Source organism: Haliotis cracherodii, unplaced genomic scaffold (genome assembly GCF_022045235.1).
Source record: "Haliotis cracherodii isolate W230 unplaced genomic scaffold, xgHalCrac1.p SCAF_8, whole genome shotgun sequence".
Lineage (NCBI taxonomy): Eukaryota > Metazoa > Mollusca > Gastropoda > Lepetellida > Haliotidae > Haliotis > Haliotis cracherodii.
Window position 1 is genome coordinate 9,372,757 of NW_027266341.1, and position 121,896 is coordinate 9,494,652.

At 39.4% G+C, this 121,896-nt stretch overlaps 1 protein-coding gene across 2 annotated transcripts; it reads right to left on the reverse strand.

Moving 5' to 3' along the window:
• Positions 1-80,488: 80,488 nt before the first annotated feature.
• On the reverse strand, positions 80,489-118,007 carry LOC139449878 (glutamate receptor-like). 2 transcript variants are annotated; one of them, XM_071231448.1, is made up of 17 exons: positions 117,617-118,007; positions 104,595-104,750; positions 102,870-103,118; positions 99,221-99,420; positions 98,501-98,554; positions 96,155-96,319; positions 95,613-95,774; positions 94,977-95,084; positions 94,142-94,243; positions 93,315-93,521; positions 91,725-92,077; positions 89,550-89,748; positions 86,928-87,175; positions 84,872-84,983; positions 83,783-83,920; positions 82,914-83,027; positions 80,489-82,168 (listed from the first exon to the last, which is right to left on the reverse strand). In XM_071231448.1, exons 1-17 carry the CDS (start codon positions 117,681-117,683, stop codon positions 82,097-82,099), a joined length of 2,706 nt encoding a protein of 901 aa, XP_071087549.1. In that variant the 5' UTR covers positions 117,684-118,007; the 3' UTR covers positions 80,489-82,096. The 2 variants fall into 2 exon arrangements, with proteins under 2 accessions (XP_071087549.1, XP_071087550.1); XM_071231449.1 differs by having other exon boundaries at positions 82,082-82,168; positions 82,870-83,027.
• Between the last annotated feature and the right edge of the window lie 3,889 nt (positions 118,008-121,896).

Sequence of the window (121,896 nt, forward strand, 5' to 3'; positions counted from 1 at the left end):
GGGGTTAACTCTCAGGTTGACACACGAGGTTGGACTGTATTTCAGTAAACACCTATGAAAGTAAAACTAGCAGAAGGATGCCAAAAGACTTTGGATTGTATCAGCTTTGGTAATTTGGTCATTTTTATGGTATATGTTGACAGCTGTTTTCATCAAAGTATTAATAATGTATAACCGTGAAAAATGATATATCAAATATATCAAGTTATTTGAATAATAGTGTCACAAGTATGCTAAGGACTAAAGCTTTTTTTTCCTGGCATTGACGTTAAATATGTTTATTAAATATTACAATATTCCACATTTCCTTTTATGAAGGTATAATATATGTAGTATAGAAGTGGATCTGTGCCAAGGTTGCATTATGTTGCATGCTCCTTTCATAATTCCACGTTGTATTTTGTTTGACGCAAACTGCTCTTAACTAACATTGATAGCATATTACATATATTGACAAGCGGAGTTATGCAGTGCAAAAGAGTATCTATTTTCTCTTTGAACACCAACTTCGATTTTCCATACTTGAAAGAGCTATTATCAATGATGCACTTGTCGTACTCGTAAATCAGCAACACTTTCTGCATCAACCGTGTCTTTTAATCATATCCATGTTTCAGTTTACGAGGAATCGAAGTACACGCGAATTAAGTTAGATTTGTTTTCTTCTCAAATATCAGTCAAAAACGGACCAGTACAAAGTGCCCCAGACGTTATGAACGTTATTTGACGATTATAGATAATATTCATAAACAGCATCATTATATTGCAGGTGTTTGATTTGAAGAATCAATTTGCTGAAGCACTTCACAGATAAACCATCTCATTTCCTAAGCTTGGTCCTGACATTTGTTGAACTCAGCACTCAAATACAAGAGTGTTGTTGCAGACACAACTGATGTGGGCTATTAGATTGATGTATTGCCAAACCTACTGATAACATAAACGTTTTTATTGCTGAAGAGAATCACATTTTATCCCCATCATTAAAAGCAGCCAGCCTGTTCGAGCTATTGTGTTTTTTGCACGCAGTGTAAATAATTCAATAAAATCTTATCACTCTCTTATTGTCGTGTTTCAACATGATTGGCTATCGGTATACATGTGCTGTCATGACAGATATCTGTTGTACACCACAGCGCAGTTGATTGACATGCATTATTCATATGATTATATATTTATATCTCCGAACAAACAGTTGACATGGTTTGTTTAGTGCACCCATTAGTAAATTCAAAACGTCAAAGGGAACAATCAACCAGTTGATTTTCATATTGGATATCATTTGTGGTACGAATTTTATTGCATAAATAAGCATAATATTTTACGAATTTCTTAAACAAGAAACGGTGTTCACAAAGTACATGTTTGCCAAGACAGAAGAAAACTATTAATTTGAAAGTCTAGGTTTAAAAGATATCTTTGCAAATTTAAAAGGCAGTAAAGTAGCTGTGTCAGATAAAGTACGGGCTCGAACGGGTATGCTGCGTGTCCAGCTGAGTTTTGGTGCGTCTGCCATGTGTAGAAAAGTGCTAAAAGCGACGTCTGACCATACTCACAGGCGTACCTTGTTGTGTGTAATATTAGTAATAGTTATCTACAAATATTTATGTGGTAACTGTCACTGGCAGAAATACTAGTGAAAAAACACCAAGGGCTGGCTTGGCCAGATTTGAACAGCAGTCGGCGGCTTTGAGTAGAGATTCCCAGAATGGTTTTGTACGAGAACTTGGAGTTTTCCGGCTCTTTGCATGAACATGACAGCCTTGATAGTTCGGGAAGTTTCTGGATGGGGCAGTTACTAGAAGGCTTACTGGACCAAAAAGAACAAGAGGGCGATTCGAGGCCTATTTCGACCTGACGTGCACCTCATCTACATGCCAAGTTATTTCGTATATCCATTCAGAAAAATTCCACAGACAAATGACTAGACAGATCTTTGAATGCCTTCTGTCAAGGAACGTAACACCTTTCCATGATCTATGAAGACATCTGAAGGTCCTGCGTGTCTGAGCTTTACCTATCTAATGAATTATTATTAGTATCAGTATGTACAGATTAAATTATAAAATGCAGCAAAGAGGGCTTAGGTGATCCTGGCATAGTCATGCTGGTTACACTCATCATCAGCTTAGAAAATCCGTATTTTAAAGTGGACTCTCCTTTACGATGAGTAAGGAGTGTTGGGGATCTGTGCTGAGGTGGTTTAGGATGATAACCTTCCTCCTTCTAAGCAAAGTATTTAAATGATATAGTGACAAACGGAAAAGCAAAGGATAAAAAGGATCGCCCTGAAATATTCCTCTTCTAAAAAAATGGTTTCACAACATGTACCTGCACCTACAAATACATCTTAAATCCCTTTCTGGCTTCTTTCTGCTCAATGTAAATAATGTCAGTGGAAGCGCAGTGTGATGACACAAGATCTGTAAGACACCCTGTAAATATTTTGTACTGTGTATTTAAACAAGTAATAGGGAGGAAGTGCTTAGGGTCAGGCAAAACATCTTCCTGCTGGGAGAAGCTGTGTTCGACCTTAGTACAACGGATACGGGACATCTCCTGTATCCAGGAGAATTTAAACTTTGAAGTAATGGTGTTCGGACACATAGGAACAGTTTCCAATATCGGTTTCGAATACCATCAGGCCCTGGTGTCGTATTAGATATGGACTTTCAATCATGTTTTCATGCAATCCAAAATGAAACACACAAAAATGTACTTTGTCGTGTACGGTATTATTGTAATTCTCAACCCATGGTTCCTCGAGGTTGCAGTTGCCGGGGATAGACCACAACTGTTTCCATAACCTTTCACTGGAATCCATGATGTGTCTTTTCTCATCCATGTTATTGGGTGCATTTAATTGCCTGTAAAACTTTTTAACTGTTTTCGACAGCTTATTTTGTATAATGAAATTATTTTTTGTCCCACTCTCTCTTTCTTTCTGTCCAAATCTTTCACTTTTCCTTCACGGAATCAATAATTTGATTTAAATATTCTCTTATGTTGTCAGGTTGTGTTTTCAGTTGTTTTTACCAAACTCATTTTTGACGTTTTGAAATTGATTGCCTCGAGGAACGTAAGTTCAAGTAAAGTTCCATCCAGGATATATGTTTCCTTGTTTCAGAAGTTTAATTTTGAACCGGGTTTTCTTTTGATGATTTTGTATATTCCCCTTTTTTTTATTCATTGTCTCTGGCAACTATATGGAGATCCCCTAGTGTTCAAGCAGCAGTATACGAAGCAAATGTATGGAAAAGGACAGTCCGCATTGAGAGTGAGAGTGAGAGTGATTCTGTGGAAATGATTGGTGATATTGTTTATATGGCCTCCGTTTCTCAATCGGAAAATCAGAGATTTGATTATGAAATGACATAAACAAAATATACAACGGATGATCAGAAAGATCATAAACAGAGGAGCTCTCAGAATGGGAGAGAACTCAAAATCTTGCAGGCTGACATCAGGGATTTCATTTTGTGAGCCGATGTGTGGGTCATCGGGTAATTACTGAGAGTAATGCGAGCGTTTATTTGCAATTTCGAGCCTGCTACTGTTGGAACTGAGGGTTCATGCAATGGTGCTTGGCGAGTTTCGGCAGTTACATGCATCTCATCAGATTCACGGCACATGTCGCCGGAGCTGATCACGAATATTGTGCTCTGTCAGGTATGCATACATTGGCATGGCTTTGTCCAAAGGCTGCTTCAGTAATTTGCCATTCATTCGTGGTATATCTGGCCGTCTCGTTGCTTTCGCACACTGAGGAAGTGTGGACGTTATTGGTGCGCCCAACATTATACTTGGATGGTTTCTGTGCCTCCCCCTACGGCAAATCCCATCTCCAGTTTGGTTGGTTTGTTTATCGGATGGAGGCTGACTGGGCTGCGGAGTTGAAAGATGATTTTCTTAATTGCTTTCGAATGTGTTAACCGACCATCGTGTAGTATTTACATCATAGCTGTTGGTGCCAAGGCAGAGCATCCACTGGCAACTTATTTTACAGTGTAAGTAGTTGTAGTAGTAGCAGCAGTATAAGTAGAACCACTATGCTTGTCGCAACAGGCGAACACGGGATCGGATGGTCAGGCTTGCAGACTTGATTGATGCATGTCATGGTATCCTAGTTGCATAGATTGATCCTGATGATGTCAATAACAATCTTTAAGCCTTTCCTCGATTGTCCCTCAAACAGTATGTTCGATTGTCCCGGAAAATTGTGAAATTTGACACCAAGGCTGGAGCTGCAGTAATATTACTCGACATTAATGGACAATTATTTCAAGTGTTAAGTCATACAGTTTGGTGGATCGTTTTAGTACCTCTGAATCTGTACGCATGAACCAAAATAGGAAACAGTTAAGGCTTTAATTTCTGGTTCAGATTGGTAAACCTGTGGAAGCGAATCGACCATCTGAACGATATCAACACTGGTACTATCAGGATTTTTGATAAATTTCTATCACTTTTTACCATATTTACCTATTGTTAAAGAGCATAGCATTACTCATGAAAAACATGATTTTCATTTTGTTACTTATTCACCGTATAGCAATATAGCATGTTCATGTGATTGGTTGCATCACAAAAGTCAAAGATGAACATACACTTGTGGGCTTTGGAGCAGTTCAGTCAACGACTAAACGATCTACTGATGATTCGCAACAATACATAATATAATTTACTACCCATGGGAAATCCGGATTAGCCCATTGAAGAGGTGTATAAATTTGTTCGAGGTTTCTTTGACTGGAGAAACCCGCGAGCACGGGTATGGTGCAGCGAAACCTAGAAACCTAATCAGAGAGACGCTGGCTTTTTGACCCACGATCATAGGCTATCAAACGCGCCTGAGAGACGGAACTTTGAGCAGCGAATTTTCGAACCTTTAGACTATGTCTTGTTACACGTCCGGCTTCACATTTAACTCTCCTCGAACACACCATGATTTAAGTGGATTACTGTCCAAACTGGTATGAAACTCAACTCACTCACACACTCACTCTTATGTATTAAACTTGTGTCATCGTTCATGCAACTTATCTGGAAACGTTCACAACGTCGCTGACCTTTGAAGAATGTTATCCCATTCCGCATTGAATTAAAGTGCAATTATGATAATGCACACATCTGCACTCATCCATAATTGGTGTCTATTTGAAGCTTGCCATTAGCAAGTATTAAAGCTCAAGTGAGTGAGTATGGTTTTACGCCGCTTTTAGCAATATTCCAGCAATATCACGGCGGGGGACACTAGAAATGGGCTTCACACATTGTACCCATGTCGGGAATCGAACCCGGGTCTTCAGCGTGACGAGCGAACGCTTTAACCACTAGGCTACCCGACCGCCCCTAAAGCTCAAGAGAAATCCCATTCTCTCGGGGATAATTCTAAAAGCTCAATGGGAAGCTTACATGTACCATTCACTCTTGGGAGGTACATGTGGTTGACCTGTGAGGAAGGCACGTCATGAATAAAATGTATTTTTTTAAAGTTTCTTTTATCAACCGTTATGGTTCAATGTAAGAATTCGAGTAATTCTATTATATTTTGAGGGTAACTATCATCAGTGCACTGGTAAGTGCCAAAGTTTCAGGTATCTTAAGCATACTATCACGTTATCTATTTCTAACTCATTACAGTTTCTCGTCGTATATGTTCGGAAAGTGGAAATTATTTGATGATGGCTCATGAGCATGAAATAAAGTAAGACATAGTGTTGAGAACTTAGCATCGATGCAAAAGACACACAATTATGAACCTGAAGTAATTCAATAAATAACAAATCAATAAATATGTCCGCAAAATGCTCTTGCTCGTTCTACCCTGATTTTTTTACATATTCCAACATGAAATAAGTCTTGGACAGAATCTATGAGAACTCAAAACAGACAGTTTGTGCACAAATATACTTCAAAAACAAAACCTAAGGCAATCGTTAAGCAGGGGTAAACACTGACTCAGTCTTGAAGATGATACCTTATTATTACAGACGATCTATACGAAAGTCTGTACATTATATTTTAGGGCATATTCCCAATGCGTATAATGCACGCAAAGGCAGAACATTTAAAATATTATTCAGCATGAGAGTTTCCTCCACTTCCCAAGGGTGCATTTTGTTATTGAAAGTTCCGTATAAATCAAGAAAAGGTTATTACGTATGCAGATATTGTTGTTGCTGCAAGTCTTAAAGATGTACTCCTCTCGTTCACAAAGCTTTACAAATGCAGTAATTAGTTTATTTCGACAAAAAGACGCGAGAAAACATACCATAGGTCCTCACACTAATACGAGACTAGAAGTTCTTTGATGTTGAAGAGTAAACAGTTGCGGGTCCTAATTACATTTGGTGACATGAAACATATTCTTCGAGACATCAAATAAATAAATATTCATGAGAAATATCTGCTAATAGCGGTCACCGTTCTACGCTTTCTAATGTATCATAAGTTTGTGTTTTGGAAGCTGTTACTATGAATGTGATGTGTTTGTTTGTTTGTTGTTTTACGCCGCACTAAGCCATATTCCAGCTATATGACGGCGGTCTGTAAATAATCGAGTCTGGACCAGACAATCCAGTGATTGACATCATGAGCATCGATCCACGCAATTTGGATTCGATGACATGCATCAACCAAGCCAGCGAGACTGACCAACCGATCCCGTTAGTCGCCTCTTACGACAAACAGTCACCTTTTACGGCAAGAATAGCTCGCTGAAGAACTATTCTACCCCGGATCTATGAATATATACGGGTCCTATGAATATGAAAGCGCATACATGTTTAGGAACAGGAACAGATATTTAGAGGGGTTTCAGCAATTAACACAGTTCTGGAAAAATTGTCATTATACTGAACAGATGGATGGTCATGACCCTATCGCATGGATCCTTGCTCATGCTATACAACACTATTCGTCCGTAGGTTGTACAATATGCATCACCATTGGTTTGGTGGTCCGTGGTGGTACATCTTCCCGAGGCAAGAGAGTTAACTGACCTTAAAAGTCCAGTTTCCACCCTTGCCGAACTGGGCTGGAATTCCTGGGCTCTATCGTAGCGCTAATAGTGGCTATTACGAGTTATGTCCCTTCTAAGCCTCTCCTTTAGACCAATCAGATTCCACCTCTCGTAACATTTGCATTTGCTTAAAAAAAACAGTGGCGCCCAGTCAAGACGATCTGATCGATAATCAAGGTCTATGTTGTGATAAAACGGGTCTTACATCGCGCAATGCGTGAGCACCTTGATTAAAAACATGAAAAGATTTGGAAAATATATGTTGACAACGAGTTGGCGGTGCACATGTTTTGCAAATCCTGCAAACGATGAAATCTGCACGACAGTAATGTTTACGAACCGGATTTCGTTGATTGGACTATGCAAAGACTCGTTAGTCCAGCCAAAATGTAACTCCATAATACCAGCCTAGTTCGGCAAGGGTGGAAACTGGACTTTTATAGTCAGTTAACTCCCTTGCCTTGGGAAGACGGTGGTGGTACTATATATATTGGTTCAGGGTTCAAGCAATGATCGCTTCATTGTGTTGGTGAGGTGAGGTGAAATGGTGTTTAACGTCGCGTCCAAGATTATTGCACTTATATAGCGATGTGCATGCACGTGTGTGTCTGTGTGTGCGTGACTGCTTGTACTAGTCCGGACTGATGCCGATTTATAGTGCTAGCTCACTGAGATACCATGCCGCAGTTTAACTCAGACACAATATACTGACTCCGAGTCGACCAGTCCTTGTTTTAGCCCCTTAATGCCGAGCGCCCGACAGGGTAACAACAAGCTCCATTTTTTAACGTCTTTTGGTATGACGCGGCCGGGGATCGAACCCCGAACCTTCCGCTCTAACCTCTAGACCACGGAGGCGGTCTACGTCATTGTATTGAGCAGCAGAGCAACAGAGTAACGGGAGTTACAGACAACGGTTGTTCTACTTTTTCTATAAAGCATTCACGTTTCGCCGCTTGAAAACTTGAAACATCTATCCAAGATAGATTACACATTCAGAGAATTGCAAACAATATATTTCGTCAGCATCCATCCTTCAAACACACTGCAGTGTGAAATATAGCATGTTGTGCAATGCCATTCTACTTGTAATATGAAAGCAGACAGTGTATGTTGTAATTGAATAATTTCACGGTGTCGTTTTGTTACCGAAATCAGCATGTGTTTTGCAGACAGGCAATCTGAAAACACACGCCAATAAAACAACCGTCGACGGAACTAATCTAATTTGTTCATCTTAATTCGGTATATATACACGTACATGAAGCATTGATGAAGTTTTGTTTGTTATTCAGGTGCATGGTAATATCATATTTTCTAAATTCATTCACTTGATTTCCCTTCAGAAAAGGAATATTCAAAATTATACACACAAAACTATGTTACATTGCTAGTCAATTTGATCATGATTATTTTTCAGATTCTGTTGAGAGATAAATCTTCGTGTACACATAAGGACAACATGACAGTTCTTACCATAACACGCCTTTATGTATGATGCGTTTGTACCGAAGAGAAATATAGGGAAAAACCCATTCGTAGATTTGCAAATGTATTTTGTCATTGTCGCAACCCATCTGCTTGAAACCGCTGCTAATTTTGAGAACAGGGCATACACAGAGCATACACAGAGCATACACGGAGCATTCACGGAGCATACACGGAGCATACACAGGTGAGGTGAGGTGAAATGGGGTTTAACGTCGCGTCCAAGATTGGAGCATACACAGAGCATACACAGAACATACACGGAGCATACACGGAGCATACACAGAGCATATACTGAGCGTACACGGAGCATACACGGAGCATACCCAGAGCATACCCAGATCATACACAGAGCATACACGGAGCATACACGGAGCATACACAGAGCATACACGGAGCATACACAGAACATACACGGAGCATACACAGAGCATACATAGAGCATACACGGAGCATACACAGAGCATACACAGAGCATACACGGAGCATACACGGAGCATACACAGTTCGCGAAGAGTCCCCGCATGGACAAGAATAGTTCCTCAACACTCCATGCTAGGCAGGGTAGTTACAATGTGTCACCTGGCTGATTGTTTGTCGTCGGCGACGATGTGTATATATAGTTACTCGGGCTAGGACCATTGGTTTGCCTGGATCAGACTCTAAAAAACGCAGGCCACAAAAATAAGTTTGGAAAGTTACATTTTGCTTTGAGCAAAACACTAAGTATCAACTTTTCGAAAAAGTCATGATCATGCATATCGCGTTTTATTCAGTTGGATTGCTAATTTGACAACTCGTAGGTTTCAGCAATTTGGCAGAAGTGCCTGGTCGAATTGAACAGTTAGCCTTCATCCCCCCCCCCCCCCCCCCCCCCCCTCACACACACACACACACACACACACCTTTAAGCTCACATGTCTTATAAACTGAATTACTGATCAAAGGGACCCTCACTCACTGTTTCTGTTTTTTGTGATGTAATCAGGACTACTGATTTCTCAGAACCTGTCACTGATACTCGTCACTTCAATGGCCAGGGCATATGTAAACCAATAACATACATCACTGTTTGATTGGCATTCTAGAAATTGGTGAGTAAGTAAGAAAACGTACACCTTCATGGATAACAACTTCTTGTTTATTGCAACATAGCGACGGTTTGATGTAGATTCTTGCACCGTTATCAAGTTTACGCTCCAGCCTTATAATATAACGGTGCAAAAATCGAAATCGGAACGTCGCTATGTGCAATAAACGAGAAGTTGTTATCTATAAAGATGTACGTTTTCTTACCAATAACACACAATAGCAGCACGTGTATGAACGTGTTGGCCTCCTCCGTGACCTGGTGGATAGAGAGTCTGTCCAGAGAGGGGAGGGGAGGGAGAGTCGGGAGTTCGATCCCCGGCCGCGTCATACCAAGGACGTTAAACGATGGTACTTGCTGCTTCCCTCTCTGACAATCGCCATTATGGCGATAAAACAAGGACTGGTCTGAATAGGGTATCCATGTAACATTCGGCATGGTATCACAGTATGCTAGCATTATAAACTGAGCATTAGTTCAGACACTTGCACGCAGTTACACACACGTGCATGTGTGTCGCAATATAAGTGCAATAATCTTGAACGCAACGTTAAGCTCAATTTCAACGGCGTGGTTGAAATAAAACAAGGGCTGGTCGGTTCGGAGCAGTGAACTGTGTCTGAATAGAGCGTTCATGATAAAGACACTGTCAGGCATGGTATCGCACAGTAGATTAGTGCTATAAAACCGGTAATTTCCGGACTAGCTCAAGTACACACACACACACACACACACACACACACACACACACGAACATTTAGTATCTACAGAGACTACGGATTTGTATTTGGTGTTGGTGTCAGATGGGTGGTCTTAGCCGCCGCAAATCGCGGTGCAGACTTGCGTCACTCTTCCATGTGTGCATCTTCTGATCGTGGATTCTTATTAAAGATCCTTTTGATCACGACCATTGTCCCCTAAGCACATTTAAGCTCGTGGGTTTCACCAAACGAAATGATGCCAATGTGGATCACTGACTTTCCTCCCATTAACCTTATTAAAGATCCTTCTGATCACGACCATTGTCCCCTAAGTACATTTAAGCTCGTGGGTTTCACCAAACGAAATGATGCCAATGTGGATCACTGACTTTCCTCCCATTAACCTGAAACGGAGAGACAAACAGTGTAACACTATTCTACCATTATGCGCTCAGCTTGACACGACAGCTACTCACGCTCATCCAAAGACCAGTCAGTCACTGCTGTTTTGCCCTCCTAAATTTCCCCAAGTGAATCACTTCTACAGCGGTTAACATTTCTCATACACTAGGCAGTTGTCATTCCGAGATAGGCTATTGATAAACAAAACGTATTGCCAATAAAGATAGGCATTTTGGTATCTTCTTTCTGTTGTTAGTGGAAGTTCATAATATTATGTAGGTATTTGCATGTTTAGCAAACTTAATTTATAGACATGTGTTTTGTGAACTCAACAGCTGTGTCCACTGGTTTAAAAGTTGTTCTATAAGACATACGTTTTCCTAAAATAATGAAGTAGAAAAAGCGATGTACTGGCTTCAGCCCTTCACTGGAGCGACGACACGTTTGAAAACATCTGGGAATCAGAAGGAATGTGCCAATTACGTCACATGATTTATCGTTTCTTACCTCATGTATTCTTGTGATGAAATGTTCTTTCAGTAATTGGTCTTATTGGAGTCAACGCTGAGTAATCATGTGCGTGATTGAATCTACGGTTTTTACATAGGGAAAAAGTGATTCTGATTATGTGGTAGGCATACGTTCTTTGAGCTTTGTAGCTTGTTTTGTCTGTGCCGTTATTCGCTGCCGACGTTGCATTGTCTTTTTTTGACAAAATTGGTTCATGAAAAGCAGTATTCGCCTTGAAATGATATTTTTTATTTCGATATTGTTCTTCCCAACAAAAGTATTTCACAGCACTTCAGCTTGAAGAATAATACAAGCACCATGCGAATGATTTGGAACATTGACTTTACGAAATACAAATATACATTTACTTAACTATCACTATCATTAAGCATATGTCTGATTATGCGCTCTTCATCATATACTGACACCATCAATGTCCAGATCTTTTCGCTCTAGCAGCTGGATGTTCCTCCAGTTTTCCAGTGATGATAATTCCTTGGACTTTATTTTGAACTGTTGAGTAGAACGCTGACTTAAAGTAACCTTGCCTCAACCCTGGGGACGGCTTCTGAATGTTGCCTTCTCCGTATTTTAAGGTTCATACCTTTTATCGGCTTATCCAGCATAATTTTACGATTGTTGTATAACGCAATCAGCAATATCCCAACTATATGACGACGTAATCGAAACTGGACCAAACAAACTAGTGACAGATATTGTGATACAACATCCCACGCCGTCGGGGTACGATGGCAAGCAATCAACCATGGAAGGTCATCAAGCTTTACCACGAAATCCAGTTCTTACCTGGGCCACTGCAGCGATCTTTATTCGTGGTGATGTTCGACCACACGAAGTACATGTGAAAGTGCGTGTGGGTGCTACATTTTGTTATTTTTCAGGAATTGGTCGAATCCAATGACTATCTTTCTTTTGTCATAGACAAGTTCGTGGGCTTCAAACCTAAACATGGAAAACGCCAAAGACATAAGTCACTGTACTCACACATTAAGTTAAATTACCCAGAAATAACTTCAATGATGTTGAAGGCGACATTAAGCCCCTTTAAAACGTATCTCCTTTACATAACGAAAATTTAAACTCAATCATGAATGCCATAATCCTGCATATGGAAGTGCATGGTACAAAGAGAGGTGTTTCTGTGGCCACTTAAAACCTTTGTTGACTTTAGGATTAAATAATTCACACTGGAGTGGTGAGATTAATGAAAGATATACTTTTTGTACATAAGAGATGAAGTAAAATTGGGTTTAACGTCGCGTTCTGGATTATTGCACTTGTATAGCGACATTCATACACGTGTGTGTGTGCTGCTTGAACCAGTTGGACTTGAGGCGGTTTTATAGTGCAAGCACTTTAGGATAGCATGTAGCAGTTTACCTGACGTGTTTTATGCTTTTAAACCCGAGCGCGAGGCAATGAAACAACACGTACCATCTTTTAACGTCGATGGTATAACGCGGGAACAGCGAACCAAAGGCTTTCCGCTCACTGGGAAGTTGCTCTGTCCACCAGACTACGGAGACGGTCTTATGGTTAAACGCCATTAGCCAGATGTAGGCTGACGTACCAATCTTTACACTGTCAATAATGAAAGTTAAAGGTCTCAGACAGACTGATCATCGGTGTGTCACACGAACACATGGCACGTGAACAGTAGACGAAACATGCCAGGGCAAACACGCAGCGGAACGATTCAACACTCAACTAAACCCCACTATACTCATACCCCTGACATTTTACAAACATATGTGCTCGCAAACTTCATGAGACACAGGCGCCATTCCTGGTACAATATATTGTAATGATGATCATTTCTGGGCATATTGCTATATTCAAAAGCGATAAGAGAATGTTTCAGCCTCCGACAAAGATGTGTACGTTACTGCAAAGATAAGGTATATGTTATGTAATGAAATTAGGCCGTACTGACAGGCCACGTGCAGGTATTCGGTCAATAGGAGATGCAAATGAAATATATAATTATACAAAGTAAAAGAATTTTAACTTAATAGTAATAGCTACCTAGTCTTACAAATATATGCTGTTGGATAGACAGATAGACAGAACCTAATGGTCATAAGCGGTGTCATAACCTTTTCATAATCATTGCTTTATCAAAATAATGTAATACTTAATAACAAAATGAGTATACAAACTCGATGTAATTTGAATGAAAGAATTCTATCACTTGATTCCTTCATTTTCTCCCTCTGTTGAATGTGAAAAAAGAAAATGAGAATGGTATCAACATATAACTATATTTCACCGTTGTTTTACTACATTGTTTACACAACGTTAGAGTCATCATTCAAGCAAAGACGATGTGGCTATATATGTAAAAGATCGAAAATGTTGCCCTGCTCCGTTGAAATTCAGGACTAGTATTGTGGAAATACATGTACGTCATACATAAATGTATACCTATCAAATATTATCGATACCCACAATTTTCAAAATGCTTCTGTCTACTATACAGTACTATATCACACTCAATTTAATTTAATGCATCCACTACAGGAATGCTATAATTTATTGCTATTATCCGGATTTTGACAAGATTGCCTCCGGACAAAGTACATCAATATTCTTTCAACAGATACGATGCTGAGTCACATGATCATGTATTGGCATTTGATCAGGGTAAAAAATAAGCTGAATTCTTTTCTTTCTTTTTTTTTATTCTCAAGATAGTTGCCACGGTTTTACAATTACCCATTACAGACTCGATGGCGAGAGTAACATGTCCAGGGCTAAATCAGGTGCAGTTAAGCAACGTCTGTCGCGAAGAGTCCTTGGATGGGTGACCGCGTTTCCGGCAGCTTGGCTCCTGAGAGTTTTGTAGGGCTTCGCATTGGGCAAGTGACTTTGTTCGAAATGTGCCTCTGCTCACCCAGCAGTGAGTGGGTACCCGGTAGGTTGAGATGGCAATGAGGTTGTTAACCTTCTAGCCCCTAACAGGTAGCTGGGGTTGTGCGAATGATTCTTGAGTGCACACTGATCCAGTGACCGGGGTAATAATAGCGCTTTGAGGATGTCCCTGAGTGGTGTAAAAATATGCGCAATATAAATAGCCTCTTGTTATTATCAAGGGATCAATCATCCGACTTTCACACAGGATCAGAGCATGTACTAGTTTCTCAAGCATATAGTCACACCTTACCCTTTTATAACAGCAATATGGAGTACTTATACGCGTTGACAGGGAACACCGCATGCAATGTGGTAACGAAAGTAACCTTGTAGAAGAGTTCACACAAGTTCAGGCATTTCAATGCTATTATATCCCATACTTTAAACGATCTAATCAGCTGACAGATAACAAATCATAAATATACAGTTTCTGCAACAAGAGCCATGGATCACTTGCCAACATGACATCCATTCAATTGCAGTACCATTTGCAGTTAGATCATCGTAAATATTACTACAATAAATGATTTATTTGAAATGTTCTTGATTACTTTGTTTCACATTAGATTATCGATACGTCGAAGACACATCACGAGTGCAGTTGCCTTGAAGGGAGATACTGATCTGCTTCTTTGTGTTGATTATTACGTGTATTAAAGGTGATCGGATTCTGTCACATGTGACTGAACGCATGGTCATGAGTTGGTTTAACGTCGCTTTGAAATGTAGTTCAGGTATATCATGCCAGCTTAATGTGCGAGGAATGCAAAACGATATGCCGGTTTTTGACCGGTGTAACAGACAATCATGGATATATTGCTAAAAGCCAAGCATCATATTCAGGATTCAAATCACGATCAGCGGATCATGGAACACCTAAGGGACACAACTTACAACAGTGAATAGATTATGAATAGTGAAAAACAGGCACAATGTAGCAGTAGCAATGTTATAAACAACGTAGAAATAATCGTAAAAGCTTGCTAAAAGTTTGGTGAATAAATACCCGACGATGCACCTCATCATTAAACCTACGGGGCCCATTCAATATATAACCAGCCTAAGCTATTTATCAGATCTTAACGGTTGCATACTTGTCACATGCTGTGCACCAATGTATGTCACGTGCATAGACAAGGTTTCACTGAGGAAATTGTATTTGAAGTCACACACGTGATCTATAAAGATGGCAAGGGTAGATTCTGCCAAATTTTCGTCAAAGGTTGAATACAGGGCTGTTATTAGGTACCTCTACTTAAAAGGGAAACCGGGAAAGGAGATACATGATGAATTGTAAGATGTTTATGGTGACAGTGCACCTTCGTATGCACAGGTCAAATTCTGGGTTGCAGAATTTAAGAGGGATCGGGTGAACCTGGAAGATGAGCCACGCCCTGACAGGCCTGTAGAGGTGACCAATGACCAAACCAGTGAAGCTGTGAGACAACTGGTTGTCAAAGACAGGCGAATGTAGGTGTCAGAAATGGCCAAGACCTTGGACATTTCAGAGGGAAGTGTCCATGCCAATTTTGCATGATCGTCTGGGTATGAGGAAGCTGTCTGCCCGTTGGGTCCCGAAATGTCTGAGTGATGATCAGAAGGCTGTACGTGCGTCATTGTGTCAGGCACTTTTGACGCAATACAGTCGGGATGCAGACAATTTTATGGAGAGAATTGTTACTGGCGAGGAAACCTGGGTACACCACTATGACCAAGAAACCAAAGAACAGAGTAAGCAGTGGACGACTGGCTTTACTTCACCAGGGTCCCAAAAAGTTTAAGACTCAACCATCGGCTGCAAAGTCATGGCAACCATCTTTTGGGATACCAAAGGGGTCTTGCTCATTGACTACTTGCCACGTGGCCAGACTATTACTGGAGAGTACTACTCCGATCTCCTGGTGTGCTGCTCCAACATGATAATGCCGGAGTGCACACCTGTCGACTTGCGGTTGCCGCAGTGAAGCGGAACGGGTTCAAAGTATTGCCCCATCCACCTTACTCACCAGACCTGGCTACAACCGACTACTTTCTCTTCCCAAACTTGAAGAAAGAACTGCGTGGACGTCATTTCCGGTCCTATGATGAACTCACGACAGCAGTGGAGGGATGGTTACACGAACAACCCCATGGTTTCTATCACAACGGGCTTTTAGCTCTCACACATCGCTGGACAAAGTGCATAGACCTCAATGGTGATTATGTGGAAAAAGAAGAAGTGAGGAGCAGTAGCAAATAGGTTAGGCGGGTTATATTTTAAATAGCCGTCGTATCAAGCATGCCCTATCCGAAACATCCACAATAAAGTTACATGAACCAATCAGAAGCAAGTAAACAACTTGACGCGTAAACAAACGATTGGCATGACTGTTGACGTGAGAAGGGTGTGACTTTGGGATACGGCCATAGTGGATATCCGAAAATAATTAAACCAGTGAGTAATAAAATTCTATTCTGTACTACATCAAGTACAATATGAAGCGATAGCAATCTTGCAGCTAATCGTGGCAAGCACATCAAGAAATGGTATCCATATGGTATTTCAGTATACTAACTGCAAAAAGTAACTGTAATTCACATAAAATTGTGTAAATGTTATGTCATTACATTTGGCTATTCGTCTGATCAATGTTTTATCATAACAAATTCGTCAACAAAACCCATACCTCGTAACAGGAAACAGATAGACACGCCCTAAAAGAGAAGTGTAATATATACAATTCAATTAACAATTTTAGTATGGTGTGTGTGCGTTGAAACAGGCGAGGCAGGTGCGGCGACTCGAAGACGCCCGATGACTGAAACAGACTGGGAGATGTTGTTGCAATTGTCACTCAAAATTTGGACCAACTGAGGTAGCGTTACCGGCTGTGTTTGGTCCCAGACATTGTGGACACCTACCATCCTATCCCATCGGGCTGCCCTACATGAAAAGTTTGTAGTTGTTCCCACTGACAAGGCCTCAAATAACATAAGCATCATTACATGAATTGTTTGATCAAAGAGTGAGTGAGTGAGTGAGTGAGTTGGGTTTAACGCCGCTATTAACAGTATTCCAGTTATATCACGGCGTTTCAGCTTAATGTGGGAGGAAAGCCCGAAGTGATGCAGGTCTCAGACGTTTACCACTTTGGTGAAACTCACGAGCACGGGTATGGTGCTGACAAACCTGGGGCGAATCGGGATTCGAACCCACAATCATAGGTTTCTGGCGTGCCCAAGGGACGCAATTCTGCACAGCGAATCGCGGCGCCTTAGACGACTGGGCCACCCGTACCCCCGTTTGATCAAAGAACTTGGTATAAGTGATATATCAAATAATGTAAGGACAGTATGTTAACTGACGAAGAAATGGCGTTTGGCTTGACTCTGAAACCCGAAGACATTCCCATTCCTCATTCGTACTCCATAAAAGTCCGTACAAAGAGAGATATGTAATTGCTTGTGTGAAGATAAATGTAGCACCAAATCACTGTCTCTCCAATTAACCACAATCCCCAATTCTGTCTTGCACTTCTCTAAATTCACTGAAAGTATTTGAGAAAAGCGGAAATAATCCAATGCGAACTTTCAAAAAAACTCAAAGGATTTCCCTAACTTCTTTACAATCTCAGAAACGAACCAGGTTCAATTCTGTGAAAACATTTTATTTTGCAACTTTGTACACCACTATGACAAACTTAAGGGACAACTTGATCCATGGAGCTCTTGTTGAAAAACGTACCCCAAGTAACATTGCATGAAAAAGTGTCATTTAAATATCTGGGTAATTTTTGTCAAAGTTTCTCAAATCTAACATTACCTTGTCCGGAAAAAATGAAATTTGATGATAAAGAACAAAGCAGATGACAATAAAACCGATAGCCCAAACGCATCACGGCAACGGCCATGGTAACCCCTATGCACGTGAGTTCCGTGCAAATTGAAATGCACACGCGTCCCCCCATTTCTTGCCCTTTAAAAATCCACCCAGATGGGATAACATTCATTCGTTATTGAATTGCTACCACACTGCACATGCCAAGATTGACAAGAAATCAGCGACGATTGCAAGCTGGACAAACCGTCCGGCAAGTAGCCAATGCATTTGAAGTCAACGTAAGGACAGGCTCTAGCAACGGCACCAGATCACCAATACTACAGATGACCGACCACGTAGTGGAAGACCAAGGGTCACCACCCGACGTCAGGATCGTCAGATTACGCGATAGCATCTTCAAGATCGCTTTCTTACTGCTGAGGAAACTGTTCAACCGACCATGGGGACAAACTAGCGAAACATAAGTGCGGACACCGTGCGTCGACGATTGACAAGCAGACACGTCCACTGTCACAGGCTACATCGATGACCCATTCTGACACCATGTCATCGCCGGGGCCGTATTCAGTATTCGGGACACAGCACCAGCATTGGCGCCACCAGCATTGGAGAAGCGTCCTCTTCTCAGACGAGAGCCGTTACTGTATCTCAACAGCAGGTGCCGGAGAGCAGGTGTCTGGAGACGCCGTGGGGAACGCTATTCGGATGCTTGTGTTGTTGAATGAGACTAATGGGATGGTCCGAGCACTATGGTGTCGGTTGGAATTGGTCTTGCACATAGGGTCGGCCATGTGTTTTTTCCCGAATATCGGTCCAGGGAGAGGCAATGATGTCACAGCAACTCGGTACATTCATCATGTCTTGAGACCATACGCCATACCTCATTTGGCACGTTGCCGGAACCACGAGTTTCAGCATGATAACGCCCGTGCCGACACTGCGAGAGCAACAAGAGACTTCCTACAGCATAATGGCATCAGAACCATGCAGTGGCCTGCCTTTAGTCCCGATTTAAATCCCATTGAGCACCTGTTGGACGAGATTCCAAGACGACCAAGGCCGACAACTGCAGCTGAAGTGCGTCAGGCGTTCCTCAGCGTGTGGGCTCAAGTGCCTATGGCCTTTATCAACTGCCTCATCCATTCCATGTATCGACCTTGCACGGCACTCATCAATGCATATGGCGGACACACGAGACACTGACTTGTGATGCCATTTCCCCAGAGACTGGTGTTGTGTTTCACTTTAAGAACATTTGACAATTTAATTTTAACATTTATGATCAGTTTTGCCAAGTTTCATCTTTTAAATATGTCTGAAAATATGTTTACAGTGTTTGGACAAATAAGGTATCTCATATATCTGTCCATGGTGACGTTTCTTTAGCGGTTCAGTATAGTTACATATCTATCTGATCCGTGCAGATCCGGGGTAGAATAAGCCACTCTTGCCGTAAAAGGCGACTAACGGAATCGGGTGGTCAGGCTCGCTGACTTGGTTGATGCATGTCATCATATTCTAATTGCGTGGAGCGATGCTTACGATGTCAGTCACTGGATTGTCTGGTTCAGACACGATTATTTACAGACCGCCGTCATATAGCTGGAATATTGCTGAGTTAAACAACAAACCAACAAACATATCTATCTATGTTCTATCAGACATTTTGTCAAAAAATCAAAGCACATTTGAAGTTTAGTGAAACAGCAATATGTCAAATGCTGGACTTCCTCATGATAACATCTGTACAAAATGTGGGGAGAAGACATTTTGGCAAAAGGTAGGCATCCCCATGGGCCACTGTGCTCCCGTTTATGCCCATCTCTTTCTCTATGCATACGAATCGGAATTTCTGCTCGAAATGGCAAAGTCAATACAAGGTAGTTTAACCTTAAGTTTCAGGTATATCGAACCTTAAGTTTCAGGTATATCGATGATCTGATATGGTTCAATAACCATTAAATAGCCAATTTCCTTCAACTGATTTACCCACCTGAGGTATAAATAAAGAAGACCAGTGAGACAGCCTTATCTGTTTCATATTTAGATCTATGCATAAAGATTCAGAATGACAAAACACTCTCAATAAGACTGTATGACAAGAGAGATGACTTCAACTTTCCAATTGTCAGCTTTCCCTTATGTCGTGCAATAATCCCGCAGGTTCAGTCTTTGGTGTCTTCACAACTTTTGAGGTACAATCGAGCATGATCTTTCCACGAAGATTGCAAAGAGCGCCATACGACTGTTTGATCAAGGTTTCAACAGTCAAGGCCTCGGTAACGGACATTTCCAAATCAGTGAAAAGAATTATGTCCGATGCAATTCACTTTTTTACTTGTAAAATATGTTCCGGTGTGTGTTTTTGGTGAACATTTGGCTTGCCTTTGCATGTGTTTGTAACGGGTGTCACCGGCGGCGTAGGATACGCTAACCTTTTCGCGAACACCTGGTGCCGCCACTATTTGATAGTGATTCACATGTACATAATATAGTCGGAATCGTACAATCGGCTTTGCTTTTTGCCAAGATTTCTCATGAAAATGGAAAGGATTTTGCTTTTACAAAAATGTCTGTCCGCAATTCCTTTTTATAGCATACCCACGGTGCGTACACGTTGATTTTACGGTTAAACAAAGTGTTTATGAGCACATGATACCAAGACAATCAAAGTGTGCTCTTCACATTTAGAAGCATGCTCTTAACAAACACGAAAACATGGTAATTGTGCGCTGTGCATGTATATGCACGTGCACATCATTAACCACGACCTGAAAATTTTCATGGATATGTATTGAAATATCCATTAGTTAGTTTCACAATAATTGTATTTTTCATTGAACTTTATATAAAGCTCTGAAGTCCAACTTCTAAAATATGATACCCGCAAAGATTGCAATTGGATAACACGCCGAATAATACACTATAACTAAATAAATTACCTTATAATGGCAACATAAATGTATAAAACGTCAACGCCAGAGTCTTGATTATCCAACGAAACAGATTCCATTGGATGTAAAAGTTCATATTACTGCAAAAATACCTTCATAAATGTTGCTATCGTTTTAATCATACGACTGATCAGACTTAAAATTACTCCACTCAGATAACTAAATATGTGAGTTGAATTTTATATTGCTATCAGATATTAAATAAAAAGACAGGCCAAGATGAACGAGTATCTATTGAAGAAACACTTGAGTTCCTTAGTTTCACCAAAGTGAATCTGTTTCCAGTAGAGTTTTCACATTGGTTCTGTCAGATAGGTACAAGCCTGTCTCAATTTTGTTATTTAGGAAAAGACTTTGGTCATGATACGGCCGACGAAACCATGTTGAATAATACTTTCACTAAGTTTTTATACTGATTTTGTACATAAACTGTTGAGTCGAAAGTGTCCTCCTGCGGATGTCCGCTATACATATACTGAACCAAATTAAAAATGTCATAATCCTAAAATTTTAACATTTTCACCAGTTATCATTGTTGGCCCTTATTGTGTATTTAAACAGTAATGGCCACGTATTGTCTTCAGATAACACCCGTTTTTGTGCAGGTGAATCGATCAAAATCATGTGCACAGCACTAAAGTGGCAAAAGTGTTTTTTCACGTCCTTCTGGTCACGTGGCCATAATACCGCACGTGTTTTCAGCCATACTTGTTAGCAGTCATTAACCAAAAAAGAAAAACACAAGAAAACAAAAGTCTCTACGGCCATTTGTCATGCCACGCCTTTCAAATGTGCAACGTGAACGTGCCATTGGCATGTTGCAGACGGGAACGTCCGTAGCTGAAGTCGCAAGGACGATGGGACTGTTTATGATTTACAGACGCGTCTACAGCAAACGGGTACCACCGCTGATCGCCCTCGGCCAGGTCGACCACGTGTGACGTCACATGCAGAGGATCGTCAGATTGTCTTACGTCACCTCCGTAACTGATTTTTGACAGCTACATCAACCAGAACTGTTTAGGGGTAGACTGAGTGCGCAAACTGTTCGAAACCGTCTGAGAACTGTTCACCTTCAAGCACGACGGCCATACTGCTGGCCGATTCTGACTCAACTACACAGACGTCAACGTCAATTGTGGGCACAGCGACACTTACGATGGACTCAGAGGAATTGGAATCAAGTCGTCTTCAGTGATGAATCCCGATTGAATCTTCGATTTGCTGATGGTAGGGCGAGGGTGTTGAGGCCCCGTCATGAACGTTACGCCCAGTGTTGTGTACAGGAAGTTGACAGATTTCGAGGCGGAAGTGTCATGGTGTGGGGTGCTTTCTTTGGCAATGCACGTTCCAGGCTACTTGTCATCCGTGGCAACCTCAACGCTGCTGCTTACCGCGACCAGGTACTGGCACCAGAACTTCTGCTTTTTATGGCAGCACATGGACCCGGTTTGATCTTCCAACACGACAATGCCAGACCCCACACAGCAATTTTGACAAGGAATTTCCTTCAGAATGCGGGAGTCAACGTCATGGACTGGCCGTCAAGGTCTCCCGACCTCAATCCCATAGAACACGTCTGGGATGCTCTTGGCAGAAGTCTGCGCTCTTTCCAGAACCAACCACAGAATTTGCAAGATCTTGGCACCATTTTGCAGCACCAATGGCGTCGTCTTCCCAATCATGTGTTCACAAGCATCACAAGGTCCTTGCGGAGGCGTTGTGTGACAGTTGTCAACGCACATGGTGGCCATACACGCTACTGAACTTGTGTGCCATCAGATTCTCGTGCTTGGGGCTTATGATTTAAACTGTTGATGTTATTACCGAATACCGTAGGAGCTTGGAACAAATTATGGTTACCACCGTTAATCAAAATCCTTCTTTGGACATTAATTATTAACAATTACCTTCTCTGATACATTTGTCCGTTGTATATCATATATGGGATTACTTTTAAAAATGTGAAGTTTTTAATTTGACTCAGTATAGATAACATGGTATACACATTAGAAAGATTAATATTGAAGCATACCGTTTCGCCTCCGATTGCGTGACACAACAACATTGTAACTTATGCGTATGTACATCTGAAACGTGAACAGAGTAGATAAGTACACGGAGGATAATACAAATAATGTGCTTCCATGTTTATAATTGCTATAGGCGATACTCGTGTAATTGCATTGACGGTTTTTTTATGTGAGCACTTAGGTTTAATGTTGAGTGTCACGATGTAATAACATATTTGCACTCATAAAATTGTGTTAGCTGTTGAATGAATCCCACAGGCAAGCTATATTCTTCTAACGACGTTTCCTCTTCGTGTTATCATGTGCCCGGACTTTCAGAGGTACTCGACTACAAACTGAGGTTCAACGAAGTAAAAACATTTCAATGGTGTTAATTCTCCTCTCATCATCCTTTACCGCTGACATGCATGCATGCACTTCACATAAAAACCTTTTTTTGGAATAGATGCATTGGTTCGCCAACCAATGTAACAGTTTGGTTAAATCCATAAATATGGCATCCCTTTTCTGATTTATTTCAATTTGTCATGTACCTTATGCATAATTGCGTTTCATCAATTTTACATATAATTTGATTTAAGGTTTCATTTGTTAAGCGGAAGACAGTAAAAATGCATTATCAGGCTATCAACAGAAAGAGAATAAACTGTTTTGAATGACGAATTTAAGACCGAGGGATGCAGACTATTGCCTATACCTTATTGAATTAACGGGCTACCAGTACACACATTTGCTCCTCAATAAAAGGCAAAAGGTTTACAGCTGAAATGACACATTCAGAGATGTTGTCTTGATCATCTGTTAAAATCTAATTAGCACTTGCCATCATACTTTCATTTGAGTGAGTGAGTTGGGTTTAACGCCGCTTTTAACAGTATTCCAGTTATATCGCGGCGAGGAAAGCCCGAAGTGACGCAGGTCTTAGACGTTTACCACTTCGGTGAAACCCACGAGCACGGGTATGGTGCTGACAAACCTAGAAACATAATCGGGGCGAACCGGGATTCGAACCCACAATCATAGGTTTCTGGCGTGCCCAAGGGACGCAAGTCTGCACAGCGAATCGCGGCGCCTTTGATGACTGGGCCACCCATGCCCCCTACTCTCATTTGAAGTGTCCACATTACACATATATGACATGCACAGAAACAATTTCTTAGATATTTTCACTGAATGGAAGCCGAAGTTTAAATCCAAAAAGATAAATATAAAATAACCATATATTCAAAGTTCAGTAGACCAGTGAAGATCCGGGGTGGAATAGGTCTTCAGCAACCCATGCTTGCCGTAAAAGGCCCCTAACGGGATCGGGTGGTCAGGATCGCTGACTTGGTTGATGCATGTCATCGAATCCAAACTGCGTGGATCGATGCTCATGATGTCAATAACTGGATTGTCTGGTCCAGACTCGATTATTTATAGACTGCCGTCATATAGCTGGAATATTGCTGAGTGCAGCGTAAAACAACAAACCATCCAACTGTGGACTCCGCTGAGCATCGTACCCTAATGGATGCACATGGTGTAAACCGCAACTATGTTCATATTAATAGCGTCAGGCTCGCTGATCATGACTTTGTTGATGCATGTCATCGATCTCAATTGCGTGGATTGATGCTCATGTTGTCAATCACTTGATTGTCTGGTCCAAACTCGATTAATTACAGACCGCCGTGATATAGCTGGAACATTGCAAACACCATGAGCACAAACTCATCTGAATACAAGCGGCGACGAATGTCAAAGTCATTGTACGATTTAGCCTAAACCATATTAAGCATGTGTTTATGAATCACCACTGAATAGTACAATACCACCTGAAATCAATTAACAAAGGTAATTGCATCAGACATCATTTTTAAATTTTCGTAGAAATAGCATGCTTAAACGTTTTGAAGCGTAGACACCAAAGACTGGATCTACTGGAATAATACTCTAATTAAAGAAGAAAAGTTGACAATTGCAAACTTGAAGTGATGCCTCTTGTCACACAGTCTTGTGCATGTTTTTTGCACATGAAAAAAGATAACTGGTCTCTTATGTTTCTAGCTCAGGTGATCTTTTTCTGAAATTGCAATAATTAAAAAAAAATCGTTTTGGTTTTGTGTATCCACGTTGCAATTTATATCACGAAAACCCGAAGTGTAATGAATCATAAATCACAATAACAAGTTCATGTTTCGTAACATAATGCATGATAGCAAACAAAGAGGTCTGTAACCATTTTACAATTAAGGCTGATCATCACATCAAATAGGGGTCACAACCCGATAGCATCAATACGTTACACCATATGATTTAATTGTTTATCAATCAAAGTAAACCGAACCAGAACAGCCTTTAAGAAGTACATTCATGATGAAACATAAATCATGTAATAAAACTATAATCCAAGACACCGCAAACGCACTCGAAAATGTTTTGTTTTATGAGCTTCAAGAGTGATCGCTGATTGTGAAATGAAATATATGTTGCTGAACGAAACTCACTTGTTTATTTGGCTCAAACATGTCGTTATGTCGTCCAGTGATGTTTATGAATGATACTGTAACGTAATATATGTTTTGCTAATAAAAGGTCAAGATTGCAATTGCACTGTCGTAACGATGTGCATGTTTCCACTGCTTTACACTAGTCGATTAGCTGACTATGGTAGGCTTGTGCTGCAATAGTTATAATGTCGTGTTGTTACTCTATAACTCTCCAGCGAGTGTCATGAACACCTGAATTATATGATTAATATATGTTAGTTTGTAAATATTCACATTAAATATCATGGGGGATCACAAGTGAACTCGAATTTCCCTCTCCCGTTCATCTGCAAGCATTTTTTAGAAAACGAGAAATAGAGTGGTATATTTACATTGAAACATATATATCCCATACCCTATTTGTTTAATGTATATATGAATTTACACTCATAACTCCTTTTCATTGATATGGTTAGGTACAGCTGCATTAGTAGGGGCGGTCGGGTAGCCTAGTGGTTAAAGCGTTCGCTCGTCTCGCCGAAGACCCGGGTTCTATTGCCCACATCGGTGCAATGTATGAAACCCATTTCTGGTGTCCCCCGCCCTGATTTTGCTGGAATATTGCTAAAAGCGGCGTAAAAACATACTCACTGACTGCATTATTAAATGACAATATTTACATACATTTCATGTTTTACAATTGTTATATGGCATTGTATTATTATTGTAACTGCGTTGCATTGTTTCTGTTGAGATTCGACAGAGGCCCCTTGCATTCCGGTTTGGTATATTATATATTATATTATAGGAACATGTGGAAAGTTCAGTTCAGATTGGTGAGGGCAGGGTATAGAAACTTCCAGTAGCTTGTTAGGCTATATATATAGTGGGACAAGCGCGTGTTTAGGAATCTCTCACACATTTCGTCTCTCACGCTTTTCATCGCTTCGGAACCAGCTTCAATGTGAGGATCGCTCATCATCCCTTAAGTCCCTACCTAATTACCTGACTTTATTATCATAACTGTATGTTTGAGATCTGATACTGAGCAATGCCGTGATATCGGAAATTGCCATTGAATATTGTACGATCACTCTATTGTGTACTGCAATTGTAATTGCTGTGCAGTAATTTGTATTGATTTGCATTTTTTTATTACATCTGTTGATTGTATACCACTTGTTGGTTGTTTGTTGGTTTCACACTAAGTTCTCTTACGTACAGATTTCTAGGTAAACAGCAATTCTTTTTTTTAATTTGGGGATCGACTCGTAACTATTAAAAGTATTGAGTGTAACAAATGAATCTCTGACAATAAATCAACATCGGCATTCTTACAGCGTTCAAACATTCTTCTAAATAAATCATTATTTATGTACTGTCAAATACGCTGTCCATCTATCGCCAAAATGAAGTGATGCAGTCTTGAATCATATTCTAAACGTCAAAGACACGGCGTGATATAGTATGTCAGTTGGAGGATATATTGAGATTTATATAGTGGTACGAATTGAAGCATAAGAGTTTTAAGTTATCCCTCTTCCTGGCGCGGCATATGCTTGAGTGCGCTATCTTGTCAGTATTGCCTGTAAGGTTACGCAAAATACCCTTCCCATCAGTCCAGTTGTATTACTGGTATGGTTTTACAGGTTATGCTTACTTGGCTTCTTTTTCTTTGCCTTTAAGTGGGGGCAGTATTTTTTAATTTTGAACATGTGCACCCTCGTATGGGGATTCATTTACTTTCATATTCAGGCATTCATTATTGACATTGCACAGCCATGCGAGAGGCTATATTATTTGATTGTTCGAGATGTACTTTTCGTGCATTTTTTTTAAAAAGTATGATGCAATAAACTTTTGCCAATTTACAACGTTATGCAACAATCTTCGAGTATCACGTTAGGTAAATTACACATAAAGTAAAATTCATGTAATTCCCATTTCACGACATGACGCACTACTTTCGGCAAAAGTAAATGGAAATTGCGCCGAAACGTTCTTTAAACAATGACGTCAATGCACTGTAACCTCGCTGCGTGACGTCATAGAACTGTAAGACAGATAGAAACAGAGGCAAATGCGTAAATACAAAATTAAGTTTGCTCCCATCTGCTGAAATATCGTCATATTATCCTGTAGATATTACGATGTTTTCCTTTAGATTAACATGTTATCTGTATGTATTTAAAATAGATTTAAAAGTTAAGTGCTATCGGTTATACTTTTTTTCTGTCAACATGGTCAGTGAACATGGTCAACATGGTCCATATCAAAGTGTGAATTTGACGAGGTGATTTGCAAGTACGCATAGCGCAATGAAATGCACGCTAAACACTATTTCAATTGACAGTTAGATTAAATAAAAAAGATTATGAAAATATCTCAGGAAATATATCTTATTGACATATTGGCGATTGCGTAAAGCGTGGATCCGGCTCTTTGATCCCCTGTGTAACGAACACCAAAGAAAGTTGGACCTGCTTTGCATCATTGTTCGCCTTGTGATTCTGAGTAACCATAGTCATAATTAATCCATTGTACCGGGTGAACAGTACGCTTCCGGTAATTTCATAACCATGTGTTTCTTCATCACTGAGTGGGTGAATATTGCTTAACGCCGCATCAGCAATTTTGCAGCTATTCGCGGCGTCTGCATCACTATCAAATAGTGATTGTACCAGGTGAGCGTGCCCTTCTGTCACAAACACATGCAAAGACAATTCCGTTGTTCAAATGAAAATAATATTGGAACATACGATACAAGTAAAAATAGGGAATTGCATTAGACATCATTTTGCTCACTGATGCTTCAAATTGGAAATGTTTTCGGCATGTCTACCATGTCTACGTTTTCAAAGGTCTTGACTGCAGTAACCCTGATCGAACAACTTTTGAGCAACAGTCGTATGAAGCTCATTGAAATCACTCTTTGTCCAGTTTACGATGCCAACATGTTTTCACAGCTACATTTACCTTCGTTCCGTTTAAATCTATTTTGATGCACGAAGCTTGTCACGAACCTCCATTGACAAAATTGTATTAAAATATAAGTTGGTATTCCTGACTCAGTTGTCTCTTTATCAACTTGTTTTCGTTGCTATATGGCGGAAACAATGTCCATGCGACTTTAAATTTTAATTCACTCACTCACTCACTCATTCACAAGTTCGTGAAAAACGCATCTTCAAATACCTCTGTTACCAGCCTTCTCAGAAGTAATGACACGTATCTGGCAAGAACATGTCAGCGGCTTGAATACAACAAACATGATATGCTATTTCAAATTGTGTTACATTGTGTAATTAAAGTAAGAGGAAATCTTGTTAATGAAGTACATGTTGGCACTGTTCTTGAAGCAGAAAGAACAAAACACTTTTCCCCATTCAATATAAACCACCCACGCCAGAGAATAACCAGTCTCCATTATCCGACGAAGCAGATTCTAATGGTTGGTTGGTTGGTTTGTTGTTTAACGCCACTCTCGGCAAATGTTCAGCTATATGACGGCGGTCTGTAAATAATCGAGTGTGGACCAGACAATCCAGTGATTAATATCATTAGCATCGATCCACGCATTTGGGATTGATGATATGTATCAACCAAGTCAGCGAGCCTGACCACCGATTCTATTGGACAGAACAGGTTATAATATAATCGGTTCTATCGACAGTCCAACAAGGAGCTGCAATAATACAATGACATCATACGTCATATACGTGAAAAACGTCACGTGGGGTGTCTGTTGTAAATGACCTTATAATAGCTATGATCCTTTTCCTCATAAAATATTTAAGTACTTTGAAAAGACGGCAGACACACAAGGACATGGCGAAAATAGTTTCTCTTAAATATGTTCTTCTGTTTATAGGAATAGAATGAAGGTGTCATTGAGTACATGTCAATTTCAGTCGCGTCGTCAATTACTGTGCAAATATAGTGAGTTGATGCATGATCTCGAAGGGCCTATACTCATTATATAGATCCGCGATGCCATTGAAACACTGAGCAAACGTTGATGAAACGGATATTCTATTCAGACTGCAACATTGTACATCTCCATCATCTTGCATGGGACATATAGACTTGCGCCTGATATGCAGATGTGTATCTGAATACATAATGGTACATCAATACAAAACGTGGATTACTTGCCTCGCCGCCAGACATCATGAAGTGTGAGACAAAACACCATGAATTGCTATTTGTCGTTTCAAGAGCAACTGCAGCAATTCATCAGTGTATCAGCTTTGCTGTCTAGACAAAATACTTCTGTACCAGGTAGTGAATAGATAATGGGAACAATCAAATATATCACCGTTGCTTATTTTGTCACTTGTGAGAGCTTGTCATTGTAATGCCATAAAACCGCATCAGTTATAAATAATGAGAAAATAACATTTACAAGTATTTCACCTCGACGCCAGAGAATATTCAGTCTCGATTATCTGCCAAAACAGATTCCAGTGGGCGTAAAAGGCAAAATAGTGGCCAAACCTACATGAGTAGATCAGTGAAACGGAAGCTCGCGATGTATAGGATAATTTGCATGTAATGTATGTGTATGTGGAAGGTTAGAATAGTTTTAAAGTAGACATATAAATGTATCAGTAATGTCACTGATGTGATAAGTACACACCACAGTTTGATGAATGAGAGAATGAGTTGGGTTTAGCGTAGCTTTGAGCATTTATTTCGGTTACATGATTGGGCGTCACTTGATGTTGGAAGAAAGCTCGAGGTGAAACGAGCACGTGTTCAGGTTCTGAAACAAATGTTAGACGTCTGGGCAGCCATTGCCCCCTTATGAAACATTGGAACAGCTGCAATTACATTACACTGTACAGATACAAGTACACTATCGAATATCTGTCAGTCTAGTTACATTAGCCGTCACAAAGGTAACATGAAATCTTCAAAAATTAGAGAATTGAAAAAAACTAGCTTTTCTTTCTTGTAACTTAATATTTTCGGATTCTCCTCTCTCGAGGTGCTGCGAAAGTTGACAATTGAATTATGAATTTTCTAGAGCACACCAACATGTCAATATAACGATAACCGTGACAGTTGTTAGTATTTAATTGCTTTCATGTCTAAAGTGTACTTTCATCAAAGAGAAATATTGACAAGATTATTTAGCTCGATTACAAAACAATGATTCAATACCATGAATATACTCCAGCACGCCAGTGAATGTAATACAATGACGCATGCAAGGCAGTGTTTTACTGATACAGAAATCTGAAATTATAATTTTACTTTCCTACATGATGTCTTACTTTAGCTGGTATATCTGACTATATGTGTCACTGAAACTAATAATGGGTCGCAATGTGGATATATCACCTTAAAGTGACACTAAATGAAATAAAAGGCCAGTACTGCTCCTTAACAACAATAGGCTTTGGTAGTTGAACACCACAAACATATTCATCCTCAGTGTTAATTTCACCAGCAATAGACTGGGACATTCACAAAAACATAGGAAAAGGCTGGTGACTGATGGTTTGCCTTTAGTACGAAAGTCACTGCAAATGACCTAGCTTGTTCTCGAATCCTGCTACATCTGGTATTTCAATTCCTCCAATGTCAATTATCCAAGTCGGTACGAAACAGGATTCATGTTTGTTGTCTGGTGTTGGATGTTGATCTTGTCACCCTCTAAACTGAAGTGGGTGTCACTTCCTGGTCCGAATAACCCGATTGATCTGACATGACTAGTATTTGGAGCATAACCGTACTACACGAAATTATCCTTGAAAGTAACCGAGTATTCATCAGCCAGGGTTACAGCCTTGTGTAAATGATATCATACCTTCTGTCAATCCTAATAAATCTTGCCCTCAGAACTCACGCGGCTTGAATTCGTCTTTTACAATCAAGTGCCTCAACTTATCAAAATATTGGGCAAAGCCCTTCAACAAAGTCTCCTTTTGCCAAGTAAACTCCACATACTTGAATGATTCATCTCCTTTTTCTTTAACTACCTACACGTGCAACAGGGACTATCTCATAAAGCCTTAAAAATGACATTTTCACTTCATCATAGTTTGAACTAATATCAATTGGTTGTGCTAAATACACGTCTTTAGCTCTGTCCCTCCATACACTCTTGCGTCAATTTCAAATTTGCAGCAACTTTCTCAAAGTGTGAGAAAAGTTGTCAACTTCCTTATCTGGAAAAGGTCGGACCAAACTGACAGTTCTTGTCACATCAAAGTAATTTTTATCATGTTGTCAATTCCCGTTTCAATTCTCTCTCCTTCCTTTTTGTTCTTGAAATTCCAAATCCAGCTTTTTCAATTCAAAATTGTCTGGCTTTTCTTCAAACAGCAACGCCGAACCTGAATCACCAAAAGTTCCTTCTCAACCGAATACTCCACTTTAAGTTTCTTAATTTCACACTTTCTCGTTGAAGGCATGGCATCAAAGATATAACACTTAGCTCCTGACAGCGAACAATTCTCATTTCTTCAAAACTCTAAGAAACAGTCTTGGAAACAGTGAACAAGTCGATGTTTCGTATAATTATCCTGTCCACACTGGGCAAGAAGATTAGTGGCAAGTCAGATTGTAGAAAGTTCCGAATCGCCCTTGTCTCGCTCTTGTATATGTACAGCCAGTCATCAAGGAACAGTTACCTCACGAAGCTACTCAGAAGTGCAGGTTTGTCAGGGCCGTGAGGTAGGGAGATAACTTAAATTTCTGGTTGTCTCATTTTACAAAAATAATCTTGTCACATTAGCTCTTGACATATTTATGAGGACCTCATATAGCTGCTCCCAACATTGAGTGAGTATTGTTTTACGTTAAGCAATATTCCAGCAATATCACGGCGGGGGACACCAGAACTGGGCATCACACATTAAACCCTTGTGGGGAATCGAACCCGGGTCTTCGGCGTGTCAAACGAACACTTTCACCTCCGCCTCTGCTACTACTAACAATCATACGAAATAACCTGGAAATAAATATAAGTAACAGAAGTAATGATAAAGACATTGAAAACCATGCTAACTTACTTTCTCCTGTTACCTGTTAACATATACGTGTATAAATTAGTACCATGTAGTGAACGTGTTTTCATTGGAGGGCAGACCGAGGTCCATCATCATTCAGGAAAAGGAAAGAAACATGACAACGTGAACGAAAAATAATCTACCCAACAATAACCTTGTTACTTCCTGGTTCAATAATTTTAAGAGTGTGTCTATGTTTCTAATGCAGGGAGATGAAAGTTTCGTCGGTAATCATGGCACATCGTTTGTATGTTCTCTTGTATTACTGACCTTTAAATGCCATTGACGTCATTGTGCACGGGTTTTAGTGATTATCTATCAAATCTGTCGACATTCTAAAGTTGTCAGTTCCAATGTCTCGATCCTCCAGCATTATTACCATTTGCATTAGTTAACCCTTTTGACGTTGAAAGGTTGACACAGCCTCTGTAGAAAACGCTAGTGGTGACTGATGCACAATAAGTGGCGGAAATGTTCTGTTAATGTACCACATGTAACATTCTGACATCCTCACACCCACGCGGGGTACAACTGACATCATTAATAGCATGCGTACATGGACAAACATGCTCTTTCTGGATTCCTTTCCATCTTAAGAAGTTTAAAGAAGGCCATTCAACTTGTTTTACTTACCCTACCTGGCTCTCGGCATTAAGGGGATGAGAGAAGAGTACAATATGTCTGCGTGGAGTATCCGTGTTAAACTGCAATAAAGTATGTCGTCACTTATCGCGTGTTTAGTTAAAAAACTATTGTCGTCTGGCAACAATTATTCACAACTCGTGTAGAAAACCGAATATAAGGAACAAACGATTTTCATGCTGTCATCTTGATCCGTTTCAAATGTCAAAATTTGCTGAAACTTTGAAATATTTATCCCTTGTGATGGAAAAATCAATACAGTCAATCAGGACATGCTTAACGGTGATTCTTTTATCACAAGGGATGCAGAATGGAGGATCCTCACCTTTTAAAAATTATATATTCATGAGTATAACGAGAATGGCCAATACGACATCGTCTTAAAATGACCTCTTCAAATCTTGACTGACAACCCAAGTAGGTAAAACCGATATTTGCTTTTATGGCATATAATTTATTCATACCCACTTGGGTGTCCCACTTCTTCTGCATTAGATCTCTGATGTAACATCTAATGACAGGTTTATAATCAGTGTAGGGTATAAGAAGTGGTAACACAGATTTGTTGAGTGCTGCCTTAGCTGCAGCAGTAGCCAAAGTGTTACCAACGATCTCAACATGGCTGGGTAACCTACAAAAGACGATGTAGTATTGGCCAGTAGCAAGATTATTGTGTAATTCAATTATTTCAAGTAAAAATGCTGACACGACATATTTTTTATTGCTTGAAGCCAGGACGAGTCTTATTAAATAGTAAATCCCTTATGTTTAGACTGGTTATTCATATAGTTTAGAAAAGAAACAAATTTAGAGGAATTGGATCTCCTTGTCTTCATTCTCTCCCGTTCTGCATATATGTTCCAAAACCAAATTCATCAAGAACCTTCATAATGAATCGTTTAGAAACTGTGTCAGAGACTTTGTCAAAATCAATTAATATTAATAGGCCTTTCTTCTTTAATCTTTTTGTTTCGAAGATGATGTCATATAAGAGTCTATTTGTTATACAAGTGTTAATAATCATATATAGAGCTTTTAAAAGAGAAACAGGTCTCCAACCTTTTAATAAACGTCTAGATCTATCTTTTCTTGATTTTGGAATGCCTGTTATAACTCCTCTATTCCTTGTTAAACTCAAAGTTGTTTTTGAAAGTCCCCTTGATATAGCGATAAATCCAAATATTGATGTTATTTCCAAACATATTTGAAAAAATCGATAGGAAAACCATCAAGTCCAGGGCTCTTATTATATTTCATTGACTTAATAGCAGCAGCTATCTCGTAAATATTTATTTCTTCATCTAGTTCTTCTGAAAGATTGTTATCTAAAGTTGGAGTGGTTTTTCAACAATTTAAACCCTTAACCTCAATATCGTCTATCGTCTATATTCGTATAGTTCCTGTTTTTTAAGTGGCAATAGTAATTAGTTGGTTTCTCTCCTTCGTTATGCAACTGTATTCCATAACGGATTTTGAATTCCTCTCATTTTTTCTTCTTTAATTGTTTCGAGCTCTGATTTTTGTTCTGAGAGTTTGAACAACAATGTTTCGCTAACGAAAGTTGTTTCTTATTCATGTTTCTAGTTCCAATATATCATTTTCTATTTCTTCATAGTATTTCTCTTTGCTTGTCACGTGTGTAGAATATGACATCGTTTTTCATCTTACTTTCATCACAAATGTCTCAAAGAATAGGGAATCAGTAATTGTAAGATCTAAAGTTTCGTCAGGGATATTTTTATAACCTTCATTCAGGATCTGCGTATTTACGTTTAGTTTCGTCTAAAATAGCTGTTACCATTTCTGCATAATCACTTTTCGTAGTAATGATGTATTAAACTTCCTATATCATCTCCCCTTTTCTATATTATGTTGATTGGATAGCGGCAATGTAATAGAGTGTTCAGTTTTGTAGCTTGGGAAGATCTTCAAATGAAACTTAACATTAAAAAGATCTTCAGACACCAGAAAAAAAGTCTGGTCCAGCTTGTTGACGAGAGTTGTTTTTCCACCAAATAAATGTATTGTTGTTCGGGTGTAGTTCTATTTTTAAAGTTGTGTAAGTCTATTGAAGTATCAAAGACAAAGTTCCAATCTCCACATATTTCTAAGGAGTCATTTCCCTTATCATATTTTTTTCAAAATAATATTTTGTAAAATTAGGGTTATCTGAGTTTGGACCATACACTGTGGTGAGCGAAACTCTATACTGTCAACCGTAATGTCTAAAATGATATAATTACCGTCAACACAAGTCTTGTGTATTTGTATATTCAAAATTGTTGTTGAAGAGGATTGCTACCCCTTGTGCATTTGACTTGTAGGGTCCAATAACACTATCAAGACCGAATTCATTTTTCATAAGATTTTCATTATCTTTGGAAATATGAACATCTTACAAAAAAAAGGATAGAGAATTTCTTTTTTTCTATGAAAGTTCATGACTTCTTTTCGTTTTCTCTTTGCGGCCAGGCCTCTACAATTAGCTGAGATTATATGTATTTTATCATTTACTCCCATGTATCATTAATCCATTAGAGTGTTGACTTACATGTGTAATTGACACAGGTGTTCATTGGTTCTACGCAACTGGTCGGTATCTTGTCTGAAGTGTTGTTTTAGCTTCTCATATTATTAATGTAATCCAGTTACTTTACTAAGCCGCGTGTATATTTGCTCTAATTTAATTAGAATGTGATCTTTGTCAGCGCAGATTGGGTTTATCTTATCTTTTATTGTACTTGTTTAATGACACCCTGGTCATTATAGCACGGATCCGTGACACTACCATCTGCCAATCACTACAGATAGCATAACTCTTTACAGGAATCTCATCCACCACAGCAACGGCTAAACATGCTGTCGATCAGACCGCTGTAGACGTCTACCCCCATGGCGATGAGTCAGGATATTGTTATGTCAGACATGTCGACGTGCCTGAATCTCTTGGTGTTCTTGCCCTGGGCCTATCAAATCATTCTCAAACAGTAGAGCCTGCTGGATTAGCTCTGCCTCCATTACGCCTGATGTCGTTGTCACCTTAGTCTTCTGTTAGTCTTTTCCTTGAAATTTGAGCGTATGTCGGGATGGAGATCTTGTCATTTAAGAGCCCATCATCGTCAGTGGATGCAAACATCTTGTACGTGAATGCGTCATACCTTCTTGCGTTACCCTTGGTCGGTCATGTTTTGGCGATGCCCCTTTAAGCGGCAACATGTTTCCCGTGTAACGTGTCTTCTGTTACATTGTATATATGGGTACAAATGTGTTGTAGTTTTGGTAATGTATAAGAACCTTTTCAATCGTTAAACTCGCTTCTATTGCTATTTAATATTATACAACATGAAGGCATTTTAATGATAATACAATAGAGTACTGTTGAAAGAAGTATGTCTGGTAAACGTTATATAACATTTCACTACAAAATAAATCCCCAGAATACTAAATTGCAATAATACTTTGTTCTTGAAAACTAACTCTCTTGATTTGCATTGTATAATTTACCTGCAGAGTGATGACGAACGTGCTCGAAATTGCGGTTACCAACAACGACAATAATTCCTTACAATGCTGAACCCCATAACGCAATCGCAGCAAGGGATTGATTGAAGCTGGAACACAAATATCATAAGGCCTGGTTCAAACAAGTCCATTATGTAGTTGTCAATAGTAATAAAACTACTTGAATAGGCCATAGAAACTACATCGGCTGTATTGCAATAACCATTTGCTGTGAAATCCGCTTTGGTCATATTTCAAGTGGTTTGTATTAAGAGCCCCCGAGAGATATCAGACGTTTTATGAAATTAATGTGACCAAACTTGCACATGTAGGTTTGCAATGTCGCGGCAACCAAAGTCCGTTAATCAATCCTAAATTGATGCGATGGAACCAAAGTGGCCCTCTAACTAGCAAATCAATTCTGAGTAAATCATTTACGTTAACTTCCTAAAAGTATATATCCTTACATACGTAATTAAGTGGACACAAACTCTTGTTTTGACAAAACAGAACGCATATTAACTATATGACTACCACTTGCGTGTTGTTTCCAGTCATATCACGGCGTGTCATGATCAGCTTTATGTGTGAAGAAAGCCAAAAGTGATGCAGGTCTCAGACGTTTAACACTTTGGTGAAACCCACGAACACGGGTATCGTGCAGACAAACCTGGAAACGTAATCGGGGGGAACCGAGATTCGAACCACGATCATAGGTTTAGGGCGTGCCCAAGAGACGCAACCCTACACAGCTAAATATGGCACGTTAGACCATCCGTGCTCCCTTGTATGATTATTAATGAGAATGAACAATTGCATTTGTTCATATGTACATCTATGTCACTCTACATGTATAAAAACTGAAACAAGGAATATAAGGATTTCTTGAAAATATAATGTAGGTTCACAGTGTCACTGGGCCCTACGTTCAAACGATTGTTTCAGGATATATAATTGCTTTCGAACGAATCATTAATGTATCACGTGTACATTGCCCTTAGTAATGACACCACAAAAGCCCAAAATGGAGGACACGCAGTATCTAATCATGTTTTTGTGAGTGTTCGTATCATTCTTCCTCCCCATCTCGACGTCCCAAGGATTCTATTTCCCGTGAGATGACAAGATGCTATCCTGGGCTTGTGGAATTTTAGCCTTGTGCCTATCGTATGCGCCATTACTGTCTTGAAGTATCCCGGTTGTCTGTAATTAAAAACGAAAAAAGTTTAACTGTTGTCTCATATTGCTGTCGTCTTCGGCATGTCACTGATTTCATGTAACAATGTGACATACAAATCAGAATGCATTTGAAAAGCAGGAAGTTGAAACGTCGCAGGGTCTTGAGTGCAAGAAGAGGAAATCAAATATACTATCAAAGATCTGTGTGCGAGGCGGGGTTCAAAAGTCTAAGGGGTCCGCAATGTCCTGTGGATATATTCGTCCCGTTGGCGTCCCACAAGCTAATGATTATGGGTTCGAAGCCCTGATTCACTCTCATTATTTTTCCAGGTTTTAGAGCACCATCCACGTGCTCGAGGATTTTACCAAAGGGGCATACATAATTTTGTTCCTCCCACATGAAGCCGACACGTCCTTTTCAGCTGTACGAGGGGGCCTGTAAACGATTGAGTCAAGATAAGACAGTGATTGGTATTATGAGCAACGTTTTAGACCGTGACAGTACGAAGTCACGCAATCAACAAGTAACCGAGTCTGACTACCGGATCCATTAAGTGGCCTCACACGACAATCATAGGTTGCTGGAGACCTATATAAACCTGGAATCTCCAGGGGACCTTTGGAAATAAAGGTTATTTTAATTGAAGCGCTAAAACAATGGCTAATAGGAGGATTTTAAAGATTGAATAATAAAAGTCAACAGATGCCCTTCTTTTACAGCGGCACTATTTCCTGAGGGAATATCTACTTTCCTGCAAGGTATATTGAAAGTATCAGGTTTATAATTGCATAGTGTTATGTTTTCCGGTGGCTAAGTTACAAATTATTAATACTTGGAAGTTACCCTTTCTTTTATAGTGTCACCATTTTCACAGAAAATTTCAATCTCCTGCAGAGTATATGGAAGGTATCAGTTTCATAATTTTATTGCATTTTTAAGTTTTCTGGTGGCTCAGTTAGAGAATACAAACGCTTGCAGGACAGTATGCCCTTTTGACAAAGTGGCATCCTCCTTTGACAATGTCTGTTGGTGTAGTTAAATGTTTAGAAAACAAAACGGGTACACAATTGTTGTCCCTTATTGTTATGCAGGTGCGAAGACTGATAATGTAGGAATAGATGCCGGTTATCACACATTATCTTTGTATTTCTGACCTCTTATAATTTGCTTATTGAATTGTAACGTTCAGTTTTTTATGAACAATACAATGAGACTAAGTCTGGGCCTGATCAACCAGTGATTGACATTATGCACAACAATTCAAAGCCGTCAGGAAACGATAACACGAATGACCGAGCCTGACCACGTGCTTCGTACGACAAGCATTGTTTGCTTGGAGCCTACTGTAACTCCATCGTGGTTTCAAAGACTAGTCATTTTATGGAGAGAAAATACTTTAAAATATTCCACAAACACGATCCCATAAAAGTGTTTGTGTTCACTTGTTACATCGATGAGGCTGTAAATATCAATATATCAGTTTAATGTATGCGTATTACAAATATGAACACCCGAGAATGATAACTACTATCAGACAAAAACGTGCACTTTGTACAGTATGTGATTATTGAAATTAATTTTATCATTTAAATGAATTGTGATGACGAGCGTCGAAGCCATCAACATTGCTCACAATGTCATGTTTCCCGAAAACACGTTGGTGCATGTCGCAGTGACGAAACGCCAGTGTGACAACATGCACAAGAACAGACTCTTCTCCAGTTGATTTAATTGTCGAAAGAACCCACAATAAATGAAACCTGGCTTTCAATGTTCATTCCCAGCCGAAATTGTCAGGGATTACATTTAGTGAGTAGTGGAATGTGTTGAGACTCAGCAAATGAGTATCTTTTGCTTGGAATACGTTTACTAATCACCAATGGTTTCCTTGACAATAACACTGATCAATGATCCTATGCTCGACGCTAACAACGTGATCAGGCAACATGTACGTCTAATTGTCCCTTATCTGCAACATGTATTGTCATCTACAACATTTGATCGATAGTTTCATCTTATGAAATGTACCTGGCATGGCCATATTTCTGGAGCCATCTGCGTCGGTGTCTAATGTAACACGATGTATACCAGTATCTTCAACGTAGTCATCATACAATTATCACGTATCGGCCTAAACTTACTGTTGGAACCAAGAAATATTGCTCGAGAAAACAACCTTCCTATCTGCAATCGACATGCATTCCGTGGGTAAAGCAGCACTAAGATTAATTACACAAGATATTTGTGCGACAACAGAACATAAATCATTATGAATTAACAGGTATCATTCTGATCATTACTCCAATAATGGCTAGATTAAATATATCGTCATTAGGCATTTTGTTTCAATAAAGAAGAATAGTTCATTGTTTCTAGCACCGAGACGCAGCCATCCCCTTCCCAAGGTCAGGTTTCCGAGGAACTAGACATTAAGCGTAAGATGACTGGAAAATATTTGCTGTTCTGTATGCTGTGCTGTGAAAATCCTCACACTATTAATCTAACTATTTAACTGAAACATAAAGGAGTCTGTGTGCGTTCTACTATTTCATTACTTCGTCATCCTTTGCATTCTACTTTTTACTTTTGGCAAACTTTTTAACAGCGCGCCATTTTAAAACGTGACTATGCAGACAAATGACAACTTACAATATATATGTTCCCGAAAATAAACCTTCTGTGTTTATAATGATATAGTCGGAATCGCAGCAGATTTACCAGATATTTCTCAGGATGATAGAAAGGGTTTGGTAGCTTTTTTTATTAGGTATTGCATTTGTTTACCCTTTTGTCTATGGAAAGATGAACACAACCAAAGGTGCCCTTGGCCAATAGAGGGTATCGGGTCACATTTGCTAGACTACGCTTCCACCATATTATATTTTAAAATTGGCCGCTTCCCGATCCCAGGGTAGGCATGGTCTGCCTAAGTGTCATTGCATGTCATCTCAGCTCGCGTGTGGTGCCATTGATCTGGGGACTGGAATCACTATGCAACCAGACATCACTGAGCCAAGTTCGTGCTCTGCATGAAGTCCCTTGTAAATTGTCATCTATTGCGTGTTAAATCAAACTATTATTGACGTATGATGCCATTGGCGAAACACATACCGACACTCTGGTCGCCCGAAACTATGTCGGCAGACATGAAGTACTGCATACCACATATATTCGATGACACGCGATCCTGAGAAAATACAGGATTCCTCTTCAGAAGCTACATAAAACTTTTCATGTTCAATTGTCGTGTACTTATCTCAGTCAATAATACACAGTGCCTTTATACGAAGGTGTTCAACGTCTTCTACATGACATGCCTATGGTCACCATTTATCAGCGATGATACCATGTGTTCACGAAAAGGTTAGCGTATTCTGACCTACCGGTGGCACGTGTCACAAACACAAGCAAAACAAAGTCAATGGTTCACCTTTGGGAACAAATCAAAGCAGGGTACTATCCACAAAGACTGGTCATGCGTGTCCTCATAAATCAAGCTGACAAGTCATGGTTGAATTGGAAATACTTTCACAAGTATGGGCTCTAATAAGCCTCTTCTGATGCTCGTGTATCTCACTGAAATCAGCCTGGTCAGATTAAGCAGTCTATCTCTATCCTTGCATAGATATGTCTTGTTGGCATATGTGGTGTTTAGATTAGAATATTTTGTATTATGTTGTAAGTGTAATTGGGCTGCATCCTGAACATGAACCAATTTATCCGGATGCTTTGCTGCATTGATGAAATAACAACGCAATAATCAGTCTAACACATCATTGAAACACTCGTACCCCTTCGTGGGTCATCGGAGCATGAGTTTATTCGATGAAAGGACATTATTTCACGTCGACTGAGTTATCGTTGATATATTTTATTATACAACTTCTGATTAGATTAGTTACACATGCTTAGATTTCACTAGGGAAATAATTGGTAGGATGATAGGAAGTTCTGCTTTGTGGGAGAGGCATTCTTCCATGCTCAAAGAAAAACTAATAGGGTGTTCCAAGAATTATGAAGACTGTTTGAGATCTTGCAGTGTACATCGATTTTCCTTTTCTCACTACCATATAACTAACCTTATTGAACATACAATAGGAACATTCTTTCCTCTTATAATCGCTTGCTTAGCACGAGATCTATTTCAGTCAAAGATAATTTAAGTTTATAGCCTGATTACAACCATATACACGAAGTGAAGGCACGGTGTGTAATCTTTGTACCATGGGAGTTGCCTGATTATTCTTCAATCTATATTTCTGCTGAAATAAAGGTTATGTCACTTCAAGAACTACAAACATTTAGAGGTCATAGATAGATGTAAGTATTATCGGCTGTTATCCCTCTAAGCCATTTCTGAGGCAGTGATACAAGTAGAAATAAATGACAACTCTCCCCCACAATACACTTAAGATTGATGCTTGAAGTTTCGTTTGATGTTTTCAATTTGCTCAGTTACACAATATCATTAATGACAGGATCTAGGTGAATATATTTCCCCCAAATGTCAAACAACAGTTTGCGCAAAGTACGTCGTGTATATATCTTTGATCTTATGTGCTCTAACAGGTTCCTTTTTCAAAATTAGTAATAAGGCATGGTAACGTATTGATGTAGAATCTATGCTAAAAGCAGTGTTGATTTATGATTCCGACTTTATCATGAACATGTGTTTGTTTCTTTCTTTCTTTGTTGTTTAATGCCACACTCAGCAATACTCCAGCTATAGGGCGGCTGTCTGCAAATAATCGAGTCTGGTCCAGATAGTCCAGTGACTGACATCATGAACATCGATCACCGATGCTGACCTCCGAATTCTGTACGTTATACTGTATCTGTAATTCGTTGTCATGGCCTGACCTTTAATTTGGTAGATAGCTATAGCTTTTCGCATCAAATTTGCTGCAGTATACCACCTCTTTATCCCCGGTCTTTGCAGCTTTGACATCCGCTGCAGCATAAGACTGTCCTTGTAGACATGGTGGGTGGGGAAAAAGGGTGCAGAATTATTTTCCTTTTGACATGGCTTCCCATCACCCTGGTTCAAAAAGACGACATAAAGAGACGGTTGAAAACACTACGCCCCCTCGATCCGACTACTGGCCATGTCTCTTGGTTATAGAAGCTTTAGACAAAGAACCAATCAAACTGGATCCATTTGCTATCACAATAGGTATCGCTGGTACCTGCGGAGAGGTTACAAATGTCACAAAGCTTCGTTCTTGCTTTCTCTTGTGGAATGTGCACGGGGATCTAGTTGGCTCTAGATCTACCCTGTTTAATCATTTCGATCAAGATCAGGGCGTCCCTTAAGGCAGCATACTATGAGTCAACACTTTTCAGCATCAAAATTAATCGTCTCACTAAAGTATTAAACATTAACGTTGATGGTTCACTTTTTGTGGACGATTTCAACATTTCTTGTCGTGGAAAGAATATGAATACAATAGAAAGACAGCTACAGATCTGTCTTAACAAAATTCAAAAATGAGCGTACGCAAACGGCTTCAAATTTTCAAAATCCATAACAAACTAATCACTTTTCACATACAAACCTCACAAGGATCCAGATTTATTTTTAGATGGTACTCCTATCAAGGTAGTAGAGAAGGCCAAATTCCTGGGCCTCCTTTTTTTTTTAAAGTCGTTTCGAATTCCGTGTGGGGAGGGGATGAGACCACCCTCCTTCACTTGTACAGATTGTTAATACGCTTCAAACTAGACTATGGTTCTATTGTCTATGGTGGAGCCTGGAAAAGCAATTCCAAAACAAACAAGCGTATAGTTGACAAAGTCATCTATATCCTCCGCCCATTTTAACATGTTATGGTCCCAAACAAGGTAACTGACCCAACATTTCTCTTAGCCCATGTCAAAATAGCTGCAATGGAAATTCTGAAATAAACATTTCTAAAACTCCTTAATATCAAATGGCACTAGTTCAGTATGCGCTTTATATATAGACTTGCAATGTTTGGCAAGGAAATATTTAACAGTTTATTTGTTATACTACTTAAGTAATCAAATCCTATTATTACGAACACCACCCTTATAGAACCTAAGTCCAACTTGTTGCCATGGAAACGTAAAACATAAAAATTCATAAAACTCCTGAATAGCAAAAGGCACCAGTTCAGTATGTGTCTTGTAAACATGCAAAGTTTTGTTAGAAATTATTTAACGGTTTTTGAGTTACGCTCCAGACACGAAGAGCACCCTTATTGAACCTAAGTCCAACTTGTTGCCATGGAAACGTAAAAAATAAAAACTTATAAAATTCCTAAATAGCAAAAGGCACCAGTTCAGCATGAGTCAGATAGACAGTTTCGTAGAGAAATATTTAACGGTTTCTGAGTTATACTCCGGAAACGATTTCGGGACGCGCGCGCACACACACACACACACACGGACGGAACCCATTTCTATATCTCCCGCCAATTTCGTTGGGACGGGGGATAATTAGACACAATACACCAACAGGGCCTAAGGCTCTGTCTTGGAGCTTTTAGGACCTCTCCCGTGGACAGTTTGTATGTGAACGCCGATGAACCTTCACTCGAACTGCGCAGCATTAAACTTTCACTGCAATACATCACTAAATTGCACTCAAATAAATCCATCCAGCATACAGTTGTGTTTTCCACTCTCAGTATGAAAACCTGTTTCGAAATCCATCATACCTGGTTCCTCCACTTGGAATCAGTATTCAACCACACATCACCGCAGCTAAAATTGATCTAAATATAATATCACCTTACCATCTTCTGTCGTCTCCTCCCTGGCAGATGGTGAAACCAGAGGTAGACCTCACTCAACTTAAAAAATCAGAAAGCATACAACCAATTGCGAACTCAGTATAATTCTCACTGGTCCATTTTTAAAGACGGGTCCAAGGATGGTGGCAAAGTTGCAAGTGCCACCATCATTGGATCCAGAACTGTCTCCTCAAGAATACCAGATTCTAGTTCAATTTTTACTGCTGAGGCCAAAGCTATCTTTACAGCTTTGACCTAAATCAAACATCAAAACCAATCTAAACATTTCACCATCTTCTCCGATTCATGCCTTCAGGCACTTAAAAGTGTCGCCTCAAATCATCCTATAATCATAGACATTTAGAACTTTTCAATGATCTTTCTACTGGTAAATGCGACATCGTCTTTTGCTGGTTACCAAGTCATATGTTATCTCCACTACTTATCCCATACAGCGATTTCAAACCAGCTATTTAAAAGTTCATTCAATCAATAAAACTATAAAACAATCAATAAAACAAACAATCGGTCAAACCTACTTGGTTTGTCAGTCAAGACACGACGAGTTCGTTTTTACGACAATATCGTATTGGCCACAGTCGGTTTACACACGAATATCTGCTTAAGACAGATGAGGACAAACCAGCTAAGTGTGATGAAAAGTTCACCGTCAAGGATATATTGCTTGACTGTGTGGACTTAGCAATCGCAAGGGATTCACATGCACATTATCAAAGCGTAAATCTAAAAGATCTCTTTTCCCTTGTCAGCGGGCATCTTATTACCAGCTATTTGAAAGAAATTGGTCTGTATTATAATATTTTAAAACTGGATGTGAATAAATATATCCTTGTTTTTAAATTTGGTGTGATGCTATTATGAACTGATATTACTGAAGGCTCTGTCCAGGGGGTTAAAGTATCGTAAAATTATTGTACAATTGTATGACACGTAATCCTATCATAATCGATGTACTATCATCAACCAACGTTTTTAAAACAACTCATTGATGAGTATTTTGTAATTTTGGCTAGCATTGTGCACAACCACCAGTGGCTAATGTGATGACGTAAATCCTGCTGTGATATCATGCAGGAAGCAGAGGTAATGTAAGTCCCCATGATCACCTGCGAGGTGGCCTAGCTTTGGTTACTGTTGGCCTATAGCCCCTGTTTTAAAAATGTGTATATAATATGCTCAAATATGTAGTTTCTAAATATAGTATGCTCAAATATGTTTCACAGCTTTTTTGAATAAAACTTTTTATAAAAAAACTACATTGTAAATATATTAACTTGGTCTCGTCGCTGTATGGATGAAATAATGCCGATGCGACGTTAAATTTTAACTCACTCACTTACTCACTCACCTAGAGAAGAGTTTCTTTCTGTTTTAACAAAGTGATAACATCAATTGAATCAAGTAATAAGATATGGTTATTAATAAGCTGCATGAATAGGGTGGTTCTAACGCATCTTCACTTCAACAGAACACTGCTGTATGTTCAAATCTATGTTACGTTGTGTCGTTTCAAGGGGCAAAAGAACAGCCACGTACGTAATTTTGAGGAGATTTGGAAACATAACAGGTGTCTTGAGGATAGGATCTGCAACAACTCACAGATACCTGCAAAAGGGTAATGGTACGGTTGAAACATATCCTTGCACAGTGTCCATTCCCTTGGGGTCGCCTCAGCATCTGGCAAATCCTTCTTACAAACACTGTTGTACGTTGTCCATGATGGCCTCAAGCCGCTCTATTCTTAATACTACTTTTATGTTCTCCATTCTCTTCCTAGTATCTATTACCAAAACATTTCAGGTTTAGTGTTGAGCTTAATTCCTAAGAACTCAAATTCATCTGTAAACCAGTCTGTGTTTATGTCTTCACAAACGTTAATATTGCTTCCTGATATGGTCCCCAGCTATTACAACCTTTGTTTGATTAGCAGTCATTATAAAACCTGAAAATATAGAAAGTGTCAATTGTGTTAAAGGCTTTCTTCGGTACCATATACAAGCTAACTTAATTGAGTATCATCCGCGCAATTGGGATCGATGAAATGTACCAACCAAGTCAGCGAGCCTGACCACCCGATCCCATTAGTCGCCTTTTAAGACAAGCATAGTCGCCTTCTTGTGGCAGATGCTCATGATGTCGACCACTGGATTGTCTGTTCCAGACTCGATTATTTACAGACCGCCGTCATATAGCTGGAATACTGCTGAGTGCGGCGTAAAACAACAAACAAACAAACTTAAATACTTCAAACAGAAGTTTCAAAGTATTTTAATCTCTGGCTAGAATCAAGATAATGTGGACGTTTATTATGAATAGTATTATATGTAAGCATCTCATCGTTTCTACTATCTTGTTACACAACCCAAAGAACACACAAACACAATGACAATAATATCATGTTAGAAAAATGTATAATACAGGAAATCGTAGTTAATGTTTGAAAGTTTTACACTCTTCGATCTTGTCATTATTTAAACTTTTTAACTGAGTCTATAGAAGAAAATTCCAAAAACTTATGTCTGCAATGAGCTGTGCTGGAAACTTGACTGAATCTTAATGCCCATGAAACGGTTTAAACGGAAACAAACTGACTCAATTATCTTTACAGCAGTCATTTATAACATTTATATGTGTTTGCCACTCTTGAAGTGGCTATAAAATTATTTCTCTGAAAAGAAAAACGAGAAAATAATCGAGAAATTGCCGCGATGCACATATCTCCCCATTACTTTATCTGAAGTTCGAGTCAGCCTTTAAACTTACATTACCTTTGACTGAACGTTCTAGTGTTCGACATGCGAATATCACAGTAAACTTTTTCAATGAACGAAGATGCACACCATCCTGATTCGTTTACTCCAGACAGTAATTACTCACATACGATGGGCACTAGATTGACAAATCAGAACTTACGGATGAAGCTCAAATGAAGCAGAGCTCTCGAAACTTTCACGAAACGTTGGCATAGAAAGTCAGAAGATGACAGAAACCCTCACAACAGAATCGTTTTTGTAACGTAAAGGATGACAAAGAAATAAAGCGTCCCTTATTAAGTTCTTTCTGCCACCAAACTATGCTTGCCGTAAAAGGCGGCTATGCTTGTCGAGAGAGGCGACTAACGGGATTGGGTGGTCAGGCTTGCTGACTTGGTTGATGCATGTCATCGCATCCAAATTGCACGCATCGATGCTCAAGATGTCAGTCACTGGATTGTCTGGTCCAGACTTGATTATTTTCAGACCGCCGTCATATAGCTGGAATATTGCGGAGTGCGGCGTTAAACAACACACAAACAAACAATGCAAAAATTATATCCTTCAAGGTAGTCAGTGAGTATGGTTATACGCCGTTTTAAGCATTATTCCAGCAATATCACGGCAGAGAACACCAGAAATGAGTTTCACACATTGTATCCATGTGGGAAATCGAACTCGGGTCTACGGCGTGACGAGCGCTTTTTCCACTTGGCTACCCCATCGCCTCCTTGTATGTGAGGTTTACTTGGCCTAATGTATTGTAATTGGGGACAAGACTGATGACAATTGACCAACACGTCCCCTGGCACATATACTTTTATTACCGAGTCTTTCAGGGAACAGGACAATATCTTATCTAACAACAGAGCTTTACACGCTACAGCCTACCTTAACCGACGTGTTCTAACCTAAACTTTAACTCGCAAGGTATTCAGGCTAACACAGCCGAGACCATTCAGAAGCTGCAAAAATGATGTTTACTTTCGTGCGGAAATTTGTACAAGAGGTGTAAATGCGTGAAATGAATATTTTTGTGTACTGGCTTTCATGCTTCAAAGATCGAGCAGTCGGTTGTAAATAAAAGCCACAAAAAGCAAAAATAATCCAAAAGCAAGAGATCAGGTGAAATGGGTTTTACCGTCGCCTTCAAGATTACTGCAAGTGTACATTGTGTCCGACTGCTTGTACCAGCGCCGCCTAATGACTAATTGGTTCTAACCCATGCCATGCCACAGTTTCAGAGAGGTACTCAACTGAGATACCGACCCAAAAGCTAGAACTGTGATGAGAGGTTATGGAAAAATATAATATGTTGGTATATGGCGTGCAGAATTAGAGAAACACAAAGGCATTGTCAAGTTGACGAAAGCTGTTGGATCAAAGTCGGATAACTCTGCATTCTTAATGAATATTTGGAACCTGTGGCACCGTAAGTACCCATGATGCCCAGAGAGGTGGCCAAGCTTTGGTTGCTAGTGGCTTATAACTCGTGTTTTAACTGACCCAACATTTCTCTTAGCCCATTTCAAATAGCTGCAATGAAAATTCTAAAGTAAACATTTCTAAAACTCCTTAATATAATAATCAAATGGCACCAGTTCAGTATGTGCTTTACATATAGACATGCAATGTTTGGCAAGGAAATATTTCTGGAAATAATGCCCAGTAATACAAATTTCTAAAATTCATAAAAAGCAAAAGGCAACAATTCAGCATGTCCGGAATCGAACCCTACCCTTATTGTTTTCGAAGTCCAGCTTGTTGCCATGGAAACATGAAAAATAAACATTTCTAAAATTCTTAAATAGCAAAAGTTCAGTATGTGCCTGGTAGACATGCAAAGTTTTGTAAGAAAGTATTGAACGGTTTTTTAGTTACGCTCCGGAATCGAACACCACACTAATAGAACCCAAGTCCAACTTGTTGCCATGGAAACGTAAAAAATAAAACTTTCTAAAATTCTTAAATAGCAAAAGGCACCAGTTCAGCATGAGTCTGATGGACATGCAAAGTTTCGTAGAAAAATTTAACGGTTTCTGAGTTATGCGATTTCGAGACGCACACACTCACTCGCACGAACGGACGGAATCCATTTCTATATCCCCTATCCCCTTCTAATAAAAACGGGGAATATATTTATTTATTAGGAAACGAAGACGTAGAAAACAAGACAAGATTTTCATTCATATGTTGAAGATATACATTACGTCAATTGTCAAAAGCTCAACTAGAATTAGATTGGTTGGTTGGTTTGTTGTTTAACGCCGCACTCAGCAATATTCCAGCTATATGACAGCGGTCTGTACATAATCTAGTCTGGACCAGCAAGTCCAGTGATCGACATCATGAGCATCGATCCACGCAACTGGGATACGATGACATGCATCAACCATGTAAGCGAGCCTGACCACCCGATCCCGTTAGTCGCCTCTTACGACAGGCATAGTCGCCTTTTACGGCAAGCATTGGTTGCTGAAGACCTATTATGTTATTTCACTTATCTTACATGTACTTTGTTGAGTTTTAGTCTTTGTGCACCACTATCCAACAATAAAAAATATATTTATTTCGTGATCCATGAGGCATTTGTCACTAAACGTGGTGACCATATATATATAGTTATATACTTATATATACTTCAAAGGTTCAGAAACAAATGTCAAAATGAAAGTTGTGCTCCTTGCCGAGTCAGAATGTTATCTCGGATTGGCAAAAGTAATAAGCTTAACTTACATGTAAGTTCAGGTATATCGATGACCAAATATCAATCAGTAATGATCTAATAGCCAATCCCTTTCACTGATTTACCTACCTGAGCCAAAAACAAAAGAGTCAAGTGATGCCGCCTCATCAGGAAGAGAGATCCACAAACGAAATACGATCCGTGGTATCGCCATGGCAGAATTACGACGTTAAAATGGAATCGATGCAACCACACTCGTTTTTTTCCAATATAGGATTACAATATCACTGATCCTCAAATCGAATATAATTTAAAGTTAATGTGACTATCATGATCAAATAGCAGGTGTAAATGTGACGAAAGGGGTGATATTATTATTATCATATGTGGAGGAACTCACTTTCCGTGCTCATGATGAGATGATGTCGCATCTCATCCTTTGTTTTCTGTAACTGATATAAATTGTGATAAGGTAAACATAAAAAGTAATCTAAGAAACAATGAAACAATTTTTAGATCATGAGTGAGTGAGGTTTTACGCCGCTTTTAGCAATATTCCAGCAGTATCACGGCGGGGGACACCACAAATGGGCTTCACACATTGTACCCATGTCGGGAATCGAACCCGGGTCTTCGGCGTGACGAGCGAATACTTTAACCAATAGGCTACCGGACCCCCTTTTCAGATCATGATTCTAATGGCTGTTTAGTTTAGAGTTTAAAAAATGGCCCGTGAAGATCCGGGATAGAATAGGTCTTCAGCAACCCATGCCTGCTGTAAAAGGCGACTACGCTTGTCGTAAGAGGCGACTAACGGGATCGGGTGGTCAGGATCGCTGACTTGGTTTGATGCATGTCATCGATCCCAGTCGCGTGGATTGATGCTCATGATGTCAAGCGCTGGAATGTATGGTCCAGACTCTATTATTTACAGACCGCCGTCATATAGCTGGAATATTGCTGAGTGCGGCGTTAAACAACAAACAAACAATCTGTTTAGAGGTTAAACTGTTTAAATTGTAACCCTAAATCACATTTCCTTTTAATTTTTGGCCACTACAACAGTCGACATTTTTACCAGAGCTACACTCATTTCCTACCACTAGCAATTACCACATATGTATCTAAACAATCTCTACTGCCATATGACAACTGTTATAAGCCATCAAATATGTTTAGGGAATAATATTCTACAATGTTCAATGTGAATAGTAACCTATCTCAGATACAAGCATGTATAAATAAAATTTTCATGTCATGAACAGTGTTCAATCTTACACCACTTATTTAATTGTAACTATATTGTGCCTTAGAGTTAGAACTTTACTGTTCTCTCTCTCTCTCTCTCTCTCTCTCTCTCTCTCTCTCTCTCTCTCTCTCTCTCTCTAATAGATATATATATATATATATGGAATAAGCACAGTAAAGTTCTAACTTTCATGCACAAAATAGTAATAAAATATTAAATAAGTGGGGTAAGATTGAACATTGTTGCTCTTTTTGAAACAATGTAGGTTCATGAATAATCAGATCAAAATTTAGCTTATATAACGGGAAAACTTAAAAGTTTCCGCTTCCACTTTTCTCAATTACTACATAAACAGCTGAATCGGTCATGTTTTGCCTCGTGGCAATAACACAGGTCTGTTAGATAAAAAAAATGGTTTATTCTTTACAAGCACTTTGTAATTTCAGCTGCCTCACCTAACATTCATACCATTGCTTACATACATCCTTGTACTTATTGCATAATATACTGTGATAGGAAGTTGTGGAAAGTTTAGTGTGTTTTAATATTGTGACCTTGCGTTGCATCAACAAGATCTGCTGTGCATTAGAAATAAGAACTGTTCATATAAAATAACAAATATTGTTTGTTGTTTATTGCCGCACTCAGCAATATTCCACCTATATGACAGCGGTCTGTAAATATACCTAGTCTGGACCAGACAATCCACTGATTGAGATCATGAACATCGATCCACTCAATTGGTTGGTTGGTTTGTTGTTTAACACCGCACTCAGCAATATTCCAGCTTTTTTTATGGATAACAACTTCTTTAATACTGTAAAAGGCGACGTTTCGGTATAGATCCTTATACCGTTGTCAAGCAAGACTGAATGAGGGACATAGTGCAGAATATATATAGCAAGTGGATGATAACAATAGAGGATTAACAGTAACAACAAGGGCATACATGAGTGGGATAACATTGGTAGGTGTGACAACAAAGGGATTATGCTATCATCACACCTACCTATGTTATCCCACTCATGTATGCCCTTGTTGTTACTGTTAATCCTCTATTGTTATCATCCACTTGCTATATATATTCTGCACTATGTCCCTCATTCAGTCTTGCTTGACAACGGTATAAGGATCTATACCGAAACGTCGCCTTTTACAGTATTAAAGAAGTTGTTATCCATAAAAAAATTGTGTCTATCTTGTCATCCGTCAACTTCTAAGTAATGCCTATCAAACAAAATATTCCAGCTATATGACGGCGGTCTGTAAATAATCGAGTCTGGACCAGACATTCCAGCGATTGACACCATGAGCATCAGTCCACGCAACTAGGATCGATGACATGCATCAACCAAGTCAGCGATCCTGACCACCCGATCCCGTTAGTAGCCTTTTACGACAAGCGTAGTCGCCTTTTACGGCAAGCATGGGTTGCCGAAGACCTATTCTAACCCGGATCTTCACGGGTCTACACGCAATTAGGATCGATCACATGCATCATTCAAGTCAACGAGCCTGACCACCCGATCCCGTTAGTCGCCTTTTACGGCAAGCAGACAAACAAAAAAATAAAAAAAGCATACTGGTAAAAGAATTATTCATTTCGCTTTTTTCTGTTTCTTCAATTTTTTTTTGTCGAATGGTGAATGCTTATGATTTGTACAACCGTCTTCCACTCTGGCAATTAATAACCCGATTTCCCACATGAAACTGACATACTGTCTCTTGACAATTTTTGTATCTAGTCATTCTGGAGTTGAAGACCAGAAAATATAACCTGAATGATCTGACGAGTGAGAGAATTGGTTAAATGGAACGTTGCTCAAATAATTCTGTTGACCGAGCGTAGTCCACTTTTACTTGACCGATCTATAGTGCTTAATCATTTTTCGTTTTTTTAAAGTTACTGGGGAGCAGTACGGAAAGAAATTAAACGACTCAGAGAAATGGCCAGTAAATGTTTGTTTCAATATTTCATTTGTTCTCACATAGATTCTGAAGAAGAAATAATAGAAAGGCCTTGATAAAAATATTAGTGAGTGAGTGAATAAGTTGGGTTTAACGCCGCTTTTAACAGTATTCCAGTTATATGTGGGAGGAAAGCCTGAAGTGATGCAGGTCTTAGAAGTTTACGCTTCGGTGAAACCCACGAGTACGGATATGGTGCTGACAAACCTAAAAACATAATCGGGATTCGAACCCACAATCTTAGGTTTCTGGTGTGCCCAAGGGAAGCAACTCTGCACAGCCTTAAACGTAAAGACCACCCGAGCCACACTCAACCAATCAACTTTAATTGATGATGAAGTTCGCTCCACCAAAATAAAAGAAAGAAAATGTTTTCTAGTATATACGATGGAACCTGACTCAGAATCAGGTCATGACAAAACGACCCGAATCAATTTGCCCCTTGGTCGAAATTATTCTCCAGAATTTCTTTCGCCTACATGCAAATGTCGTTTTAACATGTGTTACAGTGCAACTCATTTCAATTCTTCTGTAGAAAACTTCATTTAACTAAAATACCTAATTGTTTCAATATGTTTCCAAAGTGCACAGATATTCTCTCACCTTTGTCTGTTTAAGGACAACAGCAAACATTCGGCGTATACCCTCTAATCAGAAGCCCCACCCCCTCAAGGCAAGACCTTTAACGCCTCCTCACGCCGCCGGATCTTACGTATGTACACGATCCCAATTGCGTGGATCGATGCTCATGATATTAATCACTGGATTGTCTGGTCAAGACTCGATTATTTAAAGACCGCCGTCATAGAGCTGGAATATTGCTGAGTACGGGGTTAAACAACAAACAAACAAACGTTGCACACAAGAAAACTTGATTAACACTGTAAACATGGCTGTCATCGATGATTGTAATAGAGACCACAAGCCATCATGTATGTTTATATAATCCCAACAGCGTGAGGTTTCTGAGTACTAGTGATCACGTTATGTTGTTTGTTTGCAAAACCATGGAACGCATGATAAATAATCGACTAGTTTGGTACTAAGTTGTGGTTTCCGTAATAACAGAAGTACTGTCGATCATTTAGTACGTTTAGAATCATTCGTAAAAAATGCCTAAAAAACAAACAACATGCAGTTGTCATCATTTTCGATCTCGACAAAGCATAAAAATATATGATACTACATGGAAACACTTTAACTTTGGATTGCGAGATCGTTTGCCTCAGAATGTATCCAACTTTGTAACAGACAGACAATTTCAGGTCGCGTGGGTTCTACCCTGTCTGATCATTATAATCAGGATCAGGGTGTTTCACAAGGCAGTATTTTGTCTGTCACTTTGTTTAGTTTTTAAAAGAAATAACCTCTCTAACGTTTTAAATTATTCATGCTAAAGCAGCACTCAACAAATCTGTGACACCACTTCTCATCCCGTACAGTGATTATAGGCCTGTCATTAGATGTTAAATCAGAGATCTTATGCAAAAAGAGTGGGTATATTGATTTTGCCATCACAAGGGATAAATATGTCAAATCATCATCTATCAAGGATCCTTTTAATGGTATTAGTTCTCATTTTATTACTTTTTAAGGGAAATTGAATAGTTCGAAAAATGTTGTGTATAAAATATAAATGTCATTTTTAAATTGGTAGATTAAATTTGCAACTGAGATTGTTAGGGGCTGTATTCTTGAAGGGGCTAAAGTACTGTTTGTTATAACCCCGCTTTTTAGGTCTCTTAAGCTATTCAGTGGATTCATCTCAAACTTAGTACATATAATCTGTGTCATATGGAGGGGTGCAGTCAAAAGAAAAAAATGTTTTTTATTAATTTTCCATTTTTTAATGAAGTTTTCAAACCCTAACCCTATCATTATTTAATTTGAAACTGCTGACACACTAGGCGGATCGAGGGTATTAGTTAGCCACGCTCACATTTGCACTTGTTTGACGATGATATCATAGTACGTGTCGGTCGATTCACACGAATCTGATGACTTCAATTGAAGATAAAAAATGTTGGGGTTTTTTTTTAGCACGTGCCTGCTCCCGGAAGTGATTTCCTATGAATGACAACATAATCATGGATTCAGTAGCATCAATTTCAGAGTAAATTATTCAGTGAATAAACCTTGACACTGCGAACACTTAACAAATGGTTTGCATAAAAATGTAATAGTACTCGGCTTCATCATTTTGTCTTGAAATACGGCATTCGTAGGTTCTTCCACATATTACCTTATTGGTCATATATTCCGGGGTAGAATAGGTCTTCAGCAACCCATGCTTGCCGTAAAAGGTGACTATGCTTGTCACAAAAGGCGACTAACGGGATCGGGTGGTCAGGCTCGCTGACTTGGTTGATGCGATCCCAATTTCAAAACCAATCCCATCGAAACAAACCAACCAACATTGGTCATATAAGCATAGCAAAGCGGAAAGTGCTCTGGTTTGAGCACAGCTTCTTCTATTTGTTATGTTCAAGTGTGAGTGAGTGAGTATGGTTTTACGCCGCATTTAGCAATGTTCCAGCAATATCATGACGGGGGATACTAGAAATGTTATGTTCAAGTAGTTTTAGCGTCGACAGAAAGAAACATGTTTGAAGTAATTGTCAGAGGCAGAAAAATATAGAAATGCAGGTAAAATAGATCAAGTGCCGTGGCTGGATTTGAACCGTAGTCAACAGCGGCAGATGAAACTTTTAAGAACGGATTTGTTTAATAATTAAATTAATTTGGAGTTATTGCCCAAGTATAATACATCAGTGTGGTAGGCTTGATTGTTCGGTATGCTTGATTGTTCGGTAGGCTTGATTGTTCGGTATGCTTGATTCGAACAATTCGTAGGCTTGATTGTTCGAGGGATCGGGTGGTCAGGCTCGCTGACTTGGTTGATACATGGCATTGATCCCAATTGCGTGGATCGATGCTCATGATGTCAATCACTGGATTGTCTGGTCCAGACTCGATTATTTTACAGACCGCCGTCATATAGGTGGAATATTGCTGAGTGCGACGTTAAACAACAAACAAACAACAAACAAACTTGATTGTTCGAGAAATTAAGGGATGAGACAGTTTCCAAAAGGCCAGCTGTACCTATATAACCGCTCGTAACCGTTTCGAACCGTCTCATCTACATGGCAAGTGCCGACTGACAACCTTGTTACTACCTAAACACAGAATACCAACCAGCTTTTAACACTATTCTGGATTCAAGAACAGACACTGACCTGTAGCAAGGCCTTCGACAGTGACTCACATCAATCCTAGAGCCCGTTACGTATAATTGCTGCAACTATTTACATTTGCCCGTTGTGTTGCCGTTACGATGGTAAATCTAAAATTGTGTGTATGAATGTAATTTATAATATTGATCATTGATCTCGTATGGTAATTTTCTGATTTCACAATGTAGGTCAGGACGCGCTGATGTCCAGCTTAACCTTTGCGATTCAATCTGGAATTACCTCGTGATAATGTACCTTACCAATGTATGCAGCAGTAACCAATCATCCTAATCATCGTATATTCAGAATTGTTTATAGTATGCATATATTGACGTATTTGCTGGTAACCGAATAAGATACGGAGTGAAATCAATTAATATTTGATATAATGATTTATCACGTATCGACCCTTATATCTCCATCCTTTTGAAGAGTCAATAAATTTGATTACCGGTTTGGTCTCGTCCCAAGTTCGACCTGGGTATGCCTTCAAGATATAAAAGTGAGGACTTATTTTGCAGCTTTCAACGTTTCAGTAGTGTAATGTGTCTTATGGGCCACATATTTGACTGTACACCCGATGCTATTGTCTCGTCACACAGTTTTAACGTCCTTTGGAGGCTTTCTTTAAACATGACCTTTCTCCAACGTGTTACGTTAAAAGGGGAATGGCGAAAACCAATTATCTGGTGCTGTTCGTTTTAGTGCGCCATTCATAAAAAAATATGATAAATCTGAAAATGTATTGATTTAGTTTATAACGTCACGTCTGTAAAGGCCAGAGCTTACTGCAATGTCACCCATCATCCCAGCACTTAATGAAACTAGCAGTAGGCGTTATATGTGTCGGTCTACGTCACGTGACCTCAATGAAAAACGTCCAACAACTCTATGATGAATGTTCCCATAGGGACCTAGCTAGAAATTATATTTTCCAATTTTCTCTCATCTTTTTGAGAAGGTACTTGAAACAAGGACACAATATAAAAACATATTTGCAATTCGATACTTGAAACATGTCATGTATACAATATTGGTTGGTTGGTTTGTTGTTTAACGCCACACTCAGCAATATTCCAGCTATATGACGGCGGTCTGTAAATAAACTAGACAATCCAGTGATTAATATCATGAGCATCGATCCACGCAATTGGGATCGATGACATGCATCAACCAAGTCAGCGAGCCTGACCACTCGATCCCGTTAGTCGCCTTTAACGGCAAGCATGGGTTGCTGAAGATCTATTCTACCCCGGATCTTCACGTGTCTGTATACAATATAAGAGCATACTTTCTACCTTGCCACAAGTGAAAGTCGATGCAAACTATAACTCATGCCTAACGTTTTTATTCGTAATACGCATGTAGGTCTTTTTCTTGTGTCTTTGTTTGCTGTTTAACGCCGCACTCAGCGATATTCCGACCATATATATGTTCGGCGGTCTGTAAATAATGGAATCTGGACCAGACAATCCAGAGATTGACATCATGAGCATCGATCTTAGCAATTGGGATACGATCACATGCATCAAGCAAGTCAGCGAGCCTGACCACCCGATCCCGTAAGTCGCCTACTATGGGTTGCTGAAGACGTATTCTACCCCGGATCTTCACGGGTCGATATCCATGGTACTGTACTACATAATGGAAATAGAAAATACGGAGATGATCGATGGTTGCTATAAATGAAACGTGTGTGTATGGGAGGGGTCGTAGTTATTACATCTTAAACGTTCTGCAAATGTACACTTAAAATGTAGTACACTTTACATGATAATGCAATCAATCATTTTGCGGACGTTTCCTTGGAAATTACTTGTAGAGGAGTGAGTGAGTGAGTATGGTTTTACGCCGCTTTTAGCAATGTTCAAGCATTATCACGGCGGGGGACACCACAAATGGGCTTCACACATTGTATCCATGTCGGTAATCGAATCCGGGTCTTCGGCGTGACGAGCGAACGATTTAACCACCACGCTACCACGGGTATCCTACATATACTGCTTGCCTAAATGTTATACTTCCAAGTTTGATAAAGATAGTTTCGATCAGGAAATCCTTCACCTCACATATTTGTATATATGAACATTTATTTTCGAACCCCTTTCTTAAAAACAAAACCCCTAATGATTATTAGAATTAAATTTATCTTTCCTTTTATCACTAAGTTAGATGGATATTTGTGTAATCGGTAGTAAAAAATAGGTTATCATTGAATTTGCTCTGGTCTGAAACTGAAAAAAATCAGGTAAATATTATTTTAACCTTTCGATACTCATATGTGTGTATCGCTCTGTGTGTGGATTTTATGAATCTTGGAAATGAAATATGAAGCTCGAATGAGAATATTCTCTGATGCTGTACGGACGTAGTGATGCACGTTTAAATAGTTCAGATTGTAACATGTTCCCTTTTCATCAAAGTGAACGATGAAAGCAAAATGGAAGAAACAAGAGCTAACAAGATCTCAAATTGACAAACATAATGCACCATTTGCTTAATCAGAGGAAATGGATGCGTTTAAACAACGATCGTGGGGAATTATGTAAAAGTATCATCAATGATATCAAATTCTACATGTTGATATGTTCCTGTTCACAACTGTCTTCTGTACATATACAGTACATTGTGCTAAAATAGTATACTAATGTGGTGGTACAAACCTATGGTTGTCTCATGACGATGGCCCATTTTCGTCAAATCTCGACTAAAACTAGAATAAGATAGTTGCAGTCTCAGAAATAACAGTGCACTTTGTTTTTATCATGTCATTGTTGTTTGTTTCTTTGTTGTTTAATGCCGCTCTCAGCCATATTCCAGCTATAGCGACGTTCTGTAAATAATCGGGTCTGGACCAGACAATCCAGTGATTGACCTCATGAGCATGGATCCAGGCAATTGGTTGGTTGGTTGGTTGGTGGTTGTTTGACGCCGCACTCAGCAGTATTCCAGCTATATGACGGCAGTCTGTAAATAATCGAGCTTGGACCAGACAATCCAGTGATTAATATCATGAGCATCGATCCACGCAATTGGGATCGATGACATGCATCAACCAAGTCAGCGAGCCTGACCACCGAATCCCGTTAGTCGCCTTTAAAGACAAGCATAGTCTCCTTTTACGGCAAGCATGGGTTGCTGAAGACCTATTCTACTCCGGAATCTTCACGGGTCTCCAGGCAATTGGGATAGGATGGCATCAACCAAGTCAGCGAGCATGGCCATCCTATCCCGTTAGTCGCCTCCTACGACAAGCTTTTATTGAATTGCTGTAGATCATTTAACAGCATACGACTAAGTGTATAGTCGAAACAATTACGGTCACACACAAATGAAATGTTTTCGAACGTCAAAACTATTTTATGTCAGTTGATTGTATTTGTTTAAACACTCATGATCAATAAATACTGAAACCAGCAAAAGGCAATCCCGGCATATGATGCAATGTAGTGGGAACAAATATCTTATCAGAGGGCACGGCTCCAACATGTCGTTAATACAATTATATATCAGTAGTATTGAAAATCCCTAAAGGTCAGCTGCTTCATAAACATTAGCTCTATGGGATATGTTAGACGCGGAAATGAAATGAAGGTATCAATACTTGGTGCAATTGCACATATGTGTTCACAATGTCAGGGCGCCCTACGTCACTATGACTTCAATGCAGCTCACATGGAGTGAATAATAAGTATCGTATGTGAGTGAGTCAGTTGAGTTTAACGCCGCTTTTTAACATTCTTCCAGTTATATCACAGCGTGTCAGCTGGAGGGAAGAACGGCGTGATGCAGTCTCAGACGTTTACAACTTCGGTGAAACCCACGAGCGCGGATATGATGCTGACAAACCCAGAAACATAATCGGGGCGAACCAGGATTCGAACCCACAAATCATACGTTTCTGGCGTGCCCAAGGGACGCAACTCTGCACAGTGAATCGCGGCTCTTTAGACAACTGGGCCACCCGTGCCCCCTCGTATGTGAATGTGATGAAAGTCGCCGTAGGTGTATTTGGAACACGTGAAGATGTGGGTTAAAATTGGTCTTCTTCAATTCAAGAGGCGACAAACGGGATCGGGTGAACAGGATCGCGGACTTGGCTAATGCATGTCACCGTATTTCAGTTGCGTAAATCGATGCTCATGATGTCAACCACTCTATTATTTACAGTTTCAGACAAACAAACAAACATGATATCAAAGGAAAAACATATTACATTTTTTACTTGGTTGGGTGGTTGTTTAACACTCAGCAATATTCCAGCTGTATGACTGCCGTCGGTAAATAATCGATTCCAGTGCGGAGTTAATCAACAATATATAAAAAAAACACTAAAAACATAAAATGTCATTTACGTCATTATTCAAGTATTATGTTTTAATGGTTATCTGACGTATGCATCGACATACTCCAATAATCAGTTCCAATGTCGTTACATAGTGGGGGCACGGGTCGCCCAGTCTCTTCAGGCGCCGCAATCCGCTGTGACAGTTGCGTCAATCGGGTATGCCAGAAACTTATGATTGTGGGTTTGAATCCCCGTTCGCCCCTAGAATGTTTCTAGGTTGTCAGCGCCGACCCATGCTCGTGATTGGTTGGTTGGTTGGTTGGTTGTTTAACGCCGCACTCAGCAATATTCCAAAGTGGTAAGTGTCTGAGACCTACACCACCTCGGGCTTTCCTCCCATATTAAGCTGACACGCTGTGATTTAACTGGGATACTGTTCAAAACTCACTCAACATTGTGACAACATTTGAAGGTTGGACTTGGTAGGAAACGAGTATCATGTACACATTTACTCCAGGACTAGTAAGCAATTAGATATTAATTTAAATCATTTGGCAACAATTCCTGTTTCTAAATTAATGCAGGAAAGAAATGATCGTGGGTCCGATCCCAGATAATGCCGGAAAGAATGGTCGTGGGTCCGATCCCAGATAATGCCGGAAAGAATGATCGTGGGTCCGATCCCAGATAATGCAGGAAAGAAATGATCGTGGGTCCGATCCCAGATAATGCCGGAAAGAATGGTCGTGGGTCCGATCCCAGATAATGCCGGAAAGAATGACCGTGGGTCCGATCCCAGATAATGCAGAAAAGAAATGATCGTGGGTTCGATCCCAGATAATGCAGGAAAGAATGATCGTGGGTCCGATCCCAGATAATGCCGGAAAGAATGATAGTGGGTCCGATCCCAGATAATGCCGGAAAGAATTATCGTGGGTCCGATCCCAGATAATGCAGGAAAGAATGATCGTGGGTCCGATCCCAGATCATGCAGGAAATAAATGATCGTGGGTTCGATCCCAGATAATGCAGGACAGAAATGATTAAATCAACATAAATTTATAATAAATGTCTAAGACCTCAAGCTGACAAACAGTTCTTTAACTTTTCAAAACATCATTAAGCCAAATAATATATTTAAAATACGAATGTGTTGAATGTCTTCTTCAAGACAAGAAACGCTTGAATTAAGACCTCTTTTGATCATCTAAGGCATAAAACGAGTTGTGTTATTCACATGACGTACAACAACTTGGCTGTAATGCAACAGCGCATGTTTATGTTCTCTAACAAAAATGGAAGCTACAGTGAATAGAGTCATACACAACAGGTGATATCAAGCCTTTACTTTTTGTCATCCTTAACTCTATTTTTTGTCATGTGAGTCTTCCTGTCATCAATCTGCATTTTTATCTCCACGGTTCTTTTCAGTTTCAAAGCCTCGGAGGTGACACGATTTCATCCTCCAGTTCGTGTTTGTCCGTCTCGTGCCCATCGTGTGAGCTATTACTGTCTTGAGGTAAACCTACACATCAGGATTGTCCGTCATTTAAAGCTTCAAGAAGGATGGCTGTTCTCAGTCTTCTTAGGTTTTTTACCGTTTCAGCGAGACACTGTGACATGCACGTATTCATCCTAAGAGCAGAAAGTTGAAATTTACATTTGATCGTGCTATTTGTTTCGCCAATGCGCTACAGGTTCACCGTGTTGGTCTTATCTGTATATCGAAATGTCTGTATAATTCGTGTACGTAGTGACGATCGTAACTGGCTGGAATGCAGTAAATGTCATAAACAATATTTAGTAGTGAGTGAGAGAGTAAGTTGACATTTAACGTCGTATCGGCATTATTTAAGCCATATAGCGACGAGACCAAGTTAATATATACACAATTCAGTTATTTATGCAATGTCATATTTAAAAACAATTTATGAAACATATTTGAGCATACTATATTTCAAAGCAATTCATGAATCACATTTGAGCATGACAATATCATGTATACAGTATTAAAACAAGGGCTATAGGCCAACGGTAACCAAAGCTAGGCCACCTCGCTGGGGATCATGGGGACTTACATTACCTCTGCTTCCTGCGTGGCACCCCAGCAGAATTCACGTCATCAATTTAGCCACTGGTGGTTGTGCACAATGCTAGCCAATATTAAAAAACACTCAGCAATGAGTTGGCTTAAAAATACTGGTTAATGCATGATAGTTACATTGATTATGATAGGATTACGTGTCACACAATGGGACAATAATTTTACGATACTTTAACCCCCGGACAGAGCCTTCAATAAAGTCAGTTAATTATTACCTCACATCAAATTTAAAAACAAGCATTTAATTATTCACATACATATTCAAAATTTATCATACAGACCAATTTCTTTCAAATAGCTGATGATAAAATGGCCGCTGACACGGGTACAGAGATCTGTCAGATTTACTCTTTGATAATCCCTTGCGAAAGCAATATAAGCTTGACGGTGAACATTTCATTATAAGGGATACACCTAGGAGGTGTCGTCATCTGTCTTAAGCAGATATTCGTAGGTGAACCGACTGTGGCCATGCTCGATTGTACCTCATTTTTATAGAGAATCATACAGCTGTTGCTCAGAAGTTGTTTGATCAAGGTAACAACCTCTAAGGCCTCCATAAGGTTTTCATGTTTTTATGGTAGACGTGTGGGGGACATTTCCAAACTTCACACATCAGTGACAAATATTATGTTTGATGCAATTCCCTATTTTTATTTGTACATATACCATATGTTCCAGTGTGTTTCAGGTGAAGACTTGCCTTTGCATGTGTTTGAGACGGGTGCCACCGGTCTGGCAGGAAATGGTCATCTTTTCGCGAACACCTTGTATAATGACTATTTGATAGTCATTCATAAATTGTGCTTTCTCTCGATCATAAAATATCACTTCACAGTATATTACAGATACAAACATGATATTATTCCGGTCTGTGGTAAGGTTCTTTAGTTTATGTTGTAAACTAATATAAATGATGAAATATTAATATATAAAAATCAAACAACAAACAAACAAAAACTCGGGTAAACTTGGATTGGAGAAGCAAATCGGTTACTTGCTCAACATCCAAATCCAGATTCATTTCAAAGCTCCGGTTTTGAAACGTCAGTTTTAGCTTTAAAGAGCTCTATAATCCGATGTCGGACTTCGAACAGACAAACTATACTTGTCAAGTAAAACACAAAGAAGAACTTCAAGCATTTAAAGTACAACACTTGGTTGAAACTGATTGTTACATGAATGTTTTCGCAGTCACTTTTTGTGTTTAGTTTTCCTGATAGTGATGTCGGTTCGCTGCATCACTTCTGTGACATTCAAAGATAATGTATGTAACATTTAGAAGTAGTTTAATATTACAACGATTAGCTTCTTTATCTGCAGCGCATTATACGCATGGGTTTCTCACGGCTCGTAAAGAAACATCTGTTAAAAGAAGCTATTTTAGAAGATGTTTCAAACTTTCTGAAATAACAAAAGACACATTACTAACGGCCTTGTCATACTAATGTTTCGAACCCGTGAAGAACCCGTAGAATATGACTTCAGCAACCCATGCCTGCCGTAAAACGCGACTATGCTTGTCTTAAGAGGCAACTAACGGGATTGGGTGTTCAGGCTCGTTGACTTGGTTGATTAATGTCATCGAGCCAAATTGTTTGGAGACCCGTGAAGATTCCGGGGTAGAATAGGTCTTCAGCAACCCATACTTGCCGTATGAGGCGACTAACGGGATCGGGTGGTCAGGCTCATGATGTCAATCACTCGATTGTGTCTGGTCCAGACTCGATAATTTACAGACCGCCGTCATGTAGCTGGAATATTGCTGAGTGTGGCGTTAAACAAGTAAAAAAAACAAAAAACTAATGTTTCAAAACCGGCACCACGTCAGTTAACCTGTCTGATCACAAATAAGGTGTTCGTTGATATCTATCTGATAAAGGTGTGTTGCCACAGATATATTGTTTGTCTTTTTCGTACTCAGCTGCTTGTACTGTCTACTAACACACTGTTTTGACCCACTGCAGATTCATGAAACCAGGCGATTTCCTTGGATTTAGGAATAGGGGTAAAGTAGAAATTATGACAGTTCTCCGAAATACCAGATCTCTCATCCAGTATGAACAGACAACATATGCGCCTAAGCATAGTGGCAAAACATAATTTCATAATTTAACTAGTGTTTAAGATATTTATTTTCCGCTAAATATTTGGTTTTCATGTAATCAAAGACTACAGTGGAATCTCTTATTCGGTTGGGACCAATTGTCTGGTCCAGACTCAATCATTTACAGACCGCCGTCATGTAGCTGGAATATTACTGACTGCGGCGATAAAAAAAACCAACCAACCAATGGTTTGGACCGGTTGTTGGTTGGTTGGCTGGTTTGTTGTTTATAGCCGCATTCACCAATATTCCAGCTATATAACGGCGGTCTGTAAATAATCGAGTCTGGACCAGACAATCCAGTGATTAATGTCATGAGCATCGATCCACGTAATTGGGATCGATGACATGCATCAACCAAGTCAGCGAGCCTGACCTCCCGATCCCGTTAGTCACCTTTTACGACAAGCATAGTAACCTTTTACGGCAAGCATGGGTTGCTGAAGACCTATTCTACCCCGGAATCACCCCGCAATTGGGATCGATGACATGCATCAACCAAGTCAGCGAGCCTGACCTCCCGATCCCGTTAGTCACCTTTTACGACAAGCATAATAACCTTTTACGGCAAGCTTGGGTTGCTGAAGACCTATTCTACCCTGGATCTTCACGGGCCCAATAATTGTAAGGTTAAAATTCCTGATTAACTTCACACAGTGGGGTCCCATTCGATATTCCATTTGGAAAAATCTAAAAACAATACTAGAATATTTTTAAATATTGCAGGTTGTGACAAGCATAGTCACCTTTTACGGCAAGCATGGGTTGCTGAAGACCTATTCTACGCCGGAATCTTCACCGTCCGTTTGAAGAGAGGAAATTAGCTTATACACAAGTCTCTGAGTACCTTCTACTGTTTAACTTTTTATCATGTTCGCATGGGATATCCTGGAAGTCTTCAGCAACCCATGCTTGCTGTAAAAGGCCACTATGCTTTCTGTAAGAGGCGACTGGCGGGATCTTGGTTGATGCATGTCATCGTATCCCTATTGCCTGGATCTATGCTCATGATGTCAATCACTGGATTGTTTGGTCCATACTTTATTATTTCCAGACCGTCGTCATATAGTTGGAATATTGCTGAGTGCGGCGTTAAACAACAAACAACACTACCCCATCGCCCATTGCTCAGTAGGAACATTTAATGAATTGTTATGAAATGATAGATTATGTCAGAGTACGTATGTGTCAAGCTGTCTTTTGAAACTTAATTCTGAAAAAAAAATCCGCAACTTCAATGGTATCGGTCAAACCAAAAGCTTTTGGTGATGAAACCCACAGCGCCCTCAGGAAAACGGAATATTTTCCAATATCTTCAATGCAACCTTATTGAGAATCAGGTTATGACAAATCGACCCGAATCAATTTGTCCCTTGCTCGAAATGATTTTCCAAGATTGCTTTAGCCTACATGTAAATTTCGGTTCAACATGTACAAAACATAAAACATCTCTCAGACATGCCAAGGGCGCAAGTCAACGCAAGTCATAAGTCATAACTTACGCTCATACTGGCCATCAACGTGCAATCCACTGGTAATGATACTTGTGGAATTGCATACCAAAACGCTTGATGAATAATGTAAAAAGGGCCAGTGGCCGTGATCGATGATTTGTATAGATAACATGGCGAAGACAAGCCATTATGGAGGCTAATACAATCCTAACAGCGTGAGGTTTGATAATGGTAGGGAGCACCTCATAAACATTCTACAGATGTAGAATAAATATCATATCTCCGAATTTATGGTTACGACGTTCATAACCGGCAAATAATCGCAAAAGTGCAAAAGGTCATACGAACATATCAGATACATTACTTTAAATTTATAAGAACCTTTGACCCGTGAAGATCCGCGGTAGAATAGGTCTTCAGCAACCCAAGCTTGCCGTTAAACGTGACTATGCTTGTCGTAAGATGCGACTAACGGGATCGGGTGGTCAGGCTCGCTGATTTGGTTGATGCATTTCATCGTATCCCAATTGCATGGATGTTAGCACCATACCCGTGCTCGTGGGTTTCACCGGAGTGGTAAACGTCTAAGACCTACCGACATCACATCGGGCTTTCTTTCCAAATTAAGCTGTGCCAATCGCGTGGATCGATGCTAATGATGTCAATCTCTGGATTGCCTGATCCAGACTCGATTATTTACAGACCGCCGTCATATAGCTGGAATATTGCTGAGGGTGGCGTTAAACAAAAAAACAAAAAAAACATATATAAATGTCACATTGTTGGGTGTAGCAGGAGAAGGTAGCCTTGTCAGAGAACAACATAGTCTTAGCTTTAGGTATTTATCTGACATGAATGAACACAATAGTCTTACCTTAAAAAAATGTCAACGGATATGTAAATGATAAACATTTTTCAGTATCATCGATTTCAGAGCATATTCTTCAGTTGAGACGGAAAACGAAAATCATATATGGTGTACATTTAGCTACTTTGGTCCTTGGTTTCGTAATCGGTTCATAAAATATGATATTCATATGTTCTAATAATGTGTGAAATGCTATTTGGATATTTAGACAAGTATATTGCCTCACTGATCTAACATACGCCAGTACAAGCGTGTCCAAAGTGCTCTCGTCTGAGAAAAGCTCCTTGTACATGTACCTAACGAGATCCTTGTCTCATATCAAAAAGGCCAATTTCTTGGTCTAGACGTGTTATGTGCTATAAGGAGGCACTGAAAGCTTATCAGTAATAAACGCATTTCCCCTGATTAGTTTGTCAATATTTAGTGTGAAATCTGGAAAGGATAGACCGCCTCCGTGGTCTAGTGGTAGAGCGTCCGCCCGGAGAGCGGAAGGTCCGGGGTTCGATCCCCGGCCGCGTCATACCAAAAGACGTTAAAAGATGGTACTTGTCGTTACCCTGTCTGGCGCTCGGCATTATGAGGCTTAAACAAGGACTGGTCGGCTCGGAGTCAGTATACTGTGTCTGGGTGGGATATTCATGTTAAACTGCGGCATGGTGTCTCAGTGAGCTAGCACTATAAATCGGCATCAGTCCGGACTAGTACAAGCAGCCACACAAACACATACACGTGCATGCACGTCGCTATAGAAGTGCAATAATCTTGGACGCGACGTTAAACCCAATTTCACCTCACCTCACCTCACATCACCTCACCTCACCTCACCTCACCTCACCTGGAAAGGATATTTTCTTCCTACATGTAACAGCCAAAGCGTCGATGTTGTGGTAACAGCATTAAACAGACTGGGAAACACAGAGGCATCATCTCATTCCATGACAACAATGTATCACACCTTACAGCATTCACAATGGTAAATACAAGTAACAAAATTCTTTCCATGGTCATAGAAAATGACTGCTAAAACCAAAGTCCATTGTACGATTCCGACTACATCATGAGCCAGTGTTTATGGATCACATGGAAATAGTGATACCATGTGTTCGTGATAAGGTGAGCATAAACAACCCCGCTGGTGTCACCTGTCAATGGAAATGGGGATATGTCACCGAAGTCACCGATAATATGCTTCATACTGAATTACCAAGGGGTATGAGAAACCGTATCTTTGAACCATGAACTTTATGTCATAACAAAAATAAATGTGCATACAAGGTCACACTTATAGATGATGAGTTCATCATAATTATGGATAGCTTCATCATCTCACATGCAATCGTCAAGGTATGAACATAAATCGGTGCCAAACGCATTTTACGTTTACGGTATGAGATATGGAATGAATTTATCCCAAAAGAAGAAACATGACCTTATCCTTTTAGAGAGCCAATCCTATTACCTTTGACAACTGAGAAAGCCTTCAGGTTCGAAGATCTATATCACCATTGTCATTGCCCCCATGATCTGTCAGACAGAAATCTACGTGACAGAATACCCTCCTGGATATGCTCGTTGAACATGAGATACGTTTAACGGGAGATAATGTGGATTTATAGCCTTTTTTCTCTCTAATGTACGTGACCTTCAGACCATGTGATTTTCTCTATCGCTTCCCCGTATTTCGTTCCGATGGAATAAACACTTATACACTTCAGGAGATACAAACAGGCCCTTGCTGAAAAAATGGTGTAATGATTTATGACTTATCGACCCTTTTATCTCCATCCTTTTGAAGTGTCAATAAATCTGATTGCTTGTTTGGTCCCTTTCGAATAGAAGATCGAGCTGGATATTTCGTCACTATATAGGCTAACGTTGAAGACTTACGTTGCTACTTTCAACGTTTCTGTAATCTGATCAACATTAATGCCACGCATTTTAATGCACACTCTAAGCTTCTGCCTCATAGCACAGTTTTGAAGTTCTTTGGAAGCTTTCTTTGAACATGACATTTCTCCACGTATATCGTGAAAAGGGAAATGGCGAAAACCAATTATATCGCACTGTTAATATTAGTGTTCCATTAATAACAAATATAATAAATCTGAAAAATATATAGATATAGTTCTAACATCACGTATGCAATGGTCTAAGCGTAAAGCAATGAAACCAATCGTCCCAGCACTTAGAAGGAAACTAGCGGTAGATGTTATGTCAGCATTTGTCACGTGACATCAATGAGCAATGTCCAACACCGTATGATGAACGTTCCCATAGGGCCCTAGCTCGAAATGAATTTCTCCAATCTGAATTCAACTATTTGAGATGGAAATTGTAGCATGTACACGATATCTAGTATAGTTTTCTTCCTTGACTCTAGTGCAATTCGATGCACATCCTAAGGCATACATGACGTTTCCATTTGAAATATGTATAGAAACCATGCATAATAATACCAATGGCCCTGCATTAATATTTGAAAACGTGGAGTGATATAAACGGTCCCTAGGGCTGTAAATCGATGACTGCTATATAGATGTGATGGTGAAGAGAAACTGGCATAGAGGATTAACCAATACCAACGACGCGAGGGACTATCTCCTAAACATTCTAAAAATATAGTCTAAACATGATATGTTCATGTCAGCCTTTATTAAAGTAGGATTGCATGGGGAAAAAGCGTTTTCATTATTAAACCTACATTCTGCCTTGAAATGAAACGGGCACAATTTAAATGTTCGTGTCTTGTTGCACGATCGATGAATATAGCATTAAGTAAGCATTGCAGTCTCTTCGATAGCATCTACTACAATTTGTGTAAAGAGAAACTTTTGTGTCTATTAATTCAAAATTTGTCGTTTGGTTGTTGTTTAACGCCGCTATATTCCATCTATATGAAGACGGTCTGTTAATAATGGAGTCATAGACAGACGAACGAATATCATGTTCAGTTCTTAAATATTCTTGGGTAATAATCTTTGAACAATCATAACACAATAAATTTCACAAACTATTTCACATCTTACTAACCGGGCTTCCCACGAGGCTCACGATTTGAAACATGCTTAGTCTATTATATGAGTGAGAATAAAATTCGAGTGGACTCTAATCCACAGACGGGTAGCGTAATGTAGCACTTTGAGCATGATGAAGGTGTGGATTTGCTGTTTCATAAAAATACACATTGTAGTCTTTTTTTAATATTTGTTTTCAGGCTTTCTGGACCATTTGATTAGACAGATGATTATTAACACTAAATGTACTTGAGTGTACTTTTGTATTATCTTAATGAAATATTCAGTTTTTAATATTCGCAATTTAAATAAAATTATTGCAGTGTTGCAGTTTTAGTATCAATCTGTCAATTTACTAATAAACCCACATTTGTGAACTTGTTTCGTTGGCATTGCAATAATGGAAGTTTCATGTTCAAAGTCATTGTTTATATATTTTTATATTTTTTCCTGTCACGACAATGTACCGTATCTCATTGCATAGAGAGATATTGATTTGTATTGCTGGAAGTGGTACGTTGAGCCAAGCGATCTCGACCATGGTAAATGATGGCTGTGCCCATTATAACTCTCTTCAGCTGGCACCACGAATCGCAAATATGTAAATTTACAAGTATCATTATTAAATCTGTAAAATCTTTCGGCTAACGCATGTCAGTCAATACAAGCTCATTGCATTTTATGCCTCCTATTCCCAAGTTCTACGGCTTAGAGAATTTAGTTCTGTCCTTTTCTGTCCTGAAAGGATTATCCCCCTTAGACCATGTCCATCAGAGAAACTTGTGTTTAAACTTATGATTAATGATTTTTTTCTTTGTTTGTTTGTTTGTTTGTTGTTTAACGACGCATTCAGAATTCAGCAATATTCCAGCTATATGACGGGGTCTGTAAATAATCGTGTCTGGACCAGACAATCCAGTGATCGATATCATGAGCATCGATCCATGACATTGTCATCGATGACATGCATCAACCAAGTTAGCGAGCCTGACCACCCGATCCTGTTAGTCGCCTTTTACGACAAGCATAGTTACCTTTTACGGCAAGCATGGGTTGCTGAAGGCCTATTCTACCCTGGATCTTCACGGGCCCAATAATTGTAAGGTTAAAATTCCTGATTAACTTTACACAGTGGGGTCCCATTCGATATTCCATTTGGAAAAATCTAAAAACAATACTAGAATATTTTTAAATATTGCAGCTTGTAGCAATATTAACTGTCGAGCGAACGAAAGTTTTCATTTGAATATTGGATTTGACCAAACAATCACAAACGTTGAGAAAATTTTAAAAGGTTGGAACAGTCGCCGAAACTACACACGTGAGATCAAAAACACAACTTTGAAACCCACATCAAACCCACCATCGAATAACCATTTCTTGTTTGCAACATGTTTAGCCGCAAAGAAAGATGAGTGTATACCTTCTTATGTTTAAACTTAAGTTTATGTATGGATATTTCCTTCAGTGTGAAATGTCTCTTAACATGTATCTGACATATAACTCTTAAAAGTGTTGAAGTTTGTTTTGTTTGCTTGTTGTTTAACAATGCACTGCAATATTTAAGATGTATATGTTATGACGGCCGTCTGTAAATAATCGACTCTGGACCAGAAAATCCAGTGATAGACATCATGAGCATCGATCCACGTAATTAGGATAGGATGACATGCTTCAAACCAAGTCAGCGAGTCTGACCACACGATCCGGTGAGTCGCCTTTTACGACAAGCATAGTCGCCTTTTACGGCAAGCATTGGTTGCTGAAGATCTATTTGATGGAATGATTATGGATTTCAACAGACTGTACCTTCATGAAGATTAGAATGGGTTCCTCTTCGTGAGAGGCCACAAAATTGGATCAGGCGGTCAGACTCGAAGGCCTGGGTCCACTTGCACAAAGCAATCTTTGCACTAAGATGATCATAACTCCCACACTTTAATAACATAGGCGTACAATAGTCTTAGCGCTAAGATCGCTTTGTGCACGTGGGCCTGGTTCATTGTCACCGTATACCGACGTCGTGAAAAGGTGTTAACGTCAAACATCGGTATGTCTGGCCCAGAATCGATATAGGTGAGGTGAGGTGACATGGGGTATAACGTCGCGTTCACGACTATTGCACTTTCTGTTGCGTGTACTGGCGGGACCAGTGCTGATGTATAGTGCTAGCACACTGAGAAACCAACCATGCCGCAGTTTAACATGAATATCCCGCTCGGGCATAGTATACTGATTCCGTGCCGACCAGTCTAACGCATTTGGTATGAAGTGGCCGGGTATCGAACCCCTGACCTTTCGCTCTCCGGGCAGGCGTTCTACCACTAGACCACGGAAGCGGTCCGAATCGATATAGGATGGCTGCCATATTATACTTAAAGTGAATAAGGGAGAAAGCTGGATTCTTGACCTTCGAAAACTTTAGCAGGCTACTAGACGCTGATATCGAGCATCCATAAGAAGCTACACGTGTTTTTGTTTCTATTTTAAAGCCTTAACGGTTATATTGCTTTGTGTTGACAAAAAACAAAAATACTTCCTTTCGTAAAAAGTCAACTTTTTAAATACACATCTGCCGGTAAATTCCCAAACTTATAATGTCAGTCAAAGTTAATGAAACAAAGATGCTAAATGCGAAATTAATCACAGCAATTATAAGTTTGAAATGGTGTGTCACTTCACCTGCTATAGAGCGTTACTGTTATCAACAACTGTGAAATACATCATGTCATCTTGGACTGTGATCAATTACAGTATCGACAACCTTTCAGCAGTCTGTCAACTGCGGATCTGCATTGCTTTAAATCCCTTAATATCCTCTCCACCATTAGCACCATACGTTAATAATTCAATTTCGCGAACTGTCGATCATTCTTACACGAATTTATTATCCCCACACCACTCTTGACTTTCCGTTTCATTCCCAGTTTTCTATCATGCCAACTTTTTGTACATTCATTAAAAGTGTTTATGCTCGTTTTGGGGTTTTTAATAAAAAGAAATATTCCTCATTGGTCACTAAATGTACTTGAAATATACATTTTCCAAAGTGCAGAAAAAGATCATTGATGTTGATATTTCAATTTCCATGTAAAAGAACGTGTGTTTTAGGAATATTTTGTGTTGTAGATACATTTACCAATTGAAGAACACTTAAGGGAATTCAAAATCCATAGACCAGACAAAACGTTATGCTGAGTAAAAGATAATTGTGTTGATGGATGTTGACGATGTCGTACTTACACACGAATATCTGCTTAAGAAAGATGAGGACGAATCTCCTAAGTGTATCCCTTGTGATGAAAGGTTCACCGCCAAGCATATATTGCTAGACTGTGTGGACTTTGCAATCGGAAGGGATTTACATTATCAAAGCATAAATCTGACTGATCTCTTTTCCCGTGTCATTGGGCATCTCATTATCAGCTATTTGAAAGAAATTGGTTAGTATAATAAATTTTAAATATGTATGTGAATGATTAAATTCTTGTTTTGAAATTTGGTGTGATGCTATTATGAACTGACATTATTGAAGGCTCTGTCCAGGCGGTCAACGTAGCGGAAAAATATTGTCCCCCTGTGTGACACGTAATCCTATCATAATCGATGTAACTATCATCAACCAGTGTTTTTAAGCCAACTCATTGCAGAGTATTTGTTTTAATATTTGCTAGCACTATGCACTACCACCAGTAGCTAAAGTGATGACGTAAATCCTGCTGGGGTATCATGCAGGAAGCCGAGTCCCAATGTACCCAGCTAGGTGGCCTAGCTTCGGTAACTTGTAGCCTCTAGCCCTTGTATTAAAACTAATGATCATAAATGATATTGTTATACTCAAATATGTTTCATAAATTGTTTTTAAATATACGATGCTCCAATATGTTTCAAAAATTGTTTTTAAATACAACTTTTGCATAAATGACTCAATTGTGAAAAAGTAACTTGGTCTCGCCGCTATATGGCTGCAATAATGCCGATGCGACGTTAAATTTTAACTCACTCATTCTGCTTATCTAAATGTTCACATACAGAGTAAACACATCACTGGTATACTACTGAACAGTTCAATTTCAGTTTCATGTTGTTTTACGCCGCAGTCAGCAATGTCCAGCTTGTCCAGTGGTTGGTTGGTTGGTTGGTGTGTTGTTTAACGCCGCACTCAGCAATATTCCAGCTATATGACGACGGTCTGTAAATAATCGAGTCTGGACCAGACAATCCAGTGATTGATGTCATGAGCATCGATCCACCCAATTGGGATCGATGACATGCATCAACCAAGTCAGCGAGTCTGACCACCCGATGCCGTTAGTCGCTTAAGCTTTTTACGACAAGCATAGTCCCCTTTTACGGTAAGCATTGGTTGCTGAAGACCTATTCTACACCGGAATCTTCACGGGCTTGTCCAGTGTTAATGGTCGTGTGTGTTAAAACTGAGGACAAATTATGTTTCAGCGTTTTGCAATTATACTTTCGAAAGATTTCAGTTCCCATACCCTATACCCACAAAATACCGACTACCCCTCACCGCCCCCTACTCAGATGACACATGAGGGCCTTCGTTCGATATGCGACAACACGGGAATGTCCCTGATAGTATTCCATAAATATCAGACATATTGTGCATTCCATATCAACGATGTCTGGGAGAAATTGATTCGATCGTTCAAATTCAATATTTCCGTTAAGTCCGTTAGAAAATATTTTTGAACACAGCGAATTCTCCTATAACAGCCCTGCTTACGCACTGTGGATTCCGCTGGGGACATTATCTCCATATATTCTCCACAGACACACTGGGACAGGCCTGGTGATTAAGGTCACTATGGCCATGGCATGAAAGTATGATGATGTAGGTTTTCAATATTAAAAACAGTCAATACATGAAGGCGCTTCATCCAATGTAATTCCACATGTATGTATATGTGTTGATTACATTCTCCACTTCTGTCTTCAATCAGGTGGACAGCTTCAGTAATTCAGATGTGTTAACTGTCCCTTTAAACAAATCCAATCGCAGCTAAAAACCAGGGTTCATTTATTATTGACACCGTTGCTCCAAAGTCTAGGAGACCTTATAAAAATGCTGCCATCGATTTTCCTTACAAGCTGCGTCCTTGCCAAATTTTGTTTAAAATGCAATTACTCTGCCCTTCTGTACTGACAAAGCGAAATGTAGTGAGCACATTTCTCAAGTGACGGTTCACGATACAAAGAACTTCCAAATTTTATGTATATCAAATGACATCGTCTAGCGCGTTGCAAGGGGGAGTGACTTGGTGATCCATTGGAAAATAAAGAGAGCTGACGTCAATTTTACAAACTCAACAGCAAAAACACTCCGGTGACCTCAAGTATTTTAAATGAAATTCATCCATTTACATAAAGTGAATATTCTATCTGGAATTGATTTTATGCACTATTGCGGGTGTAAAGCTAACTTTGCTTGTATTTTGACGTATTTAATGCTTAAAAGATGTATTGATAAACCTCCCCATGTATATACGTGCAACTAAAGTAGTGCGTCACTTTCAGTATATGAAGATCCGGGGTAGAATAGGTCTTCAGCAACCAATGCTTGCCGTAAAGGCGACTATGCTTGTCGTAAGAGGCGACTAACGGTATCGGGTGGTCAGGCTCGCTGACTTGGTTGATGCATGTCATCGTATCCTAATTGCGATTTTTACAGACCGCCGTCATATAGCTGGAATATTGCTGAGTGCGGCGTTAAACAACAAACCAACCAACTAACTTTCAGTATTGGCGATTATAAGCCTGCTTATTTTTCTTGAATGCGTATTGTGATAGGCAAGAATCCTCCATATAGAGCTCAATTTTTGGGCGTTAATGAAAAAAACATGGACATATAACCTTTTAAAAAATCATGTACAATGTGATTCGTACATATTTACTTTATATTCAAATAATTAATATTTACTTTGCAAGAATATTGGAACAACCACGGCAGGATCTTGCTTGAAAAGAGGCTCAGAACAATTCACAGTCCCATTCACAGTCCCTCGTGTATCCCAAAATTTTCAAATTCGCGTTATTCCGATTTCCCTCCGCCATAACCATTTTAACGCGTTATTAAACTAATACTTAACACTTGTGAATGATTCTAAAATTGAGTGTTGTAGATTTTGGGTGCAATAAAGCACCTCCATTATTACAAACGACATCTTCTTATGCAATCCGCCTGGCTGATTAGACACTATTGATATTAATGATTTAACCATGGGCGTGTAATCAACAATTTGTCAATCAATGTGTTCTGGGATTCGTTTGACGAAAGAGCTCTGTGTATAGAACTCGCTTGCTATTTGATATAAGTGACCAGCTTTGGAATTCGAAGGCAGCATATAAGAATCAATTTGAGCAATGTTAATGAATTTATCATTTTTCATGCCTTAAAACGAGTTAAGTTTACGATTTCCTTTATGGAACACTCGCCCATTTCAGGTATCCCTCCCAAGCCGTGATGTTGCTTGAATATTGTCAAAAGCGGCGTAAAACCACACTCACTCACTTACTCATGCAACGGTGAGAAAATGAGTATCTTGATCAACGTGTGCCCATGGAAAACAACCTTGTGCTTATGCTTAAATGCTTACAAACTGACCTTTAGATACTTTACGAACTATGGCGGCTAGGAATAAAATCAATAATAATTATGAAATCCGGAATCTCTTGCTTTTGTCAAGACTAATTGGCTACAATCACCGTGGGTTTTCACATACAGTAGCTTTTTACGGCTAAAGTCGACTTCATGTTTGTATAGTTATACAAATGTGGACTGTTTGAACATAGAGTTGCACAATGTCATGTGTGAAACATTTATTTACGCACATGCAAAAGAAACGCAAGTGGTTTTAAGCAAATAGGTAACAAACACGGAACCATAAATTGATATGAGTTAAGGCATGTTGTGAAGCCTGATGGTGTTATCAAAATTTTTGGTTGCATTTTGGAAGCCCCGAGTAAAAACACAAAATAAAAAACGAATCGCCAAAACGCACCATTTCAATGAATATGTGGGTATAATGCACTCATTTCTCGCGAAATCGAAAATGCACGAACTGTTACGAACTGTAGTGGGTATAAAACTGTGGCCGATTCTTGAACCTACCACTCCTTGGTCAACAATGCCACCCCTAACTCTAATTCAGAGAAACCAGGCTATCGGACGTTTGGAAGCTGGAGAGTCTGTCCAAGATGTTGCCCGTCATTTCAACGTTAACATAACCACAATTGACCTTCCTCGGAGCGGTCATCCTAGGGTCCCCACACCTCGACAAGATCGGCAGATTACCCGTCAACACCAGCGACATCCGTTCCTTACTGCAAGTGAAAGTGCTCGACAGACCACAGGAACACATAATCGACCCATTAGCCTAGACACTGTGATCCGACGTCTCCGTTCCAACAACCTCAGATGTCGCCAACCAGCACGTCGTCCTGTTCTCCAACCACGGCATCGACAAGCACGACTTCAGTGGGGACAGAGTCATTGCAATTGGCGACATCGTGAGTGGAGGCGTTTCATCTTCTCTGATGAAAGTCGCTTTTGTGTCTCCATTGCAGACGGAAGAGTCGGAATTTGGGGGCGTCGAGGTGATCGTTTCGCTTACAGAAACGTTGTGGAAAGGGATACATGGGATGGACCTAGCGTCATGATTTGGGCAGGGATTGGTCTTAATGCGAGACTTGGACCCATGTGCTTTCTGAATGTTGGTCAAGGTCGGGGACACGGCGTCACTGCTCAGCAGTATACCGACCAAGTGATCAGACCAACGGCACATTTTCCAACAGGACAACGCTCGTCCCCATGTTGCGATTCCTTCACTCTCTTCTCCTCTTTTGCCTTTTTTTAAAAAAGGCGAAAATCGTGGGGCGAAATAAAAATATAAAATTTTAGAACATGTTTTAATACAATCTTTTAAAAGTCTTCCTGTTTAGTAAAATACGAAACAGGAAAAAGTAATGTTGGCCTGTTTAAAAATCAATGGCATAATTCCCTCCCTCACCGACCTATATGTAACTTGATAGTGTTGCCGAGAAGAAATATACATCGTTCAAAAAAAATATTTTCATTTAAAGCATGGAATTAAAAATAAATGTATTTTTATGTTTTTTTTAGGCCCTGTTCAGCAATATACAAGTTATGTGACGGCGCTATATACATAATCGGAGGACCCGTGAATATCCGAGGTAGAATACGTCTTCAGCAACCAATGCTTGCTGTAAAAGACGGGATTGGGTGTTCAGGCTCGCTGACTTGGTTGATGCATATCATCGTATCCCAACTGCCTGGATCGATGCTCATGATGTCAATCACTGGATTGTCTGGTCCAGATTTGATTATTTACAGACCGCCGTCACATAGCTGGAATATTGCTGAGTGTGGTGTTAAACAAAAAACAAACAACAACATAATCTAGGCTTGACCAGACAATCCAGTGGTTGAAATATTGATTATCGATCCAAGCAATTTGGATACGATGACATGCAGCCAACCAAGTCAACGAGCCTGACTACCCGGTCGATTTTGTCGCAGTATATGGTAGGGGACTAATATTACTACCCGGAATCCCTACAAGTGACAGTGACAGTGAAAGTGGTATCGATCCTGATCATGACACACAGTTTCACACATAACCTGGTGCCATGAGGTCGCCATCGGCTGTAGATCGTACGTACATTTGATCATTTAGTTTATACTTAACAGGTCGGAGGACACTGATGAAAATCAATTTATGATCACAGCAACATGAAGTTCCACATAAACTAAGAAGAAGAAAAGAAAGCACGGATATTAATATTTTGATGTTTTGTATTTATTTTGACGTCATCACTGATTATATATTGTCCAAAATATTTCAAGTTGGTGGAGTGAGTGAGTTTGATTTTACGCCGCTTTTAGCAATATTCCAGCAATATCACGGCGGAGGAAACCAGAAATGGGCTCCACACATTGTACCCATGTCGGGAATCGAACGCGGGTCTGCGGCGAGACGAGCGAACGCTTTATCCACGAGGCTACCCGACCGCTCCTCAAGTTGGAGGAGGCTCGATGAAAGACCTTTGTGACTTTTCAGCTACAAATATTATTATTTTGTTATTACTCTAGAACCTTACAAACAACTCCATTATGTTTAGAAGAGAGATCAAAATAGACTCGTTTGTTATATTCATTATAGATAATGTCGTATTTACACACGGGACCTGGTCCTCGTTCAGACTTCAGGAACAATACCAGCTTTATTATCACCGTCTGGAAATCTACGATCGATGAGCGAAAATTATTGAAGTGACTGTAAGTGAGTGAGTGAATGAGTTAGTAAGTGAGTGAATGAATATAGTTTTAGGCCGCTTGTAGCAATATTCTAGCAATATCGCGGCGGGGGACACCAGAAATGTGCTTTACACATTGTACCCATGTCGGTCATCGAACCCGGGTCTTCGGCGAGACAAGCGAACGCTTTTACCCATTTGGCAACCCCGCCCCCCGGTGAAGTGTATAACGTTATATGGCGTCACATTTTGATTGTGCATGGTGGAATAACGTAAGTCAAGACATACTATTGAGTAATAGATTAGTGAGTAAATGAACAACGTTTACGTTCTTACCCGGCCGCGCCAGTTTAACGTGAATGTACATTCACAGTGGTGCAGGTCGTTAATGTTTGGTTTGAAACCCAGGAGGATGGGTGTGTGCTGACAGACCTTGGATTATATTGGGGCGCATTTGGGTTCGAACCCACCACAAACGAATCCTTGCAGCTATGATGCTGGGCCCTTCACACCTTACACAGACAGAGTATCACTGTTAGTCACAGGACGAAGCGTCCCCGACAATGCGACATGTGATACAAAACCTATGGTCGAATATAAACACTCTGCTTATGTTCTATGATCACCCTATGTTTCCAGTGAACGCTTGGGGCGGTAGCCTAGTGGTTAAAGCGTTCGCTCGTCACGCTGAAGACCCGGGTTCGATTCCCGACATGGTTACAATGTGTGAAGCCCATTTCTCGTGTCCCCGCCGTGATATTGCTGGAATATTGCTTAAAGCAGCATAAAACCATAACACTCACTCCAGTTAACGCTCAGAGAAAGGAGAATGATCTTAGCCGAATTCCATCAACACGATAATTTGTTTAAGATGTTATATCTTGTAGCTTTATGGTACCTGTGGAATCCTTATCAAACATATGGTCTAATATCAGCACACTGTTTTTATCGAACTACGGTTAAATCGATATATGTTCGATATACTGAGGACTTCTAGTGAACGAGGTTTCGCTGTACTGCCATTCATCCACAGCAGAAATACATTACAGTATTGTTTTATGTGTAAGGTGAACTCTTCACCCCGATTGGTTAATTTTAATATATATGTTCATAAAAAAAGAATGTTTGTCTAAAAATTATCGATTGAATAGGGAGAAACGTGTTTGTATAAAACTGGTTTTAATACTATTTAAGGCAAAACAAATTAATCTAATATAAATATCATTATCCACAAAGAACACATCAACGTTGTGCAATACACTTTGTAAACAAGTAATACACAGATACCTGCGGAGATGGTATTTACAATGGAGGTCAAACACAACAACTAAACTACAACATATACACATATGATTTTCTTTGCAACTTATCATCTTTGGATGATTCCGGTATAAAATATATCAACAGGGTATCTGAACACATTATTTACAAATACAGACTCTAAATACAAAACAACATGTGGTTATACTTAATATGTGGTCTTTTTTGCAAATTGTGTACATCAGATGACTTTAGAAGTCGCATATTTATTACAAAGATTGAACAAAACCGTATATTCATTGGCAAATCATTGGCTTTATATGAATAAGTTAAAGAGGTTTTCCGAGAATGTTCTTGATGGAATAGTTGCCGTACAAGCCATTGTTATATGATTGTGTTCGACACAAACACTTAATGCTACCTAAAACATCCCAGCATGTATCTATGAACGTGCGATAGATGTTGCAACAGTGTTTCGACTCTGGGGTATTCATTTCAATGAACCGATTCAGCTACGTGTGGTTTTGTGCACTTGTGTGAATTTTACCATGACAACACCTGCAGAGACGTGTAGAGATTTCAATAAACCATCGACTGTGTATGTCAACAAAACGTGAGAAGTTATCATGGTGTTACATAACAAAACGGTTAAGCACTTGAAGTAGGATTAACATGAGTACCATTATCAAAATGAACTATATACAAATGGGGATATGGATTATCAGTGATGGAATGTCTGGTTGAATAGCACTCACCTGAAGTCTCTATTTCATGATGACTTTCTGTCATTTACAACCATTGAAACAAAAAATATGCCTCGTATTTTTCATATTATCTATTTACTTCATCTGGTGGACATTACCTGCATCCAGTCTGAACTAATACCAGTAGTATCCATACATTGTTCAAATGGTCATAATTTTCGATACAAAAAGCATATGTCACATTTGTACCTTGTCACTGATATCTTCAAATGTTTCTCTGCTGTTGACGTTTTGTGTCACACCAACGTTATATCGGCCTATGTAAAGTCTACATTTTGAAATACCACGGTCAATCATCATATTAAAGTATCACATGGACACAAAAATATTATTGGAAGATACATATAATATCCTTATTATCAGGTTGTACAGTGAAAAGGCATGTGAACCTTTGATATCACTGAATTCCTCAGAAGATAGTTACTGGAAGAATCTGAGATTTGCCACACATCAAAGAACAGAGACTCCATTGAATTATTTTGGCAGTTTGTCACATATTCAAATTAGATTTCCGTCTGGTTTCCTTTCGGGGGAGTCTCAAAGGTGATGAGCTGCCCAGCTGGTGCAAAGTGGTACTGAAACAGGAAAGTCAACATCCTTCACACTGTGAACAAAATTGATTACATACAGGAAATTTGTTTATGGAAGGGCCATGTACGTATGAACGATGAAGGTCTTAATATTGATATTAATAATGAACGTTGAGTATATTTTGAGGCAAAAATCAATGTTACAATTTCAGAGAAAATTGCTTACTTATTTTGAACTTAGAATTTATTACTAAAGAAATTTATAACTCATTTGTGTCTTTAAAATGTGTGCACTTGTTATATTGCCAACATTTCATTTCATTTATTTTACTTACGTAGTATGAATGAATAGTGTTTTCGTGAAAAAAATTAAATCAAGCTTAAACGTATTTTAAGGATAGAGAGCAGATGGAATTTATATTAAGACGAGAGTAAAACATGCTTTGGAGAAATAAATGCATTTACCAAGAAGAAACGCTTTTAAAGAAATATCAGGAATATATTATTAAACGATATACAATACAAAGATATAAACCCACAAAAGGAAAGGATTGAAATGATTTGTTTGATAGAAACAAAACAACGAGCATCAAGACAATAGATTTGCATGAATATAAAGACGTCTCTTCCCCAAAGTGTATTTGTCATGATATTACTCATTCTGATTGAATAGATAGGTAGTCGTAATAAATCGCTCATTTTATTAGCCGTCTATGCCGAATGCAAATCTGTTGACGTTGACGCACCTTGTGTTTGCCTGTTATCAAGCAAATCATTGTCGAAACAGTACCCCTCCGTTCTCCTGCTCAGGAGAAAAAGCAGCGCCAGTATTAAAGGATTCAAAGTTTTCCCTTCTCACTGGGTTTTGGTTTGCATTTGTACGTGCTTGTGTTTTGGCATTTTCCTGAAAAAAGATTCCATTGGGAAAGTAGGAACAGTGTGGTCATGACATACAAACAAGGTGTATGAGTTGGAGAGTGAAAGTAGTTTTACGCCGCTTTTAGCAATATTTCAGCAATATCACGTCGGGGTACACGGGAAATGGGCTTCACACATTTGTACCATATGGGGATATATGAATATTATATTTATGTGCCCGATCGGCTTGTATTCGCTTTCACATTGAAAATTATACCAGTTTCGTAAGTTGTTGTATAAGAGTTATAGGATTCAACAACGCTTTGCGGTAGTATTTCAGCAATGTGATGACGACATCTTGGTTTGATATATTGGGAATCGAACTCCGGTCTTCTGTGAAACAGAAGTAACCACAAGACTACCGAAATGACCTCCAATTAAAAGCCACGTACCCAGTGATTCACAGTGGACACAAGCACGTCATGTTTTTAATTCATCATTAATGATATAACGTATTATATCACAATCTCTTGTAGAAATATGATTAGAAAATATATCATTTGAACATATACTGTTCTTATAAATTATTCACACAACAATAATACTTTAAAACACGGATTATTGAAAGAAATTGATAGCAGGTTTCGGTACACTCATTCTGAAGAGGGTTTATAACAGATTAAATCAGACCAGAGCGTGTCGAGATGGCATGCACATACGAAGCGTTGAACATATGTCACATTGCGTCTGAATTTTCGTGATGACGAAATGTTTATGTTACTAAGGTTTGTGAGGAGTTACCTTGGCACGATTTGCTTTTAATTTTTTCTGTGCTAAATATTCCAAAGCCGACGTAATCATTGCCAGCACAAGTCCCCCAATGAGGATGTGGAAGATTCCAGATACATTGCTCAACGTTAGGGCGCTCTGGGTAGCGTCCTGAAAAGTAAGTTGGGTTTAACGTCACAGCTGTTTCAGCTCAATACAATCAATACAACGTTTTCCTCTTTATTGAAACCAATGGGCAAGGACATGATGGTCACAACCCAAGGGTTAATATCAGATTGAATCTGGACAAACTTACGGATCCTGGCTAGACAAAGGGGGACAACTCGGAGCAGAAAATTGCCTATCCTTAGACAAATATGACAGGTAAGGGACGCAGTTCCGCCTAGCTTTGTGGATTATATTACATCAAGGAGTACCCCGTGAGCAAACGAATTAATTCTTGTGATCAGACATCAATACATAACGTTTATAGATAATGATTGAAGTACTGTGAACCCAGTTAGTATGAGGGAAACGTTTTACTGATATATGTACAGGAGCCCAACCGACAATTTGAAGTGTCTGTTGTTTGGACAAAATGCTCCTTCTCTTTTGAAAACATACACATCTCCGTTCATTCATATTAATTCAGAGTGTGTGTGACAAAGGGAGAAAACTCGGTTTATGACTCGATGATAACTCCTGATGAGGTATGAGATGACGCTGATTACATTGATAAGAATTTTAAAATTCAATGATAAATTTCTGCAAAAAGCAGAATCGATTGTACGATTCCGGCAGTATATATAAAATATTTGATACCTTTTGAGATATCCGTCTTTGTGATATACAAAGTATTGCATAAGACTCCATAGTCCTGCATAAAATACTATGCATTCCCATTTTTTTGTTTTTCAAAATAGTGATATATTTCTAAAGGAGATGTAAGCCAGAGATACAAGTATGAATACCTTTAGAAGTTTGATTGTTAACTAATATCAGGAAAGACTTGCATACATCTAAGGATGTGCTTCTGTTACGTTTTCTTGTAAAATGGTCATGTTATTTGGGATAATTTAGTTTAAAAATTATTTTTAAAATTGATACATTTTAGATATTTACCTTTGATCCATCAACGTCTCCACATTTACCCTTGTCGTACCACCATTTTCTTCTTAGTTTGTGGAGTTCTCCTATCTCCCGAAGCTCAAGCACAGCAATGTTGATTTCGTCTCTGTAAAACAAACCATACGTAACATGGTCCATAAGCAATATGGTACATTCAGGATAATTCCCATCTGCTACAGCGTTCAGTGAAGATAATTCTATATCCGTGCTACGGTTTATCGGGGTATGTTTACACGTTTAAAGAAATAGGGTTCATTCAGCATTATCATATACAGAAACAAGGTTTAACCATGACAACAACATGTATCTTTCAGCTACACGGTTCATTGAGAACAGCTAGGGCTCATTCAGCATTATCTTATACAGAAACAAGGTTCAATCAAGACAACTATCTTTCAGCTACACGGTTCATTGAGAACAGCTAGGGCTCATTCAGCATTATCATATACAGAAACAAGGTTCAATCAAGACATCTATCTTTATGCTACATGGTTCCTTGAGAACAACTAGGGCTCATTCAGCATTATCATATACAGAAACAAGGTTCAATCAAGACAACTATCTTTCAGCTACACGGTTCATTGAGAACAGCTAGGGCTCATTCAGCATTATCTTATACAGAAACAAGGTTCAATCAAGACATCTATCTTTATGCTACATGGTTCCTTGAGAACAACTAGGGCTCATTCAGCATTATCATATACAGAAACAAGGTTCAATCAAGACAACTATCTTTACGCTACACGGTTCATTGAGAACAACTAGGGCTCATTCAGCATTATCTTATACAGAAACAAGGTTCAATCAAGACAACTATCTTTCAGCTACACGGTTCATTGAGAACAACTAAATGACAGTAACACGGTACATTCAGGATACTTATATATGTCAGCAGAATTCATGTTAGTTTGGCGTGGAAGGAATGCACTTTGATGAAACCCACGAGCCCGGGTTCATGTATGGTGTTGATAAACCAAGAAACATTATCACCAACACCGCTCATTCAGGATAATTATATATCAGGAACACGGTCCATTCAGGGGAACTACATCTCAGAAACATGATACATTCAGGTCAACTATATATCACCAACACGGTTCATTCAGGATAATTATGTAGCAGCAACTTGTTCCATCCAGATTAACGATATATAAGCAACACAGTTCATTCAGGACAACTAAACATCAGCAACACGGTTCATTCAGGACAACTATATATCAGCAACACGGTTCATTCCGGACAACTTTAATTAGCAACACAGTTCATTCAGGACAACTATATATCAGCAACACAGTTCATTCAGGACAACTATATATCAGCAACACGGTTCATTCAGGACAACTATATATCAGCAACACGGTTCATTCAGGACAACTATATATCAGCAACACGGTTCATTCAGGACAACTATATATCAGCAACACGGTTCATTCAGGACAACTATATATCAGCAACACGGTTCATTCAGGACATCTATATATCAGCAACACGGTTCATTCAGGACAACTATATATCAGCAACACGGTTCATTCAGGACAACTATATATCAGCAACACAGTTCATTCAGGACAACTATATATCAGCAACACGGTTCATTCAGGACAACTATATATCAGCAACACGGTTCATTCAGGACAACTATATATCAGCAACACAGTTCATTCAGGACAACTATATATCAGCAACACAGTTCATTCAGGACAACTATATATCAGCAACGCGGTTCATTCAGGACACCTTCATGTATATATCAGCAACACAGTTCATTCAGGACAGCTATATATCATCAACAAGGGTCATTCAGGACAACTATATATCAGCAACACGGTTCATTCAGGACAACTATATATCAGCAACATGGTTCATTCAGGGCAGCTATATATCAGTAACACATTAATATAAAGGGTCCTTTATAGAATATTCGGTAACTACTTCCAACTATTAAGATTCGGAAAACCACGATCATATTACTTTTCATATACGTTTAACATGTTTGTACTCAAATGCACGAAGCCTTGACTAAAACATCTATTCTGTCAGCGGACCTCACCTTAAAGGATATCCTATACGAGTTGCTATCCCGTAGCCTTTGTTGTCCAAGTTGTCGCCCACCTTCATCGTGTCACAGGGTTCTTGCTGACTGTGGTAATCGTTCATCGAAGACTCCAACATAAACGCGTACTTCCCTTTCGACTTCCTTACTTTTGCCACCCCAAGCTCTACGTCAGACAGCATAACTTCGTTTTTATTAGCCTCCATAGTCTCATACATTTGCCTGAAAACCTGGACTTCTGAATCCTGCAACAACAAAACGCTGGTATTCCGTTAAACTGTTATAGGTAGGGACGGGTGTCATGTAACTTGTATGAATATGATTTGATGGTCTTAAATAGAATTCTTCTTACAATTCACTGGGTAATAATACGTTTACAAATATGATATCCCAAAACGTTGAATGGCGACAATCAATCCAAACAAATATACAAATAACAAATTATATTACAATAGACATGATTTTACACAGTGTTTACTAAATACTTTCTTCTTTCTTTCGCATGATAAATATACAGAAATAGTGATGTGTTTTGTTCTGTGTCGTTTGTGGCAATTGCATATTTACAGTATTGATACATGTCTTTGGTAGATATTTAAGCCTAATAGCATCAAAGTAGCACAAACGCCTTCATCTTTTATAACTTGATCACATAAAGGGCAGTTTATCATGCACATATCGATATCTGCCACCTACCTTAATAATTTCTCAACCGTAATAATCTCCCTCCAAACTAAAACATATTTCGAAGCTTTAATTCTCTATTTGTACAAAGGTACTTTTCTGGTCCTAAAAAAACTTTTATGTTCTCTGTAAAGGTTATATCTTAAACTGTTTGTGACAGCCAAACAAAACCAAAACCATGAAAAATTACTAGATATATCATATTTAAAGCCAAACTTTTATACCCTACATTATCTAAATAAAGTAACATGTACGTTTTGGCAGGGAGGCGGTCGTTGATAATATTTTACACCTGTATCCAACACTACAAACAAGTAAATTGATATTCATTGGATATCAGCCACATAAACCATACACTATTATAGCATTATGTATTTGACGTAAGGTTTGAGGTTTATAAGAAGTTTCAAAAGCCAATATGTGGATTTTCTCTATACCCTCAAATCTATTTGTCCCCCCAATGTCTGATGCGTACAAAATTAACTAAACGTATAAATATAATGTCCCACAATGTTGCGACAAGAATAAATCAGCAATTACAATTTGCGTTTGATTAATATTATTTAAAAGTGTTTTCCTTGTTTCTCCCAAGGCTGATTCAGCTGTCGAGACTAGTGAATCATAACATCATATTATTCCAGGCTTACATCTTGCAGTCACACGCCTGTTTGAGCATGCGTAGAAAGATGCAGCTGAAACCTACTAAATGTATTTACGATGTCAATAAACATGAAATGCGTTGAGGTTTGTGGGTTTTAATGAGTATTCGATGCTTTCGTCGTCGGTCCAGATAACTTTTACTGGAAAAATGCAATAACACCCTCAAATATCAAAACATATAATGTTTATCTCCTAGGCGATACAGTGAAACTCCTTCAATCCGGACGTTACCGTTCGAAGTTAAATAGTCCGTATTAACTATTTTCTGCTTGCTAGAATGTTCCCCTTTAGATATTGAGGTAACGGTAATTTAACCTATAAATATAATAAACTATATTTCCACTCCTGTAAACCTTCTTTCTTGCGGGTGATGTTATCGTCCATGGTTCATGCAGATCATCGGGTTCAGTTGGCATGTTATAATCTTTCTATTTGTTAATCAGAATGAAGCTGGACTACTATACGACTTTCTAAGATGCTTAATTAATAGATCAAAGGCGACGACTGTACTTTATCAAGTCTCTGGGGAAAGGAATAGACAATCCTTGAAAGGTTTAATGACTACATGTACACTTGTTGCTCAGTGTACGGCATTTTGTATGGTGGCCGAGAGGGACATCACTTTCTCGCCTTCATTTACGGCCGCGAGAAAGCGATAATACGAGACGTGAACGCGAGACGAGAAGCGATAACACGAGACGTGAATGCGAGACAAGAAGCGATAACACGAGACGTGAATGCAACACGAGAAGCGATAACAAGATGATACGAGATTTTGATAAAGCGAGAAAGCGAGAAAGTTTATGAAAAAATCCGTCTCAGCCCCACAAAGTGAAAGAGAACATCACCATCGCTTTCTCGTCTCGTGCTATCGCCTTCTCGTCTCGTGTTATCGCTTTCTCGTCTCGTGGTATAGTTTTCTCGTCTCGTGTTATCGCTTTCTCGTCTTGTGTTATCGCTTTCTCGTCTCGTGTTATGGCTTCCTCGCGGCCGTAATTGAAGGCGAGAAATCGACGTCTCCTCTCGGCCACTATAATTTAGGAACATACTGCAGTCAAACAAAACGGTCAAACCGCGACTCCACATCATGTCCCAGGCCGATTATTCATTAATCTGGAAATTAGTTAATGTTCATGTTTTAACTATAAGCGGTGTCGTCCGGATTATCGAACCTTCCCTGTATAAACTCACACCATGTATAAGTAGCCAAAGCTGAAAAGCAAACACAGGAATACACAATCTGTACAGTCCAATTACTTACCAAAGTATTCTTACCTTAAAGAAATCCCACGAGGTTCCAGTTCTTAATGTTCCATATTTGATCTCTTTCTGATTTACTAAATCATCTGCAGAATCAATAGGTGTTAACATCTTCTCAATAGTCAAGAAGGCTGCTAAATTGGCTGTGTAGGAAGATATAATGATAAGAGTGAAGAACCACCAGGCACTGCCGATCACCCGTCCAGACAAAGACCTAGAATACATTGCATCGTTAGCAGTACATCAGCCATTGACAAGAGTGATGTGGATGATAGGCAGATATCGCCATGCAATTTGGGTGAAGCAAGTAAAGGGGAAATTCTACAATCTACAAAGCAACTTTTCTTTAGTAACTATCGTATTACGCCCATTGAACAATATTCAAACCATCCAACTTCTAGGTCCCGTGGGGGAATCGAACCAAGGTAGTCAACGTGACAAGCGAACGGTTTGACCACAGGGAAACTACACAATCCTCTAATTTAAACCATTTTGATAGTTTTATAAATGCTTGATTAGCATTGACTTTTGTTGTTCAACGCACACTCAGAATTATTCCAGTTCTGTGATGGTAGCCTGTAAATATCATGGCGTTTGGACCGAACAAACCGGTGGTTGATCTAACACGCAACGATCCACACCGTCGGGTACTTTGACACGCTATCAACCAAGTAAATGAGCTGCCATCCCCACCTCCCACCCCCACACCCACACCAACACCCACACCCCACCACCGATCCATTAAGTCGCCTCGTACAAGTGAGTGAGTGAGGTTCCACGCCGCTTTTAGCATTATTCCAGCAATTTCACGGCGGGGGACACAAGACATGAGCCTCACACATTGTACCCACGTCGGGTATCGAAGCATGATCTTTGGCTTGAGGAGCGAACGCTTTTACCACTAGGCTACCCGACCGCCCCGTTGCCTCGTACAAAGATAGGTTGCTATGGACCAACTCAAACCAGGAATCCCCATGAAAATATTCTTGTAGCATGCTCTATGAATAATTCAAGCATATTCATAACAACGACTATATGCGGGTGGCATGCATTGAACCGAGTGGTGTAAAATGGTCTGAGGGTTTTTGAAAATAAAATCAACATAAGTTAAATGCGAATGACAACAAAATGGGACAGGTCATGCATCCAAGCACTGATATATCTCCAAGATTGATTCTTGGATGAATGAAATATATAGCAAGGGCGCGTAAGCCCAACATCAAGCGGCCTCAACATGATCGGGCACTTAACAGATACAGTTACAATAGTCAATGGTCGTTTTTCTTCATTGTCGTTGTATCATACCTGTACACGTTTATCTGGCATGTATCAACAGCTCAGGCTATATGTTATTATTCTACTAAATATTATGCTGCAATGTAGGAGTAATAAAATATGGGTATCGAGGCAGATGAGATGGATGAAACGAGATTAGTGTTGGTAAAAGTCGGTTTTCTGTATTGTTGTGCTTGTGATTGGGTACGTTTTCACTTCATCATAGTGTGAGAATATGATAACTGGAGGAAGGTTTGAGAGAAGTAATATCACTGAGAATCAAATGTCTATTGCTCTTTATCAGGGTGACAAAATGCAAGGTCTTAGTAAAGCTAAGTATCAAAACGTTTCGGGTAGCTAGGTTCAGAGTATTTCCAAATTTGACGCATCAGTGACCAAAATGTTCCCGTATTTTCTAAAGGTGAATGGTTGACTTGACTTTGCATGTGTTTGTGACGGGTGCGGCCGGTAAGGCAAGATACGCTCACCTTTTTCAAGAACAACGGGTATCATCACTTTTTGTTAGTGATTCAGTCGGAATCGTACAATGGACTCAGGAGATTTTAAGGACTACGGGGTTTGTCGCTTGCATTTTCATAATTTGACATGTGTTGTATGTACAATTACAGAGTTGTCGAAACATTCAATGAGCGGTTAACAGTCTTGAAATGTAAATATGAAAATAATATTTTGAATTGACAGTTTAACAATACTATCACATAAAATCATACGTAATATATAAGGGCGTAATACTGAGAAAGCAACACTATTTATATATCTAGTATACGTAATGTCAGATTATTTACAGGAAATCAAGAATTTGATATTCATCAATGTTTTTCTGTTTCTCTCAATGTTTAACCAGGATTCAGAAGAAAAATGACCATTTTCAACAATAAGCCCGGGGCCACCAACCTTGGAGATATATCAGACCCTTGCTGCATCAAAGCTCCCAGAGAGAACCACATTGTGTTGGAAATAGTGAAGGTGTTGTTGGCTTCTTTCTTCCCATTGCCATCCACAGTCCATTCGAAAGGACTGAAGCGGCCCACAAAGAAGAGTACAAAGCTGACACTCAGGAAGCCAACAGCTATACAGAGCCAGACATATCGGTCCAACGGTTCCATGAAGGAGAAAACGCCCGGTTTGACTTTGTCGGGTTTCTTGATCATGATACTGATTCCTGTGTTCATGAAAGGCTTGGAGAAGTCCACAACGCGCTCCCTGTCTTCGGTGATGGTCAGTGGTGCAACAGCAATCTGTCGTGTCTGCAGTTACATAATTGAACAATAAAAGGGTTTAATTCAACGACAATTAAGTGACACATCGTTAACACAAACTCAGTGCACATAACTGGATACATCATTAAATACGACTTGACATTAATCGTAATTTTATTCTCTGCTCGTTTTCATTTTTGTGGGCAGGTTCTCCGGACGGGATCTGGCGAAGTTTATTCCAGGTGATATTTTAAATGTGTTATTCTTTTGATTCGTAAAACATTAACCATTTTCCTGCTAAAATAAGGTTAAATAAACGTTGCGACACAAACGTCCCTATCACATCACCTAAGAGGATTTCATCCTTAACATACTTGTTTAACATCGATTCAATATTGTCGTATTACAGCCAGTGTTCCATTGAAATGGAGCGTACGGTGCATCTTATGTGACCAGAACACATTATGAATCAATTAAGCTTTTTATTAAATAAAAGATTTGAGATAGAGTTGTTTCAACGAAAACAAATACTTCAGGTAATACGACGTTGAGAATAGTCACACACACCTATAACATGTACTGGTTGTGATTGTTGTAGTGAGTTGGATTTAACGTCGTGTTCAACAGTAACTCAGTTATATCACCGGGTTGCAGCAACCAACTGACAGAATAAAAGTTTTGTTTACATTTACGCTCATTTATATTGTCAACACCGGAAAGAACAAGACCATAAGATGTGTTTGTCAGAACCAAAATAATATTCCCACTTGACGTTAACTTCAGCAGTGCAGGGGACCCGTGAAGATCCGGGGACGAATAGGTCTTCAGCAACCAATGTTGGCCGTAAAAAGTGACTATGCTTGTCGTAAGAGGCGACTAACGGGATCGGGTGGTCAGGCTCGCTGACTTGGCTGATGCATGTCATCGATCCAAATTGCGTGGATCCATGTTCATGATGGCAGTCAATGGATTATCTGGTCCAGACTTGATTATTTACAGACAGCCGTCATATAGCTGGAATACTGCTGAGTGCGGCAAACAAACAAACAAACAAGCAGAAGTGCAATGGTCCCTTCAGGTATGATCGTCGGTTTGAATCCCAGATTCGACCCAATGAAGTTTTATTTTTCATCGGCAAAAGTGGTAGACTCCTTAGCACTACATCACTACATCACGTGGGCTTTTCTCTCCAACCAAGACAACACCCTTAATAAAGGCGAAATACTGTTCAAGGCAGCGTTAACCCAATATCACTCACACAATCACTATTCTGTAAGTAACTTACACCATTGATCAGTTCTCCAACCATGCCTGACCACTGACCAGTAGACTCATTCTTTCTTCCATAATCGTTGGCGATTTCTATACGAAATTCAAAATTGGCTTGTTTGGCTACCAGGCCAACGAGGTCAATACAGTAACCTTCATACTCGTTACCGGCGACTGGAGGCTCACCATTTGTAAGTTTTTTCTTCATTACAAATGGCGATACCTGAAAGAAAATTAAATCAATCAATGGTGGTTCTATTCTGAGTCTGATGAGCAGGATCCGATTCCGAGTCTAAGGCGATCTGTTAAGCTTTAGCGAGAAGCTAGTATGGAGAAGACATCCGTGCCAGCATCGATTCTTGTAGTCGGAGTACGATTATACGCTCAGATCGGCCAATCGGTAGATAAGAGTTGGGTATTCCAAAATGTATAACCATCTTAATACGCAATGCTCCAGCATATGTGGTTAATTACCTATAGACCAACAACTATACTGTTATATAAACCCTGCTGTATTAAGAATAAATTCTTTGGCCATCATGCACTCACACATATTGACGTGGCGACAGTTTTGCCATGCAAAAACTCAATATTGTTAATAAGCTTTTATGAATATATACGTCAACGCCAGAGAGTAACCTGGTAACACTGTACATTAAACAAGACTTTTTAAGTTAAAACCAAAATTTGTTTCGGTAACTACGGTAACTTGTGGAATATAACCGTACATATCATATAAAAGAAAAATTCCAACTCCTGGAGCGGTCATTATATCAGGGTATTATTTTTTCTCTAGAAGAAAATGAATACAATTATATTTGTATAAGGTTACATTATTCTTACCATGATAGTGGTAACCACTTGAGTCTTGTTTTTAGATGATGTATTCAAGGTTCTATTAATGTTGTCCTTTGTATCCAGTTCCCGTCTGTTCCATGACTGTTTCTGTTAAAACACGCATCAAGTAAATATGTGTGAGTTTAGTGTGAACTAAGTCGATCTTGTAATGTACTCAAAAGCAAAGTTAGCTGAGCCAATACTGACAGTTGCATGTTAAGATAAATTATGATTACACAGATGACAGATGATACAACAAACCACCTATCAATGCTAACCATGGACGGGAAGAGCGATGCCGTTTCAGCGCAGCAAAAAAAAACAATATTCTTTCCCTTAACCTTTACAACTCTAAATAGAAATAGAACAAGGCAGCATAGGCCCCTGGTAAGAGATGTGACACTGAATAGCGAACTACGTGCCTTGGGTGGCATGAACAGGCAAATCTGGATTCGAACCGAAGATCAAAAGTTTCTAGGATGCTAACGACTGGGCCACCCGAGCCCCTGCACTCATGTACATGTATCTAAGTAGCACCTGATCAATCTGAGAATCATTCCATACCTTCTATGGGAGTGTGCTACTTAAAATTCAACAATATTGTATGAATTTGGTATATGACGGTGTACTTATACGAACACCAACTGAATACAATGATTACCCATTATCCTCTCTTAGTTTGTACCTTTGCTACACTGGGTATTATGCACCTTCTTCAATCACAACGTTTACAAACATGCAGATCAGTTGTTTGGTAATCTATTAGCATGTATTAATAAATCTGAAATTTATCGATTTATGGTTGTATTTGTTTTAATGGTGCGTCAGGACGTATATTTACATGTTCAAAGTCTTTCTTGTGCGTCAATTCGTAAACATCAATTTTAAAGTCATTCCTCATTCCCTGGTTATCGAATCCAACACCTCCAGTTAATCCAGTAAATGAATACTGTAAAAGACAAAAGCGAAAGAATTAGAGTATATCCATGAACGAAATAAGTATAAGTCAAACATACGATAATCGTGATGCCAATAGCAACATTGAGGAGTGATTTGGCAGTTACTCGTGCTATCGAGGGAGAGTTTCACAACAGTTTTCGTTAAATACCTTGCTCAAAACATGTCATTTTTACAACAGACACTTTATGAAGAAACACACCCAATGAGTGGAAGCACCACACGTACACCTCTTTACTCGTTATAAAACACTTTTAGATGCATGCAAAGTGCTACGCAAAATACCTTGGTCGTATGTAGACCCACTCCTTAACGGTACAATCAATTATCGCGAATACCTTTCCGTTACCATTGGAAGTGTGGACAGATTCGTGACGTCAGTTGTCTATGAATGTGTTGACTTTATAAAGTAAGGCCTTGCAAGGTCGTATGTTATAGAGACATGAGCATGACATCTGAAGCGTTCTCATGACGTTTTGATTACCAGCTTATACACTTGAGTGCATGCTGACACATATACCTGTATTAGCTGTTGAAGAACACGTGGTCCATTCTCCGACTTGGACCTGCCAGGGTTCCTGCAATAGACTCTGTCCATGCCACCTTGCTTGGTCCGGAGAGCACCGATTTGTAACGATTTGTGTACAGCTTCTACGGTGTCGAGCAGCAAGGCTGATTCCGTCTGAATAATAGAGCATATCACATGTGTGGGTACGCCATTCTTTACCAGCATATGTATACATGTATTTCCGTGGCTACTTTCTGTACTGTATATTTCGGCAATGAGGAAGTTGAATGTATCGATATTATCATAACAATTCAAATAAATTACAAATTACAAATAAATATTTTGTTGTTGCTTTATTTAACTGTCTTCATGATCACGAAATATAGCGACGAAATTCTATGCATATTCATTAGAAAGTAAAGGTACCAACAAACATCTAAAGACGACCTTCACAATCAGCGGATCCTGCTATTGGGCGCAAGGGTGAATCATGGTGGAAGACGTGAACAAGCACTGGCGCAACAGAAACAAAAGTTAACTTTTCCTGAACTTACCGATAAAGGAAAGAGGTCTGGGTAGTTCGATTGTTTGGATTTCCACAATTGCTCAGCTTTTTTGTATGCGTCACTATTATCTTGTATGATTTTAAAGGCTGTTATGTTTACACCTCCGTATTTAAACACATCAAAGAAACGTCGATTATTCAAGTCATAGGCGGTCTGAAAAATACAAATAAACAAATTTTAGAATTAATGTTAATAAATTCATTTCAATGTGTACAATGGTTTAGAATTGTGATATCTTATACGTGTCATCAATATTAAGTGAATTCATCAAATGCGCATGTTTCTTCAGCAAGGGGACCGGCACATTTACATCACAACCTAAACTTAAATATTGTGGACAAGGAGCGTAATAAATCGAGTTAAATGAGGAGATATTTGGAGTGTTTCTTCCCGATCCTTTGGCGAGGGACTTACAGCATTCATTCACGAGTTTCGCGTAAGTTATTTTATATATTACTCATGACATTTGAAATTTGAAACTTCATTGAATGTAGCCTATTGTTCAGATGACGCTATGTAATAAGTTTGTCACGTCAGGGTCAATTGATGACGTCATACTGTATTTGTACTAACAATGAATGACCAATCAGCATTGAAAATCGCTAAAATACAAATATGAAAATATCCGAAAGTTATTACACACGATTATTCTACTCTTATGGGCAATAAATCCAGTAATACGTGTAGGTAGTTAGAAACAATCTGTGTATCGGTAAAAGATCATATATGTGAGAGAGTTTGGTGTAACGCCGCTACGAACACCATTTTAGTGACATCACAGCGTATCAGCTTCTAAGAGAGTCAAAACGTATGCAGTTCTGAAACGCTAGTCACTTTGATGCTGATAAATTAATCAAATACAGTCTGAGGTTCGAACCTACGATGATAGCATCCTTACAAGGGACGTAATTCTTGACAGCTAATTGCCGCGCCCAATGTTTATATATAACATACATTTAATTCTTCTTTAATTGACGTATCAAGCCCTGTAAAAACTCTTGGAGTCATCCTTGACAGCGAGTTAACGCCCGAAAGCCAGGTTGACCAACATAGCAAAGTTTGTTTCTTCAACATCAGAAACATCAGTACCATCAGAAAATGTCGGTCGACAGGATCAAGAAAGCGTCACATATCCTTTCCAGATTGGACTACTGTAACAGCCTCCGCACCGGAATGCCCTAATCCCAGATATCAAAGCTCCAATGTATTCGGAACATACTAGCCAGGATCGTGTCTCTCACGCCAAGATCTGACCATATTACCCCAGTCCTCAACAACTTGCACTTGCATTTAAGAATCTCTGCCAGACGTACCAATGTAATGCCAGGATCGCACCGTAATATCTGTCAAACATGATTGGTGCTTAAAATCCTGCCAGATCACTCAGATCACAAGAGGAAAACCTGATTATACCGAAGACAAATGTCCGATATGGTAAGCGTTCTTTCTCCTGTCAGGCAACTGTAGATTGGAACAATCTGTGGCACGACATAAAGCTGTACTTCTCACTACTATCCTTCAGATCGCAGCCGAAGACTTATTCATTCAGACAAACACAATGTGGATAGCTCATCTATGCCTGCATGTGCGCTTAGAACAAGCTTATGCATGTATAGCGGCCCGTTATAAGTGGACTATTATACGATACACTACTTTTAAGTTTCGCTGTATATTCGGGTCATGTTTATTTAAGACTGAGGTTCATCGCAGCGTTTCAACTGTATGATCTACGATTCATAATTCCTTGAAACACATGAGCTCGGACAACATCATCAACTATTACTGTAAATCTTAAAATTAATGCGTCTCCAAAATAATACGACTGCTGACCCCTAGACAAAAATGCGACTAAGTATCAATGCGACTCCAAACATGAACTGGATTGGTTAATGATGCCGAATTTGAGACGAGTGGGTAGAATCCTTGACCCAGACAGTGATAACTCACCGGATGCCTATGTTGTAATTTCTATTCTTTGAATGACAATGATATGTACTTGTTACAAACTGCTGCTCAATAAACTTTATTTGTGTTTATATTCAATTTGGTATTTCCGCTATCCAAAGTGCACAGTGAGGCCATCTCATTGTTGATAATTATTTTGGAGACATAAATGCGAAGTTTCATTAATGTGAACAAACACCACTCGCATTTTTCGCCTTTAATTTACGCTCGACTTAATTTCAAGCTTTACAGATAACTGACATATACAATACTTGATGAGATCGTATTGGAGATGTCTGTCTTGCAGTTAGTCTAGGAATTGTTGAATATTTAATAATTAAAGTCTCATAACGTTAGTTAGATGAGAACTTTGATGACAATTACACTCACCAGACTGGCTAGTATATAGTGATAGTTTTCTCTGTTCATTCCAACATCTATGATCTGGAACAAGCAATCAAAACACATTGTCAGGTGACAGCAGACAGTCCCAATACATTATATTTTCATTATAAACAAACAGAATGTATGTCTCTTAAAGTTGTGTGGAATCACTTGAATATAACCCAAAACTAATCCCGCCCCTATCCACTCTGACTTTCTCTCTTGAACATACATGTACCCACACTACAGCCAAGTCACCAATTCCTCACCCACAGACCCGGGTCCACACCCTAACAAGGTAAACCAATTCCCAAACAGCGATCATCCACACCACATTGATAACACCATCACTACGTCACCTACACCACATCAACCTCAGCTCATCGCACATACCACATTACCAACACCACATTATCCAACAATTATTACCTTCACCACATCCGACACAACATATCACCCGATGCACATCACACTCACTACATCGCACACACTACATCACACTCACTACATCGCACTCACTACATCACACTCACTACATCGCACACACATCACCCACATTATCCAAATTACATCGACCTCACCACATCAACCAGATCACCCAGTTCACATCACCATTGCCATTTCTCCATCATAATCCAAATCACCATCGACACATTCCCGCCATTGGGAATATAATAATATTCAAACTAAAAATATCAAGGTATGTGAATCATGGACAAGCGTGACCTGGGTAAGTATCTTCTGGTAGGCACTAGTCGAGGAAAGGTCAAGAACAATCCTACGTAGCGAGTCCTCTTCGTCCTTGTAGTCAAGGTGACGGAGCAGGTCGTAGGAACTGTCGACATCCCGGATCCGGAATGCGTCTAAAACCCGGGAGAACGCCTGTCCTTGGATGTGGTTATACAACTTTTGTAGACGCCACAAACCTAGAAAAAATGACACACGGTTGACCTGTACATAGGCCCATGTGAACGACACATGATGGCATAATACATAGGCCTGTACGACACATGGAGGGATAAGACATTGATCTTGATGATCAACACAAGATGGGATAATGCATTGGCCTAGACCGACACATGTTTGGAAAATACATTGGCTTAGATGAACAACACATGATATGAAAATATATTGGCCTAGATGACCGACACATGATGGGAAAAAACATTGGCTTAGATGACCAACACATGATGGGATAATACATTGGCTTAGATGACCGACACATGATGGGATAATACATTGGCTTATAAAACCGACACATGATGGGATAATGCATTGGCCTAGATGACCGACACATGATGGGAACATACATCAATTAGCCTAGATGAACGACACATGATGGGAAAATACATTGGCTTAGATGACCGACACATGATGGGATAATACATTGGCCTAGATGACCGACACATGAAGGGATAATACATTGGCCTAGATGACCGACTCATGGAGGGATAATACATTGGCTTATAAAACCGACACATGATGGGATAATGCATTGGCCTAGATGACCGACACATGATGGGAACATACATCAATTAGCCTAGATGAACGACACATGATGGGAAAATACATTGGCTTAGATGACCGACACATGATGGGATAATACATTGGCCTAGATGACCGACACATGAAGGGATAATACATTGGCCTAGATGACCGACTCATGGAGGGATAAGACATTGACCTTGATGATCAACACAAGATGGGATAATACATTGGCTTAGATGACCGACACATGATGGGATAATATATTGGCCTAGATGACCGACACATGATGGGAAAAAACATTAATAAGCCTAGATGACCGACACATGATGGGAAAATACATTGGCTTAGATGACCGACACATGATGGGACAATGCATTGGCCTAGATGACTGACACATGATGGGATAATACATTGGCTTATATGACCGACACATGATGGGATAATGCATTGGCCTAGATGACCGACACATAAAGGGATAATACATTGGCCAAGATAACTGACACGTGATGGGATAATACATTGGCCTAGATGACCGACACATGAAGGGATAATACATTGGCCCAGATGACTGACACGTGATGGGATAATACATTGGCCTAGATGACCGACACATGATGGGATAATACATTGGCCTAGATGACCGACACATGAAGGGATAATACATTGGCCTAGATGACCGACACATGATGGGATAATACATTGGCCCAGATGACCGACACGTGATGGGATAATACATTGGCCTGGATGACCGACACATGATGGGATAATGCATTGGCCTAGATGACTGACACATGATGGGATAATACATTGGCCTAGATGACCGACACATGATGGGATAATACATTGGCCTAGATGACCGACACATAGTCCTACTCTTTGCGTTGATATAGTTAAGGAAATGAATAGTAAAGCTTGTGTTTATATGGATTGTTTTGTTATGTATCTGTCAAAATAAGGATTGAAGTTGTATTTGTTGACCTTCATCACTTGATGAAGACATTTCCTCACGTGAGCAAATTTAGCATGAAGCACTTCGTGCATTATGGAATTTGCTCACGTAAGGGACTGTCTTCATCAGCTGATGAACGTCAACAAATACAACTTCAACCCTTTATGTGAGTGTCGATGCACTATCTTTACAGTCACATGAAGGGATTACACACAGAATGAGAGCGTTAACGCGTGAATGAATTATACAAAGGCCAAGAGTTTTTTGTTTGTGTTTTTTGCATATGGTTTAACGCGGCACTCAGCAATATTCCAGCTATATGACGGCGGTCTGTAAAGAAATCGAGTCTGAACTAGACAATCCAGTGCCTGGCATCATGCGCATCGATATACGCAATTGCGACACGATGATATGCATCAACCAAATCAGAGAGTCTGACCATATCCCGTTAGGAATGACACATGATAGGATTAAACATACGCGTTTTCTTTCAAGGTATTTATAATTGCCTTCTCGTCCTTCGTCAGGAGTCCGTTACACATTAGGAATTCAATCCTATGTGTATCTGCCAGTGTCCCTTTTGTAACGTGTACGTGTTCCAACCTTTGCATACAAATTATATTGAGATACCTTTGCATGCATGTTATCATAATTATCGAATGCTTACTGAACATGTTTTCCTTGACTTCCAGGAGTACATTTCTTGCCAGTGCCATCTTTGATATGATTCTATATATTTATACACATGACGGGCGTGACATGTACGACTCTTCCCTGTATGTGATGCGTCTGCTCAACCTCGTCTATCACAGAATAGAGTCATGATTAAGAGGGTTCCTCGCAACTTATCAAACAGAATGTTTAATCAATGTCCTTGGGGTCAACGTGATCGAAGTCTTCTTGACGCTTAAATTGGGCTGATTCTGCCTGTTTATATAGACAGGTATGTCTGGAGAGGTTTCTACAGATTCATCCATGTTTACTCGTCTCTTACGTCGTTCCAATTCTGACTAACGAAATGGATTGTGAAATCCTGATGGGAAACGCAAACAGCAAGCTGACAAGAAATGTTTGTTGACAAGGCATACATCGTCATTAATCTTACTCGTGATCTACTCTTGCTTCCAAGACCGTGTATGTACAATTGGGAAAATTATCAAGATATATTGCGACTGTAAAGTGAATATTGAGTTTGAAATGGAGTTATTTAAGATGATATGTAAGCATATTTGTCTCAGCGTTCAGTTTGTTTTTCATATACGAACGTGTTAGAAGAATCGTGTTTGACACCGATTGCTATTCCTGTTTTAGGTATAGCCTTATTATATATTCAAGTTTCTGTCAGTAAATACCACCGAGTAATTGAACGATAACATGTGTATCGTACTCTTTATCTTAATAAGAGTTCCTCTGCATTCATTCAACTGTGCATCCCTATTTTGTTTTAAATGTGGGTGCACGGATGACACTTTGGGTCCAGTCGCCTGGATTCGGGCAAAGACTCTGATCGCGGGTTCGAATCCATGATTCGCCCTTCTTAAGATCCTTGGTCGGTCAGCACCCCATCCTCTTGTGTGAACTAAATTTGTAAACGTCTACGTCCTGCTCAGGACTTTCCTCTCACATTTCACCAACAGGCTGTTATGACCCGTGAAGATCCGGGGTAGAATTGGTCTTCAGCAACCCATGCTTGCCGTAACAGGTGACTATGCTTGTCGTAGGGGGCGACTAATGGGATCGAGTGGTCAGGTTCGATGACTTGGTTGATGCATGTCATCGTATCCCAATTGCGTGGATCGATGATCATTATGTCAATCACTGGATTGTATGGTCCAGACTCGGTTATTTACAGACCGCCGTCATATACCTGGAACATTGCTGAGTGCGGCGTTAAACAACAAACCAACCAACCAACTGTGATGTACTTGAAATACTCACCATCGTCGGAATCGTACACATAATATATTTTCTGCCAGTAAAGAATGTCAATAACTTTGATCACTGCATCAATCAAAGGAGGTGCCATGGAAACTTCATAACCATAATAGTCATATGGCTCAGATCTCGTGGCGGTTGGGACGATGTAAGGCACTTTGAGGGCGTGGCTGAATGACTGTATGGTGTTGAACGACTCTGCGCTGTTGGCACCGATAATTGCCGCCACGCCTTTGTTCATCAGATTACACACTGAAACAATACCAATGTAATATTATCATGTCAAAAACAAACAAATATTGATTTAAATTCACACTTACATCATTCCCAATAAACATTTATCAATTTGTAAAGAGCTCCCTCGATTATCCAGTTATATTCTCGATTCTATTTTGATGAATACCTTGGACCCAAAACTGTTTTTCGTTAGTGACGTCACAACCTCCATCGCCCTTGTTTTAAACTGAGTATTATATTTCTCTGATTCATGGATGGCTATTTTAGAATAAGTGAGTATGTATGGTTATACGCCGCTTTAAGCAATATTCCAGCAATATCACGGCGGGGGAAACCAGAAATGGGCTTCATGCATTGTACCCATATCGGGAATCGAACCCGGGTCTTAGGTGTGACGAGCGAACGCTTTAACCACTAGGCTACCCGACCGCGGCTCTATTTTATAATAAATAAAGCTATGATATGAAATGTGTTCATTGTATTATCATTATAGAAGGAAGAATTGATAATATATGTTTGAACAAATACTGTGGTAACTAAATCACACAATGTACGCAGTAGGAATTACTTAACATGTGTGTCATATTTGTCATTATGAAAATACAGATCACGGCACTGAAGGATTAACTGAAACCAAATGAGAATTCAAAGAGCGTTGCCGTCGAAATATACGTGTATTCCTTCCATGACAGATTAACTGTAACAATATGAAAGAATCGGATGTTCTTTAACTTCTTTTGATTGGTATATTTTCCTTGAATATGATTTATAATCAAGACTGGTTAATATCTGGTATTGACGTTTTATATACCCACTGATCTGAGGCTCCGACTTTCGCTGTCAAGAGCTGGGTGACTTATGAGTGTCAGAAAGCTATTATTGTGATTTCAAATACCAGATGAGTACTGATTATGGTTCGTGGTTTGTCATCACCACAGTCTGGTCAACGTCTACGACCAGCATCAATTCGGGCTTTCCTCCCACATCATGCTGACAAGCCGTGATATAACTGGAATACTTCTCATAGCAGTTTTTAACCAAACTCACTCATTCACGCACGCACGCACTCACTCACGCACGCACGCACGCACGCACGCACGCACGCACGCACGCACGCACGCACGCTCGCACGCACGCACTCACTCTGTGCAGGCCGTTTAACCAAACTCACTCACTCACTTTGTGATACAACTTGAACACTGTTCAAAGCGGCGCTTATCCAAACTCACAATGTACACTAACTTGTAAATAGTTGAACCATAATACACGCATTCCAAATGCGGAATAGCAATAGATAATAATAGCGCCATTCAAACCGTCAAGTTTAATCATGTGTACGCGTCAAAACACACGACGCGTGATCCAAACGTCGCATTATTACCCTGGTCAATGGATTGATATACATGCAAACTGGTTTCTCAGCTTCGTGGGAGTATACCACCCAAGCCGCATGTTTTGAATTCACAACCTACCGGGTACCCATATACTTACATGTTTCGCTCAACTTGTAGTTATCATTCATATCCGTTCTATTTTCACTTAAAACAGGATGCCATCGATATGGGTTGCCATTATTTTTAATGGAATTTATCCTCGCTGTGGCGAAGTCGTAGGCTCTCTTCATGTCAGGGTCGTTGATGACTATTCCTGCAATAAAGATTCTCAAGTATATACATGCTTATGGATGTGAAATGTTCGTAATTACATTATTTTGTTAAGTCCTTGTTTTTTATTACGATGTTTCCTCACAGGGCCGGTTTCAACATCGGTCTCTGAATACCATTGCTGACTGAGGTCACTGGTCTGGATGGTACACGATATGCGTTAGGAAATTATTATGACGTCATTCGACGCACAAACTGACGTCACAAATTTCTGACTCCAACATCACGTGCTGAATGTAAAATGCACTGTTGTCTATATACAAGACAGTGGAGAGTTATCTACGGTTTCCATATTCCCTGGTTTGACTTGAGCTGCAGAAGAAAACAAGGATGTATTTGAATTATCCCAATGATTGTTTAACATCTTTGTAGTTTTGTGTAGTAGTTTATTCAAAAGTAATGATCTGATTACTACAGTAAATCTCGACCTAGGTATGCTGATCGATTATAAACGCGTATGTATATTGGAGTATACGGATGACATTGAACTGCTTGCTGAACCGAAAATGGGCATTAACTGATCGAACACCTTGACTATGGCTGTTTGACTGAACCAGCTGCCTCATCTGCCAGCAGACCGCTTACATGTCTCCATATCTCAAAATATAAGATGCTGGATCGAATGAACTGTTATACATCAGATCTACTGAATAGGTCTTCAGCAACCCATGCTTGCTGTAAAAGGCGACTGTGCTTGTCGTAAGCGGCGACAACCGGGATCGGGTGGTCAGGCTCGCTGACTTGGTTGATGCATGTCATCGATCCCAATTGCGTGGAGAAGCGACATGCACCTTAAATATGGTTAGTATCTTAAAGAAATTCAGAGATCGCCATTCATCTGTTATCAACTTTTCCTGAGTGAGTTTGTTTTACTGCCCTTTGGACAATACTCCGGTTACATCACAGGGTGCCGACTTGTAGGAGGAAAGCTGGAATCGGTGCAGGTCGCAGACGTTTACAGATTAACAGTCCCAACAGTACTGAAGGACTGGATTTGGCTGATTGCTTGAGATGTTTTCATACCAATTGCATTTGATATTGCCATAAAACTGAAGATTATTGTCTTAACTTCTTGTGTAAACGTGCAGCCAATCTCAGGGATTTACATCAGTGATACAAAAGGAAAATATATTGGAAGACTACAAATAACTCATTTGCTTATATGTGTTTATCAAAATGACGTCTACACACAAAAATTCCAAATATATAAGGCTACTTTTCCAAAATAAGGATAAGAATTAATGGATAAACAACTTCTTTATTACAATTAAGAGCGACGTTTCGGTGTAGGTTCTAACACCGTTATCAAGCAAGTGATATACAGAGTGTGGTTGACAAGTATATATACAGGAGGAGGCAATGTTATATACGCTGTATATCACTTGCTTCATAACGGTGTTAGAACCGACACCGAAACGTCGCTCCTAATTGTAATAAAGAAGTTTTTCATCCATAAATTCTTATCCTTACTTTGTACTCCAACTTCTAAATGCCTATCAAAGAAATTACTTCCAAAGAGCTGTATCCGGGCTTGTTTGGCAAATGCGTTTAGCGCCGGTCCAACAGACGTAATTGACAGTCAGAACTTTTTCCCGATGAACACATCACAGGGGACATGCGCGTGCATTCCGCTGTCATTGTGATCCGTACTTATTTTAGGAGCGCAGTTGCTTGAAATACGAGTGATATTGTTGTCTATCTTATAACGCGATATAACGTGCTCGCCTGAATGCCCCGATTGTCAAAGAAAATCAATGTTTATATTGGCACTGTAGTTATAGCAGCTTCACAGAAATAAATATAATAACAGTCTTTAGAGAATAATCGAATAAATGTCTTTGGCAAATAGACACTGCGGCGCATTTAATTCATATCTGTCCACATAAATGTTAAATCAGCGAAGATTCAATATCATTTCTGTTGTGTTCTGTATCAGTTTTCGATCTACACATTTTTCTGAACATTTACTAATTTCATAATATATGTGAAACTTTAAACTGTTTGTCCCGATTAAGGTATTTGTTTTGCAATCGCCACTTTATCAAAACAGTGGTAATACCTTTGCAATAATGCTGACATGCCGTGATATATGAAAAAAAAACATTTACCCCGATAAAGAGCTCTAAGTATTTTGTCTGCAGGTTGGCATCATTCTTACCAATTTCTCATAAATATATTCTTGGTGGTGATGCGGTTCCTTGAATATGATGTCCGCGTACAATTTACGACTTTTATATTGACTGGAGATCCGAGGCAGTAGGCTGGTTATAGGTCAAGACGACCAAAAGTAATTTTCTTCTAGGCATCCATATTTTTCATTCGGCCTACATTATATGCAGAAAAGATTATAGATCACATCTCTGGATCTTTCCTATTACCACGATAGCGTTGCTACGGAGCGACAGCAGATTCACAGAGTGAATTAAGACATGACTGGGAGTCGAATAGCAGCTAATATCATGAGAAGCGGACGTAAAATCCCCATGAAGCAATTCCAGTGCATGCCTTTGGTAATGGTTGGTTGGTTGGTTGGTTTGTTGTTTAACGCCGCACTCAGCCATATTCCAGCTATATGACGGCGGTCTGTCAATAATCGAGTCTGGACCAGACAATCCAGTGATTGATATCATGAGCATCGATACACGCAATTGGGATCGATGACATGTATCAACCAAGTCAGCGAGCCTGACCACCCGATGCCGTTAGTCGCCTTTTACGACAAGCATGGGTTGCTGAAGACCTATCCTACCCCGGAATCTTCACGGGTCGCTTTGGTAATGGGCAAGACAAGATGGAAGTCATTCCCTTGGTACAGCAATGACAATACATTTCAAAAATATGAAATACACCCGTTATGAAACATATGTGTACCTTTATGTTGTGTTTATTGTTCTGCTTGTTATCGCCGCACTCAACTATAATCCTGACTCGTGAAGATCCGGGGTATAATAGGTCTTCAACAACCCAGAAATGGGCTTCACACATTGTACCCATGTCGGGAATCGAACCCGGGTCTTCGGCGTGACGAGCGAACGCTTTAACCACTAGGCTACCCGACCGCCCCTAAAGGTTCTAGAACATGTCTCTTTACCAAAACGAAGCACTGCAAGAAAAACGATGTTGAATTCCCCTGTCTTCATTAATACACAACAGTCTTCTGACAGGTTTTTTTCCACACTGTAATCCATGCAATGTCTGTGTAATGAGACGCAATGTTTTCTCCTCAGTCTTCGTAGCTAATGAGTTTTGATTTTAGATTTAAATTAATTTTAAAAAATAGAATAATTACTCAGGTTTTTCCCCAAATAAGTAATTGTTAGCTCGACGACTGTCCAAGGTCTCCATATGTGATATGAAAAACGTTTGCTCCTCTTTTCATAAAAAAACAATTGTATGTCTTGAAAAGTGATCGGATACGATCCAAACACAAGACCTGGTGATACCGTGGATTGCCCGGTCACGTGACACTAAAGTAGTCCATCGTGCAGGCAGATGTCTCCCTACTCAGCAAATGGCTGCGCCTGATTACAACATTTTGTGTGTGTTTTGACTCATATTTCTATTTTTTGTTAACAAAAATTGTCTTTTCAACCTTCAGCTTTGACTTTGGCGCCGTGTTGGTGTCTCGCATCAAAGTGTTCTCAGCTTCAAACTTTCCCAAACTACCCTTGAATATATTGATTTCATTTTTTTGCTGGGATTTGATTGTATAGTTGTCTGTCTCATCATGATTTAACAAGAGGGAAGGATTCAATGCCTGTTTTGAAATAACGCCTTGGACAGGTTGGAATGTTTCGAAATGTGCAGTTATGGTTTGGTTTTCCAAGTCTGTCATAAGTAAATTAATATAAGATTAACTGCATGAGACGAGACAAGATGTACGAATATTTATTGCAAATACATATGCTACCCAAACTGTAATTGAAGGAAACTGCGAAGTATCTAAAAAGTGTCTATTTGAAATTAGCTTGTGTGGCATTAAAAATGCATTATGAAGAGGTAGAACTATCGTCAGTGAATGATTTATATTGTACGCCGTATTTGCAGTATTCCAGTCATATCACATCGGGGAATCTAACCCTGTCCTCCGGGTGACTCCGAGCTTTAACCACTACGCGTTATCTTCGCTCCTGAACTATATCGAGTATATTCACACATTCTTTATATCGTAATAGGACCGCCTAGTCCTAGTCCTGGTCTAGTGGTAGAGCGTCCGCCCGGAGAGCGGAAGGTCCGGGGTTCGATCCCCGGCCGCGTCATACCAAAAGACGTTAAAAAATGGTACTTGTTGTTACCCTGTCTGGCGCTCGGCATTAAGGGGCTAAAACAAGGACTGGTCGGCTCGGAGTCAGTATACTGTGTTTGAGTGGGGTATTCATGTTAAACTGCGCCATGGTATCTCAGTGGGCTAGCACTATAAATCGGCATCAGTCCGGACTAGTACAAGCAGCCACCCACACACACACGTGCATGCTCGCCGCTATATATGAGTGCAATAATCTTGGACGCGACGTAAAACCAAATTTCACCTCACCTCACCTTATATCGTAATAGAGGTGGGGAGAAATGGGTTTTTACGTCACGTTCAAGATAATTTCACTTATGCAATGACGAACATGTGACTGCTTGCACGTGTCCAGGCTTATGCCTGTTTATTGTGCGAGCGCCCACTGTGATACCATGCCGCAGTTTAACATGGATATTCCACTCGGGCAGTATACTGACTTCGAGTGACTGGTCTTTGTTGTATCCCCATATTCCAGGAAGGGTAACAAAAAGTACCATCATTGAACGTTATTTGGCATAACGCTCCATCCACTGCACCACACGTCATAACAAAACTTTAATGAGGGCATTCAACAATTCTTGTGTCGAATCATAAAGGATAAAAACATCCAGGGCTACTATAGAAAAACGAACATGTGTTGAGAAGGCACGGTACAAGTGATTCATATAAATTCGCTCTAATGTGAGCACAAAATCACAAAAAACACTTTTATGCTCATACGTTACGCAGTATGAATACCTTTCGCTCATTTTGTTCTAATATGAAAGTGAGTGGGTGTCTTCTCTTCAAACAATGAAAATATTACCACGGTTAGTTTAATTGCTGGCCTTGACAAAAAAAACGATTTTCTAAAAATTGAATAGTTCATCAAATCTACTACAAACTCGTTAATGTTTATTCGGTTTTATATCCCCATCTTTTATAATTCATGCGTTTCCTTATATTGTCAGTTTAGTGCTGGGCAGGAATAAAGATATTGATCCAGCGCGTTGACTGCTGAAGAAGAAATGGTCATAAAAACTGTGATATTTCTTCACATTCTTTGGGCAGACACCGGAATGAAATAAAATCCAAATTACCGGTATCATTCTTTGTGTGAGAGTGATTCTACGATCCTCTAGTCGTTATAACGCAGGGCAATTTACAATTCACTGAACACTGAAATTAAATTCCGCGAAGTCCCGTTATCTTTGCCAAAGATTAACCCAAACTAAATTCCCTCCGCAAAGAATAATTAGTTTCTAGGCTCAGTTATCGCCTAGTCTCGCCTCTCAAGGGACTTATCGATTAGTTCCTCCATCACGATTTTCCATGATATATTGGGCTTGGTGAAGCCAGTTGAAGCGCTTGTCGGAACCGAAAAGCTAGATTTCTTTAGAAAATAAATACAGACGGTGTTTACAAACGCATAGGTGTTGACACATGATATAGAATATAAACATGGTTTTAAGACATTGAATAAAGTTGGACACATATCGAACTTCCAAATGTCGATTTACAGTGGATGTTGAATCCGTTTTCACATTTCAATTGCCCTCGATTCGTATTTGCATTGCCACTTTTCATATACAGTACATGCAGGTTTTGGGAACCGGTGAAATGACGTCTGCCACGTGATGTCCATTTCTGATTTAATTTTATCGTCCAAATGTCAGAACCCCCTCCGTGGTCTAGTGGTAGGGCGTCCGCCCGGAGAGCGGAAGGTTCGACCCCCGGCCGCGTCATACCAAAAGACGTTAAAAGATGGTATTTGTTGTTACCCTGTCTGGCGCTCGACATTAAGGGGCTAAAACAAGGACTGGTCGGCTCGGAGTCAGTATACTGTGTCTGTGTTGGGTATTCATGTTAAACTGCGGCATGGTATCTCAGTGGGCTAGCACTATAAATCGGGACGCGACGTTAAACCCAATTTCACCTAACATCACCTCCAAATGCCAGAGTATCGTTTCTACCTGGAAGATGTTCAACTGGTCATTTGGATTTAACAGATGCAATTTGTCTGATGGCAGCTGCAGGGGATAGTCAGACATATACAGTGGCATTAGGAGATTGATTCTAAACTACCAATCACCAAAACATCTCCAGGCCAAAGTCTAATATTGCGGCTTCTGCTTGTTTCATTACTGAAAGCTAACATGTAGTCTATTGTTGATCGAGCAAGGATATAGAATGTCAGATGTTAGGCGAAACATCCTGTGAGATTAATACAGGCACTATATAATGATTAAAACTGATTGCATACACGGTCATTCATTCTGAAGCTGTGGAATATTATCAAGTAAAAAACATCGTTTCATGGTCCTTGTGAGACTCAAGCACACACAAGGAACAAGGATCTTGAATGCAACATTTTAAATAAAATAATTATTGAAATTTATAAAGTCTTTGAAAGGCATTTAGAAGGGATACACATATGAAAGAGAATTTATGGATGTCAACTTCTATATTATGATGAACACAACGTTTCGGGAGTATCACCCTAAGAAGGAGACTCCGAAACGTTGTGTTCCTCATAATAAAGCAGTTGACATCTTTAAATTCTCTCCCTTAAATTCATAAAGTCTGGTTTCAATTGGTGTTACTGATTTCAATTGATAACTTCACTCTGAGACTGTTGGACAGTTATCAAGAATAAGACTTTATTGCTTCATATTCTTCGTAAAACCTAATGTATATACACAAGGAATCAACTACTCCAATTTATATAATTTATTTATATATATTACATACATGTATGCTTTAAAAACACAAATAATGCTTTGTTTCTTTCCACTGAAATATTGTAACAATTATTCATCTCAAATACCATCGACAATAAATGATTTCCTCCTGAACTGTTGTAAAGCAATGAAAGTACAAGTGCTTGAATGATATTTAACGCCGCATTACCCATACGAACATCCAGAATAAGAACACACATGGCGTAACGTTCCACATGTAGCCGATCACCTGGAAATATACTTAAACCAGAAACAGAAAGTGTGAAAGATATTGATTAAAAAAAGGAAAAGAATTGGAACAACCCCTTTGAAACATAAAATCAATACAATAATCAACACACTCTTTGCCCAGCTTGACGGGAGATGCAAACAAAGCAAGAAATCAAATTAGCTGCATCATTATATTCCTGCTAAAATCAAACACGCTGTGTGATAAAGTTATGCCAGAGAACTTAATTCCCAGGAAGCAAAGCTCTGATCATGACAAATGGACGACAAGCTCGAGTGCTGTGACCGGTCATGGCGAGGATATGCAGATGATTCATGATGTATAGACCCAAAGCTCCCCTCGGCTTCAGAAGAGGAACACATGGCTCCCCCAAACATGTTATTAGTTTTAGAGACTCAGAAGTAATGCAAAGATATGTAATTGAGTTACTCATTAGTATTCCATTACACTGACATCTGGGTTTATGGTTCCCAGGTTGCCTGTGTGCTGCCATAATGTTTAAGGTTTCCACATTATGGTCGAATGTTGACCTGGAATGTGTTTGTATCGCTGGAGAGTATTACTTCCTTATTGCTTCATTTTCAGAACGATTTAACACACATGGCTAATCACACATGTCGAGATGTTCCTGTCAACTGAAACAGCTTTAATTAATTTACAAATATAATCTTTTGACAAACAAGGGTCTTATTGCATTCCCTTAACTGAGACCAGGTTACAAACTTCCAAGACGTTCTGAGGAAAAACATCCTTCAAAGCATAACTTATCCTTAGTCCCAAAAGATCTCATCTAGTTTTTCTAATTAAGTTTCGAGGAGACTTTCACAGCATTCCAACATCAAATTAAAATGCCGGCTGCACATCAGAGTAAGAAGTCGACGAAATGAATCTCGGATACGGAATAAAAATCTAATTAGTTTCTACTAAAAGACCATAAAATTCCAAAGGTCCTATTCCACCCACTCTCCGAGGAAGAAGAACGTCTAGTGCAGGCAATAAACTCCCCGTAGGACTCAGCATCCCCCAACAGCCATCCCTGCACACAAATAGCCAACCGTCTTCCCTCCCCTCATATTATCGATCTCCCAGGCTCTCATAATTGGTGTAAATAGTCAGATCAATACCTCCTATAGGTGATCATTACGACTTCTAAATCCCAACACAGGCACAGATACGCGATCGCCAGTAAGGAGATGTTAGCCATTGTTAAATACAAACATGCAAATTTTGACTGAGCGCTAACAAGCAGCGTGCCCATGAGGGCCTGTCCTTGTGTGGCGGTGGTAATCCACTCGATATTCTTGACGGTAGTGAAGAAGCGAGCTTGGGGTCAGTGTGTCTTTATCTAACAAGAATGCCTTCGCAAGGGAATGGTGGTTGATGTGGCACCCGCGCACAAAAGGGAGACATTGACGCATAAAGGAGAAAAATATCCAGCAATAATACTGCTGGATTATTAGATTTCTTGATTGTCATGAATATAGAATAGTACCGCCATTTGAGGTCAGATCCCACCGAATGAATTCGGTTCCACAAAGCACTGTAATGTTTCTCTGTGTAAATCATAGTGCCATTTTTATCAATTATTTTTTTCCCTTGGATATTTTTATTCTACAATAACAATAACACAAATATTATATTTGGAGGCCATAATATATGGGTTATGTATTATTTAGAAATATTTTACACCTATTTATTTTAGCTATTATATTCTATTCAAGTATTGATGGCTATTCAAGTATTGATAAAAACTAGTATTAACGGCATGGTATTGGGCGATGTTCTTAATAGATGCATTTGAAAAGAACACACCCAACCAGTGACTAAGCTATACAATTTAATGTCGTCACACCAGAACAATTGCAATGACATCAATGAATCTTCTTTTTATTAATTTCAAGCGTTACCTCACATTAAACATAGTTTGCAGGCGGGGCTTCGGATAGTACAGCTACATGTATTTGTGATTCAGGTTCCATGGTCATCTAAGGTTACGTGATTTCCATAATAGGATGCATACATACGAAATATGTACATGGCTTATTATACTCTTTTGTCCCAGTATCAAACGGATATTTATTTTTAAAATACATCTTCCTTTGGATTTCTTATGTAATCTGTTCTAAATTTATGACGGCATTACACTTATTATGCACTTATTTTAAGTTGTGTGTTGATTAAAATCATGCTATGAAATTTAAATACAAAATGCCTATAAAATAAGAAATCGTAAACAGAGTACCGTCACCGTGACATATTCCTGGGTAAGTTGGTTTGGCACATTCGTATATATATGATAACAATTTCTTTGAGTAACGTTAAAAAGAATTATTAATAATCTCTGTTGTTATGTTTGTTTTATACATACTAAAGTAACCCATAAGAATTCTGCACTCCCATATCTCGCCAGGTTTCCTATTTGCATTAAAGCGAGACAGTGTCACTGCGACAGTCACACATGCTAATATTATATCATATTATGACTCTCTTTCTTCGAGTGATCGAAAATATAATTGTCAATGTGGGCACTGGCGTCAAAAACCAAATACGGTTCATATATAGCAACGTTCATTCTAAGGTCATGTTTTGTGAAGCAGAGTTTCCGTACGTGTATTAAAATACACGCACAGAAACACTTCAAGGGGAAAATACGTGTTATGTTACGTACTGTTACGCAATTTCTTTGAAGTTTATATTCGAGTTCCAATAAGCGTACGTTCTAAAACAAATATTAACTAAACGAGTAGGTGCTTCAGTAAAAGGACACTGGCGTCTTCAGGCTGATCTTTAATGTGATCCGCGGATTCACAGTCAGGGTCATGTGTGATTGCAGAAAGTACAGCAATTTCACAGTCAAATTAGATACAAATCCTATCAGATTGTAGAAGATTGAAGTCAACTCATTTCGCCATCCTAAGAAAAGGTTCAACATTTAACCTTCCAACTTCAAGAGCGGCTCTTTTTACATCAAAGTGAAGCATGTCTTTGAATTAGGTTTTACAAGTTTGATTCTACACTGTAGATTACAAGTTTGATGTAACATTTGAAGTAGTTTGTGTCAATTCCACTTGTATCCTTGAACATGGGCACTGACGTGGCTGAACGGGAATTGCTTGCTGTTTTTATGCAAATATTTTGATACATTGATTTAGGTTTCACTGTTTTCTTTTCTCTGTTTGGTGGCTCGTCAGGTGTAGACTAGTTCTGGGGCTGCCAAAACTTGAACACAAAACTAACCAGGTATTTGACATGCATATATGTAGAGGCGCATTCCAAAAGAAATAAAAACTTATGTTATTTAATTAGAAGCATATAAAACATATTATTGCACAAAGGAACTGCTGCGGTCATATTTATCCATCAACACCCATATACATGAAGATGCTACACACAGTTGTTTTTCTTTTGCGAAAAAGTCACGTCATTTACAGCGTGAACATATATCACATTGTTACTTTCTGTGGAGGTGTTTAAGTATTTCGTACTGTGTTCTGACGGCACTTGAGCTGAATTCTATCTGTATGCAGTCGCCTGTAGAAACCCTGCATTTTATTGTCACAAAGTTTTTATTAGATATACCTTAGTCACTGACGTTTTCAATTTGTCATTCCTCAACCATTGCGGCAGATTATAGTGTTAACGGTAGACTATTAACAATGGGGTGCCTTCCTGAGCATGGGCTTGGTCGTAAGGCCTCTCTTACATTTAACCGGACTATGTCTGACATACGCATCTACTGTGCTATCGACGTCTACTCGGATGCCTTCGGAAGTGAAAGTTTTCACCACTGTGCATCATGGTCCAACATATTAAATGACGTTTTTTTAAGACCAATTGTACAAAGCGAGAGCTTACCGCAGTTCTAATGTAGTTTCAATATTTCATGTTTTAATATTGTATATTAAATATGTAAGTGTTCATAAAATATAATCCAAGATTCATTTCAATTTGGACAGTAGAAGATCTGATTGAAACTGCGTTTCAGAGCGCATAGAACAATATTTTCAAAACATGCGTAAGCATTTGCAGATGTTCCCTCAAGTTACAGTGTAAATTATAGGTACATTAGACAAGTAACAATTAACGATACCCAGTTGGAGACAAGGCAACTCCAACTGATCTCAATCACAGTACATGTAAGAGCAAGTCCACCCTACCTGAGAACGAAATTTAAACTTAAATTTAGGTATTGGGTTGCAATCAGTATTAAGTGTTGTCGTGTATGTTGTATGTATGCCTATATGTATAACAGTCAGATATTATAACGAAGTATAGTCTACAACAAAGGCACTAGTTTATTCTACTCTCCAAACAGTGACGTTTGAGTTCTTGGTATCCAGTGTCAGTGTCAATAACAGATCAGTTACCGAAGAATAGCGTGAAGAAGGCATGTGTTTGGTAAATGGATGGACATGCTTATGTCTGTAGCACCTGCTATTAGTCGTGTAGATGCACCTGTAACTGCATCTCCACATGTCGTGATAATTCAAATTGCAGAAACCATGCAATAACATGGACATGTATATCTCATATACAATACTTACATCTGTAATTTGTAAAGACAGTTTCCATGTCGCGTTTTTATCATGGAATACACATATTGAACATCCTTATTTGGTATTCACTGTTCATGTTTATGCTTGATACCAAAGTGTACATTGGTTTTTTTAAGTAACCCTCTAAAAACATGATGGTTGAAGTTTATGAACGTTAATACTGCGCTAATAATTAGTTAAAGTGCAACATGGATACAATTACTATATATTGATATATGAAATAAAAAACGAATGGAGGATTCAAGGCACATGTAAAAGGTTTTATCTGTGAGAAATCGATAATCTGTTAAGCATCTGATATCCTCAGAAGTCATGAAGTCATACTGGAGTTATCTCCCTTCTTCCATTAAATGTTTTGACTTCCACACAAACACTATTTAAATTTTGTCTTAAGAAATATCATTGCATTCAGAAACATAAAATTAATATTCGACCGTATCGGGGTATCATATGTCTGTTTTGTTCAGTTGGAATTTATCTAATTGAGAGAATTATGCATTTTCTAAATAAATCATTATAAACTTACATGTACACCCGCGTATGTTGATAATATAACATATTTCTTCGTTGATGCTAAAATGCAAAATTATATATCCCTTGTTTGGAAGCGTCGACGAGGACTTTTTGTGTAATAGCATTGGAACATTGAACAATATACCTTTTACTAACGTTAGACGTTCATCACACCCTTATTTACAAATATTATCTTAAATCGGATACTAAATTATTTAACAGTTATGATGTAACGTTATGGTTTCAACGAAGTGACCATCGTCTTTGCTTTGTGACAGTGAAAGAGGTGTTCTTTCACAAACTAGCGCAGAAAGAGTTCCCCAAAACAAGATTTGAAACTAAAAAAGAAGACATTACAGACTGCAGTAACTCGAAATCACAGCATTAATTCCATCACAACGATTAAATGATTCCTAGGATTAACACGAATATGGAGACAAACTTTTAATGGTGCTATTAAATAACAATTTCCCCATCGGAAAATAGAACCATCATTAAATTAGATCCAAGAAAACACATGAATTAGATTACTTATTGACTCACCCACAGGCAGCTGATATTTCGCCCAAGCTCCCGCAAGAAAAATCCACAGAATTGAAAATGAAAACATTTTGTCAAAGTCTGAACTGGAGGCCTATGGAAGCGCTGCCAATATGGCGGCGTAGCCAACAGTGAGACGAGAAGAGAGTTTGCGAGAGTCTATCGGTACGCTCTGATCAAATCCTCAGGATTTCAAGGCTTTAGATCGCGCGATCACCCGAGGACCTCCGATGCTGTCATCTTTCTTTGTTTTTGGTCGTCCATGGACAGAAGGAGGGCGCGATTTTATTCAGAATCCAACTTTTGAAGAGACATTTTGCCTCAGCATAAGCACAAAGGCTTTTCAGATACAGACCTAACCATCAGTTGGCAAATTATCCGCGGAGAGTATGCGATGCACAAATAATCAATTTAGTCCAAGAGTGCTCCATCCAGCCACCAACATTCTCCATTATGGCAAAGAGGAACGCATGACACGTTGGAAAGCAAATTGGATCTCCCTCGCCAGTCTCTCAGGCCCGACTCCCGTACGAACCGTTAACTATAAAATATTAATGTGGTTTTTAGACAATTCTTGTGATCGGGAGTCCGCGAGGTGTGGAAATGATGAAATGGAAACCATGGATTCCTGAACCAAATGCCATAAAGTTCTGCCTGTTTGACAACTTTCTTTCCTCTAAGGCATTCATACCCCGTGTAGCGTAAAAACTAAACATCTGGCAGGTTGAGTGACGACAAACGTTTTCTAAAACGCAATTGTCATTTGGGGATGGCTTGGACAAACAACTTACTTTCATTAAAATGCATCACAGCTCTCTTGGGTTCTTGTAGGTTCATTCTTCCTCATTTCCCTACGATAATAAAGTGTTCGTATGTTAAAAAATAGCATAATACATTCAGCATAAATGAATAGGACAGTGACTTTAACACGACATTATGCTGAGGTATAATTGCACTGAATTCCTTTCCTACCGCAGTCTAAATAATGCTGACGTCGCAGTGTCAGTGATTCCATGTATCCAGTAATCTACTTTTTCTCTCTGTAGTGTTATTTGTACAAAATATAATACGGATCATATCTTACTTCATATTTTGTATATATGTTTTCTATATTCCTTCTGGATAATAAATACAAAGGTAAATTACGTTATAGGGAAGCTGACTAAACGTGTGCATGACATGACATTACTTAAAGCATTTGATATATTCATTTGAATGAAGAATATGTGTTGATAGTTTTTATGTTTTTTTAAAATATACTACATGATGAATTAACACATTCAAAATGAATTTATTTCTAAATTGGTACTTTTGGTATATCCAATATCACAGAATTTGCTAAACGTTTTATCAAACACAGGGGGAGTTATAAACAGAATTGGGTGGGTGTTTGGGGTTTAATGCCGCTTTGATCAGAATTGCAGTTACATCGTGGGGTACTAGGTTAATCTGACAGGGAAGCCGAGGTGATGATTGTCTTAGATGTTTACAGCTCAACACTTTCAGTAACAGATGTATTAACAGCGATGGTTCATGATATAGTCTGTAATATGTGATAAACTTTGGGACGCATTTCTATAACCTGAATAAAAAGAATTCAATATTCATACGAGCGTGTGTTATGATATGGATGTGATGTGAAGCTAGTGCAAAGCTCAAACATAATAATGATATTCATAATTGTAACGAAACATTTACCACTTTGATGTCGGGTAGCCTAATGGTTAAAGCGGTCGCTCGTCACGCCGAAAACCCGGGCTCAATTTTCGACATAGGTAGAATGTGTGATGCCCATTTCTGGTGTTCCCCGCCGGGAAATTGCTGGAATATTGCTAAAAGCGGCGTCAAACTAAACTCACTCTATCCCTTTGATGAAATCAAGAGCGAATCTGCATTCCCACATAATTAGTACTGGATCACAGATGCATAGTGATTGCTATCACACATAATTAGTACTGTATCACAGATGCATCATGATTGCCATCACACATAATTAGTACTGTATCACAGATGCATCATGCTTGCCATAACACACAATTAGAACTGGATCACAGATGCATCATGATTGCCATCACACACAATTAGTACTGGATCACAGATGTATCATGCTTGCCATCACACACAATTAGTACTGGATCACAGATGCATCATGATTGCCATCACACACAATTAGGACTGGATGTCATCTGCATTATGCTTGCCATCACACACAATTAGTACTGGATCACAGATGCATTGTAATTGCCATCACACACAATTAGTACTGGATCACAGATGTATCATGCTTGCCATCACACACAATTAGTACTGGATCACAGATGCATCATGATTGCCATCACACACAATTAGGACTGGATGTCATCTGCATTATGGTTGCCATGACACACATTGAGCACTGCATGGCAGAAAGTTGATGCGTATTGGATGACAGATGCTAGAGGCACATTGTCGGACATAATCACGTGTTCAAGAATAGATGCAATACGTTTGTCATCAAGGACTTCTCACAGGAAGGGCTGCCTAGTCAAACCCATCCTTTTGCATTACCCAGGTTGTCAGAAGGGCTGTATTCCTGGCGGTAATCCCTGGTACTCTCCCAATGTCAGTCAACAGATTTGTAGGTACCAAAACTAAGGCACCGGGAACAATGGGAAGTCCGACAACTTAGTACTTGGGATGCAAGAGTATTTGCCATGTTTTTTTCCGGTAGATTGTCAATCACATCAGTGGATAGGTCTGAGGCCGTGTACAGGCATATTCCAAAGAAAATTGTATCCATCATTTTCCTTGACGCCCTCTACATATTCCGGGATGGACCTCTGTGTCAAAACCACAAGCAAGGCGAAGACGGTAATAAGATCCTGTCTTTGTGCCAAAGCTGGGCATCCACTGTCAATGTGTTAGCGAGTCTCATTACATTCATTGCATAATCTACATTTCATATTTTCGACAGGGAAGTGATTGGTCCTGAGCAGCAAACAGAAAGCCTTCTTCCGCTTTTTAGGTCAGCCGACTTCATCCTAGCAGAGTGACCGCCTCCGTGGTCTAGTGGGAGAGCGTCCGCCCGGAAAGCGGAAGGTCCGGGGTTCGATCCCCGGCCGCGTCATACCAAAAGACGTTAAAAAAGGTACTTGTTGTTACCCTGTCTGGCGCTCGGCATTAAGGTGCTAAAACAAGAAATGGTCGGGTCGGAGTCAGTATACTGTGTCAGAGTGGGGCATTCATGTTAAACTGCGACATGGTATCTCAGTAGGCTAGCACTATAAATCGGCATCAGTCAGGTCTAGTACAAGCAGCCTCACACACACACACACACACACACACACACACACACACACGTCATGCACGTCGCTACGTTAAACACGACGCGACGTTAAACCCCATTTCAACTCACCTTATCCAAGCAGAGGTCTTCTCATAACACTGCACATGCACTCGATGCACTGGTCGTTCAGATAGCCTCTCCTTGCAAAACTGAATCTAGGCTGATTTGATATGGTACTTCGCTTGGCTGACACTCATTTCCGTACCGTCCAGCAGTACAGAACCATCAACAAAATCAACATTGACATTATTATTATTAAACGAAAGAAGGGTTTGGATGATCCTGGCACAGTCAGGCTGGTAAGGCGTATCATCAGCTCAGGGCCCTTGCCCCCTCTACACGCAGCCTAGACAGCGAATGGGACTTCTCCAAGGAAGCGCTGCCTGGTCAAACCCACCCGGAACTTTTCGGAGAATGTGAAGACTGCCCAACGATGCAGCCTTCTGCATAACCTAGGGCTGTATTCCTGGTAGCAAAACCGGTACTCTCTCGATGTCAGTCAACAGATTGGGAGGTACCAAACCTAGGGCACCGAGAACAATGGGGAGTCGGACAACTTGGCACTTGGGATGCAAGCGTGGCATTTCGAAAGCGAGGTCTGCATATTTGCCATGTTTTTCCTCAATCTTGTCAATCACAGTAATTTTAAAAGGGACAGAAAATTCAATGATATAAATGATTTCATTGGATTTATCAAAAAAGACAAGATTAGGTTTGTTGGCCTGGATATGTCTGTGGCAAAGGATACAAAGGATTTTGTATTTATCATTTTCCATGACGCCCTCTACATATTCCGGGTCGTACCATGGATGGACCTCTGTGTCAAAACCACAAGCATGACGAAGACGGTATAAAATGATCGAGCCACCCCTTCATCTCGCTTAAGATACTGTGTCTGTGCCAAAGCTGGGCATCGCTTGGTTGACACTCATTTCTGTACCGTCCAGCAGTACAGAAC

Excerpts from the sequence above, each read along its gene's own strand:
- LOC139449878 (XM_071231448.1), bottom strand. The coding sequence starts at position 117,683 with ATGTTTTCATTTTCAATTCTGTGGATTTTTCTTGCGGGAGCTTGGGCG. Across the intron at positions 99,421-102,869 it reads TGTGTACGATTCCGACGATG|GTTTGTGGCGTCTACAAAAG; the intron begins GTGAGTATTTCA and ends CATTTTTTCTAG. Across the intron at positions 95,085-95,612 it reads TTCTTCAACAGCTAATACAG|TATTCATTTACTGGATTAAC; the intron begins GTATATGTGTCA and ends TGTCTTTTACAG.